Source organism: Nerophis ophidion, linkage group LG12, assembly GCF_033978795.1.
Source record: "Nerophis ophidion isolate RoL-2023_Sa linkage group LG12, RoL_Noph_v1.0, whole genome shotgun sequence".
NCBI classification, from domain to species: domain Eukaryota; kingdom Metazoa; phylum Chordata; class Actinopteri; order Syngnathiformes; family Syngnathidae; genus Nerophis; species Nerophis ophidion.
In genome coordinates, this window is record NC_084622.1 from 27,783,725 (window position 1) to 27,927,903 (window position 144,179).

General features: G+C 40.2%; 4 protein-coding genes and 1 long non-coding RNA gene across 13 annotated transcripts in view; 3 read left to right on the forward strand and 2 right to left on the reverse strand.

Annotated features, from left to right (window-relative positions):
* The first annotated feature begins 31,326 nt into the window (after nucleotides 1–31,326).
* Nucleotides 31,327–49,458, forward strand: tph1a (tryptophan hydroxylase 1 (tryptophan 5-monooxygenase) a). Of its 2 annotated transcripts, none has more exons than XM_061917223.1 (11): nucleotides 31,327–31,547; nucleotides 36,510–36,641; nucleotides 36,726–36,909; nucleotides 36,990–37,090; nucleotides 37,163–37,230; nucleotides 39,838–40,034; nucleotides 40,111–40,246; nucleotides 40,318–40,444; nucleotides 40,520–40,615; nucleotides 48,111–48,244; nucleotides 48,319–49,458. In XM_061917223.1, exons 1-11 carry the CDS (start codon nucleotides 31,458–31,460, stop codon nucleotides 48,491–48,493), a joined length of 1,440 nt encoding a protein of 479 aa, XP_061773207.1. In that variant the 5' UTR covers nucleotides 31,327–31,457; the 3' UTR covers nucleotides 48,494–49,458. The 2 variants fall into 2 exon arrangements, with proteins under 2 accessions (XP_061773207.1, XP_061773209.1); XM_061917225.1 differs by lacking the exon at nucleotides 31,327–31,547 and adding an exon at nucleotides 32,124–32,292.
* A 4,330-nt stretch (nucleotides 49,459–53,788) lies between these two features.
* On the forward strand, nucleotides 53,789–91,645 carry sergef (secretion regulating guanine nucleotide exchange factor). Of its 3 annotated transcripts, XM_061917234.1 has the most exons (12): nucleotides 53,789–53,861; nucleotides 54,121–54,259; nucleotides 56,284–56,436; nucleotides 58,526–58,620; nucleotides 59,416–59,476; nucleotides 59,557–59,670; nucleotides 59,749–59,811; nucleotides 61,530–61,688; nucleotides 61,757–61,908; nucleotides 67,826–67,862; nucleotides 90,391–90,509; nucleotides 91,078–91,645. In XM_061917234.1, exons 1-11 carry the CDS (start codon nucleotides 53,820–53,822, stop codon nucleotides 90,501–90,503), a joined length of 1,128 nt encoding a protein of 375 aa, XP_061773218.1. In that variant the 5' UTR covers nucleotides 53,789–53,819; the 3' UTR covers nucleotides 90,504–90,509; nucleotides 91,078–91,645. The 3 variants fall into 3 exon arrangements, with proteins under 3 accessions (XP_061773218.1, XP_061773217.1, XP_061773216.1); XM_061917233.1 differs by lacking the exons at nucleotides 90,391–90,509; nucleotides 91,078–91,645 and adding an exon at nucleotides 76,509–79,726; XM_061917232.1 differs by lacking the exons at nucleotides 67,826–67,862; nucleotides 90,391–90,509; nucleotides 91,078–91,645 and adding an exon at nucleotides 76,509–79,726.
* On the reverse strand, nucleotides 86,362–121,068 carry kcnc1b (potassium voltage-gated channel, Shaw-related subfamily, member 1b). 6 transcript variants are annotated; one of them, XM_061917227.1, is made up of 5 exons: nucleotides 119,891–121,066; nucleotides 101,732–102,647; nucleotides 101,196–101,264; nucleotides 91,118–91,291; nucleotides 86,362–87,314 (listed from the first exon to the last, which is right to left on the reverse strand). In XM_061917227.1, exons 1-5 carry the CDS (start codon nucleotides 120,452–120,454, stop codon nucleotides 87,205–87,207), a joined length of 1,833 nt encoding a protein of 610 aa, XP_061773211.1. In that variant the 5' UTR covers nucleotides 120,455–121,066; the 3' UTR covers nucleotides 86,362–87,204. The 6 variants fall into 6 exon arrangements, with proteins under 6 accessions (XP_061773211.1, XP_061773213.1, XP_061773214.1 ...); XM_061917230.1 differs by lacking the exon at nucleotides 86,362–87,314 and adding an exon at nucleotides 87,356–87,555 and having other exon boundaries at nucleotides 119,891–121,068; XM_061917226.1 differs by lacking the exon at nucleotides 86,362–87,314 and adding an exon at nucleotides 88,401–90,261 and having other exon boundaries at nucleotides 119,891–121,017.
* A 7,341-nt stretch (nucleotides 121,069–128,409) lies between these two features.
* LOC133563801 (uncharacterized) lies at nucleotides 128,410–133,742 on the reverse strand. The gene is made up of 2 exons (XR_009809118.1): nucleotides 133,610–133,742; nucleotides 128,410–131,724 (listed from the first exon to the last, which is right to left on the reverse strand). It is a non-coding gene; the product is annotated as an uncharacterized LOC133563801 (long non-coding RNA).
* A 1,059-nt stretch (nucleotides 133,743–134,801) lies between these two features.
* LOC133563227 (CD81 antigen-like) overlaps nucleotides 134,802–144,179 on the forward strand; it is a 32,469-nt gene continuing 23,091 nt past the window's right edge. Inside the window, exons 1-2 of the mRNA XM_061917235.1 lie at nucleotides 134,802–134,965; nucleotides 135,868–135,982. Coding sequence (XP_061773219.1) covers nucleotides 134,900–134,965; nucleotides 135,868–135,982 — 181 coding nt within the window. The 5' untranslated portion in view covers nucleotides 134,802–134,899. The remainder of the gene's footprint in view (nucleotides 134,966–135,867; nucleotides 135,983–144,179) is intronic.

A 144,179-nucleotide genomic window follows, 5' to 3' on the forward strand; every position in this document is an offset into this window, starting at 1 on the left:
AGCCGTTGTAGTATTCCCGTGCTAGTTAGCAGGTCTAGCTAGCACGCGTCTATCAGTCCAAAGCGGCCCGATATGTCCACATCCAGAAGTGTCTGGCGGTCGTACGTGATCACGGAGTGACCACGATGTGAGCCAGCCATAAAGCTTGTAGAATTGTCCGGTATTTCTGCCAAATGTTCCATATTTAGCAGGAGCTCCTCGAAGTCGCAGCCCTCCCGGGCGCCGCCATCTTGGATTCCAGGTGAACTCTACCCACCCCTAATGACCAAAACATATACTGACCCAAATGTATAAATTTCAAACTTTAATATTATCTAATAATGCAACAAATATTATATTATACATTCCAAAAAAATGTAATACAATGAAAATAAATACTTAAATATCTGCCTGACTTATATTATTGTACACTGTAAAAATTACGATAGATGCTGGCAGCTCAGTCACCAGAATTGTAACGTTAAAAAACAGTGGTACCATTTTTTCCATTTACAGCAATAAGCTGTAAAAACCCCGATAAATTGTATGTAAAATTCTGTGGACTGAGCTGCCTCTCAGTTTACATAAAAAAGATATATAATTATAAAATGCATAGGCCATTGTGTAATAATATGACGCATCTCTTTATACATCCGTTATTGTCATTCAATGCTGACAGTAATTCTTATTTTTCCAGTTATTCCAATTGAAGTGACAAGTGAACTTATTTGCCCTATTTAGACGAGCTTGTCAGTCAGTCACATGTCAGTAAAACTTATAAATAACGCTTGGACCTTTACACTAAAGCCTTTGAACCCCCGCTCTGTTTTTTTTTTTCTTAATGTATGAGATGAAACTCAGTGAAGCCTTTTTGAGTCATCTTTCCAAGCGTATGAGTAATGGTGCTAATGCTGATGGCAACATCAAGTGTTTACCCGAGGGTGACAGTCACTCAGTAAGGACAATAAAATTAGATGAAAGGCTTAGGCCTGGCAACAATGAGCTCATTTGCTTTCCAAATGCACCATTTCGCCCACTCACGGGGAGAAGAAGAGGCCTGCCTGCGTATTACCAGCGAGCTTACGAAGGCTCTCTGAATATAGCAGCTTTTTAATTAAAGGTTGGATTGATATGTAGAACACTCTTTCTAATGGAAATCTAGAGATGGTGAGCATGTAAGCAGCGACACAGATCACCCGGTCTCTTTAATGTACCGGTAGTTCTCTCTTGGTACAAATAGTACCTCAACTAGTTTTGTGATGCGCATCGATAACTGCGCCCTTGGTTATAGAAGCATACAATGATTCAGATAGAAACATGCGCGACCTTTAAAGATGGCTGACGACCTGTGACCGACACTCTGGCGCGTGCTTGGCCTCAGGGCGGCGCTCCCGGGCGAGTCACGTCACCCGCATGAGAGTGAAGCTCCGATGTTTCCTGCCGCCCTGCCAAACCTGATCGTCGACCTGCCAGTCTTTGGCAACGTGTGACATGATCCGACGCCGTGCTCACAACATCCGCATGACGCCGCCACGATCCGGAAACACCCATGCTAATGCATGTCAGGCTTCTCTGACACTGATGCCGCGTGTCAGGTTTCTTTTTTTGCTTTTCCTGTCCGCTAATGCTGTTGGCCTTACATTTCAGGGAAATGTGTTCCATTTTTGTTATATCATTGTGTAGATGTTCACTTTTTTTTAATAACTCATGAGACTAAAATATGTACATTTAACACGACACATTTGTGACATTTATTTTCCAAGAAGAGGGGAAGTGGGTAGTTCCTCAAAGACTTTTGGTCAAGTTATCTGTCTGTCTGTTTGTCCTTCTCTCCGCCTGTCCATCTGTCAATCAATGTGTCAGTATGGTTGTCTGTTTGCCTATCTGTCTACCCAATTAGTGGAGATGGCATGGCGAAGTTAGGAGAGTGGTTGTGCCAGCAATCTGAGGGTTACTGGTTCAATCCCCACCTTCTACCATCCTAGTCACGTCCGTTGTGTCCTTGAGCAAGACACTTCACCCTTGCTCCTGATGGGGCCTGGTTAGCGCCTTGCATGGCAGCTCCTGCCATCAGTGTGCGAAACTGTGTGTGAATGGGTGAATGTGGAAATACTGTCAAAGTGCTTTGGGCTCCTTAAAAGAGGTAGAAAAGCACTATACAAGTACAACCCATTTACCATTTTTACCATTTATGTATTTGTCTGTCATCCATCAATGTATGGTACGTCCGGAAATTATTCACAGTGCTTCACCTTTTCCACATTTTATTAGGTTACAGCCTTATTGCAAAATGGAATACATTCATTTTTTTCCCTCGTATTCTACACACCATACAACAAAATGATGATATGAAAAAGTTTGTTTTAGATTTTTTTGCAAATGTATTAAAGATATTAATCAAAGAAATCACATGTACATAAGTATTCACAGCCGGTGCTCAATACTTTTTTAATGCATATGTGGCAGCAGTTACAGCTTCAAATATTTTTAATATGATGCCACAAGCTTATACATCTATCTTTGGGCAGTTCTGCCCATTCCTCTTTGCAGCCCCTCTCAAAATTCATCAGTTCGGATGGGAAGTGTTGGTGCGCAGCCATATTTAGATCTTCTCGATCAAGGACATTTACAGAGTTGTCCTAAATCCATTCCTTTGATATCATGGCTGTGTGCTTGGGGTCGATTTCCTGCTGAAAGTTGAATTGCCTCACCAGTCTGATTTCAAGAGCGCTCTGGAGCAGGGTTTCATTCAGAATGTCTTTGTACATTGCTGCATTCATCTTTCCCTCTATCCTGACAAGTCTCCCAGTTCCTGCCACTGAAAAACATCCCCACAGCATGATGCTGCCACCACCATTCTTCACAGCAAGGATGGTATTGGCCTGGGGATGAGCGGTGCCCGGTTTCTTCCAAAGATGACACCTGGCATTCACAATAAAGAGTTCAATCTTTGTCTCATCAGACCAGAGATTTTTTTTTCATGGTCTGAGACTCTTGAAGGTGGTTTTTGGTAAACTTTTACGAATAAATTATGTCAGGCCACTCCACCATATAGGCCTGATTGAAGGATTGCTGCAGAGATTGCTGTCCTTGTGCAAGGTTCTCCTCTCTTCACAGAGGAATGGTGTAGTTCTGACAGAGTGACCATCGGGTTGTTGGTAAGTTGGTCACCTCCCTGACTTGGGCCCTTTCCCCCGATCACTCAGTTTAGACGGTCAGCCAGCTCTAGGAAGAGTCCTGGTGGTTCTAAACTTCTTCCATTTACGGATGATGGAGACCACTGCTCACTGGGACTTTCAAGGCAGCAAATATTTTTCTGTATCATTTGCTATATTAGTGCCTCAAGACAATCCTGTCTTAGGAGTCTCCAGACAATTCCTTAAACTTCATTCATGGTTTGTGCTCTGCCATGCACTGTCAAGTGTGGACCTTGACTACAGACCGGTGTTTACCTTTTTAAATTGTGAAATTTACCAAAGGTGGAATCCACTTAAGCTGTAGGAACATCTCAAGTATGATTATTTGAAACCGTATGCCCCTGAGCTGACTTTTGAGCTTCAGGGCAAAGGCCATGAATACTATGTAAATGTGATGTATTGGTTGCTCTCCCCTCAAGTCCCAGTTGGTGAACATAGGGACGGGTCAAATGCAGAAGATAATTTCACCACACCTAGTGTGTGATTATCGTTGTGACTAACTTTAACTTTTTCAACTAATTTTACACTTTTTTTTCTCTAATTCCGCAGCCAAACACCTTAGAGCAGGAGTGTCAAACGTACGGCCCAAGGGCTGGATTAGGCCCGCGAACAGGCCCGCGGGATGAGTTTGCAAAGTATACAAATTAACCTGAAATTTTTTGAATGAAAGAAACAGCTCTTCTACATGCGTCTACTGGATGATGCAATATTAATTCTTTGTATCTCCGGATGATGGTACATATGTACAAAATAAACCACATGATGTTAGTACATCAATCGAGGAAAATGATCAAACTACATACATGGCATACTGTAATTTGATTTTGATATTTTTTTATCTTGATAGATTGAAAATGAACACCATTGAGTTGACTGATGAACATTATCATTCATTCAGAAAATATAAATAACGACATATAAAGATAGAATACTATTAACCGCAACATGTAAGTGGAAAAAAAACAACAACGTTATGATTTTTACATTTTCAGAATGTGCTTCTTCTATTTTTAAACACAGAAAACAATCTGAAGGTGTCTTTATTTTGAAGTTATCATTCAGGGATTTTACCAATCCGGCCCACTTGGGAGTAGATTTTTCTCCATGTGGCCCTCGATCTGAAATGATTTTGACACCCCTGCCTTAGAGTCACACAGTATAACTTGGTATGTGACACATGCTAACTGTTAGCATGTTAGTGTCACTATGCTAAAGTTCAAACTTTTTCAGCTAATTTTACATTATTTACTTTGAATTAGGAATAAAGAATTAAAACCTACTTTAATGTACCTTGTTGGTTAATCTTGGCGTGCAGTGAAAGAAAGGAGTCGGTGTCGTCGACACTGTGGATGCTTCCTGAAAGTTTCAAACTACACATCGCATGTCAATTGCTGTCTTTGGACTTATATTGAGCTAGCAAAAGTAGACATCCATCCAGCCATTTTCTACGGCTTGTCCCAGTCCGAGTCTTGGGGTTGGCTGGAGCTTATCCTAGTAGCATTCAGGTGGAAGGCGGAGTACACCCTGGACAAGTCACCACCTCATCGCAGGGCCAACACAGTAGACAAATTTAAAAAAAAAAAATAAATAAATAAATTAAAAAGCACATACAGATCGATCAGCCCGCCTACAATGAAAGTGCTTCCGGGCATACAATGGCTGTCCTGCTAGGCACACAATGGGACACATCCTGGACGCCGCTGGTGGACTGAGCGCGGCTCGCTGTGCCTCCCCCTTCAAGAGCGGCAAAAGCCGCACCCCCCACTCTTTTTCCGGCCACGCGCATGCTCTCGCCGTGGCCGAAAAAATGTCCAGGAAGGCAGAGGGGTCCTCTTCATCCCCCATGCGGTGCATGGCGACGGCCGTCGGCCCTGGCCGTGCCCTGCCCATCTGGTCCGCCAACGCCCGCAGGATTTGGCACTGTTGGCGGCTGTTCGCCGCCACCTTGGCGAGCACACTCACGAGATTTGTATGGGGGTCGTCTTCCCCTGCCTCCGGTGGTCCTGCCAGGTTGGGCCCCAAATTGTGGAAGTCTGATGCTTCTGGGTTTTCGGGACCACCAAGGATGGACATGACAGGCTTTTCCAAGTTTGACAAGTTTTATTTCCCCCAATGATGTGCAGAGTCTTTGAATGCTTTTCAGCAATTGTCTCTTGTTCCTCTAGCGTGTGCTCCAGCCTCTCACACTTCTGCTTCCCGACTGCTGCCTTTAACAGAGCGACAGGTGATTAGACAAACACTTCCAGCTGTGTCATCCACTCACCTGTCGCCAATCTCGAGGCCGGTCCTGCCACACCCCCGCTTTGCTGCAAGTGCGCAGGCCACGCCCACCACACGATATATCGAGGGTTTGTCTTTGTGCGATATAGAAAAGGACTATATCGTGATATTCAAGTATACGTTCTCACGCAGTTGCTTTTAGCTGCGGGCATTACACTACAGGCTCTTCCCACTCCTTCTTGTGTCTCCTTCTCACAGAAAGTAAGCACACCTTCTTACACACGTCACATACGTATACGGCCTCGCGGAGTAGAGAGGTAGCAGCATGGGTAACGTTAGCTGTGATGCTAGCGAAGCTGTGCGAGTGGTAATACGAGAGAAAGAAGGTGTGAATGAAGGAAGAAGTAATTCCCAATAAAAACAGCATGGGGTCCATTGTCTGGCGCTGGTTCAGCTTCAAGCGGGAATATGTCGAATAGACAACTTTAATTTGTCATGTGTGGGGCACAAGCTTTGCTACCAAATGTAGCATTACTGCTAATATGTAGCATTATTTGAAAAGTCACCTGCTAATAATAACTGTTTAATAAATACAGTTTTGGTCAAATGATTTGGTTGTGATTTCCTTCTCTGCATGAAAGTTTAAAATGAGCATATATTAATGCAGTAAGAAGAAGAATGTTTTAATGTAGACATAGAATCATCATACTGCTGTGATTATATGCATCAAGTGTTCATTCAAGGCTAAGGCAAAATATATTGTGTATTGTGATCTGGCCTAAAAATATCGAGATATGAAAAAAAGGCCATATCGCCCAGCCCTAGGTGGATGAAACGTTTGTTCACTGAGACAAGGATGGTACAACAACGTATATTTGGTCTGTTGTTGTGAATCTTAAACTTTGTACAGTGAAGGGGTTTGGAAATGTCTGTCTGTCCAACTGTCTGTATGTATGTGTATATGTATGCTTGCATTTTATATTTGTCTAATCAAATACCTGAGGCAATTAAGGTCCACAATTTCTTGGATTGGTATGACAAAAACGACTATTGATAACACAATGTGCTTTCAAATTGTTTAGTATGAATGGATGCTATGCTGTCTTTTACATTTTTAGTCAGTTTAATCAACGGGTTGCCCTTGATTAATTATCTATATTATTTCCCTATAGGAACAATGTCCCTTGTGGATCAATAAAGTTTGTCTAAGTGTAAGTCTAACCATGTTGAATTCTGCATCAGCAAAGAGACTCAAGAAAGAAGGTGTTTAACCCTCAGGGAACAAATGCTGACTTTTTTGACCTTATGGTTGAATTTATTTTTACTCCATATACTGTACATGATTTTTTTTTAATGTGTCTTTTTTTAAATTAATACTTAGGCCAACTACGCCAGTGGTTCTCAACTTTTTTTCATTGAACATTTTTAATTCAAGTACCCCCTAATCAGAGCAAAGCATTTTGGTTGAAAAAAAGAGATAAAGAAGTAAAATACAGCACTATGTCACCAGTTTCTGATTTATTAAATTGTATAACAGTGCAAAATATTGCTCATTTGTAGTGGTCTTTCTAGACATATTTGGAAAAAAGATATAAAAATAACAAAAAACTTGTTGAAAAATAAAGAAGTGATTCAATTATAAAAAAAGATTTCTACACATAGAAGTAATCATCAACTTAAAGTGCCCTCTTTGGGGATTGTAATAGAGATCCATCTGGATTCATGAACTTAATTCTCAACATTTTTTCACAGAAAAAGAAATCTTTAACATCAATATTTATGGAACATGTCCATAAAAAAATCTAGCTGTCAACACTGAATATTGCATTGTTGCATTTCTTTTCACAGTTTATGAACTTACATTCATATTTTGTTGAAGTATTATTCAATAAATATATTTATAATGGATTTTTTAATTGTTGCTATTTTTAGAATATTTTTAAAAAATTCCGCGTACCCCTTGGCATACCTTCAAGTACCCCCAGGGGTACGTATACCCCTATTTGAGAACCACTGTACTACGCTACTGTATTTTAATGTCGGTCAATATGGTGGTACTTGTTTTCATGCAAAGTTTTATTTGACGTGGTAATTTGTGGAAAAAAGTTTGAAAACCACTGCTGTGCCGCTATTTTCTTGTGTTAGCACATGGACAATTAAGTTACTATTACACTTGGCTATTATAAACAACCTCTTTCTTACATAAGTTAAGAGCCTGTGCATTCTCCTGGTATAGTTATATAAACAGTACATAAAATAGTAATTTAAAGAAATTCCTGCATATACATGCTTAATGGTTTACACTGTATGTGTTATTTTGTATGTGCATGTAAAATGAACATAAAAATATAAAATGCAAATGAAATAAAACCATAGACCATATTTTCAATAGACCTGTTAGATCTTGGTTTCATTCTAGGATAATAATATTAATAACAATTAAGGCTGTCAAAGTCAAACTATAATTTCCTTTAACAGTGCTAATTATTTTTGACGCGTGATTAACATGCGCAAGTCCTTGTCCAGGGTGTACACTGCCTTCCACCCGAATGCAGCTGAGATAGGCTCCAGCAAATGCTTGTATTCAAAGAAGCTGTACTTACCTGTTTGGATTAGAGTTTATTGCATTGATAACATAAAATGTAGGTTTTTACTGTTTAATAGGTTTAGTAAGATGGAATTAAAGTTCAGCAAAAAAGAAAGACGATTGGCAGGAAGTCGAGAGGCACCTTTTTTTGATTGAAAATAGTCAAAACATGTCAAAACACCTCTTCTTAAACCAATCGCACACTTTGGGCTTAAAAAAAAAAAGCCTTACGCGTCACATCCGGTCCAACTACACTCACAAAATAAATATGTCCGACCTACGATCAAGCCTTAATGGCCAGAGAAGTTTGGTAATATAATTTGTGATATTTCTACCTAAATGAATGCTAGTACTTTAAGGAATTTGGGGTGTGAGATTTTTTGGCAGGCAGAATTCTTGTGTATATTATTTTATAACATGTTATGGTTGATGGTGGTAGTACGGTGTCACAGGGGATTATGTGCGTGCTGCACAATAAGAAGGTGCTGGGTTCGATCCCCTGGCTTGGGGTCTTTCTGTGTAGAGTTTGCATGTTCTTCCCGTGACTCCGGTTACTGCAGCTTCTTCCCACCTCCAAAGACATGCACCTGGGGATTGGCAACTCTAAATTGGCCCTAGTGTGTGTTGGCCCTGCGATGAGCTGGCGACCTGTCCAGGGTGTCATCAGCCTTCCGCCCAAGTGCAGCTGGGTTAGGCTCCAGCACTCCTGCGACCCCGAGAGGGTCAAGCAGTAGAAAGTGGATGGATCGATGGTTGACAGTCCTCAATTACAGAATGTTGAGCAGGCTGACTATTACTCTTTATTAGTAATTAGAGAAGGTTAAATAGCAAATATATTATACTTGTATCACACTTTTCTATCTTCAGACATTGTCATGCAGTGACATAAATACCATTAACTTATACAACACGTAATGTACATAATATCAAAAGCATTTATTCAGGTAGAGATATCACAAAATACATTACCAAACATTTTAGAAAATCAAACTATAATCATAACAATCCAAATTTTGTGTTATCAATGCACGAAACTGATATCTAAACCCGAAAGTGTAGCTCCTCTCCTCTGAATGCTAGTGCTCCTACAGCATGAATTATGATCTGGATACACCAATGCACTGCAGGTGCCTTTTTTTTAATAGTCATTAAAAGCGTGTTCGTCCATTTTGTGATGAGCCGTTTAAAAAAGCATTATGTTTAATAAAAGCAGTGTCCAGTCATAGTTTTAAAAGCTTGGGGATTATGTCTATGGTATACTTATTAATGATGAAACATTTTATCTATCTGAAATTAAGTGCAATTAATTTCACGTTTATGAACAAAATTTGATTCATCGTGGTTAAATAGTTGAATCGTTTGACAGCCCTAATATTATTACACAAATATATAAATACTTCAAATATTATTTAAAGTACAGTAGAAGTAAACATATATGCATACTTTTATTTATTAATTGCAGAGAGAAATTCACATTTTCAGTAGCTTTACAAGGGTTGGCATGCAAAGTGTAGGGGAAAAAAAGGCGGGACAAAAAAATTGCATAATACACTTACTAACATTACAGGCAGGCAAAACTAAGCAATGTTTATAAATTTAAAAATATAAAACTGATAACAGTTAACGGGAGATTTAAGATAAACACAAACTAACCCAAAATGATTTTGGTATTAATTCACATAGGATGTTATGTATGTTGGCCCAAATAGCTTATTCCAGGGGTGTCCAAGCATTTACCAGCAAAAATTACAAGATAATTTTGGTCTGGTCTCATTCATACATTTTGGACATTAAAGATGTTAAAACAAAACCCAAGTAGTAGCGGAAGCTCTTAGGGATATTTTCGTTCACTTTTGTCTAAAAGCGCCAAATTTGGCACAAGTGTAGCTCAGGGCATACTTCAATGATTTAACAAGGGCGCCCGCGCCGGTGACTTTTGGGGTCGCCACAGCAGCCAATCAAATATGGCCCCCACTCTAAATAGCTTTTATCTCTAACATTTGAAACAGATGAGCTACAAATGTAAACTTGGTGTCTATTTCATGTGTTTAGACAATTAAAAATGTGTTAGAATGCTCATTTTTATTTTGGGGTGTGTCTAGACTCCTAATTTGCATATTTCCAATTGGCGTTTCGCTATTCTGAAGACATTGGAGGTAACTTGGACATTGTTATTAGTGCAACATGCATGATTCCTTTCTAATGTTTTTATGAAATGTTCACATATCAACACAATGAATACCACTGGTTTGGGGATGACTTGATCGAAGCTTCTTAGGACTTAATAAGAAGGGGACGGCATGATCCTCATGCTTTTAGCCATTTTAACACGAGAATTACTACAGTAGCTTCTGCAGCATTCGTGGTATTTGGCCTTATTTAATCCAAGTGTTCATGCCATACCTGAACCATCATTCAATGGATCAATTGCAACATTTATACATGAAGGTATAGCATTCGCCATTTCAATGAAATCTTTGAGATCCTTTTCTAGCGACAAAATTCCTTCGCTTTTGGGTGTTTGTAAGGATTCATCAGACTGTAATTGGCAGAGACAACATAAGTCCCAATTGATGCTGCTGCTGCTACTATTACTATTAGATAATGTGGAGGCCATATTGTTTGATAATAGCTACACTTAAAAATGCATTACATGAAAATAAAGTTGGGGAGGGGTAACACTGACTTTCTCTACTTTTACTAATGTTACAATGAAATATATCTGTAGCTTTACATTCTGTCTGTGTTGAAATACAAACCTCGTTTCCATATGAGTTGGAAATTGTGTTAGATGTAAATATAAACAGAATACAACGATTTTCAAATCATTTTCAACCCATATTCAGTTGAATATGCTACAAAGACAACATATTTGATGTTCAAACTGATAAACATTTTTTATTTTTTTTGCAAATAATCATTAACTTTAGAATTTGATGCCAGCAACACGTGCCAAAGAAGTTGGGAAAGGTGGCAATAAATACTGATAAAGTTGAGGAATGCTTATCAAACACTTATTTGGAACATCCCACAGGTGTGCAGGCTAATTGGGAACAGGTAGGTAAGATGATTGTGTATAAAAACAGCTTCCCATAAAATGCTCAGTCTTTCACAATAAAGGATGGGGTGAGGTACACCCCTTTGTCCACAACTGTGTGAGCAAATAGTCAAACAGTTTAAAAACAACGTTTCCTCAAAGTGCAAATGCAAGAAATTTAGGGATTTCAACATCTACAGTCCATACATACTTGCCAACCCTCCCGGATTTTCCAGGAGACTCCCGAAATTCAGCGACTCTCCCGAAAACCTCCCGGAAGAAATTTTCTCCCGAAAATCTCCCGAAATTCAGCTGGAGCTGGAGGCCACACCCATTCCAGCTCCATGCGGACATGATTGGGGACAGCCTGTTCTCCCATCCGCTTTCTCATATATAAACAGCTTGCCTGCCCAGTCACGTTACAACATCTACGGATTTTAATAAAAACTACACACAAGAGACGAAGCAGAAGAACGAGGAAGTTACAGCCATGGCGACACCGTCTGTGATAGAGTGATCTATGTTGTCTGTTGCCATCTCCTAGTGAATGTTGGCTATAGCGTTAGGGCCGGGGTTGCTTTTTGATTGGCCAGTTACGCAAATGGCAGAACAAAGGTTACTCAAATAGTGAAAGGTAAGTGTTGTTCCTTTTTTTTAGTAACCAGCAAGCACAGTACAGTTAGTAGAACAACTGTGTTTTTATTACTGTGTATTTGATAGGTGCCGTCTGAAATTCAACTATTTCTTTTATTTATATATACATAATAAAAAAATATATATAGTTAGAATTCCCTGAAAGTCAAGTATTTCATACATATACTGTATATATATTTATATATATATGAAATACTCGAGTTAGTGAATTGGCTGTAAATATTCTCCTCCCCTCTTAACCACACCCCCCACCCCAACCACGCCTCCGCCCAACCTCCGACTACGCCCCCCTTAACTCGGTTGGTAGAGTGGCCGTGCCAGCAACTTGAGGGTTGCAGGTTCAATTCCCGCTTGTGCCATCCTAGTTACTTCCATTGTGTCCTTGGGCAAGACACTTTACCCACCTGCTCCCAGTGCCACCCACACTGGTTTAAATGTAACTTAGATATTGGGTGTCACTATGTAAAGCGTTTGAGTCACTTGAGAAAAGCGCTATATAAAATATAATTCACAATTCACAAATCGGGGGTCTCAGGGTTGGCAGGTATAGGTCCAAAATATCATCAAAAGGTTCAGACAATCTGGAGAAATCACTCCACGTAAGCGGCATGGCCGGAAACCAACATTGAATGACCGTAACCTTCTATCCCTCAGACGGCACTGTATCAAAAACCGACATCAGTGTGTAAGGGATATCACCACATGGGCTCAGGGACACTTCAGAAAACCACTGTCACTAAATACAGTTGGTCGCTACATCTGTAAGTGCAAGTTAAAGCTCTACCATGCAAAGCGAAAGCCATTTATCAACAACATCCAGAAACACCGCCGGTTTCTCTGGGCCCAAGATCATCTAAGATGGACTGATGCAAAGTGGAAAAGTGTTCTGTGGTCTAACGAGTCCACATTTCAAATTGTTTTTGGAAATATTCAACATTGTGTCATCCGGACCAAAGGGGAAGCAAACCATCCAGACTGTTATCGACGCAAAGTTCAAAAGCCAGCATCTGTGATGGTATGGGGGTGCATTCGTGCCTAAGGCATGGGTAACTTACACATCTGTGAAGGCACAATTAATGCTGAAAGGTACATACAGGTTTTGGAACAACATATGCTGCCATCCAAGCGCTGTCTTTTTGCCCCTGCTTATTTCAGCAAGACAACGCCAAGCCACATTAAGCACGTGTTACAACAGTGTGGCTTTGTAAAAAAAAAAGAGTGCGGGTACTTTTCTGGCCCGCCTGCAGTCCAGACCTGTCTCCCATCGAAAATGTGTGGCGCATTATGAACCGTAAAATACGACAGCGGAGACCCCGGACTGTTAAACGACTGAAGCTCGACATAAAACAAGAATGGGAAAGAATTCCACTTTCAAAGCTTCAACAATTAGTTTCCTCAGTTCCCAAACGTTTATTGAGTGTTGTTAAAAGAAAACGTGCTGTAACACAATGGTGAACATGCCCTTTCCCAACTACTTTGGCACGTGTTGCAGCCATGAAATTCCAATTTAATTATTTTTTGCAAAAAAATAAATAAAGTTTATGAGTGTGAACATCAAATATCTTATCTTTGTAGTGCATTCAATTGAATATGGGTTGAAAAGAATTTGCAAATCATTGTATTCCATTTATATTTACATCTAACACAATTTCCCAACTCATATGGAAACGGGGTTTGTATATGTGCAATACATTTTGGTAGATAATGTCTATGTTAATAATCTGGAAATTAAAGTGCTTTAATAAATAAATGATCATAAATATGATCATTGCAGTATGTTTCCGATGCTCAAAAACCTAAAATATTTTTTTCCAAAAGTATCAAAAGTTAAGGTGCACCTATATTTACGTAGACGCCATCTTGGAAATATGCTAACTAAGTGTCCAGATACACCCAAACATAAAGATGATTTTTCCATCATATTTCTAATTTTCAAAATACATGAAATAGACACCAAGTTTGGATTTTTAGCTCATCTGGTTTAAATGTAGAGGCAAAAGCGTGTTCAGATGGCGGACATATTGGATCAGCCGCTGTGGCGACCTCAAAAGTCACCGGCACGGGCGCCCTAGCCAAGTCATTTAAGTATGTCCTGAGCTACACCTGTGCCAAATTTGGCGCTTTTGGACAAAAGTGAATGAACACACCCTAAAATCTCCCTAAGGGCCCCCACTATAGGCCACTAAATGTTAAGCAACCTAAACAAAACAGACATCACAACTTTTGTTATAGGCTACAAAGAAAACAGTTTTTGGTGTAATATCTAATAATATATCTCATTAATGTTACATTTCTTTAATTTTTACAATATGGCAAGGGCCAAAAAACAAACAGTGGGCTGAAAACAAATAACTCCTGTCCTGAATACCACAGAGGTTAAACATGGTACCATATTTACAAAAAGCATTTGCAATAACTTGTTATAAATTGTACAATCTTTCATGCGACGTAGGAGTGTGTGTGTGTGTGTGTGTGTGTGTGTGTGTGTGTGTGTGTGTGTGTGTTGTTTCCACTGTGGCAGGTGTTGACAAGTGTATACTCTGATGTTTGTCACCAAGTAGCACATGCCGCTGTTTGCTGTGCAAGAAAAGAATTGAAGCTAATTAAAGCGGATGTTCCTACGGCAGGAAGTTCACGTAGTCAGACCATTCACTGCTCTCATTAGTTAGCTGTTCAAACAAAAATCCCCGGAACGTGTGACAGAGCGGAATTCTATTCATGAGACACTTCTGGAAGACCTTGGGTTCACTGTGGAAATTCTAATTAATGCTGATCCTTTTACATATAATTCCCTTCATGTTGTAGCGTAAGCAAAATATCAAGTACCGTATTTCCTTGAATTGCCGCAGAGGCGCTAATTAATTTAAAACCTCGTCTCACTCCTGCGCTTACCAAAGGCATGCGGTAAAAGTAAGCATGCGCTAATTATTTTAAAACCTCTTCTCACTCCGGCACTTACCAAAGGCATGCAGTAAAAATTTGAGTGTGATGTAAGCTTGAACCTTAAATCCTACTGAATAGCTCTTAATATCCTTCCCTTTATGCGATTTCAAATTACCGGTATTGAAATCAGCCTCCTCCATTTTGAAAATGATGACAGGGGAAGTGTCACTCGTGACGTCACGAGTTTGACCAGGCGGTAATACTAAGCATGCGCTAATTATTTTGGGAAGCGAGTTTGACCCGGCAGTAATTCAAGGCAGGCGCATACTATATGCCCTGCGGTAATTCAAAGAAATACGGTATATAAAAGATGATCATCATTTTGATTAAATCTTTCTCAAAAATAAGCATTACTGGTTTAAAAAAAATCACATATTTCTATACACGTCAATAGTGGATTGCATCAAATTGTGCGGGTCTTATGGGTCGTGGTTAGCGCCTTGAATGGCAGCTCCTGCCATCAGTCTGTGAATGTGGAAAAATGGTGTCAAAGCGTCTTTTTGGGTCATTTTTTGCCATTTCCGGGTCAAAGTTGGCTGTCAAAATGTACCAACTTTGCATTTTGTGTCAAATCATTGTATTATAGATAATGAGAGGTACGATTTATAATCTAGAATAAACTTTCAGCTCACCAGCTCATGATGTCAATACAGCCGCACAAGAAGTGAGCTCCTGTGATAATGCACTGCTAAAAATTGGTTCTTAACGTTAGCACATATAATTATATCGTTAATACCCAGTAATTTTCAGGTCACAAATTTTAAATGGAGTATTGTTGTCTCTTTGTGGATGGTTATTTATTGAGTTTTATAGCCAGAATGGACTCAATGAAATCATGGTTTTCGTTCACTCCATTGTAAGTGGACTTTTATTTACGTTTATGAGTTTGAATGCATTAAAAAGACATGGATTATTTTCTCTCATAAGGATTGTGTTTTATAGGCAGCATTTTTAAAAAAAGGTGCAGCTCTATTTTAAATTTTATTTACTGCTTTTTAACATATACATGATTTATTTAGTTAGAATTGCTCTTTTTAGCACTGCGTAATTGTATGCAAATGTATTTTTATACATTTTAATGAGTCCCTTCTATTGCAGTATGTTTGATTAGTATTTATTTAATAATCAGCCTGACCAAAGCCTTTGTGAGTAAAACATGGTTTCATATCATTTGACAAGGTTTATCCTGTTAAACTATAAGTCAGTTAAATATATATTTTTTAATATGATTAAAATCAAGCAAAAAATTACTAATACAGTGGTAATAATTGAGTGGGCTCCAGGGTCAAAAAGGCTTCGAACCCCTGGTTTAGTGCAGGGGTCCCCAAACTTTTTGACTCGGGGGTCGCATTGGGTTAAACACATTTGGCCATGGGCCGGGCTGTGTGTATAAAATAAAATCCATCCATCCATCCATTTTCTACCGCTTATTCCCTTTCGGGGTCGCGGGGGGCGCTGGCGCCTATCTCAGCTACAATCGGGCGGAAGGCGGGGTACACCCTGGACAAGTCGCCACCTCATCGCAGGGCCAACACAGATAGACAGACAACACTCACACTCACATTCAAACACTAGGGCCAATTTTAGTGTTGCCAATCAACCTATCCCCAGGTGCATGTCTAAAATAAATAAAAAAAATAATAATAATAATAAAAAATATATATATATATATATATATATATATATATTCATGTACCTCGCGCACTAATTGACTTAAAGAGTTGCCATGCACTCGCCCGACACTGCGGCACAAGCGACGTGATGTCACATTGATGGGAAATTGCATTTTTAGACAATATGATTTGCCTGAGTCACTAGGAGATCCCGAGAGTAACAAGCGGTAGAAAATTTATATAAAAACGACAGATTCTTAAAAATATTAATTGAAAAAAATATATATATATATATATATTTATATATATATATTTTTTTAAGTTTGGATTTCCTGCGGGCCGGATTCTGGACGCTGGCGGGAAGTATCCTGATTTAGAGCATTATTTTCTAGTTTTATCTACATAAATAAAATGCATACATTTGCACATTATTCTCAAATTTTATCCCCATATGTACAATAATCTCATTCTACCCTTATTTATAAAATACATAATGCGACTTCAATCAAAAGGATCCTTAAATTATTGTGCAATAAAGCATTTGCTAACATATCTCTACTCATTTTTTAAACCATTCACTCTTGTTTTAGTGTATTTTCTGTGCAATAAAAAAAAAAAGAATCTCCTGTTTAAAGTGTTGACCCGCAGGACAGTTGCATCTTAGAGCTGTGATCTTGCAGTTGGTGAATTATTGGTGTATTATAGGGCTGACATGTAGAGCGATTTAAATGTCTAATACAAGTGTTGGACAGCTCCCCGAGTAAGATTAGCCAGCCAAATCTCCTGCAGCTTGATGCTCAGACAGGGAAGTAAATCCTTCTTGATTAAAGTGAACAGAACTGGGACAGACTAACACTCACACTAGTCTGTGGCACAACACAAGTCTGTAGAAAGAACCGGTAATCTGGAATTAGCATCCAGTGATTGTGAAAATTTGAACAGTCATGTTTCGAGTGGTGTGAGGTTTCTCATATTTGGTAATGAAAGTGGTCTTATGGCTAACGAGGCTGCTATTTTGCTGTTGTCAGTATTGAGATGTAGGAATGTAGGAGGTGATCTCATTACGTGGCTGCAAAGGGCATCTTTAGGAATTAAAAAATCAACGTTGATAGCAGCACTGATTGGGTCTTTAGGCTGCGGTTGAGCATCAAATATGCACAAACTACAGTATATACCCCAGTTTATTAATGAGTTGCATTTGTGAAGGTAACACTGCAGATCCTTCAGGAGAGGAGAAAAGCAACAACAATGAGGCACCATAATCATGCTCTTTACTAGGACCTATAGTGATCTCAAAGCTAATTATACTCTGAATGACAGGTTGGAGAGAACACAAACATGTCACAGCATTGTAGGAACAGAAGATCTGCTCCTTTGAAAACATGCTGTGTTTGTATTTGGATGTGACTCGATACTGGACACTCGCACTAGATCTTTTTGTATAATTAATTTAAGGTACTATTCCACTATTAGTAAATTACAATTACATTTCACAAACATTAATGTGTGTGCGCATCATTACTCAAGCCATGCTGCTGGAAGGAAACCACAATAATTGAGAAATTCTGTATCAATTGGAGTTGATATAAAACACTTTATTACATTCCTAACAATGTAATAAAGTGTATATTACGTCTTCAAACATTTGTGTATTTTCAGTAGTTCTGTTAATCTAATTACTATATTGCAGAAATCCAAGAATCAATCCTAAATTGAATAGTCAACCTGTCAAGATGGGGTGGTCGCAGCCTGCTGCGGGGTCGTTCTCCCAGGAAGGCTGACGGACTACTCGGAACATGGCGTGCATGTAAAAACATGATTTAATCTTTAACTCAGAAAAGTACAAACGAAAGGCGCGCACAAGGCGGAGACACAAACTTAGCGTATGGAAACAAAAACTAACTCTTAGAGAGACTATGGACATGAAACCAAAAAAAACACTTACTGTGACGTGAAACGAGCAGCATGAACTATGAGGTGAAAAAAACTAGCATTAACAGAGCATGAAAATAACAATGACGCCAGAGCGACTGACTGTCAAAGACGAGCTTAAATACTGCCTCTGATTAGTTCTCGGGAAGCAGGTGAGCGGGCAAGTACTAATCCCTGACAGGTGAACACAATGAGTAATCAAGGTAACAAAACAAACAAGAAAGTGCAAACAGGAACGAATGGAGTCGTCATGGAAACTAAAACAAACAAAGGTGCACAAAAGCAGGAACTATTGGAATCCAAAACTAGCAGAAAATACAAAAACATGATCCGGACCACGGATCATGACACAACCAAAGAATCAGAATCGAATTGTGAGTCGTCATAAGAGTCACATTCCAACATACTGTAAAATAGCCACTGTACTGTAAGTGACATTAAACATTACAACTTTGTTTTTATAAAACATAAATACAATACATTAAGGATGAGTTATGGGTAACAGATGTTTGGACACCCCTGACAAACGGCTATAAATATAACAATGCAGGAAAATGCTTTGAAAAAGTGTGCTAGCACTCAAATAATATAGTTAAAATCATATTAGGCTGGAAAAATACAACTAAAAGCATAATTTGTAGTAATTAAAGTGTAACGCTTGGTGATACTCTAGCGCAGGCGTGGACAATTATTTTGACTCGGAGGGCCACATTTAGAGAAAAAAAATTTGTTTGGGAGCCGCTATATCTATCTATCCACACACACACACACACACACACACACACACACACACACACACACACACACACAAACGCGACAAATTTGCTGTAGAATATGTGTGTTTGGGTCCTATTTTTTAGAACACTAATACAAAAAGTCACAATAATGTCTGATTGAATGCCAAAAATGTTGACAGAGCACCTTAAAAAACGAAATGGAATTTAAAAGTTTCTACTGAATGAGACACCCAGAAAGTATGTGACAAAAATGTGGGATTAACAATATTAACTATGAACGATAAAACACTGAATATTAACATATGAACGTCGCTTCTTTTTTATTTCTCACACCCCTTCTTGAATACACAAACAAAATGCAACAAACACGGTCAAGTATGAATGCGAAGGGTAAAAAAAAACAAAAAAAACATTTATAATCTGAAATATCTGATACAATATCACTTTTCTTGCAGAATTTCTTTGTGAAATTCTCCTTCCGCGTCCGTACCTGACACTCGCATTTCAGGCTAGCCGCTCTGGAAACACTTTGTAGAAACAAACCACACCCACACTGCTTGGTGCCTCTCTTGGCGGCTGTGACATAGATTACCATAGTAACTAATTAGATTACCATAGTAACTATTATACCGTGCAAAAGCACAGATTCCGACCATTGAAATACTTTGTATAGTTCAAGACTTACAGTAATTTGAAAACATCACTGCACATTACAATGGAAGCCACAGTTTCTGTCTTAAAGATCTAAAAAAATTATTTGGGAATGTCCGGCTGGCCGTACTGAAAAGCTTAACACGCCGCATGCGGCCCCTCGGGCCTTAATTTGCCCAGGTCTGCTCTAGCGGATAGCGGATAGAGGCTATCCCAAGATGCAAAACATAGGTTAAAGTAGTGTAATATCTGTTATATTTGTATTTGTGTACTGTGTCTTTAAGAGTGTGGTGAACGCGCATGCGCGTGTGAGTGGCGGGATAGTGTCAGGGTGTGTGTGAGCGTGAGTTGTGGCTAACAGCAGCTCGTGTATGTGTGTGCATTATTTTGGTACTACAAGAAGTTACCGCTTGTTAATAAAGCGATTGAACGGCGCATTCTCGTCTGTGTGACTCCCTCTCCACCGCGGGCATTACATTGGTGTCAGAAGTGCTTCGGTTTGAACCTGCTGCCTGTGGATAGAGGATGTTCGCCGACCTCAGCGCTCGAGTGAAGGTAGAGAAAGGAACTGGAGAGTGTGCGATTGACATGCCGGACGCAGCCTGCGTCGAGCACGGACGCCATGAAGCCGGCGTTTCGCGCCACATGGACAAAAGTATCCCCATGACGGAGCGGCGTCATGACGCAGGAGCACATGCGCCGCCGCCACCGAATGTAAACAAACATGGCGGCGCCCATGAGCTTGTGTGTGAAGCATTGAGAACACTGAAGTTTTCAGGGAAGGGAAGCTCGGAGGCTTATAAAATCCAGTTTGAGCTTGTGGCTAATAAAGCAGGCTGGACTGAGGAGGTGAGAGAAATACAGTTGGCTTTGTCACTGACTGAAGAAGCTGCGTCCTGTTTGCTCCTGCTGAACCCGAGAGAAAGACTTGATTACAGTGCGCTGGTTGCTGCGCTGCAGAGGCGTTTTGGAGAGTTTGACTTGAGAGACTCTTTGCGCTGTGAGTATAAGCACCGTGACAGGCTACCGGGTGAGTCGCTTCGGTGCCTTGCTCATGGGATCGAGAGGCTGGGTCGGCGTGCGTATATCGGAATGCCGGACGCAATCCAAAATGAACTGATACGTGATCAATTTATCCAAGCTCTTAAACCGGATGAATTGCGATTGCGCGTCCAGCTCGCCCACCCTACTGTCCTGGCAGATGCACTTGAACTCGCCATGGAGAGTGAGATCGCCTTTGGGGCGGCACCTGAGACATCTTCCCGCCCAGTTTCGGATGCATCATTTACACAGGGTGCGGAGCAAAGACCAGCGTGGGTGGAGGAAGTTGTATGTGCGCTACAGACCCGCTCAACCCAGTATGAGGACAAGAAGGACAGACGAGCGTGCACCGCTGTCTGCTGGGGGTGTGGACAACTTGGCCACTTGCTGCGACGCTGTCCAAACAGGAAGGGCCAGCAGGGAAACGGGAGAGGGTCCGTGTAGCCCGGACGACACGGACCCCTTTAGCCAGTTACCGGGAGCACCAGCCCTCAAGTGATGAGACTGTTGTGACTGTGGGCTGGACAGAAGTGGGGGACCCATGTCATGTGTGCGTACAGATTGGGGATGTAGCCTGCACAGCCCTGGTGGATACTGGATCTTCAGCCACAATTGTGAGACCGGACGTTGTTCCAGCTAGAACCGTTGTAGAACCCATCTGGTCGAACACCACATCGACACTGGGAATGCGCGGCCAGTCATGGTGCGCCCCCGTCGCCTCCCCATGATCAGGCAGGAAGCAGCTGATAGGGAGGTCCACGCCATGCTAGAGGCGGGGATCATAGAACCCTCTGACAGTCCGTGGGCGTCTGGCGTGGTCATGGTTCCCAGGAAGAACAGCACAAGGCCGTGGTTCTATGTGGACTACAAGCCGCTGAATAAGGTGACAAAAAAAGATTGTTACCCACTCCCGCGAGTCGATGAAACGTTGGACCTGGTGCCAGGGTCCTCGTGGTTCTCGTCGCTCGACCTGTGCAGTGGGTACTGGCAGGTCCCACTCACCCCTGAGTCACGGCAGAAGACAGCGTTCTGCACCACCAGGGGCCACTGGCAATTCAAGGTCATGAGCTTTGGACTCCGCAACGCACCAGGGACATTTGAGCGACTGATGGACACAGTGCTCGCTAACATCCCAAGGCAGGAGTGCTTGGTCTATTTGGACGATGTCCTCGTCCATGGACGGTCCTTTCAGTCAGCCCTTGATTCCTTGAGGCTGGTGCTGGGACTAAAACTACACCCAGAGAAGTGCCATTTCATGCGGCGTGAGGTGGAGTTTCTGGGCCACAAGGGGGACGGAAGGGGCATCAGCACACTGGAGGAGAAGATCAGAGCTATAAGATACTGGCCAATTCCGAAGGACCAGAAGCAGCTAAGAAGCATTTTGGGACTTGCCTCATATTATCGGCGGTTCGTGAAGGGATTTTCTTGCAGTGGCGCACCGTTGTTTAACCTTCTCCAGAACAATCAGATGTTCGTGTGGACGCCAGACTGTCAGGAGGATGTTTCTAGTCTCAAGAAGGCCCTCATGAATGCACCTGTCCTCACCACTCCAAATCCAGCTATGCCTTTTGTGCTGGATACAGACGGCAGTAATGTTGGTATGGGCGCAGTACTGTCGCAGGTGGGTCCAGAAGGTGAGCGGGTGGTGGCTTACTTCACCCGCACTTTCAACAAGAGTGAGCGGCGGTACTGTGTGACCAGACGTGAACTGTTAGCTCCTGTGTTAGCTGTACGCCATTTCAAGTACTACTTGTGTGGCCTGTCCTTCACCATCAGAACAGACCATGCAGCACTACAATGGCTAATGTCATTTCGAGAACCAGAGGGTCAGGTGGCACGATGGCTGGAAGAGCTGCAGTCTTTCCACTTTAGTGTGTGTCATCGGGCCGGGGCGCAGCACGCCAATGCAGACGCTCTCTCTCGGCGGCCGTGTGCTATTGATGGCTATAGCTACTGTGAACGGCGCGACGCCAGAGAGAAAGAGCTGCGCGGAGATGAGACCGCTGACGGGCCTTCATGCTGCACTTTGGAGACAGTGGACGCCGCAGAATGGGCGGCCAGGCAGGCAGAGGACAGCGATCTCGAACCAGTGCGGCAATGGGTCCAGAGTGGCAGGAGACCACCCTGGGAAGGCGTGTTGGGACTGTCAGTCGGCACCAAGGGCCTGTGGAGTAAATTTGCTGTGCTGCGCATCAGGGACGGTGTACTGCAGCGTGCATGGAAGGAGCCGGCCACCGGGGAGGAGAGATGGCAGGTGGTGGTGCCTAAGACTCTGAGGGACGCAGTGCTGAAGGCGTGTCATGGGGGCATGGGCTCAGGGCATTTTGGCAGCTCAAAAACGCTCCACCGGTTGCGCCAAGGGTTCTACTGGGGTCAGCACCGGCGGGACGTGGAGGACTTCTGTCGGCGCTGTGATGAGTGCGCAGCCTACAAGGGACCCCAGGACCGGTCACAAGCACCACTTCAGCAGCAAGGGGTTGGAGCACCCATGGAGAGGGTAGCTGTGGACATTATGGGCCCTTTTCCCGTAACAAACAAAGGAAACAAGTATGTGCTTTGCACGATGGATTACTTCACCAAGTGGCCGGAGGCGTACGCGCTGCCGGACCAAGAACCAGAGACCGTGGCTGATGCCTTACTGGAGGGCATGTTCATTCGCTTCGGAACTGCAGATATCCTCCACAGGGACCAGGGCAGGAATTTTGAATCCAGAGTTTTTGCTGCCCTCTGTGAAAGACTGGACATGCAAAAGACACGCACGACTCCTTTGCATCTGCAAAGTGATGGACTAGTGGAGCGGTTTAACCGCACCATGCAGCAGCAGCTGGCCATCCTCACCGCCAACCATCAGCATGACTGGGACCGTCATATTCCTCTAGTGCTGATGGCATACCGCTCCGCGGTTCAAAGTTCCACAAGCTGCACCCCTGCCCTGCTGATGTTGGGTCGGGAGATCCGCACACCTGCTGAGTTGGCGTTTGGGAGGCCACCAGGCAGCACCAAGGATCAACCGGGACTGGAATACGCTCGGAAGTTCCAAGATCGGATGAAAGCAGCACATTCCTTTGCGTGAGACCAGTTGGAGAAGGCTGGTTTAAGGCAAAAGAGGAACCATGACGTGCGGAGCAAGGGACTTTAGGCCTGGCGAACTGGTCTGGGTGTACACGCCCAAAAGAAAAAAAGGACGTTGCCCCAAGTTGGACAGTCATTGGGACGGTCCGTGTAGGGTGCTAGAAAGGGTGGGAGAAGTAGTATATAGAGTTGCAGTGTCCCCTAAGGGCCGAAAGGTTGTTTTGCATAGAGACCGTTTGGCACCCTACAGGGGTAGAGAAGTTCCCCAGTTTGAGGCGGCACCTGCCTCACCAGATGGCACTGGACAGTTAGTGGATCAACGTTCCCCATATTCCACTATTGTTGTTCCTGTTCAGCCGCTAGCGCCACGTGTTGATGGACCTGAGTTAGAACAGGGCCGGCCACAGAGACATAGGCGTAGACCGCCAAGGTTCAGGGATTTTGTGGTTGACCCCTCGGGGCAAGGGGCTTCATAAAGGGGAGGCAGTATAATATCTGTGATATTTGTATTTGTGTACTGTGTTTTTAAGAGTGTGGTGAACGCGCGTGTGAGTGGTAGGAAAGTGTCAGGGTGTGTGTGAGCGTGAGTTGTGGCTAACTGCAGCTCGTGTATGTGTGTGCATTATTTTGGTACTACAAAAAGTTACCGCTTGTTAATAAAGCGATTGAACGGCGCATTCTCGTCTGTGTGACTCCCTCTCCACCGCGGGCATTACAGTATGAAGAAAAAGTGTCATTATTGCTCAAGACGGGGTTAAGAGCAACACTTGAGTAGATAACAAAAAAACTATGGTCCATTTAAAAAAAATAAAACAAAAGATTGCACCACAAAAAAATACTGCAACAGGTAAAATATGATAATGGAGAACAGAGTGGCTACCTGAGCCGGCAGGAAGACTATACAGGGCAGGAAGGCTAAAGGTCTTACAAGAACTGGAATCAAGGCGAAGAATCCGAAGTCATGTGTCCATGAGGAGTAATCAGCCAGCGCCTCCCTGCCCTACAGGTGTGATTAGATAGGTCTGTTAATTATGCACACCTGCAGCGCCCCCTGGTAATTATGCCCGGCTCAGGGATTGGTTAAGTTTGTAACAGAAAACAAAGGGGCGGTAAAAAAGAAAACACAAGACATAAAGGAAATACCAAGTAACTGCTCCAACAACTGAACACCTACATAGTTTTACAGCCCACACAAAAGGTGACAAATAAGTGGATGGTAATTGGTGTCAAAATAGCATGTGACATATAGTTGTATTAAGGTGGCGGTCAGCAGCCCGCGGCTCTAATGCCGCATGCGGCTCCTTAACACCGCCCTAGTGGCTCTCTGGAGCTTTTTAAAAAAACGTATGAACAATGGAAAAAAATGAGGGGAAAAATATTTTTATTTGGTTTCTATAGGAGGACAAACATGACACAAACATCCCTAATTGTTAGAAATCACACTGTTTGTATTAAACTTGCATCAGTGATTACAGACTATTTGACGAGCGCTAATTTGTCCTACTAATTTTGGCGGTGCTTGAACTCACCATAGTTTGTTTAAATCAGGCCTGGGCAATTATTTTTACTCAGGGGGCCAAATTTAGAGAAAGAAATGTGTCTGAAGGCCGGTATATCTATTTTTAGGAACACGAATACAAAACCTCACAACAATGTCTGATTGAAAGCTAAAAACCTTATGACAGAGCGCCTTAAAAAACAGAATGGAATTAAAAAAAATGTTACTGAATGAGAAAAAAAAACAGCACATCAAATTTTATCTTTTTTATGTAAACTGATTTTAATAGGAAAAACATGAAAAAAAAAAAAGTATTTTCTGACTTTTTTGTACCAGAATGTACATGGAAAAAAAAGAATGTGAGATTTACGATATTAGGTACGGACGATAAAACACTGAATATTGACAACATACGAACGTCACACACCCTTTCAATCGACGTATTTTACATTTAAGCGAAACGGAACAACAATGCAACAAACAGTGAAATACGAACGTGAAGGGTAAAAATCTGATATATGTGATATATCACTAAGCTTTAGAACTTTGTTGTAAAAATCTCCTTCCGCATCTGTCCCTGACACCCGCATTTCAGGCTGGCCGCTCTGGAAACACTTTGGAAACACTCCCCACCCACACTGCTTGGTGCCTCGTCTGAGCTGCTGGGACTTACATTACCATAGTAACTAATTAGATGACCAAAGTAACTAATTAGATGACCATAGTAACTAATTAAATGACCATAGTAACTAGTATATACTGCAAAAGCGCAAATTCAACCATTGAAATACTTTGTATAATTCAAGACTTACGGTCTTTAGAAACATCACTGCACATCATAATGGCAGCTTAAATTAAAGATCTAAAAAAGTTATTTGTGAATGTCCCGCGGGCCGGATTGAAAAGCTTAACGGGCCGCATGCGGCCCCCGGGCCTTAATTTGCCCAGGTCTGGTTTAAATGTACAACTTTCTCTGACTTTCTAAGACGTGTTTTATGCCACTCCTTTTTTTTGTCTAATTTTGTCCACCAAACTTTTACTGTTGCGTGTGAAGGCACAAAGGTGCATGAGTTTTGTTGCTGTTATTGACTTGTGTGGAGTACTAATTGGGCATATTTGGTCATGCATTATCAATCCATTCATCCATTTCTACCGCTTGTCCCTTTTGGGGTCGCAGGGGGTGCTGGAGCCTATCCTAGCTGCAATTGGGCGTTAGGCAGGGTATTACTGCAAGCTAATCGATGCTAACATGCTATTTAGGCTAGCTGCATGTACATATTGCACACACATCTTTACCTTTGGCATTTCTAAGCCAGTAATTTCCAGGAGTTATCTCGCCCTCTGAAAAGCCTCGATTTACTAATGATTTCGAATGTGGCAAAAAAGTGTAGAATAAATATTAACTTTCAACATTTCTGTCAACAAAGATTTGTGTCAGCCTATGGCACATAGTCATTTTGATAGTAGGCTAAAATAGCTAATATAGACACTTACATAATGTGTTGCCTCCATTATAACACTTTAAATTTTTTGCGGCTCCAGACAGATTTTCTTTTTGTATTTTCGGTCCAATTTGGCTCTTTCAACATTTTGGGTTGCCGACCCCTGTATTAGGCTAAAAAGAAAAATACTAGAAATAGCATAATACTGTATATAATATTTAATATTAGTAATGACATATTCATACTTCTTACATTATTACAGTGGTTCTTAACCTGGGTTTGATCGAACCCTAGGGGTTCAGTGAGTCGGCCTCAGGGGTTCGGCGGAGGTCAAAACACACCCGACACATCGTGTAAATACAAACTTCTCCCTATCAGCTGACTAATTTATTGCGAGTTTATGCACTGTGTTGGTTTTGTTGTTAGAACAAGGTAATGTTCATGCACGGTTCATTTTGTGCACCAGTAAAATAAAAACATGGTAACACTTTAGTATGGGGAACATATTCACCATTAATTAGTTGCTTATTAACATGCAAATTAGTAAAATATTGGCTCTTAACTAGTCATTATTAAGTACTTATTAATGCCTTATTCGGCATGGCCTTATAAGAACCCTAACCCTCTAACCCTGACCCTAACCAAATAACTCTAAATTAAGTCTTTATTACTTAGAATATGTTCCCCTAGTGTCCAAAATTACTCTAAATTAAGTCTTTGTTACTTAGAATATGTTCCCCATGCTAAAGTGTTACCAAAAACCTGTTACTTTGTCTTGAATATAAAAAAAAAAAAACGTTTTATTTTTCACTAAAGAAGGGTTCGGTGAATGCGTATATGAAACTGGTGGGGTTCGGTACCGCCAACAAGGTTAAGAACCACTGCATTATTATATATACTATAATATGTTAATGTAAATTACTACAGTATGAAAGCAATTAAATAACAACTAATTAATAATAAATAAAGAATTGCAAAATGGTACAGTACCATATAGTTTTTGACACCGTGGTCCCATTCATCTTTGTGTGTTACCTTTAGAGATAGACATGTTTAGTAGTCTCTATTGCAATATTACACAGCACAGCATATGAGGTTATAAACTGTTTGAATCATACAAAATATGTTTATTGCTGTGTGCACATCCATCCATCCATCCATTTTCTGCCGCTTATTCCCTTTGGGGTTGCGGGAGGCGCTGGTGCCTATCTCAGCTACAATCGGGTGGAAGGCTGCGTACACCCTGGACAAGTCGCCACCTCATCGCAGGGCTGCTGTGTGCACAGACAATTAATAATATCCTACAATTTAACATTTGACAACCAAACAATTAAACAAGGCGACTCGGTAAAGAATCTGGGTATTATCTTCGACCCAACTCTCTCCTTTGAGTCACACATCAAAAGCGTTTCTCCGTAATATCGCTAAAATTCGCTCCATTTTGTACACTTACGAAGCTGAGATCACTATCCATGCGTTTGTTACGTCTCGCCTCGATTACTGTAACGTATTATTTTCGGGTCGCCCCATGTCTAGCATTAAAAGATTACAGTTCGTACAAAATGGGGCTGCTAGACTTTTGACAAGAACAAGAAAGTTTGATCATATTACGCCTATACTGTATATACCTTTATATACATATATACATACATATATATATATATATATATATATATATATAAAAGAAAAGAAAAAGAAAAGAAACGGCAGATCAACTGGTCTAAAAAGGGATTCTATTTAAAGGCTACAGTAATGAGTTTTAAGGTGAGACTTAAATGCTTCTACTGAAGTAGCATCTCGAACTGTTACCGGGAGGGCATTCCAGAGTACTGGAGCCCGAACGGAAAAGGCTATATAGCCCGCAGACTTTTTTTGGGCTGTGGGAATCACTAATAAGCCGGAGTCCTTTGAACGCAGATTTCTTGCCGGGACATATGGTACAATACAATCAGCAAGATAGGATGGAGCTAGACCGTGTAGTATTTTATACGTAAGTAGTAAAAGCTTGAAGTCACATCTTAAGTGCACAGGATGCCAGTGCAGGTGAGCCAGTATAGGTATGTATATATATATATATATATATATATACCTACCTATATATATATATATATATATTTATATATATATATATATATAAAGGAAAAACATGAAAAAAAAAAAAAAAAATATATATATATATATATATATATATATATATATATATATATATAAAGGAAAAACATGAAAAAAATATATATAATATATATATATATATATATATATATATATATATATATATATATATATATATATATATATATATATATATATATATATACATACCTATACTGGCTCACCTGCACTGGCTTCCTGTGCACTTAAGATGTGACTTTAAGGTTTTACTACTTACGTATAAAATACTACACGGTCTAGCTCCATCCTATCTTGCCGATTGTATTGTACCATATGTTCCGGCAAGAAATCTGCGTTCAAAGGACTCCGGCTTATTAGTGATTCCCACAGCCCAAAAAAAGTCTGCGGGCTATATAGCCTTTTCCGTTCGGAGCTCCAGTACTCTGGAATGCCCTCCCGGGTAACAGTTCGAGATGCTACTTCAGTAGAAGCATTTAAGTCTCACCTTAAAACTCATTACTGTAGCCTTTAAATAGAATCCCTTTTTAGACCAGTTGATCTGCCGTTTCTTTTCTTTTTCTCCTCTGTCCCACTGGAGGGGGTCCGGTCCGGTGGCCATGGATGAGGTGCTGGCTGTCCAGAGTCGGGACCCAAGATGGACCGCTCGTACAGAGCCGGGACCCAGGATGGACCGCTCGCCTGTGTATCGGCTGGGACATCCCTGCGCTGCTGAACCGCCTCTGCTTGTGGTGGTTTCCTGCTGGCTCCACTGTGGACGGGACTCTCTCTGCTGTGTTGGATCCACTTTGGACTGGACTCTCACGGTTGTGTTGGATCCACTATGGATTGAACTTTCACAGTATCATGTTAGACCCGCTCGACATCCATTGCTTTCGGTTCCCCTAGAGGGGGCGGGGGTTTGCCCACATATACAGACCTCTCCAAGGTTTCTCATAGTCATCATTGTCACCGATGTCCCACTTGGTGTGAGTTTTCCTTGCCCTTATGTGGGCCTACCGAGGATGTCGTTGTGGTTTGTGTTGTGGTTTGTACAGCCCTTTGAGACACTATCAATCAATCAATCAATCAATGTTTACTTATATAGCCCTAAATCACTAGTGTCTCAAAGGGCTGCACAAACCACTACGGACTCGGTGACAATAATGACCCAGTGGGACGTCGGTGACAATGATGACTATGAGAACCTTGGAGAGGAGGAAAGCAATGGATGTCGAGCGGGTCTAACATGATACTGTGAAAGTTCAATCCATAATGGATCCAACACAGTCGCGAGAGTCCAGTCCAAAGCGGATCCAACACAGCAGCGAGAGTCCCGTTCACAGCGGAGCCAGCAGGAAACCATCCCAAGTGGAGGCGGATCAGCAGCGCAGAGATGTCCCCAGCCAATACACAGGCAAGCAGTACATGGCCACCGGATCGGACCAGACCCCCTCCACAAGGGAGAGTGGGACATAGAAGAAAAAGAAAAGAAACGGCAGATCAACTGGTCTAAAAAGGGAGTCTATTTAAAGGCTAGAGTATACAAATGAGTTTTAAGGTGAGACTTAAATGCTTCTACTGAGGTGGCATCTCGAACTGTTACCGGAGGGCATTCCAGAGTACTGGAGCCCGAACGGATTTAGTGATTTAGAGCTATATAAATAATCATTGATTGATTGATTGATTGATACAATTGTTTCCCATATGAGGCTGTGTCTACTGTAGGAATGTACATATTTATGTTGCTGTTTGATATTCTGTTTAAATGCTCCTTATCTATTCACAGACTAGAATAAGGGCACACTTGTTGCCAAGATCTGCATCGTAGCTATTCACATGTGTGCCTTATAACTGATCTGGGTTCAGTTACCGACCGGAGGAAGTCAGCTTCACTGCTTCCTGAGTTGTGTAAAGCACCTGTCTCTGTCACGGGGGACACAGGCCGGGACCGCCTGAGACAGGCAGCATGTGCGTCAGCCACATGCATGATTTACACCGCACATTGAAGTCCTCCTCTTCTCTTCTCCACTATAGGAAGCGGCCGTGTTTAAGTATCTTAGGTTACGCACTCGTGTTAATTATACTTGCAAAGGCAACCTGGGCCTTTTTCCCTGATTGTCTTGATCTTATAAAACAGCTCAGGGTGTTAAATAAAGGCAAAACATGCAGATTATAGGTGTCATGTGCACCCAAACCCAGAGGTTGCTTACAGTGCAGAGCAATGGATTTTCAAAAGGGGGCATGTTGGGATCACTGAACAATGCAGGCAGGTGGTCCACGCTTAAATCCTTCTAAACCTCAACCTCCTCTTAAAGTCTTAAGGTGTCAACCAACGACAGCAATGTTAACTGAGAAATTAAAACAAGATTTGAGTGTATCTTTAACATTTTTTTCTTTTTCAAATGACAATAATTCTCCAACATGAATCACTTTTTGTCCAATCACCTAAGTCTGACTTTCCGATTGGTCACAAACCCGACTTTCAAAAAAAAAAAAAGATGAAAAGAGAGAGTTTTTTTCCCACCCAAATTACGTGAATGATGCTCCCCTTTTCTCATTTGCTGCTGTCCCTCAGATTATTGCTCTCCCGAGACCCCTCCTCTTTCTCTGTGTGGTTAAATAGCCTAGTGTTCTGCTTCTCAGGGTCAGACAGCCCACTTTGCATAGAGGCGATTGCCTAAACGATAATCCTCCGGCAATATTAACCAGGTATTTACTGTAGGCTTTAGGCTGCACTTTAAAATGTACTCCAACAGGATCGATGGACCTCGAAGGGGAAGATCTTTTGACTCCATCAACATTGGCTTTGAAGACAAACTACTTAACAACGAGGTAAGAATATTGACTTACTTTCACATAAGAAAAAAAGGCAAGATAAAATATCTATGCCAAATCATCTCATGTATTAAACTTAGTTGACATTGTTATGAAACCACGCTGTAAAAATATACCAGGATTGTACAGTATTTTTCCACAGTAAAATATTGTACTCAAAATTTACTGTAACCTTGCCAGATTGTGTCGTTGTGGCTTGTGCAGCCCTTTGAGACACTTGTGATTGAGGGCTGTATAAGTAAACTTTGATTGATTGATACTATAAAAATGCAATAATGCAATAAATACAATGACATTTTTTACAGTGCATGTAGCAATGATCACTGGTGCAACTAGTGCAATTAGTGCAACTTCCAAACTTTAAAAGCTTTTTACTGTGTGAATGTATATTTGGATTATATTTTATGAATGAGTTCTTAAAATATCTCACTAAAAAGTGGATTTAGGGGGGAAAAAAGCGAGTTATTTTTTAATACTAAGGGTTAAAATGTGAGCTGCCTGCTAAGGTCTAAGCTCACAGTGCATGGGAGGTATAATAATAGGCTTTCCTGCACTCTAAATGGGATTGTTGTAAGTCGATTGGAAAGAAAAAGAGACGAGTACATCATCGTTAAATCGAGCCGTAGAAGAGTTGACCCCCCGGTGACTCGATTCAGTGATGCTTTCAGGGGTTCTGCTGACACGGATCCACCGAAAACTGCTCTCACGGGCTGTCGGTGGAACGTTTGAGAGGCGAAACATGGTAGGGGCTGACGATTCTTGTGGAAAAAAGTGTGAATTATTGATGGAAAAAATTACTTTTGGAGTATTTTGTATTCAACCTTTTCATGATCCTAACCCTGCATTTAATTCAAACAGAGTTTTTCTTTGCGCTATGAATAATAGCTTTCTGAGCGGGATTATAGTGTGTTTTCCTTTTGTGCGCGTGCGTCAATGTAAGGCCACTATCCATGGTGAAAGTCTAGTAACGCTAATCTCTGTGTCCGTCTCAAGCTTTGACATACTAATCCCTTATTGTGCACGTTAACAAGCTATGCATATTGTTTGATTTTAGAATACCCACAAAAGATTATGACAATATTGTGTGAGAGAGATTAATGTGGTGATGCATGTTCCCTTCATTGGATATTTTGGTGGCAAGATGGCTTTATGTGATTACGAGTTGTGACTTGGTGTTATTACCTGTTTTTAAGATAGAGTTTCCTCCAAAGGAGGGTATCGTATGTTAGAGTCAAGCACTCTTTCCTCCTCAAAACATAGGGGGAAGGGTGAAAAACACCCCTTATAAACAAAACTCCTCTATAATGTCAACTAACCTGTATAATTGTTAAGCAAGTAAGTACAGTATTATAGTCTTGTTGCACATATGTAATAGTGCTGTCAAATGAATATTAAAAAAAAAAAAAAAATCACATTACTCACAGTTTTGACTGGATTTAGATTTGTCCAGGTTCCAGCCTCCCGCACCTCGAGAGGGACACGCGGTAGAAAATTAATGGATGGATGATTAATCACAAGTTCTTACTCACCAGCATGATTTAAAACAACTTGAAAACAGAGCTAAATATTTGGACACAAAATGCAATGTTATTGTCAGAATGCCATACAAGAAGTGTTTTAATTGAATGTACTTCATTTATTTCAGGAGTCCCCTAACCTTTTGACTTGGGGTGGCACATTGGGTTAAAACAATTTGGCCGGGAGCCGGGCGATATATATATATATATATATATATATACATATATATATATATATATATATATATATATATATATATATATATATATATATATATATATATATATATATATATATATATACAGTATATATATAATGTATATATATATGTATAAACATGTATATATATGTATAATGTATATATAATGTATATGTATAAACATGTATATATATGTATAAACATGCATATATATGTATATATATATATATATGTTAATGTATATATATGTATGCACGTATGTATATGTATGTATATATGTATATACAGTATATATGTATATATATGTGTATATATACATATATAAAATATGTATAACATATATAAATGTGTATATATATGTAGATACATAATTGGCCCTAGTGTGTGAATGTGAGTGTGAATGTAGTCTGTCTATATGTGTTGGCCCTGCGATGAGGTGGTGACTTGTCCAGGGTGTACCCCGCCTTCCGCCCGATTGTAGCTGAGATAGGCGCCAGCGCCCCCCGCAACCCCAAAAGGGAATAAGCGGTAGAAATGGATGGATGGATGTATATATATGTATATATATATATATGTCTTGATTGGATTATCCAGAGAATAGTGCTCGATACCGTGGTAGAGCGCAATATGTAGGTGTGGGAAAAAATCACAAGACTACTTCATCTCTACAGAACTGTTTCATGAGGGGAGATTTTCTCCTGATGATTGAGGGAACCCCTCATGAAGCAGTTCTGTAGAGATGAAGTAGTGTTGTGATTTTTCCCACACCTACATATATATATATATATACAGACATAAAAAATATTCAGTACAGCTGCAAAATAATTTTTTTCATATCAAAGCTTCTATACTCCAGGCCATCATTCTTAGCCGTAAAACGGTACAAACCCTGTTTCCATATGAGTTGGGAAATTGTGTTAGATGTAAATATAAATGGAATACAATGATTTGCAAATCATTTTCAATCCATATTCAGTTGAATTTGCTACAAAGACAACATATTTGATGTTCAAAATGATAAACATTTTTTTTTTTGCAAATAATCATTATCTTTAGAATTTGATGCCAGCAACACGTGACAAAAAAGTTGGGAAAGGTGGAAATAAATATTGATAAAGTTGAGGAATTCTCATCAAACACTTATTTGGAACATCCCACAGGTGTGCAGGCTAATTGGGAACAGGTGGGTGCCATGATTGGGTATAAAAGCAGCTTCCGTGAAATGCTCAGTCATTCACAAAAAAGGACGGTGCGAAGGCCACCATTTTGTAAATAAATGCGTGAGCAAATTGTCAAACAGTTTAAGAACAACATTTCTCAATGGTCTATTGCAAGGAATTTAGGAATTTCACCATCCACGGTCTGTAATACCATCAAAAGGTTCAGAAAATCTGGAGAAATCACTGCATGTAAGCGATGATATAACAGACCTTCGTTCCCTCAGACGGTACTGCATCAAAAAGCGACATCAGTGTGTAAATGATATCACCACATGGACTCAGGAACACTTCAGAAAACCACTGTCAGTAGCTACAGTTTGTTACTACATCTGTAAGTGCAAGTTAAAACTACTATGCAAAGCCAAATCCATTTATCAACGACACCCAGAAACGCCGCTGGCTTCTTTGGGCCCGAGCTCAGCTAAGATGGACTGCTGCAAAGTGGAAAAGTGTTCTGTAGTCTGACGAGTCCACATTTCAAATTGTTTTTTGGAAACGATGAACGTTGTGTCCTCCGGACCAAAGATGAAAAGAACCATCAGGACTGTTCCAGGTGCAAAGTTGAAAAGCCATCATCAGTGATGGTATGGGGGTGCATTAGTGCCCAAGGCATGGGTAACTTACACATATGTGAAGGCACCATTAATGCTGAAAGGTACATACAGGTTTTGGAGCGACATATGTTGCCATCCAAGCAACGTTATCATGGACGCCCATGCTTATTTCAGCAAGACAATACCAAGTCACTTGTTACAGCAGCGTGGCTTCATAGTAAAAGAGTGCGAGTACTAGACTGCCCTGCCTGTAGTCCAGACCTGTCTCCCATTGAAAATGTGTGGTACATTATGAAGCCTAAAATACTACAACAGAGACCCCGGACTGTTGAATAACTTAAGCTGTACATAAAACAAGAATGGGAAAGAATTCCACCTGAAAAGCTTCAAAAATGTGTCTTCAGTTCCCAAACATTTATTGCGTGTTGTTAAGAGAAAAGGTGATGTAACACAGTGGTGAACATGCCCTTTCCCAACTACTTTGGCACGTGTTGCAGCCATGAAATTTTAAGATAATCATTATTTGCAAAACAAAATAACGTTTATGAGTTGAACATCAAATATCTTGTCTTTGTAGTGCATTCAATTGAAGATGGGTTGAAAATCCTTTTCAAAAATGTAGATATATATATACATACATACATACATACATATATATATATATATATGTGTATATATATATATATATATATATATATACATATATACATATATATATATATATATATATATATATGTGTGTGTGTGTATATATATATATATATATATATATATATATGTGTGTGTGTGTATATATATATATATATATATATATATACATATATATATATATATGTATATATGTATATATATATATACATATATACATATATACATATATGCGCACTAAATGAAAGAGAGCTCACTTTCCGGGGATGATGTCATGTTATCGATGGGAAAATATATTTTTCGACAATATGATTTGTCTGAGCGGCTCGTAGACACCAACACCGAGAGTAAAAAGCTGTAGAAAATTAATTAGAAAGGACAGATTCTAAAAAATAATAATAATAAAAAAAGTAATTTATTTTTTTTTAAACCTGGGACTTCCCATGGGCTGGATTTTGGGGACCCCTGCTCAAGTCATTCATCTTTGCACTGGCGTATGCACCGACCTGATCACTAATCGTATAACAAGCACTGCCTTTGATGAAGGTAAAGGAGCATGTACAGTCAAAAAAATAGTGTGATTGATGCACATACCGTATATGCAGGATTAGTGCAATTGTTTGTGATGAGTGAACTCATTGTTTTTGACAGCTCTTATATTTAGATAACATTACCAGCATATTTATACCTGTAAGTAAGTCATGCAGGTCTACCGTAACTGTGGTAAAACAAATGCTTCAAGTCGGATATCTTTTCGCAGGCTCGTCAATCATATGTGCTGTTTTCACTTACTGTACCCGTCAATAATTACTGCTTTCAGATAAACAAATCAACCTTCACCAAAATCGAAGAAAACACAGAGAAGAATTCAACAGAGAAAGGCAGAGCAACAATTATCTTTTCCCTCAAGAATGAAGTGGGAGGACTCGTAAAGGCGCTTAAACTCTTCCAAGTATGGACATGTTTTATACTATTTCCCACAATATGGGAGCTAGTTCTACATTTTAGGTATCCTCACCGGTGTATTCTGTTGCAGGAAAACCATGTCAACCTGGTGCATATTGAGTCCAGGAAATCAAAAAGGCGCAACTCCGAGTTTGAAATCTTTGTGGACTGCGACAGCAACCACGAACAACTCAATGAAATCATTCAGCTTCTGCGAAAGCACGTGAACGTGGTGGACATGGAGCCTCCAGATAACTCCTGTCTGCAGGAGGAAGGTACATGGATCCATGAAGCGTTTAAGGACCCAAAAGAACGCCATCCTAATTCTGAATTGCACTATGCCATCTCTTCCCAGATATGCATAATGTACTGTGGTTCCCAAAGAAAATTTCCGACTTGGACAAATGTGCTAATCGTGTCCTGATGTATGGTTTGGAGTTGGATGCTGATCATCCGGTACGAAATGAAAGATTAATCTAAACTTTCTGATTCAAAGCCTTCTCATGTAATGTATTTTTTCTTCATCAGGGCTTTAAGGACAATGTCTACCGCAAAAGAAGAAAGTACTTTGCAGATCTTGCTATGTCCTACAAACAGTAAGCTTGTTAAACAGATGTTAATTTACTTGCGTTACTGCACATCTTTTTTTTTTAAGGTTTCTAGAATCAGTATCTGTACTTTTGCATTAGTTCTGTATGTTGTCTTTCGTGCACAGGTGTCAAACTCACTCATTTGCAGTGGCCCGCGATAGCCTAGGAATAATGTGCTTCAATAAAGCTCTTCTTTCTTTCTTGCTATATTTATATTTGTTCTTTCACTTTTGAGAGAAAAATTGTACTACATACAATTGCACATCTTCCAAACTTGAATATTATCTGATCACGCAAAAGCATATTCCAAGCTTTGTTTTGTTATCAAAACTTAAGTGTTTGCTTGTCACCTTGATTTGTAATTTCAAAACAAGTTATATGCAAACATGATGCAATAATCATGAGACTCTGAAGGCAGCCATAACTGTATTCTGCTCAATTTAGTCGTTACGGATTAGGAAACAAAGCAGCTGAAAACATTACAGAATGGTGCACAACAAAAAGTGTAAATCATGGCAAAAACAGTTTGGTTATTTTAACTTTTAAAAAAGAAACACTTTTTGTTTGACCCATTTATACATTTCTTGTTCTGATGGACTTTCCTTTGCATGATTTAAGGGGCTGTTTGCAACTTGCTCAAAGTAAAATTGAACATACATCTTTTTTTACATGTCTATATTTTCCACCAATACTGATTATATTGAAAAACAAATGCTCGTTTGCCCGAAGAATTTGTCTGGCGTTCAGGCTTGTCACTCACTGCTGTGTCACACGCACATACACAAAAGTAACAAACAATTTTCAGTCACGTTGTTGTTATGACGGACTATACGTTCAATAATGGTTAATGTTACTAGCTGAACTTTGCCAAATTGCTATCATTAGCTGACAACAGACATACGCATAATGTGTGTGCGTGTGTTTCATGGGCCGTTGTTTACATGCTCAAAACTGAAAGAGGGCAGGATATAATGCTTACAACACCTACAGTATGTCCTCTAGACAGTCGCATAACGATTGCAAAAAGCCCTTCAAAAAATTTACCTCGGGCTTAAATCTAAATATTACTTTGGATAAGGAAATTAGTCCAACATATAAAGTGCCTGGTAAGAAAGTATTATTTTGTGTGATTTACCCCCCCCCCTGATTTCAGATTATTAGTCTGCAGTCATCACTTTCAATATTGCGGCTTCACCACATCACAGATTTTTGGGGGTATATGTTTTCATATATACATATATATATATATATTACAGTATATATATATACACACAGTATATATATATATATATATATATATATATATATATATATATATATATATATATATATATATAAAAAGCAGGCTTGTAGGGATGAAATAACCTCTGTGTTTTTTCCTGACCTAACGTACCCCGGTATTGAGCACTGTATAACGGATTAACCACAGTAAACTTGACTATATGTTGTAGTATTTTCGGCTTCACAATAGAACTTTTTGGTATGAACTCAATTCCTGGAATTTTTCTTCACATTCTGTCTCTCACAGTTGAAGTGTACCAATGATGAAAATTACAGACCTCTGTCATCATTTTAAGTGGGAGAACTTGCACAATCGGTGGCTGACTAAATACTTTTTTTCCCCACTGTACATATATATATATATATATATATATATATATATATATATATATATATATATATATATATATATATATATATATATGTATATATATATATATATATATATATATATATATATATATATATATATATATATAGGTATTTGGCTCCAACATAGTGCAGCAATACACTAAATCACACAAAAGGCTCATTAATCATCCACACTCCAACCACGTCTCAATTGATTTTTTAAACATATTTCACACTTATTAGTTAAAATAGGCATTTTCAAGCTTAAAAATGACTACATGAATTACAAATATTTATACTACGGTATCACAGTGTGCTGTTCAGTATCATGTCCACTGATTGGCTCAGCCTCAGCCAGCATTACAATATTGAATTAAAAGAGTTTAAAGGTGACTAAAGAGTGTTATTTCTCATCTACAGTGATCTCATAATGTTCAAAAATGTTTTATTTTTTATGCTCTAGCTGTGAAAATATTTGATTTAGTTAAAGTACCACTGACAGTCACACACACTAGGTGTGGAGAAATTAACCTGTGCATTTGATACATCCTCTTTTTCCACCCCGTGGGAGGTGAGGGGAGCAGTGAGCAAGAGTGGTGGCCACTGCACTTTGATGATTTAACCCGCAATTCCAACCCTTGATACTGAGTGCATAGCAGGGAGGTAACGGGTCCCATTTTTATATTCTTTGGTATGACTCGGCCGGGGTTTGAACTCACGACCTACCGATCTTAGGGCGGACACTCTAACCGCTGGGCCAGTGAGCAGGCATTAGAGATAATGATTCTTACTTTGCGGAAATGTATTTATCGGTGTCATGTCGGGAATAACATAGCGATAAGCAAGGGACAACTAGTTTAGTTTTTCAGCTTTTGTAATGTGGTGGTAAATGCTGTTTTTAGTACTCTGTCCATCTCTGATTTTAATCTTTATTTCGAGTGTTTACGTGTTACTGACGGGGTTTTCCTTTTTTTTCTATAGTGGCGAACCAATTCCTCGCATAGAGTTCACTGAGGAGGAAGTGAAGACATGGGGTGTTGTGTACAGGGAGCTCAACAAGTTGTACCCCAGCCACGCCTGCAGGGAATACCTAAAGAACCTGCCTCTGCTCTCTAAATACTGTGAATGTCGAGAAGACAACATCCCTCAACTGGAAGATGTCTCCCGCTTCCTCAGGGGTGGGTTTCGTTTTAAGCCGAAATGACATCATTGTGTTTTTTTTCAGCTCTAAACAAATACTCATTCTTTTTTTAGAACGCACCGGGTTTACCATCAGGCCAGTGGCTGGTTACCTGTCTCCTCGTGACTTCCTGGCCGGTTTGGCCTTCCGTGTTTTCCACTGCACTCAGTATGTGCGACACAGCTCAGACCCCTTGTACACCCCTGAGCCGTGAGTATTAGTCAGCACGCAAGTGAGGAAAAAGAAAGCCATCATTCATGTAAAGCCTGCCCTTTATCCAGGGACACGTGCCATGAGCTGCTTGGTCACGTCCCCCTGCTGGCAGAACCCAGCTTTGCACAGTTTTCTCAGGAGATCGGTCTGGCTTCACTCGGTGCTTCGGACGATTCTATTGAGAAACTGGCCACAGTGAGTTGCCCCGCTGAAGCCATTCAGTTAAAGCAAGGCTTTCACATTTCTATAACACACTTTTTTGTCCGTTAGTGCTACTTCTTCACTGTGGAGTTTGGCTTATGCAAACAGGAAGGACAACTACGAGCATATGGGGCCGGACTGCTCTCATCCATCAGTGAGCTTAAGGTAAAAACTAGTGTTGCCTAATGATTTTTTTTTTTTTAATCAGATTGATTGCCATATTGTATTTTGATTAATCATGGTTATCATGTTATTACTTGCCTGCATATTTTAAAAGAGCCCAAAATTTGGACACAGATGCATTTTTATATTGTAATGTCATACAGGCCCATTTTTTTAAATGTGTTACTTGAATGTGTCACATTTATTTGCTCAACATTTGGAAACAGTTTTATCTAAAGTTCCATCTGGGTGTATTTTGAAGCTAATTTTTCCAGCGATCATCCTCGTCTCCTCTCTCATCTTTGGACTGATATATGCTTTCCTGATCACTGACCATTTAGTTAAAGTTAAAGTACCACTGATAGTCACACTGATTATCACCAAAAAGGATTCCCAGGCACGGACACTGCTGCTGCCCACTGCTCCCCTCACCTCCCAGGGGGTGAACAAGGGAATGGGTCAAATGCAGAAGACAAATTTCACCACACCTAGCGTGTGTGACAATCATTGGTACTTTAACTTGAACTCACACACTAGGTGTGGTGAAATTATCCTCTGCATTTTACCCATGCCCATGTTCACCACCTGGGTGGTGAGGGGAGCAGTGAGCAGCAGTAATGGCCGAGCTCGGGAATCATTTTGGTGATTTAACCCCCTTTTCTAACCGTTGATGCGGAGTGCCAAGCAGGGAGGCAATGGGTCCCATTTTTATAGTCTTTGGTATGACTCGGCTGGGGTTTGAACTCACGAACGTACAGTCTCAGAGCGGACACTCTAACCACAAGGCCACTGAGCAGGTTTGATATACTTTAATATATAATATACAATATACAATTTTAATATACAACCCGCCCCGCTTTCTAGCTAATCACCCAAAGCAGCACACGGGGCTGGTAGAGTGGCCGTGCCAGCAACTTGAGGGTTGCAGGTTCGATTCCCGCTTCAGCCATCCTAGTCACTGCCGTTGTGCCCTTGGGCAAGACACTTTACCCATCTGCTCCCAGTGCCACCCACACTGGTTTAAATGTAACTTACATATTGGATTTCACAATGTAAAGCGCTTCGAGTCACTTGAGAAAAGCGCTATATAAATATAATTCACTTCACTTCACATACAGTCAATAGAAATTACATAATTAATCTGCGTCTACACTTTAGTAATGTGATAATTATTTGTGAGATATCACATGTGGTAACCTTTTTGGACAGCCCGAGTGAAAACTGTTTTTTTTAAACACAAATGGCTTTTTCTTAAGCCCCAGCAATCATTATTTGGACCTGCATCATAGTGTAAACATCCATGGAGACCTTCCTCATTCCTTATTTGATCATTAGGGTGCATGCATATACATTCACTGTACATTTACAAGTTACTTACACTCATGCATACAATCCCATTTCATCAAACATATTTTATTGTTGTTGCTCTAGGGCAGGGGTCGGCAACCTTTACCACTCAAAGAGCCATTTTGACCCGTTTCACAAAATAAAGAAAACTATGGGAGCCACAAGACTCTTTTGAAATTTAAAATGAAATAACACAGCGTACAAGTATTTTTTTTTTGCTTTGTGCTATGTATTAACCAGGGGTGTCGGACACGCGGCCCGCACCTTAATATGAATATTTAATATTAGTGCAGCCTGCGAGTTTTATTTGAATGCCGCTTGACAACATCACATTTGCCAACCATCTCAATTTATCCGGGAGACTACCGGGTTTCAGAGCAACTGTTCTCTCGACTGTCTGCTGGTTTTCACCCAAACTACAATAATAAGGACAAGATATGATGACAACGCGTTTAGTACCCTCCACAAGCGTAACAAACAGCTTACCAGCCCATTCACATGTTGTATGAGGCTTCTGCAGACACGAGAAGCGACTACATTCATACTTGGTCAACAGCCATACAGGTTACACTGAGGGTTGTGATATAAACAACTTTAGCACTCTTACTAATATGCGCCACACTGTGAACCCACACCAAACTAGAATGACAAACATATTTCGGGAGAACATCCGCACTGTAACACAACACAAACACAACAGAACCAATACCCAGAATTCCATGCATTCCTAACTTTTGGGGGCTACATTATATACCCCCGCTACCACCAAACTCCGCCCCTCCCCCCAAACCCGCCTACCTCAACCGACGCGAGGGTGTATAATGTAGCCCGGAATAGTTAGGGATGCATGGGATTCTGGGTATTTGTTCTGTTGTGTTTATGTTGTGTTACAGTGCAGATGTTCTCCCAAAATGTGTTTGTGATTCTTGTTTGGTGTGGGTTCACAGTGTGGCGCATATTAGTAAGATTGTTAAAGTTGTTTGTATTACAACCCTTTGTGTAACCTGTATGGCTGTTGAACAAGTATGCATTGCAGTCGCTTAAGCGTTGAGTTAGCAGCTGCACACTAGATGTGGCCGGCCGGCACTGAGATAGCATAGTATTAAAGCGGACGCGACATCATGGTCGAGGGGACGTTTAAGACATTGCTATCACGGCACGCCCTCAATGTTGTTGTCCAGGAGAAAATCTGAGAATATCATCCTGGGGAGATTTCTGGGAGAGGCACCGAAATCCGGAAAACCTCCCGAAAAAATGGGGGGGTCGGCAAGTATGCAGCTGAGCCACATCAGAGTGATCCAAGAGCCGCATGCGGCTACGGTGCCGCAGGTTGCCGACCACTGCCCTAGGGGAACTGAGTAACACACAGCACACTGACAAAGCTTAACCTATTGGTACTATAACAATCTACAAAGTTAATATAGTTGGCTTCTCTTTCTACTTCTCAATTTATCTGCTTTCTTTAGTATTTCAAGGTATTACATTTATATATTATTGCATTTGAAACAATTGTATTGTTGATAATAGAGGTAATTATTGTTATTATTCATTATCAATAGTGCTCTTTCTATTGGTAATTGTATTCCTCCATTTGTAGTGTAATAATGCTCATTGTCATTTCTGTGTTATTAATATTTATTTCGCAAACTGCTTCTTTGCTATTACTTTTACCATCATATTTGTACGTATTATATATGCTGTTGTTGTTGTTGTTGTTGTTATTGTTGTTTGCTGTTGTTGTTGTCTCTCTGTCTTAGCCCCCTCTAGTCCCCGCAATTGCCCCCTCTGTCTTCTTTTTTTTCTCTTTCTATCCCCTCCTGCTTTGGTCCGGCTGCACCAAATAGCCATTAAAACCATTTAATAAAGTAAAATACAAATAAGGTAACAAGAGAAGTATCTCTGTGATGAGGTGGCGACTTGACCAGGGTGTAAACCGCCTTCCGCCCGAATGCCGCTGAGATAGACTCCAGCACCCCCCGCGACCCCAAAAGGGACAAGCTTTAGAAAATGGATGGATGGATGGATGGAGAAGTATCTCACACTTCTGTTTCGTAAAGTAAATTTGTACAGCCGATACAGGCATCTACATCGACAATATAATTTGACTGAGTAGCTGGACAGGACAAAAAAAAGGTCTGTGCATTTTTACTTCGAATGTTTACAGGTACAATTTTAAAAAAAGCCAACTTGTCAGTGACTCAAGTTAAAAGGAAAAAAAAATCCTGGATTCCATTGCCTGGATCTGCACCAATTTAATAAATTGCCTCTTGGGAATGGCCCTCTTCTCTGTAATGTTCAGTATGTTGCTTCACTGCAATGGTTCTCTAACATTATTTTACACAAGTACCACCTTTTTTGCTACCACTACATGCCATCGCAGTTTTGGTTCAGCTATCAGGCTTGGAATTGCAAGTAATTGACTTGTTGTGTGAAGTGAGGTCAACATTGATATTTCAGCAAAAGACAATTTGTATGATATGTTATGTAGACACGGTACTAAACAGCACGCTTTGATACTGTAGTATTGATATTTTTAGTTCATTTAGTCATGTTTATGCTTGAAATGCTGCAGTTTGCAAAGGTACACACTAAAAAATACTGGGTTATTTTGATAACCCAATTTATGAGTTGCTAGTGTTGGTTTAAATTTTGGCCTTATTTTTATGAAAAGCAATTAATTTTTTGGGTTATGAGGGTATTATTTTAATACCATTTCTTGGTTTTCAAAATGATGAACCATTTTTGGGGTTATTTGTCAACAAGTAACGCATTTTGGGGTAAAAGGCTTTCTTTTATTAAAAAGTTACTTTTTTCTTGAAGGGAATTTTATTATGGATTAATGTCATTAACATTATTTACAATCACCCAACATTGAGTTAGCATAACTCAACTTTTGGGTTAAACAATTCAACCCAATAGTTTGGTGGGGAAAACCCCTACATTAGATTATCATAACTCAACTTTTTGGGTTGGGCTAAAAAAATTAACCCAAAATGTTGAGTTAAAATAACTCAAATAAGGGGTTTCTTCTTTTCTGAACCAGCAGTTGGGTTAAAATTGGGTTATTTTTTAACCCAACATTTTTCAATCTGTATGTCAATGTATATGTATATATGTATGTAGGTATATGTATATGTATATGTTCTTATAAATCATGGCTGTCAAACTTGTTTTAGCCTTGTTACACAACTCTTTTTGAGTATTATATTTTGATGGATTGATGGATAACTTGCTTTGAAATCGTAAGTCAAGGTGAAAAGCAGAAATCAACGTGTAACATTTTTCATCACCAAAAAAAATGTTTGACACACCGTGATTACATTAAAGTGTAGAACATCAATTCAAATTCAATTCAAAGAACGTTATTAATACCTCAAAGGGGAATTCATTTTGAGCAGCAGGTTGTTGTGGTTCGTGAAGCCTACACACGGCACACAATAAATAAATAGTCAATAAATACATAAACTGTACAACAATACAACCCTCTGAAGAATTTAAAAGTCTGAGTGTAAAGGGAACAAATGATTTGGAAAAGCGATTTGTTTTATGTATCGTAAAATGACTACTGGGCGTGGCCATCGCTGCTGACTCACTACCCCCCTCACCTCCCAGGGGGTGGAACAAGGGGATGGATCAAATGCAGAGGGTAATTTCACCACACCTAGTGTGTTTGTGACTATCAGTGGTACTTTTTTTTTTTGTCCTGTCCAGCTTCTAAGGCAAATCATTTAGTTGATGTAGATGTCCATATCAGCTGTTCAGATTTACTTTACAAAAGAGAAGTGTAGGATACTTCTCTTGTTGCCTTATTTGAATTTGACTTTATCAAATATATTTATATTATCATTTGGTGCAGCCGGGCCAGAGCAGGAGGGGATAGAAAGACAAAAAAGGAAGACAGAGGGGGAAATTGTGGGGATAAGAGGGGGATTAGACAGAGAGACAAAAACAACAACAGCAAACACAACAACAACAACAACAATAGAACACCAGCACATACGATATGTACAAATATTATCGTAAAAATTATAGCAAAGAAACAGTTAGTGAAATAAATAATAATATAGAAATGACAATGAGCATTTTTACACTACAACTGGAGCAATACAAATACCAATAGAAAAAGCGCAATTGATTATGAACAATACCAATAGTTTACCTCTATTATCAACAATACAGTTGATCAAATGCAACAATACGTATACATACATGTACATTAACTTTAACGTCGCTCTGACAGCAACAAAGAGAATTTATCCTCAAGGACATGGCTCAGAGTGGAAAAAATGCTCTTTGCTTTTTGGAGGATTTGCTAGATGTGGAAGAAGTTTAAGTCTCTTAGTTTTACTCCTGTAATCTTAGAATAAGACTTAACTACACTAGTCAAGCTGTTTCGGTCTTTGACTGAAAAACAGTGAAACCAACAAATAAAAGAAAAACACAAAAGATTCTTGATAAAAATGAGTATAACAGGCCTGGCAGAGAAATAATTTAGTTTCCTACAATTGCATGCAGTATTTTTTTTTTGTCAAAACTGACGGAACAAATTATTTTTCAGACTTTTGCGGGACCCATAAATAAGATGGCAGACCACATACAATGAATTGGCAGATGACCTTTTAAATTATTTGCCGGACCACACAAAATGATGTGGCAGACTACGTTAAATGACGTGGCGGCCCCCTCATGACATGGCGCATTGCATTAAATGACAATGGCGTGTCACTTATATTAATGTGACGGACCACTTAAAATGATGTAGCAGACTACATAAAATGCGTAGTGGGCCAATTTAAATGATGTGGCGTGCCACAATAAACAATGTGACGGACCACGTTAAAAGATGTGGCGAGTCACTTACAATGATGTCCCTCCAGGCTCTTCAGTTTGACAGATGTGTTTGAAATCATCTTTGGTACTCGTACCACTGTTTGAAGATCGCTGGTTAACTGGATTTTTTAAAAGTAATCCAATAACAAACAACCCCGGATGAAAATCCATTGGTTGAATATGAATATATGTATAATAAAAGTTGTTATTTTGAAGTTTAACAAATATATGCTCACACATCACACATACTAGAGAATAATAAAACAAATTTCACATCAAATACCAGCTAAAATCAACCAATTAAAACATGGGAAAACTCCAACAAATCTGAAATCAATTTTAGGTAAAGCATTTGACTGGATATCAAACAAATACAGTACAGGCCAAAAGTTTTGGACACAACTTCTCATTCAATGCGTTTTCTTTATTTTGATGACTTATTGTAGATTGTCACTGAAGGCATCAAAACTATGAATGAACACATCTGGAGTTATGTGTACTTAACAAAAAAAAGTGAAATGACTGAAAACATGTTTTATATTTTAGTTTCTTCAAAATAGCCACCCTTTGCTCTGATTACTGCTTTGCACACTCTTGGCATTCTCCTGATGAGCTTCAAGAGATAGTCACCTGAAATGGTTTTCACTTCACAGGTGTGCTTGAAGCCCATCGAGAGAATGCCAAGATTTTGCAAAAAAGTAATCAGAGCAAAGGGTGGCTATTATGAAGAAACTAGAATATACATATTTTCAGTAATTTCACCTTTTTTTGTTAAGTATATAACTCCAAATATGTTCATTCATAGTTTTGATGCCTTCAGTGACAATCTACAATACAAATAGGCATGTAAATAAAGAAAACGCATTAAATGAGAAGGTGTGCCCAAACTGTCATATTTCACCAACAGATACAACTTGTTAAGTCGTGGTTATAAGCAATTGTTGGTCACGATTATAGACAAAGAAAGTAAAACTGCATGCTAAAAGATTTTACAACAATTCTGAAAATGTTTAACAATTTGGTTTGCTCAGTTTCAGTTTAGTACCAAATGTTTAGAAACAACCCTATACTGCTATTACAAATGATCATAATCATTCATAATAGTATTTAATAGGTTGTGTGTTGCACGTATCATGCTCGGAAGGATTTTCACGTATATTCACAAATGTATAATTACATTACTGTAAGTACTGTATATACAATATGCCTTTAGAGTAAACTAAAGGCCTGTAATACAATTATTATTATATCATCTTTTATTTCTGAGCCACATTGATCAGATTGAATAAAACATGCTGCAATATACTGTTCTTTCTTGCAGCATGCACTCTCTGGTAAAGCAAGGATAATGCCCTTTGACCCGAAAGTAACATCCAAACAAGAATGCATCATTACAACCTTTCAGGATGTTTACTTTGTGTCAGACAGCTTTGAGGAGGCCAAAGTCAAAATGAGGTAAGCTTGGTTGCATTTCAGTGATGTTATAAATATACTGATATATATATATAATGAATACAATCTTATTTCAGGGAGTTTGCCAAGACCATCAAGCGTCCCTTCACAGTGCGATATAATCCTTACACGCAGAGTGTGGACGTGCTTAAAGACACTCCGAGCATCAACAGCGTGGTGGAGGAGCTCCGACATGAGCTCGACATTGTAGGCGATGCTCTGAACCGCCTCAACAAGCAGCTGGGTGTCTGAGCGTCCAAAGTCCACTTGCAAGTCTGTGTGTCCTCCTCATACTGCTGTAGAGATGCTGCTTGTGTATCACCCCTTTGTCATTACAATAATTGTGCACTGGCAGAAAAAAAACAAAAAACCCTGGTGTGTACCCCCTCTGCTCGGCACATGGCTAATACAGATTGCCATGATATCAGTGAACTGCACAAACCCAAAGAACATACGGTTTTCACTTATTGGCTTGTATCCTGCAAACTGCCTGTGTGCTTTTGTACCAAAAAATCCCTTTTGCTGCTGTTGTTTATGATGACCTTACTTTTTTGTATTTTTTGTTCTAATATCCAATTTAAACTTCCACATTTCAGTGATTTGCCATTGTATTGTTTGTGTGAATGTAACTTGCTCTTTTCTGTGTGTTGTTCAAAGAGATTATTCTAGTGAATTTATAAAAGTATTCTGGTGGTTAATGGTTTATGATGACCGATCAGGGCACACCTGCTTACATTTTTTCACAGTAATAATTTTGTATACCTCCATTTAACTATAAATGTAGTGACCCCCCCCCCCCCCGACCCCGCAAGGGACAAGCAGTAAAAAAATGGATGAATGGATGTAGTAGCCTTCTCCTTGAATCAGATATTACTTTTCTACCAACCAAATATATAGTCATATTGAGTATAGGCAATGTACGTGTGTGTGTGTGTGTGTGTGTGTGTGTGTGTGTGTGTGTGTGTACAAACATCGTTTCCATATGAGTTGGGAAATTGTGTTGGATGTAAATATAAACGGAATACAATGATTTGCAAATCCTTTTCAACCCATATTCAATTGAATGCACTACAAAGACAAGATATTTGATGTTCAAACTCATAAACTTTTTTTTTTTTCCAATAATTAACTTAGAATTTCATGGCTGCAACACTTGCCAAAGTAGTTGGGAAACGGCATGTTCACCACTGTGTTACATCACATTTTCTTTTAAAAACACTCAAACGTTTGGGAACTGAGGAAACTAATTGTTGAAGCTTTGAAAGTGGAATTATTTACCATTTTTGCTTGATGTACAGCTTAAGTTGTTCAACAGTCAGGGGTCTTGTTGTCATATTTTACGCTTCATAATGCGCCACACATTTTCCACGGGAGACAGGTCTGGACTGCAGGCGGGCCAGGAAAGTACCCGCACTCTTTTACTACAAAGCCACGCTGTTGAAACACGTGGCTTGGCATTGTTTTGCTGACATAAGTGGGGGAGTCCATGATAAACGTTGCTTGGATGACACGTACACAAACCAGAGCAACACTTACTCCAATCAGCAGATGTCCTGTTGTCATAATTCCGAATAGGTGGATATCTTCATGTCCTCGACAGCAAAGGGTCACCAGGCACGCGGCGCTCCTTCTCCCAAGAGTCCGTCGTGTGTCCAGCAAATAGTTCCAATGTTTAGATTTGGAGAGCAGTGCAAAAATAGGCAACAAGAAAGTTAAGACAAGACAAAGATTGGCAACACTAAATTGGCCCGAGTGTGTGAATGTGAGTGTGAATGTTGTCTGTCTATCTGTGTTGGCCTTGTGATGAGGTACGTGACTTGTCCAGGGTGTACGCCGCCTTCTGCCCGATTGTAGTTGAGATAGGCACCAGCGCCCCGCCCGCGACCCCAAAGGGAATGGGCGGTAGAAAATGGATGGAGATATATATATATATATATATATATATAGTAAAGAAAATAAGTATTTCAACACCCTGTTAGTTTGCAGGTTTTCCCACTTGGAAATCATGGAGGGGTCTGAAATTTTCACGGTAGGTGCATGTCCACTGTAGGAGAGATAACCTAAAAAGAAAAATCCAGAAATCACAATCTATGATTTTTAAACAATTTATTTGTGTGATAAAGCTGAAAATAAGTATTTCAACACCAATATTAATATTTGGTACAGTAGCCTTTGTTTGCAATTACAGAGGTCAAACGTTTCCTGTAGTTCTTCAGCAGGTTTGCAGAGACTGCAGGAGGGATTTTCGCCCATTCCTTCTTCTCTCGATCAGTCAGGTTTCTGGGCTATCGCTGAATAGCACGGACTTTCTGCTCCCTCCAAAGATTTTCAATTGGATTTAAGTCTGGAGACTGGCCGGGCCACTCCGGAACCTTGTTATGGTTCTTACAAAGCCACTTCTTGGTTTTCCTGGCTGTGTGCTTTGGGTCATTGTCATGTTGGAAGATCCAGTCACGACTCATCTTCATTGATCTGAATGAGGGAAGGAGGTTTTTGGCCAAAATCTCACAATACATGGCTGCAGTCGTCCTGTCCCGGGAGCAGAAAAACACCCCAAAAGCATGATGCTACCACCCCCATACTTCACAGTAGGGATGGTGTTCTTGGGGTGGTATGCATCATTCTTCTTCCTCCAAACACGCATAGTGGAATCATGACAAAAAAGGTCAATGTTGGTCTCATCTGTCCACAAAACTTTCTCCCATGACTCCTCTGGATCATCCAAATAGTCATTGGCAAACTTAAGACGGGCCTTACCATGTGCTGGTTTAAGCAGGGGAGCCTTCCGTGCCATGGATGATTTCGAACATTGATGTCTCAGTGTATTACCAACAGTCACCATGGAAACAGTGGTCCCAGCTCTTTTCAGGTTATTGACCAAGTCCTGCCGTGTAGTCCTGGGCTGATTCCTCAGCTTTCTTAGCATCATTGAGACCCCACCAGGTGATATCTTGCATGGGGCTCCACTCCGATTGAGATTGACCATCATGTTTAGCTTCTTCCATTTTCTAATGATTGCTCTAACAGTGGACCTTTTTTCTCCAAGCTGCTTGGCAATTTCTCCGTAGCCGTTTCCATCCTTGTGGAGTTGTACAATTTTGTCTCTGGTGTCTTTGTACAGCTCTTTGCTCTTAGCCATGCTGAATGTTTGGGTCTTACTGATTGTATGGGGTGGACAGGTGTCTTTATGCAGCTAACGACCTCACACAGGTGCATCTGATTCAGGATAATACAGTGGAGTGGAGGAGGACTTTTAAAGGCGGACTAACAGGTCTTTGAGGGTCAGAATTATAGCTGATAGACAGGTGTTCAAATACTTATTTTCCGCTGTATCACACGAATAAATTGTTAGAAAATTATAAATTGTGATTTGTGTATTTTTCTTTTTAGGTTATCTCTCATACAGTGGACATGCACCTACTGTGAAAATTTCAGACCCCTCCATGATTTCTAAGTGGGAGAACTTGCGAAATAGCAGGGTGTTCAAATACTTATTTTCTTGACTGTATATATCAATCAATCAATCAATCTATGTTTACTTATATAGCCCTAAATCACTAGTGTCTCAAAGGGCTGCACAAACCACCACGACATCCTCGGTAGGCCCACATAAGGGCAAGGAAAACTCACACCCAGTGGGACATTGGTGACAATAATGACCCAGTGGGACGTCGGTGACAATGATGACTATGAGAACCTTAGAGAGGAGGAAAGCAATGGATGTCGAGCGGGTCTAACATGATACTGTGAAAGTTCAATCCACAATGGATACAACACAGTCGCGAGAGTCCAGTCCAAAGAGGATCCAAGACACAGCAGCGAGAGTCCCGTTTACAGCGGAGCCAGCAGGAAACCATCCCAAGCGTAGGCGGACCAGCAGCGCAGAGATGTCCCCAGCCGATACACAGGCAAGCAGTACATGGCCACCGGATCGGACCGGACCCCCTCCACACGGGAGAGTGGGACATAGAAGAAAAAGAAAAGAAACGGCAGATCAACTGGTCTAAAAAGGGAGTCTATTTAAAGGCCAGAGTATACAAATGAGTTTTAAGGTGAGACTTAAATGCTTCTACTGAGGTGGCATCACGAACTGTTACCGGGAGGGTATTCCAGAGTACTGGAGCCCGAACGGAAAATGCTCTATAGCCCGCAGACTTTTTTTGGGCTTTGGGAATCACTAATAAGCCGGAATCCTTTGAACGCAGATTTCTTGCCGGGACATATGGTACAATACAATCGGCAAGATAAGATGGAGCTAGACCGTGTAGTATTTTATACGTAAGTAGTAAAACCTTAAAGTCGCATCTTATATATAAGTTGATTGGCAACACTAAATTGGCCCTAGTGTGTGAATGTGAGTGTGAACGTTGTCTGTCTATCTGTGTCGGCCCTGTGATGAGGTGGCGGCTTGTCCAGGGTGTACGCCGCTTTCTGCACGACTGTAGCTGAGATAGGCACCAGCGCCCCCCGCCACCCCAAAGGGAATAAGCGGTAGAAATGGATGGATGGATGGATGGATATATATATATATATATATATATATATATATATATACATACACACACACATATACGGTATACACACACACACACACACACACACATATATATATATATATATATATATATATATATATATACACACATATATATATATATATGTAGGTGTGGGAAAAATCACAAGACTACTTCATCTCTACAGAACTGTTTCATGAGGGGTTCCCTCAATCATCAGGAGATTTTAATGGAAGCATTCACATACAATGGTTTGTATAGGGCACAGAGTGGGTGGGTACAGGCAACCTATGCTTAAAAGAGAAACTGTTTATTATATATCATCCAGATCTATCATCCCTCAACAAGCGCAGTGAAATCATTTCAACATGCCGCCACAGACGGAAACACCTCCTAGGTAACACATGAGCCAATCACCACACCCTATGCCTGCCTGTACCCACCCACTCTGTGCCCTATATAAACCATTGTATGTGAATGCTTCCATTAAAATCTCCTGATGATTGAGGGAACCCCTCATGAAACAGTTCTGTAGAGATGAAGTAGTCTTGTGATTTTTCCCACACCTACATATTGCGCTCTACCACGGTATCGAGCACTATTCTCTGGATAATCCAATCAAGACATATATATATATATATATATATATATATATATATATATATATATATATACACACACATATATATATACACACACACACACACACATATATATATATATATATATATATATATATATATATATATATATATATATATATACACACACACATATATATATTTTGTCAGAAAATTGTTTCATAGAGAAATGCTTACAAAAATTGTATTAATGCGAATATTCTTCAAAGACAATTCTGCACTCAAAAGCAAAGCTATGAATTTTATATTTTTAATGACGGGATTGGTTAATTCAATACCACAAATAATTTATGAACTAACCCAAAATGCAATTTAAGTAAATGTTTGTTTTCGTCACAACTTCTGTATTTCACAAAAAGAGCTCGGGCGGTGAGATTTTTACGACAGTGTCGCGAGTCAATCAACCACAGTAATTTACGGCCCATGGCAACAAACGTGAGGTTGGGGTTTTGTTTACTCGCGTGGGTAAGACTTTTGTGTACTTATATTAATTTAATTAATTTAAAGTCACATTCGTTATGTGTTCTTAATACGTGTCATTCTTATTGCAGTGGTTTAGGTGTTAACTTAAATGAAGTCCAACCGTTTGCTCAATAGACAGTATTGTAGACAGCATAGTTATCTTACTGTAGTTGGCTCCACCGGGGAGTTAATCTGTTAGTAGTTAAATTCAAAATATTTTTAAAGCTAATTATTGATAATACGTTTCTACAATGTCTGTCAGGGGGCGAACAGTTACGGGCAGCATGGACGTGGAGATGAGGAGGACCAGGCAGTCCCACGGCTCTCAAACATGGCTCCCCTCCGAGGAAAGGAGGTCCAGACCGTCAGTGGTGGCGGGGGACACACCGTGGTTATCACTGGTACGTCGTCATTGTCTTCAAGCAACAGTTAATGTATTAAAGTTGGTTTACTAAAGCTTCCTACCATATTCCGCTTGAGGACCTGGTGTGACGTTGTTTGTATAACAGGGCTCCCCCTCCAGGCCAAACAGAATACTGCATGGTTAGATATAAAACGCTGTTGGAGAAATCGCAACACACATACACAAACGTTTATCAAATAACAGCCTCAGTCTTCCCGGTAAGGTTTATTCAGGTGCACTGGAGAGGAGGCTACACCGGATAGTTGAACCTCGGATTCAACTATAATTGTAAGTGCATATTGTGTTTTTTATGTTGATTTAATAAAAAAAAAAAAAAAACTTTTTTTTATTTTTTATTTTTTTTAAATAAAAATGTATAAAAAATTATTCTGCGGCCCGGTACCAATCGGGCCACGGCCCGGTGGTTGGGGACCACTGTGTTAGACGTTGGTTTCATCAGGATGTGGCCCATCCAACTCCATTTCATCCTCCTGATCATTTCCTCCACTTTACATTTTTTACCATTAACTTTTTTATAATATGATACAAATATCACATTCCTATTGGATTTATTGATAAATAAAATATAGATAATGGGAAGAAATTGCCCTGCAATCATATTACAGAACTGAGCCTGATGAGCCAATTGCCGAGCTTACATTAAATACAGTTGAAGTTTGGGGTACCAACTTTTTCACCCGCCTTGCATTTCTGGAAGTTACTTTCTGTTTACATAGAGAGTTTACCCAATTGAGCTTATAGTTACCGATTGCGCTGGTTCCTGAATAGGAATATCAGCAACCACAGCCATTGCTGCTATCAAAAATCAAGATCCTAATGCTAAAAATTAATTAGCTAAATGTATATGTTGATTGGCAACATTCAAATTGGCCCTAGTGTGTGAATGTGATTGTGAATGTTGTCTATCTGTGTTGGCCCCGTGATGATGTATCGATTTGTCCAGGGTGTACCCCGCCTTTTGCCCGAATGCAGCTGGGATAGGCTCCAGCCACCCCTGCGACCTCCAGAGGGACAAGCGTTAGAAATTGGCTGGATGGATACATACCTCTGTTTCGATCTCGTATTTCCCCTCTCGTCCACGCAATTTCCCCCTCTGTCTTCCTTTTTTTCTCTTTCTATCCCCTCCTGCTCCGATCCGGCTGCGCCAAACATTATTATAAATCCATTTAATAAAGTCACATACAAATAAGGCAACAAGAGAAGTATCTCACACCTGTCTTTTGTAGAGTAAATCTGTAGAGCAAATATGGGCATCTACGTTAACAATGTAGATCAATAAAAAACCTTCTAAAAATGTTACTAATTAAAATGGAAAACAATCAACATTTGAACACTCAAATAAAATATGGCTTTTAAGAATCCACAGCAATATTTAATTTCTTCTGCCGAGAAGGTATATATAGTGTTTTTTAATTATTTAATTTATTTATTTTAAATAAAACATTGTTAAAATATTTCAGTGTGTGTATAAATACGTTATGAGAACAGTCAACAATATTGCGATAATAATGATAACGTGATCATTTTAGTCACAATAACTGTGACATAAAAATGTTTATATCGTTACATCCCTACTCTATGTAATGTACTGCAGCGTCAATATAGTACTGTTTGGTACTGCAAACATTTCAGTACTTTATCTGTCTTTTTAAGATTAAAATGATCTCAAACGTTGAGTCCTTTCCTCTCTTTCCCCCTCCTTGCTGTTTTCCTTTGGGCCATTTCTCGTCCTTACCACTTTTCGCTGCTCCTCACAACACAGATCACGGCACCCACATCAACGTGCTCATGTGTGGTGTATTACACCAGCCATGCGTACACAATGTCTACTTATTTTAAGTTGGGCTATGCGGATTTTGAACATTTTGTATTACACTGATTAAACAATTATTGAAGCAACAGAATAGAAAATTAAGCTTTTTTTAATGGAATTAATCGCTTTAATTGATTAGTCTTTGCAGCTCTAAATAAGATGTCTTATTACGATATTGTTTTGTGCAGATGACGGAGAGGCGTTTGCATGTGGGCTAAATGACAGAGGCCAGCTGGGACTTGGCCACACTGCCAACTGCTCAACACTTCAACGTTGCTCGGGCCTCAATCAGAGAGTCACAAATGTTGCCTGCGGATGGGATTTTACTCTTCTTCTCACTGGTAATTACCATTTACCATTTTATCGGAGACACACCCTGCTCTTTTTTTTACCATTGTTTCACTTAAGTTTTCTACTTCAAGTTATGTTAGAATTACATTTGAGTTATCCTATTAAGGAAATCATAACTATCATTGTTGACTATCATTACAGCTATAGACTATAAACTGAAGGAATGCAAATGGTAGTTGCTCAATACAGTTAGGAAGATAAATGTTTAAAGCTGATAGGTGATAAACACGACAATCAGAACTGTGTGCATGTGAGAGGCACAAGAAAATTATTAGAGGTTTGATGATTTCACAATTTTGTCAGGCATTGGAAATTCACAATAGCGTGCTGATAAAATAAGAATTACACTACTTTCCTCTGTACTTGGGATGTAACGATAATAATAATAATAATAATAATGGATTAGATTTATATATTGCTTTTCTATCAAAGAGATATAATGATATACCGCAGTAAAATTCCTGACCGATAGTAATACCGTTTACATTTTTAATTACCAAAAAAATGTCATTTATTAATGCATTTTAGGCAACACTGCTTACTTCCGGAAACGAACCCACAGCAGTGCTGGCGCATGCGCACATGCGTTGTTCAGTTTGAAATAACATGGCGGAATAAAACCATATGAACTTTGCGATGGAAATTTCTCCTCGGAGTAAACAGAGCCCAAGCGCTTGGTTTAACCTTATTTTCCCTCGCTTCATTTCCATGGAGTTTTGGTGTGCGTGTAAAGCATGCTGACATTTTTAGATGGTGACAGGTGTGGACAATATTGGAAACAGGCGCATTTGTCCCACACTAAAAGTATACAGTGAAGGAGAAATTTATTTGATGTTGCTTTCCTTTTGTCAAAACAGTCTCCACCAGCTGCTGTAACAGAGTTAATGACGTGTGGAAACATGCAGCAGGCGATGCGTAAGGAGCGTTGCCACAACTTCTTAATAAAGTATTTAGTTTTTTTACTGGGACGCTCACTTGCCCTTTATTTAACTGCAAACTTCATCATTGTTTAAATAACATAAATACCAGCTAGAATATTTTGTCATCTCATCAAACTGAACGCAGGTTGTGACGATTGTGTATTCAACATGAGAGGTACCACTCCTGTTTATTTTTTGTTGGACAAACTGTTGGTGTATTTGGAGAAGAACAAAGCTTGTTTATTAGACTTTATTTTCATTAGCCAAACTGCTTTGTGTTTTATATTTTCTTATTATTTTATGGCGTATAGGTAATTTCTATACGACATATTTCTGCTCAAACTCTTAATGAATTTGCCCCAATACAGCATCTACATGTACATACATTTGTACATATAAATGTATAGAGATAAAGACATCATGTAATGAGAAAAAGATGACACGCTGATACTATTGATGGACATAAAGACAAATATTTGTCTTTAAATATATGGATAAAGTTTATCAATTGCCTTTTTCTATTAGACATTGCAAACTGCATGATGGTGTCTCGTTCAAACCCCAACACTGTTTTACCTGACATAATGAATAATCATTAATTCAATATTGATAACAATAATCTTAATGATTATTTTGGCCATAATTGTGCAGCTCTATGTGTAAAACTATTTTTATCTACATGGGCAAATGTGCAGTTATGTCTTATGGCCATCAAGTGCCACCTTGTTGGTCATTTGAAATAAAAATGTATCCCTTCTGTCCATTGAGTGCTATCTTGCACAAATGTTCACATTTATTAATTTATTTTGTACCATATGACTTTGTTTTATTAATGCTTGTGTTGCTTTCATATGCACATTCAACTTTCTACCTGAGGTTTTTTCATCTACAATAATGTTTCCCCTTCAAAGGAAATCATTTTTAATTGTTTGTTTGTGTTTTTTTATATATACCTTCGTTAAAAGAGATTTGTGTTTTAGTACTTTTTAAAAATTTTGAGGACATTTAAAAATACCGCGATACTAATAACAGTGATAATTTCGGTCACAATAACTGTGATAAGAAATGTTCATACCGTGACATCCCTACTCTGTAATAAAGTGTGTAATTGTATTGTGTTTATGTATGAATAGATTATTATTCTATTTGTTTCACACAGATTGTGGTAGATTGTTAGCCTGTGGCTCCAATGTTTTCGGACAACTGGGTGTTGGTGACACGACGACACATCATGAAGAGCTGGTGCTGGTTGAGGTAAGACAATGGATGCAGCTAAATATTTTTTTTTGTCAATCAGAGCCTGATAATCTTTATTATGAGCTTGTTTATGTCATTTTAAACCATCTGCCCACAATATTAGGTACAACCTGATTAGCGGCAATACAAGCCCTGCATTAAAATTGCTGCCTTTTACTGTGTGTTAACTTCGATAGCACTCAACTGAGGGTAAGCATTTTAATAAAAAATTGTAGTCTAAAATACTGCATAGAGATGGATTTGATAACGACCATACACAGTAAGCTTTTTTGTACAGCAGAGCTCCATCTGTTGCATTTGCTGGAGCACTTGGCCCTAATCCAAGCGGACTCCAACAGAAAAATGTGAACATGAATTCATGATTCTCACGTTTATTTAGTGCTGTACCTTAATCCCTGCTGCACTTTTAGTTACAATTTTTTTGTGAAAATCAGTCATGCTTTAGTTAACTAAAAAAACAAATAGCAATATTTCACTTGTGGCTTTTCCCAATCAGTAGAGCTAAAACTTCTGCTTAGTTAATTTCCCCCTTGAGACAAATATTGTTTTATTAATGAATTTTTTTTTATTACCTTGTTTCAGAACGTCTGTTGCAATGCAGTTATACCTTTACTGCAAACTTTAACTACAATAGTAAAGAAGTTGTTTTAAATTATTGCCTCGTTTTGTTGTATCAATCAAAACTAGCCGTTGTTATCCTTGTAAAGGCAGAATTGATCATTGTATCAGTACATTGGGTTGCGTGGGTGTCTATTACGTTGTAACCTTTAAGCGTAATTGTGTTATTCTCAGAGTCTAACAGAGCGTGTGGTCAGTGTAGCAGCAGGCCTCAGGCACGCGCTTGTCGTCACAGGTATGTGCACTGGAAATATCTTTGCGTGTTTTCGGTCAGCAAAGAAACCTGTACAACTTCATCCTCTTTTCTGTTTACAGACTCCAGATGTGTCTACCAGTGGGGGACAGGTCTTTTTAATCTTGCCAAGAGAGCACTCAGTCTGAACCCTGTTCCACCCCACCTTAATTCCAAGGTTCCTTCACTTGTACCAGGTTACTGCAACTTTGTTTTGACAAATATGAATGGGCAACGCTGATTTTTAATTGTTTTATTTTTTGGCTATGTTTCAGGTATGGATCAGAAGGGGGCGCACATCGTTACTGCAGGCTCAGCTCACTGTGTGTGCCTTACAGGTATCACTTGTAGCAGGCCCCAGAAAGCACATATTCCAAGTGTTTAAAATAACACAAGAAAAATGTCAAATGCTGTTTGGTAAATACTTTACAGAGACCTTCAAAGCACATTTTGCCACTATATATGTGGCGGTGGGGGCATAGCGAGTAGCGGGGAGAGCATGTGGTCGATGTGACATCGTCATATAAATGACGGTATAATAATTTGGATTGGCAATGATGCATATCATTGCCAATCAAAATTGCCAGGTTAAACAAGTGTTTTATGTTTATCTGAAACAAATGTGTTAAGCATGGTATATATGAAAAACAAATATGTTATTAGTTTTTAGCAATAACATAGAGAGACAAATGGTAGAAAATGGATGAATGGATTTATATTTTTTCTTAAATGATGTTGCTCCTCTTCTCTATTTTTCAATTGTTGCTGCTTATCGTAAAAGGTAACATAGGCTACACTACATTTTACCCTCCCTTAATGTTGCAATTTAGTTTGCCAATTATGTTTAAACAATCTTTTGAATTGGAGAGGAAAAAAAATACAGTAACTTAAGGTGGTTTATTGATATTTTTCACAATGAAGTTGCAATAAAACTAAACACACTAAGGAAATTACCTGTACACATGAAGTGCATATACATGTAGGAATCATGTTAAATTATTATTACAGTTTTGAATAAACTGAAATAAAACAATACAATTATACAGGATGAAGGTTTGCAATAATGCCGCTAGAGGTACAGTGGAGCAGCTCATTGACAGTATAACCAAAATTTGCATGGTCAATCGCTGGGCGCATACTTGGAAAGACAATTATTCACACTTACATTCATACATATGGAACACTTACAGTCTCCAATGAAGCTAACAATGTTAGTAACACAGGTTGCTTTGATTGATTGATTGAAACTTTAATAGATTGCACAGTACAATTGACCACTAAATAGTAACACCCGAATACGTTTTTCAACTCGTTTAAGTCGGGGTCCACGTAAATCAATTCCTGGTAACACATGTTAGTAACATCAACATGCATTTTTTTTAATGTGGTAGGAAGCTGCAGTACCCAGAGAAAACCACACATGCATGGGAGAACTACACATACAGATGTTTAAACGGAGGTTGGAAGACGCACACGGCGTAAAGTTCGACGTTATTTTCGGTAGTAATGTTAAAATGAGGGTAGACATGCCTTGATTACCTTGAAATACCTTTCTCTTCAAATTTTCTTATTACTTTTACTGGGTGTAAACTCTGTTTTGGTGCATGACCAGCTGTAGTGCTCCTGACAGGCGATAGATGCACGCTTTATTCATATTTGTCTCTAAATTAAGCACAGAGAAATGTTTTATGGTATTTGAGATATTTTTCAGACTTATTATGGCCAATAATATTTAACTGGTGGACTATATACATTGTATCTATTCAATCATTTAATATGTTACTTTTTTAAGTTGTATTTATGTAAAAAACAACACATTTTTTATGAAGGTGTGACAGCACTTACATCAAAATCAATTACACATAGGGGAAACCTTACATTAAAAACTAATGCATTTGAAATATTTTTCTACCCACAAAAATATCGCATACCATTGTCACACATCACCTTGTCTTAAGACCGGTCTGTAATAAATTGATTGGTGGCTCCTGATTACGTCTTTGCCTCTGCTAGATGAAGATTAATAATGGTGCTCCTGTTATGCTGTTATTTTCAGGAGATGGTGATTTGTTTCTGTGGGGAAGCAACAAACATGGCCAACTCACTGCCACAGAGTCTTTCCTGTCCACTCCCACTCAGCTGAAGCGCTCACTATTGGGTGGAGAGAAAATTGTTAAAGTGCGGAGCGGCTGGACTCACGTTATTGCCCAAACAGGTAGAAACAACTCAATCTTTTTGTTTCCCCTGCATCTTTGATTAATGACCAAAATAACCATTTTGCAGAGAGTGGTAGAGTCTTCACATGGGGCAGAGGTAATTATGGACAACTGGGCCGTCCTTTGACAAGGGCTCTAAAAAGTGAGCGTCAGTCTGCAGATGGTGGAAGTCAAGCTTACGTCCCCGCAGAGGTGAAAAGCCTCTGTGAAGCTACACAGGTGAGACTACTATAGTAGTATTTGTTAGTGATGTTAAGGTTCTTGTTCATAACCCGTTCCTAGTGTATCAATTCCTTGAAATCGCTTGCCATTTATTCAAACGCTTCTCTTAACGATCCTTCCAGGTGTGAATGATGTTGTGTAGTGAAATCTCGCAGCCGGGGCGCAACAAACGCTATTCAGTTAACTACATTTTACAAGAAAAGATGGGAACAGTACTACTTGTAATAATTGAAAGGCTGCTAGTTCATCAAGAGGAGGACATGCAAGCAATATGCTAAAACATTTAAACACATAGCATGAGATATTATAAATGAAAGTCGTTTTTTGAACCACTCTGATCTCCTCCCAGCAGCAGTAATGCTAGCATGTCATCTGAATACAACAAGTACAAACACCTCCTATCATGTTAGTGCTATTATTTGTTCAATTGAAAGTAATGCCTTCTCATTTAGTTGAGCATGACGAGAAACAAATTCTGACTGGCTCCGGGGCAGTTTACGTCTTGCTATGACACAAATGTCAGCGAGCAAGTTTGAGGTCAAAAGTTTGCATTTTTGGTTGGTGAATGTTCAATTGTAGTCAGAGAAAAGCAGATGTGGGTAGAGTACCCAAAATTGTACTAAAGTAACAGTACAGTTACTTTAGAATAATATGACTCAAGTAAAAGTAAAACGCAGTCATCACAATAATTACTTGAGTTAGAGTAAGTAAGTATTCCGCGAAAAAAATATTCAAGTATTGAATAACTTGTGAGTAACTTCTGATTTTTTTATCAGCTATTTTTTAATGGTTCTTGGGCTACAATTGTAGTTGATGTGTATGTGCATGTGCAAAACATAATCATATACAATTTGTTGCGCCATGTTTTCTCTAGTTAGAAGTGGAATTATTTTAGGCGGAAATGTTAAAATTTATACTAACACAGATGACAGCACATAATCTAAATGTTATATTTACTAGTTTGAAGTAATCATTGCAGATTTGTGCTTCTTTGTCTGATGTCCATTTTCTGACGTCAATTTTTACAGTCAAAACTTTTCTATGCACTAAATGAGTCTGATTTGTCAAATAATTCAGTTTCATTTTCACAGCTACATGTTTGGTTTTTACAATCTTATCTCTAATGTGACGGTTGGCCATACGCAATGTGCCTCTCGTACACTAGGGGAGGTTGTGGTCATTTAATCTTGTTTAGCTATGTGGAAATGTAAATACAGTTGATAAAGAGAACGCTATCGACTAAGTTAAACTGCTGACACGAATGGACTTTTATACCATCCATCCATCTTCTTCCGCTTATCTGAGGTCGGGTCGCGGGGTCAGCAGTCTAAGCAGGGAAGCCCAGACCTTCCTCTCCCCAGCCACTTCGTCCAGCTCTTCCCGGGGGATCCCGAGGCGTTCCCAGGCCAGCCGGGAGACATAGTCTTCCCAACGTGTCCTGGGTCTTCCCCGTGGCCTCCTACCGGTTGGACGTGCCCTGAACACCTCCCTAGGGAGGCGTTCGGGTGGCATCCTGACCAGATGCCCGAACCACCTCATCTGGCTTCTCTCGATGTGGAGGAGCAGCGGTTTTACTTTGAGCTCCTCTCAAATGGCAGAGCTTCTCACCCTCTCCTAAGGGAGAGCCCCGCCACCCGGCGGAGGAAACTCATTTTGGCCGCTTGTAACCGTGATCTTGTTCTTTCGGTCATGACCCAAAGCTCATGACCATAGGTGAGGGTAGGAACGTAGATCGAGCGGTAAATTGAGAGCTTTGCCTTCCGGCTCAGCTCCTTCTTCACCTCAACAGATCGATACAACGACCGCATTACTGAAGACGCCGCTCCGATCCGCCTGTCGATCTCACGATCCACGCTTCCCTCGCTCGTGAACAAGACTCCTAGGTACTTGAACTCCTCCACTTGGGGCAGGGTCTCATCCCCAACCCGTAGATGGCACTCCACCCTTTTCCGGGCGAGAACCATGGACTCCGTCTAGGAGGTGCAGATTTTCATTCCGGTCGCTTCACACTCTGCTGCGACTTTTATACCATTTTCTAATTTTATGGGTTCCACCTGTATGATTTAATGACAGAGAATCTGGATGCAGGAAAACATGCAACTCCTATACGTGCCTCTTGAGATCTCACTGTAGGCTTTGTAAGGTCATGTTACTATTAAACTAAACAGAAATTGATGCTAGTACACCCTTTTATAGAAGAAAGAAGAAGAAGAAGGAGCTGAGCCGGAGGGCAAAGCTCTCAATTTACCGGTCGATCTACGTTCCCATCCTCACCTATGGTCATGCACTTTGGGTAATGACCGAAAGGATAAGATCACGGGTACAAGCGGCCGAAATGAGTTTCCTCCGCCGTGTGGCGGGGCTCTCCCTCTGTCATCCGGGAGAAACTCAAAGTAAAGCCGCTGCTCCTCCACATCGAGAGGAGCCAGATGAGGTGGTTCGGGCATCTGCTCAGGATGCCACCCGAACGCCTCCCGAGGGAGGTGTTTAGGGCACGTCCAACCGGTAGGAGGCCACAGGGAAGACCCAGGACACGTTGGGAAGACTATGTCTCCCGGCTGGCCTGGGAATGCCTCGGGATCCCCCGGGAAGAGCTAGACAAAGTGGCTGGGGAGAGGGAAGTCTGGGCTTCCCTGCTTAGGCTGCTGCCCCCGCGACCCGACCTCGGATAAGCGGAAGAAGATGGATGGACACCCTTTTTTCTTTTTTTTTTTCCCAAATAAGAATCGATAAGAGAACCGTTAAGCAAAATCGAAAAGTCCCTTTCAAGGTTTCTCGTTGTTCCCCTTGGGTTGAGGTTTTTTTTGCCCTGATGTAGGATCTGAGCCGAAGATGTTGTTGTTTCTTACGCAGCCCTTTGAGACACTTGTGATGAAGGGCTATATAAATAAACTTTGATTGATTGGTTGATATAATTTCAAATTACAAATATATAATAAATACACTACATTGCTTAATGGGTGATACGTAAAACACTCTCCACACTTTACCGTGTTTGGCGCACTTATCTGCCTGATATTTCTGATTACAAAACTTTAAGGAGGTTGTCAGGGAAGTGAACAAGTAAGTAGAGGAACTTTCACATACTGTTAATGTTCAATGTTTTATTTATATTTCATATTGCATTGTCATCAGGGTCTGTTGAATTAGTTGAAGTAATGTGTTGTTCAGTCTTGTTATAGCTTGTTTTAATCAATGCAATCTGAATTGTTGTTTTGGTACAAATGGTTGTTGTCACACCACAATCAAAGCTCTGCTGTGTGGCAAAAAAATTGTTGAACTCTGTGTGCGTGTGCACACGCATCCATATTACAGCGTATTGGCGTGTACCCTCGAAAAAATGGCTTTGCCGCAGGTTGTACTGTGTTCTTACATGTTTGGCAATCTTCCCTCTTCAATTTGGTATGAAATTAATATGCAGACGTAAAGCATTGCGATCGCAGATTACATGTAAAAACAGCTGTGTTAACGTGATCACAGATCATCACTCTGAGACATCACACATAGTTTTAATATATATTAATAAAATATATAAAAAAACAACTATAGCAAGGGATACCTGTAATAAAAAAACAACTGAAGTTAGTGTAGTGATTTCGATATCAAATTTATTTAGATTCTTATTTAATTATGTTACACATCATCCCACCTCCAAAAAAAACAAGGACCTGGGGATAAGTTGATTGGCAACACTAAATGGTCCCTAGTGTGTGAATGTGAGTGTGAATGTTGTCTGTCTATCTGTGTTGGCCCTGTGATGAGGTGGCGACTTGTCCAGGGTGTAGCCAACACCCCCGCGACCTCAGAAGCGACAAGCGGAAAAAAATGGATGGCTGGATGGATATATTTAATACCTATATAACTACACTAACTTAATCAGAACCAAATTTTTGTTAGTCCAATACGGACTAAAATAGTTTGAACACCCCTGGTGAAGACAGCAGTTTATAAAACAGAGGGATGCAAATTATGTAATGTTTTCAGCAGAGAGGCAACACCAGAAACTTATTTAATGATTATGTACAAATAAAGTGAATTTGATACGACTAATATATTATAAAAAATATCAGCTAGCCAATAAATAGTTACAGTACTTACATCTTGGAGAAAAAAATTACAAGATCAGTTTTTGTAGTGTGAATTTTGGGGTAGTTTTCATCTTCTGTTACCTGGTTAGTCCAGCAGGAGGAGCTACACACCCACAAATGGAAAAAAGAAAGCAGTTAAAAGTCATTTCATTCTCTGAGCGCCACAGTTGACCTTGCGAGAAAGAGGCTTCTTTATCATTATATGTGCAATAAAAAAGCATGCACATTTTCCGTTATCACCCACAAGGGACTGAACCAATAACATCCTGCCCAGTCAGAGGTTTCTTCGTCCACTGGGACCAATGTGACACCATCAGGGGACTGCAGCAGTTAACCTATAGTCTAAATGGTAGCTGAAAGGACATGGTTGCTAATAAAACTTATGTCAGGGACGGCCAAGGGCAAGCGATGGATCGTTCTTGTCCTACGTTCAGAAATCGTTGCTGCAGCAGTGGCGTCTGTCAACGGGCCATCACCTTCCGTGCGTAAAGCTAAAGGTGAAGATGGGTTTGCTGAGTCGACAATGAATCTCCTTGCTTGCTCAGCCATGATAGTCGTCTCTCGGTCACAGCATTGCGTGTGTGTGCACTCCCACCGAGTTAATGTTTAGTTAGCTGTTATATTTGTATGAGGTGTATGAGCATAACAGGAGGAGCAAATGATTGCACTCACCTGCCACTCATGTATGCTAAAACTAAAAGGAAAGTAAGCAGCAAAGTACTCTTAGAGAAGATGTATCTACATTATCGTTCTATCGCAATAGGAGAGGGCTATAACAATGAAGAAAAGCACTTGGAGACCTTTTAATGTTTCTATTCCAGTTGAGATGTATATATTAATGGTTTGTGGCATTTCCAAGTTTTGCTGTGGTTAAGAGTGGTGCAAAAATTCCAAAGTTAAAGCCGTTCTTTTAAAAGAAAAACAAGTTTTTGGTCTGCAAAAACAGGGTGCACACTCGTCCTTAGCATGAACTTCACCTGCATCCAGCAGCTTTATTAAAAGAGTTGCTATGTTTTTCCATCAAATCTCAACGTTTTTAAGAGGAAATTAATAACAAAAGTGTTTGTTGGGATAAGTTTGATCTTATTAATGTTTTCTCAGTGTCTAGTGGCTCAGCCATGTTTGGCGAGGACATACATACAGTGGGGCAAAAAAGTATTTAGTCAGCCACCGATTGTGCAAGTTTTCACACTTAAAATGATGACAGGTCTGTAATTTTCATCATAGGTACACTTCAACTGTGAGAGACAGAATGTGAAAGAACAATCCTGGAATTCACATTTTAAATAATTTATTTGTAAATTATGGTGGAAAATAAGTATTTGGTCAACCATTCAAAGCTTTCACTGATGGAAGGAGGTTTTGGCTCAAAATCTCACGATACATGGCCCCATTCATTCTTTCCTTAACACGGATCCATCGTCCTGTCCCCTTAGCAGAAAAACAGCCCCAAAGCATTATGTTTCCACCCCCATGCTTCACAGTAGGTATGATGTTCTTGGGATGCAACTCAGTATTCTTCTTCCTCCAAACACGCTGAGTTGCGTTTGTACCAAAAAGTTATATTTTGGTTTCATCTGACCACATGACATTCTCCCAATCCTCTGTTGTATTATCCATGTATCCATGGATGATACTGGATTTAATTTTTTCACATTCTGTCTCTCACAGTTGAAGTGTACCTATGATAAAAATTACAGACCTCTGTCATCATTTTAAGTGGGAGAACTTGCACAATTGGTGGCTGACTAAATACTTTTTTGCCCCACTGTATAAAGTGTAAACCAACAGCATGAATTGTAAGGTTTTTTTCCCCCCCCCTGCAGATTGCATGTGGATCTGAGCATAACCTCGCCATTGTTGGTAAGTAGTCTCTTTAAAGAAAGGCATTGTTTAACAACTGCATTTGATTTCAATGATAGCACAGATTAGGATAGCTAACAATAGATTGAATACTGTTCAGTGGTACCTCAATTTCAAGTGGAAGTGCACTTGTTTTGGAATTTTGCCTATCGTTCACAATCATTATGAAAGACATGACGACAAATGTTTTTTTAATGCATTCTCATTTGTAAATAAATGTAAATTAAAGTCTGCTTACAGCGGAACCAATGGGAGGTCTGCTATTTTGCCCATAAAATCCAATAAAAAAAACATCCCAAAATCCGCCAAAAATACTACATTTGCATTTCGTGACTTCAATATTACCCAAGTATTAGTGATATTTTTATTATAAGCGCTAACGCACACAAACTATTTATAATGTTGACATGATCAACTGATTAGCTGCTTCCTCTGAAAATTTTATTCTAGATCATTAATTATGGTTGAAGCACAAGGATGCATTCCGACAAGTTGGTACACTTTGACAGCCAATTTAGACTGGAAAATAGTGAGAACAACACAAAAAGACGCTTGGTTCCACCCACCTTTTCTACACAAGGATTATACATCATTCTTCATCTAAATTGGAATAAAAGAACATCCTAGCAATCAGCATGCTAATGACAGCAGATATTGCGCAGTAAGTTATGTTTGTTTGTTGGCTTTCATGAAGTCTGAAGTGAGTAGAAAACGGTGACGTAGTTGGGAAATGAAAAGCGAACGCTGTAATGCGTTTTTTAAATCAATGGAACATGTATGCTTAAAATGAGCAAAATACATATATAATAAATGTTATTATAAAAGTGTCCATTACTGTATTACATAGATACTTACAAAATGCATATAATACCTCAATGGAGATGTTTTTTTTTTTTTTTTTAAAGGCTTTATAGGCAAAATTGAGCGGCTCCCATAATCTCCTTTGTAAGCAGATCGCATTGCATTCATTTGATATTCAGAATGCATTAGAAATAATACATGCATCGTCTTGTCTTTTATAATGATCGTGAACAATAGGAAAAAAAGTGCAGTTCCTCTTTAAGAATAGGTAACTGTCATTTGAGAACTTTTTACCACGCAGGAAAGCAGGAACCTTATACAAGAATATGAGTCTGGACATTTTTGGAATTGCTGAAACAAAATGGATAGAAAGTGGAAAAATAAAAAGAGAGAACTACATTATGTATTCTGGTGGTGAACAGCACACACATGGAGTTGCTGTCATGAAGAGAAATAATACCTTTCACAAATACAGTGCATCCAGAAAGTATTCACTGCACTTAATTTTACCTCTTTTACGTCAGAGCCTTATTGCAAAATGGAATAAAGTAATTATTGTCCCCAAAATTTTACACAAATTATCCCATAATGAATGCTATTTTTTCATAATTTTTTGGAAATTTTAAATTTTTGAAAACTTAGAAATCGTATTTGCACAAGTATTCACAGTCTTTGTCATGAAGTTCAAAAGTGAACTTAAAAGCATCCTTTTTCAACAAATCATCCTTAAGATGTTCCTACAACTTAATTGGGGTCCACCTGTGGTGAATTCAATTGGTTGGACAAGATTTTGACAGGCACACACCTGTTTGTATAGAATGTAAGGTCCCACACTTGACAGTGCATTGCAGAGCACAAACCCAACTGTGAAATAAAAAACAATTGTCTGTAGACCTCTGGGACAGGATTGTTTAGACGCAAAAACCTGTGGAAGGGTACAGAAAAATATATGGTGCCTTGAAGGTCCCAATGAGCACAGTGGCCTCCATAATCTTCAAATCGAAGAGGTTTGGAACCACCAGGATCTTCCTAGAGCTGGACGGCCGTCTAAACTGAGCAATGAGGGGAGAAGGACCTTAGTCAGCGAGGTAACCAACTTACCAAGAACCTGATGGTCACTCTTTCAGAACTACCGCATTCTTCTGTGGAGAGAGAAGAGCCTTCCAGGAGGACATCCAGACAAAGCAATTTCTCATGCACGTTTGCCAAAATGCACTTAAAAGACTCTGACCATGGTAAACAAAATTATCTCGTCTGATGAGACAAGATTGAACTCTTTGGTCTGAATACCAGGTGTCCTGTTTGGAAGAAAGCAGACACCAATCACCACCAGGCCATTACCATTTCTACAGTAAAGCATGGTGGTGGTAGCATTATGTAGTGGGGATGTTTTTCAGCAGCAGTAACTGGGAGACTAGTCAGGTTAGAGGGACATTTTAATGCAGCAATGTACACAGACATCCTTGATAAAAACCTGCTCCGGATCGTTCTTGAAATCAGACTGGGTAGACGGTTCATCTTTAAGGAGAACAATGCCCCTAAGCACGCAACCAAGATATCAAAGGAATGGATTTAGGACAACTCTGTAAATATCCTTGAGTAGCCTAGCTAGAACCCAGACTTCAATATGATTGAAGATCTCTTGAGATCTAAAAATGGTTGCACAGCGACAATTCCCATCCAACCTGATTGAGCTTGAGAGAGGCTGCAACTGGACAAAACTGCCCAAAGATATCAATCAATCATCCATCCATCCATCCATTTTCTACCACTTGTCCCTTTAGGGGTGAAGGCTGCATTCAGGCGGAAGGCGGGGTACACCCTGGACAAGTCGCCCCCTCATCACAGGGCCAACACAGATAGACAGACAGACAACATTCACACTCACATTCACACACTAGGGCCAGTTTAGTGTTGTCAATCAACCTATCCCTAGGTGCATGTCTTTGGCGATGGGAGGAAGTCGGAGTACCCGGAGAGAACCCACGCAATCAATCAATCAATGTTTATTTATATAGCCCTTAATCACAAGTGTCTCAAAGGGCTGCACAAGCCACAACGACATCCTCAGACATCCTCTGACCCCACATTAGGGCAAGAAAAAATTATATCCAATGGGCACAATGACAAACCTTTGAGGGGACCGCAGATGTGGAACTCGGCACGTTACTTTACAGTTGTTATGGGAAACACACTGCATCCTGTCAGTAAGATAGGAGTTGAAACAAGAAAAGGCTAAGTCTGACATACCAATACATTTTGATACGTTCTAATAAAATGTTATGATCGACGGTATTGAAAGCAGCGCTAAGATCAAATAGCAGCAACACGGATGAAGTATCAGCATCCATAGATAGCAATAGATCATTAGTCATTTTTGCGAGGGCTGTATCCATAGAGTATTTCCCTGACACTGGACTGAAAGGGTTCACAGAGATTGTTAGACGCCAAGTGTTCATTTAGCTGCTGTGCAACAATTTTTTTTCAGGATTTTCAAGATAAAGCGATGGTGGCACACCGGCTTGTATTTTACCAAGAAGTCAGGATCGAGGTTAGGTCTTTTGAGCAGAGGATCAATAACCGCTTTTTTGAATGCTTAGGGAACAGTGCGATAGGAAAGTGATATGTTTATCATATTTAGCACTGATGGACCTAATATATTTAAAACAGCTCCTTGATAAGTTTCTAAGGAAGTGGATCAAGTAAACATGCTGTTTGTTTTGTCCCATTTACAGGTCACAGGAGTTCCTCTAATGTAATTTCATCAAAAAGAGAGAGACTATTTTGGACGGCAATATCCGTTGTACATACATTCGTATCTGTGTTAATAGAGCCCAGTTGTAGTTGGTATGCGTTGTCTTTAATCTCCTTTCTAACGAGTTACATTTTCTTATTAAAGAAATTCATGAAGTCATCAGCTGAGCGGGTGGAGCTACTGGGGGGAGTCCCCTGTTGGGTTAGTGATGCTACTGTACTGAACAAATATTTAGGATTGTTTTTATTGAGGCGGATGAAATTGGAGTTGTAATTTACTTCAGCTAAAGGAAGCGTGCGTTTACAAGTTATTAAACTATCACTCCATGCTTGATGGATAACCACAAGTTTAGTCGCAAGCCATTTGCGTTCTAGCTTTCTACATGATAGTTTAAGGGCTCTAGTTTCTTCTGTAAACCAGGAGGTATGCCTTTTAGGGGCCTTTTTTTAGCTTTAGCGGTGCTATACTATCTATGGCGTCGTACAGGGCATCGTTAAAGTTGTTAGTGTGGTTATTGATAGAGCTCACATAATTTGGGAATGGCGCCATTACCGAAGGCAGTAGCCCAGCAGGAGTCACAATTGGGACATTAATGTTGCGGCTGCTTTAGCAGTGGTTATTAGTAGCTTGTTGACAATGAGTCAGAACTTTAAATTTTATAAGGTAATGATTGGACATTACTTTAGTGTACGGGACTATCATAACTTTGGAGGTGGTGACACCCCGGACAAGGACTAGATCAATTATATTACCGTTGCGATGCGTGGGTTCATTTATTATTTGTGTAATAACACAGCTATCAATTATATTCTGGAGCGCTACAAACAGAGGGTCTGATGGGGTATCCATCCATTCATTTTCTACCGCTTATTCCCTTTTGGGGTGGCGGGGGGCACTGGTGCCTATCTCAGCTACAATCAGGCGGAAGGCGGTGTACACCCTGGACAAGTCGCCACCTCATCGCAGGGCCAACAGAGATAGACAGACAACATTCACACACACATTCACACACTAGGGCCAATTTAGTGTTGCCAATCAACTTATCCCCAGGTGCATGTCTTTGGAAGTGGGAGGAACCCGGAGTACCCGGAGGGAATCCACGCATTCATGGGGAGGACATGCAAACTCCACACACAAAGATTCCGAGCCTGGAATTGAATCCTGACTACTCAGGACCTTCGTATTGTGAGGCAGACGCACTAACCCCTCTGCCACCGTGAAGCCCTGATGGGGTATTCATATGGATATTAATATCCCCCATTATAACAACAATTATATTATCTGCGTGCGTCACCAGATTAACGACAAACTGAAAATTCAGTGATAAAATTCGTATAGGGCCCAGAAGGCCGGTAGATAACAGCCAGATAGAGAGGTAGCGGTGTGACAGCCTGTGGTTTCGTTTTCAAAATGACTTGAGGCTGTAATTGCTTCCAAAAGTCCATGGGTTAAGGTTAGGGTTAGGGTTGGGGTTAGGGTTAGGGTGTGAAAAATACCAACGCAGTGGTAGTAAGCAAAAATCAACCAGTTTCTAAAATAATCCTAATAGGTTATACTTGAATAGCGCTTTTCTACCTTAAAGGTACTCAAAGCGCTTTGACTCTATTGTCAAATTCACCCATTCAACTCATACATTCACACACTGATGGTGGGACCTGCCATGCCAGGACCTAACCATGACCCATCAGGAGCAAGGGTGAAGTGTCTTGCTCAAGGACACAACAGATGTGACGAGGATGGCAGAAGCTGGGGATCATACCCCTCAAGTTGCGGGTATGGCCGTTCTACCAACTGAGCCACGCCGTTCCCCGTAATAGATGGCAGCACTTTAGAACAAGTGTAAAATATAGTGTATCTTGGTCAGATGTAGTTTGAAATTTAAATAAAAAGAATAATTGAAATAGCTAGGAAGTCATGTGAAAATATATAGAAACTAATAACATCAAAATAATTAATATTTGAAACAAGGAAAATAATGCTAAAATGCTGCGTGGTCGTCCCTACAGTATGGTTCTAGGACATGGACCTTAACAAAAACTTTATCAAAGAAATTGAAAGCATTCAAGCTTTGGTTATACAGAAGAATGTTAAAAGTCTCATGGACGGATTATAAAACACACACATTTTAGAAACAATGAATTGTAATAAACTACTGCTAAACACAATCAAATCACAGAAACAAAAGTGTTTTGACCATATAATTCATATCAAGAGAAGATGTTGAGTTGAGATACACGTGTTTTTAGTTAAGAGCTCTGTCACAGAACCAATTAAGCTCGCAAGTTGAGATACTACTGTAAATATAAATGGTAGTATTCATTTTACCACTTTACTGGATGATTGTCTAATATATTACAGTAAAAACCTCGGTATGAAATGGTTATCCTTCTGGTGGCTTCAGAGGATTTCTGAGGTCAGTTCATTGCTATGTGGCCTTTTGCAGAAGGAAGTAATTACTGCTTGCCAAGATGTGGGGGATCACTGGCAGATGAAATTATGCGAGCAGGACTGTAAATGAGATGAATTAGCTACACACAAATTTACTGGCATGTCTTTACAGTTTAATGTTTTGGAAAGCAGTGTCCCTTTTAATCTGCACAAGACCAATAACAGTGTCAGGTATTCCTGAACAAGAAGTAAAACCTTTTGAGCATTTGTGCCTCCTAATCAAATATACAAACGTCACCCCCTCCCCAACTTAAATGGTAACAAGAAAAATAATCTGGCCCAGTTTTTGCATCAACATGACTAAAAATACTCCACAAGAAGATGAAACTAAAGTACATGCAGGTGCATCTATAAATGTCATGTGGACCTGCCATCAAAATTAGGAATTATAATGAGCAGGGACGCTCTGTCACAGTGTCATAAAGCTCTAGAGCAGGGGTATTCAACTAAATTGTTTTTGGGGGCCACATTTCCAGAAAGCTAAGGATCGGGGGTACGGACTTCTCCCTTCGCTATCAGTGTTATTGTGTTAATTCTGAAGAACATCTGCAGTGGGCATTGGATTTTGTTTTGTTTATTTTTGTTATATAATTACAGGAGCGGTCTGCTGTTTTAAGACTCTTCTGCGAAAAAAGCTAATGTCAAAGATAATCTCTGTGAAAGCACTGTCATATTTTTAAGATTCTGCTGCAAAATTGTGAGTCACGTATTTAAACTGAACTTGTGTGCCACCAGTTGAATGATGAAAAAGAGAGGACCTAAAATATAACCTTGAGGAGCACTACTGGCATAACTTAATACATTAAACAAATGGCTACAAACTGCATCTAAAGTAAATAAATTATAGCAACATTAAATCGTATTACGAAAAAAATTATGTAACTAAAAAGAGGACTTAAAGGGGTGCCTTTAAGAACGCCTCGGTGATGTAAATCACAAGTATATGAGCTTTAATTGGTTTTGTGACAGAGCTCTTAACTCAAAACACTTGTATCTCAACTCAACATATCCTATTGAAATTAATTTGTGCTTTTCAACATGTGACAACTTTTTTTAAAAAAGTCCCTGCTCATTATACTTCCTCATTTTGATGGCAGGTCCACGTGACATTTCTAGATGCACCTGCATGTACTTTTGTTTCATATTCCTGTGGAGTATTTTTAGTCATTTGATGCAAAAATCACAAGTTGTCTAGCAAGGTTAAAATGTTAGTGCAAGGATCTGCCAATGTGTTTACAGTGGCCAAAGTTCCTCTGTACAACAGGAGCATTCTAGTGTTTTAGGAATTTGTTGCAAAAATGTTTGTCTCCCAAGTTGTGAACTGAACTTGGGGGCCGGTATGGTGTCATTCCTGGGCCTGCTGGTTGAATAGCCCTGCTCTAAAGGATGGGAAGGCAAGAACGTGCAGAGGGAGCGTACAAGTGAACCTCATGCACCTCCCTTCTCCTCATTTTCTCCTGCTGTCTTGAGCACATCGGCGGTGGTTGTGTTGGCGGCAGCAGTAGCAACGGAATAGCAAAACAGGATTGGAAGCCGAGACCTGAGTGCTGCTATTTCTGGTGCTGAAGTAGGTCAGACAAAAAGGAAGTGAGAGCACTGCATGCTGCTTATATCAGTTGCCTGCTCTACCCTTGCACATCTGCTCCTGGGGAAGTGCTCCCCACTCATTTAGTTGGTGGTCTGATCGCTGGGAGCCGGTGGACTTGCCACATCCATCGCTGAGAAAAGATTAGTGTTACTGACTGAACAGTTTTCATGTTCTCACGCCTATTAATGGATGACAAGTCACACCTGCGGAAGTGTTAATTGTTTGTGACATTTTAAACTGTCGATCCTGAAACCATTAAAAACCGGACGTGTTTGCTGGGAAACGGTTTTTGGTTTCAGCGTCTTGATTTCAAATCCGTCTTTGTTGTGCAGAAAGTGCAGCACTTTGTTGCCATGGAAACACTGATGTGCGGTATACTCCTGTCAGTGAGGGAATAAAGCACAGCGCCCAAATAAGGCGCTCTCTCCCCTGGTGGACACAATGCTTCAAAACAGGAAATTCATTTATAGATTAGCACTGGCATGTTACTGAATACTGTCTGTCATTATGAAGACCCGTGGTGCATGTTTGTTTGTAATGCATCGGCCATAGCTGGCAGACTGACACACTGACATAAGCTTGCTGGCGTGACATCTTGGTCTCCTAACTAGCAAAAGCATATGTTTCAATATCTGCATCCAAAACACTGACAGAGCCAAGCAGAAAAAGACAGGCCTCAATGAAATGGACGGAAAGACAAAGCGTGAAAGGCACACGACAGCCAGATAGGTAGAGCTCGAGGATGTGTTACCCTTGAGAAAGCAAGCTCGCTTCTGTTGCCATGGTAATGGGGTCTATTAGGTAACTGTGTTGCCATGGCACGTGTCTCCTCGGTGATGCAGCCCTGACCACACCCACTAACAAGCTCTCCAGCTGTGAAGAGCAGGGAAGCTTTATTTCTGGCTGACTGAGTGTCAGCGTGTGCGTGTTTGTTTTCTGATTCCCTTTCTTCTTTGCAGCCTCCCCGCCACTCCAGGCTGCTAATATTAGCTCGCATGTAAAAAAGAGTTGTGTTCTTTTGGTTCTACTGACCCATTACCCATCTCCTTCTCAGGGGGGCGTCTGCTTTCCTGGGGCTGGAACGAGCACGGAACAAGCGGAGACGGTTCACTGGCCGACGTTTTTGAGCCACAGCTCGTTCTCGGTGTCAAGCCTCTTCTCATTGGCTGCGGGGCCGGACACTCAATGGTGGTGTGCGCAGGGAAGACGTGCTAAGACCACTGATAAACTCTGCACATATTGGAGACAGCGCATGTCTAATACTAGACCTGAATTCCTGAAATTGTATTATTTTCTGAACGAACTGACTCAATAGGTTTTGGAAATATGCAGCAACTTTCACCTTCCTATTGACAAGGGTAGTTATGTGCGTGCGTCATAAATATCTGGATGTGTGTGGTCATGACTTATGTCTGGTGTGGACAGGGGCCAATAATTTCTCTGGCCTGCCCGTCACTTTAACAGCCATGATGGTGGGCGATGTCTTTACAGGACATGGTCATTCCTACCCTTCCCACCATGTTGTCCCTCCTGAATGAATGAAGACGTTAAGACTAATGTGGGGGATGGGCCCGGCCGCCGCATCAAGTCCATCTTCCCATGTCAGCGTTTTTATTGCTGTAATCTTGAACGTTGGGAGGTGCTGATGCTCATACTTTATAGCCGCCATTTGTGTCACCGGGTGATTTACTTATTGCACAGAAATATTCCTGTACCAAAACTTGCGTCACATGAACTTAATGGGAAATTTTGCCTGTCAATCCCCATCACTTTGTGAGACAAGCACACAACACTTTTTTATGCAGTCTAAATCGTAAATAAATGCTAGCAAGAGGCAGCTAAGAAAATAGTTAATGGAGATTCGATCTATTCCGCCTATAACAGCCTCCAACATTTTATATACATGCTGTAAGTATATACTGTATGTAATTTAGTAACATGCACATTTATTATAATATTTTATGTTTAAGTATTTTTGTAAGTTTAATCATTGTCAGAACTTTTATGGGCCCATTGATTTCACAGAGCGCATCGTAACGTTCACTATTTCAACAATAATTCATGGTGGAAATCATTAGAGACAGCGATGACAACTTTGGGACAAATGATGATACATAACCCTATATTTTTGAGTCCGAATATACGGAGTATGAGCCACAAGTTTTAGAAACTGTGCTTAACAGATCCTGCGTCGTGTTAAACAAGAAATACAAACTACGAACATAATACAACAATCACTTATTGTACAATGTCCGCTCTAACTAGGATGCTGACTGATGGGATGTTTATATGATTCAGCACAAGACTTATTTTCCCCATTTAGATAAATTCATCATGATCCTCCAAAAAAAGAGGCAGCAAACGAGCATACTATCCCATCTTCCTTGCAATGTTTTTGGGTAGAGGTTACATTTCAAATTTGACCAACTTCTTGGCTTATACCCACAGGGTCTAGCATACAGGTGAGAGGCATGACTTATGATTTATTGCACACTTTTACCAACTCAGGGGTGATGCAGCCCATCTGCTCAGTAGGTAAGAGCTGCAGTAGCTAGTTACCGTCATCAACAAGGCGCCGTGTTACTAAAATAGTCCCTCTGCGTTAGCTCTTACAATACCACTGTCGCTTAGGCTTGGTTAATTGGGTCATGGCATGTAAATTGAGTATAGTTGGTGTTTTTTTAGAGGGCTTTTTAGGTGAAATAGATCATTCCTATTGTTAGGCGTCTAGTACTGGCCATATTTTCGATTTTAGACTGCATAAAAAGAGGAAAATGTGTGTTGTTGTCTCAAATAAAGATTGTGCATGAAAGGCAAAATAAAAACAAGTGCAATTTCCCTTTAAAGATTTGCCATATCAGCACCATCTTGCATATTTATAAGCTGTGCAGGCATCTGCAGTGCACTACCTGGAAACCACACAGGTCAAGGCCACGGCAGGATCAGCATGGCTCATAAATAATGCTTGAATTATGGTTACTTTATTTATATCTTTTTTTAAATTTAATAACACTCAGCAAATTAAATATGCTTTATATCTCAAATGCACAAATGTTTTTTTAATTAAAAATGTTTTTAAAGAAAACAAAAACCCTTCTGACAATGATCATTTGTGTTTGTTTGTTAAATTTTATTTAACACTGTTTATCACACAGGTCTCAACTGTATTGTTTAGAGAAGACACCAAAAATTCCCTAACTAACAACTGATGAAAACTACCACTGAACACCCAACTAAGAGAACTAGCCAAACAAAACACATCAGTGTTCAAAACACACTATGTGTGCGCGCACACACACACACACTCAATTCTCACTAAAAGTCACACTTTAGTTGCGTCTTCCATATAATGACTGTTAAATGAGTTTGTTTAATAATAATATTGTTACAATGACCAGAACCCGGTTCCCAGTGGTTGGTTGGCAGTGTGTTTGCAGTTGTTTGTTAAAAAGTTGGTCCCTTTTACACTAACTTTTCCACACAAACAATGGAAGCTGCACTTTGAACATGTCTGTAATGGTTGTTATCTACTAATTACAGTGCTCATTACTGCCTTTCCTTGTTGAACCACACTGGGATTCTTGTATATTGAATGGAAAATCACCATCTCGTAAAATGCCAGCAGTTTACGTAAAATAAAATTACATTTGCATTGCAATTTTTTACTTTTAATTACTACATACCTTCTATTTAACTACTTAAAAAAAGATAAATATGTTTCACTGAAAGTACACCATTGGGTGGCAGTGTCATTTTTGGGCCATTTATCCAACTCAATTGAATAAAGTTGATATTGTTCTTTGGAATGTTTAATTCTAGTAAAACATATAAGATGGTATATGTGGTGTTCCCCTCAAAATTGAACAGTTTTAGCGCATTCTTGTAAAGATAAAGCTATTACCAAGTCAAAAAATGACTCTTAACTATAAATACCTGTAAAACCTTTGAAAATGAACTGTCTAGGGTACACTTGAGGTAGAGACTATTTTGCACTATATGGTGGTTAACTTCTTTTTACACTTATTGCACTCTTCTTATCAGAATAAAGAGGTCATTTTCCGTATCTATAAATTCTAAGTCAACAAACATCGACAATTGAATTGCGTTAAACCTTTACGGTTCCATCCATACATCTATTTTCTACCCCTTGTCACCTTTCGGGGTCGCGTGGGGTGCTGAAGCCTAGCTCAGTTGCACTCGGGAAGTCGCCACTTAATCGCAGGGCCAACACAGATTCCTCTATCAATAAAAAAACTGTCAGATTTTTTTACACTTTCTTTTGACTTTTGTTTTTAATTAGGTGTATCAAATTCTGATTGATTAATTATACTCATATTTATTAGCACATTATGTTTTTAATCTTGTTAATCCAATTTTTATTCTCTTACTTTACTGTCTATGTATGCCATCGAGTTTCCTCACCTTCTTCTTGTGCTTGACTGAGTGGAACTTCATGCAGCACAAAAATACAGCCATGGCGAAAAGGAGGTTTTTCTCTGACATAAAACCTATGTCAGAATGCTGTTTGTTGACTAGAGCTCAGCATTTCGTGCCATCATCCCTAAAATTTTTGGTGGAGAAACTGAGCTTCCTGGATAAAAAAAACCTTCGAACCAACCAGCCATACGTTGTTGAGTGGGCCAACTATGCTCCTCCACCCTGTCACTCAGCACTGAATCCTCTCAGGACTGCGTGTTGGGCCCCCTCCTGTACACCCTATATCCTGTATGCCCCATACACATATAATTGGTTCTCCATTCATCCCTCGAACATCATCATCAAGTTTGTGCACAGTTGTGTATCTGATCACGGGTGGTAAAGATACAGCCTACAGAGAGAAAATACAGGCGCTGGCAGGATGATGCACGAAGAACAACCTGAGGCTGAACACCACAAAGACCAAGGAGATGGTCATTGATTTTAGGAGAGGTGAAGATGTGTGGAGACTGGCCTCCTTGAACTTCCTGGAAACTTACATCTCGGAGGACCTTATATGGACTGCCAACACTTCAAGCACTGGTCAAAAAGACACAGCAGAGACTCCACTTCCCTTCTGTGCTGCGGAGGAACCAATTTGAGTAGAAATTACAGGTATCTTTTTATCGGGCCACCATTGAGTGCTGATGTACTGTGTAACTGTGTTGTTTGCCACCTGCTCTGCTGAAGACAGGAAGGCCCTGCAGAAGGTGACCAGGACAGTGTAGAAGATTATGGGCTGCTCTCTGCCCTCCCTAAAGGACATTGCTTGCTCTTGATGCCTTGGAGAGGAACTTTATGGAAGACACCTCTCACTCTGGTCAGTACTTTTTCTACCTGCTGCCATCAGGAAAACATTTCGGTCACACAAGAGCAGAACAGAGTTAAAAACTATTTTTATGCGGGCCTTTCGAATATTGAATCCGTCCCAATAGCTTACACTGTTTTTCACTGTTGCACTGCTGTTTGTACTGCTATTTATTTTATTTTATTTCTGTGATGAGGTAGCGACTTGTCCAGGGTGTATGCCGGAATGCAGCTGGAATAGGATGGGGCACCTCCGCGACCCCTAGAGGGACAAGCGGTAGAAACTGTATGGATGGATGTTATTTATTGTTTGTCTTATATTTTAACTGCACCTAACAAAGTAGCCACCTGTAAATTTTACATGGTCTCATGTTTGATGGCAATAAAGCATTGTACTCTATTCTAAAATGAACGTCCGTTCATCCGTCCAACTTCTTTTGCTTATCTGAAGTCTGGTCACGCTGGCAGCAGCCTAATCAGAGAAGCCCAGACTTCCCTGACCCAAGCTACTTTGTCCAGCTCTTCCCGGGGATCCCGAGGTGTTTTCCAGCCCAGCTGGAGGCCATGTCCTAGGTCTTCCCTGTGGCCTCGTACCAGTTGGACGTGCCCTAAACACCTCCCCAGGGAGGCGTTCAGGGGGCATTCTGACCAGATTCCTGAACCACTTCATCTGGCTCCTCTCGATGTGTCCGAGTCGCAGTTTTACTTTGAGCTCCTCCCGAATGACAGCGCTTCTCACCCTATCTCTAAGTGAGAGCCCCGCAACTTGATAAAGGAAACTCATTTCGGCCACTTGTACCCATGATCTTCTCCTTCCGGTCATAACCCACAGCTCATGACCATAGGTGAGGATAGGGACGTAGATTGACCGGTAAACGACGGACAGATACAGGGTCCGCATCACTGCAGACGCTGCAATGATCCGTCTGTCGATCTCAGGAACATGTGAACAAGACCCTGAGGTACTTCAATTTCTCCACTTGGGGCAGGATCTCCTCCCCAACCCTGGGATGGCACTCCACCATTTCAGCGCAGAGAACCATGAATCGGACTTGGAGGTGCTGGTTTACATCCCAGTCGCTTCACACTCAGCTGCGAACCGATCCAGTGAGAGCTGAAGATCCTGGTCAGAAGAAGCCAGCAGGACCACATCATCGACACAATGCGAGATCTAATCATGCAACCACCAAACTGGATCCCCCTCACCGCCTTGACTGCGTCAAGAAATTATATCCATAAAGGTTTTAAACAGAATTGGTGTAAAAGGGCCGCCCCAGTGGAGTCCAACCCTCACTGGAAACTGGTTCGATTTCCATCCATTTTCTACCGCTTATTCCCTTTCGGGGTCGCGGGGGGTGCTGGCGCCTATCTCAGCTACAACCGGGCGGAAGGGGGGTACACCCTGGACAAGTCGCCACCTCATACTGCCGTCAATGCAAACCAGACTCTGACCCTGATCATGCAGGGAGCGACCGATACTCCATACTCTCTGGGGACTTCCCGAGGGACACGGATGAATGCCTTCTCCAAGTCCACAAAGCACATGCAGACTGACTGGGCAAACTCCCATTCACCCTCAAAAACCCTACTGAGAGTGTAGAGCTGGTCCAAAGTTATATGACCAGGATAAAAACTACACTGCTCTTACCAAATCCGAGGTTCGACTACCTGACGTAGCCTCTTTTCCAGCACACCTGAATAGACCTTGCTGGGAAGGCTGAGGAGTGTGGTCCCACGATAATGGGAACACACCCTCCGGTTCCCCTTTTTAAATAGATTAACCACCACCCCAGTCTGCCAATCCAGAGGCACGGCCCTTGATGTCCACGCAATGATGCAGAGTCCAGTCAACCATGACAGCCCCACAGCATCCAACTAACGTTAGCGGCTTTAAATAGTGGTGATGAGATTAATTATATCTAGCAAATAGTGTAAAAATAGTCATAGTATACCTCAAGAATGTATCAGAAGTATGTTTATTGTTTTTTAGTTTGAATGTTGTCTTGTTTTAACATGGAGTAAACCAGGGGCTCTTAACCTTGGACCTGGGGGCACTACTTTTCTACTACACAAGACACTGAATTGGTAATCTCACTAATTGTATTCAATATTTATATCTAACCTACTTACAATTTACAACCTAGTCAAATTAAATGAAACAATGTGTTGATTACAAATATTTTCATTTAACACATAAACCTTAGACTTAGGTCAGACTGATTAGAAAAATAAGTACGAACCAAGCATATTGCATAAGAAGAGACTCAAAAATAAAAAGAAAATCATTGTACAAACAGTAGTGTAGTGCTAAATTGAATAAACTAAAGTAATATGTTTCTGAACTAAATTGTCAATAAAGTTCAGGTGAAAATGAAAATACAGCTTCACCAATTTATTCATAATATTTGCGCTTAAGAAATTTCTCCATGACTTTAGGTCCGGACTTTTTCTTTTAGTTTGAGATTGTAACTACTGCCACAGCCCTGCGATGAGGTGGTGACTAACTAGTCCAGGGTGTACGCTGCTTTCCGCCCAAGTGCAGCTCTTATAGGCTCCAACGCACCTGTGACCCCAAGGGGGACGGTTGGACTGGCTCAAGTGGTGGAAACGTGTATTACAACTGAATACCGCTGTGGCCGATAGCTGACAAAACAGATATTTTTTGGAGGCCTAGCAATGGGCCCCATCCCTATGGTTAAGACACAATAGACAATATATTTGTTTTATATATCGTGCCTCATATATGACACCAGCTATGGAGAGATGGCATCACTTTCGGGTGTGTGTTGTTCCACATTAAGCTGAGTTGATACTGATAACACATTTGTGCATCAATATAGCAATATATTACATGTACAATGATATGTACATTATATTTAAAATCCGACCACACTTGCATGAAAGAGAATGTTGTTTCAAACCCTCGTGCGTGTCATACATCGCACGCTCTTGTCTCTGCCTTTGGATGAAATAAAAGCAAAATTCGTAGTGAATAAGTTCATTTTCTGTCGTTGAGTAAGTTTTATAACATGAGATAATGTGACACATTGATGTACGTGTATGAGACAGGAAAGGTAACCAAACACAACATCTCCACCTATTTGTTTTACAAAACCCAAAACCAGTGAAGTTGGCACGTTGTGTAATTCGTAAATAAAAACAGAATAGAATAATTTGTAAATCCTTTTCAACTTATATTCAATTGAATAGACTGCAAAGACAAGATATTTAACGTTCCAATTGATTGATTGATTGATTGAAACTTTTATTAGTAGATTGCACAGTACAGTACATATTCCGTACATTCTGATAAGTTTTTCAACTTGTTTAAGTCGGGGTCCACGTTAATCAATTCATGGTAACTGAGAAACTTTTTTTTTTTTTTGCAAATAATCATAACCTTAGAATTTAATGGCAGCAACACATTGCAAAAAAGTTGGCACAGGGACATTTTTACCACTGTGTTACATGGCCTTTCCTTTTAACAACACTCAGTTAACTTTTGGGAACTGAGGAGACCAATTTTTGAAGCTTTTCAGGTGGAATTCTTTTCTATTCTTGCTTGATGTACAGCTTAAGTTGTTCAACAGTCCGGAGTCTCCGTTGTCATATTTTAGGCTTCATATTGCGGCACACATTTTCAATGGGAGACAGGTCTGGACTACAGGCAGGCCAGTCTATTACCCGCACTCTTTTACTATGAAGTTACGCTCTTGTAACACGTGGCTTAGCACTGTCTTGCTGAAAAAGGCAGACGTTGCTTGGATGACAACATATGTTGCTCCAAAACCTGTATGTACCTTTCAGCATTAATGGTGCCTTCACAGATGTGTAAGTTACCCATGCCTTGGGCACTAATACACCCCCATACCATCACAGATGCTGGCTTTTGAACTTTGTGCCTATAACAATCATAGGCTGACCATATTCTGAAATCCCAAAAAGAGGACACATATATGCGTCCCAAGGCCGGGAGTAGGTGAAAATTTGCCAATGATACTCAAACTTGCTTTATGAATAATTCATTTATTTAAATAAAGCATTTATTCTCCTCCGTTGACTACTGTGTTGGCGCTAAGGATTTTTAAAATGGGGTCCCAGGGACCCCATCAAGTCATAAAAATGGGGTTCCACAGTACATTTTTGGGGTCCCACTTTTTTTTAAGCGTTTTGAAAACAAATGATGAACGTATTCATTATCCCGTTGTATCTCACATTCCATATAGTGTTTTGGAAAAAGGTTGTCATAAACTTTACTTAATTCATTAAAAATAATAATAAAAAAAGAAAACAAATGTGTATACATATGTAAATTTTTCAGTTATAAACATTCAGTCACTTTCTTCTTTCCTTCATGGATCTAAACTTTACCGCTGCTGGTTGTTTTTTCTATGCTTTTATTTAATAAGTTGTAGGTATATTTATTTCAGTATAAAGGTGTAAAAAGTGTTTTGCTTCAGTCATGAAATGATAATGTTGTGCCAGGACATACGTACATTTTATATTTAATGCTTAAATCTCTGGAGTCTACATCAACTTCACATCTATCCCACGTTTCAAAATGTTTTAGTTTTTTTGTTTGTTTGTTTTCCGCCCTTTTTTATCAACCAAAACTATGTTTTTAATGGCAAACACACAAAATATGCAAAATCTTCAATATTTACAGCTAGAATTCACCAACTTGAGTATTTCATATATATATATATATATATATATATATATATATATATATATATATATATGGTAACTTAACTCTGGACCTACATTGAAAATACACGCAACCCTAATTCAAAATGCCGGACATTTGACGCATTTAATAAAACCCGCCCGGACACCCCCACAAAAGAGGATATGTTCAGGGAAAAGAGGACGTATGGTCAGCCTAAACAATCCGGATAATTATTTTCCTCTTTGGTCCTTAGGACACGACGTCCGCAGTTTCCAAAAATTATTTGAAATGTTGACTCGTCACACCACAGAACACTTTTCCACTTTGTATCAGTCCTTTTTGATGATATTACGGACCGTAGATGGTGAAATCTCTAAATTCCTTGCAATAGCTATTTGAGAAATGTTGTTCTTAAACTGTTCGACAATTTGCTCACGCGTTTGTTCACCAAGTGGTGACCCTCGCCCCATCCTTGTTTGTGAATGACTGATCATTTCATGGAAGCTGATTTATACCCAATCATGGCACCCACCTGTTCCCAATTAGCCAGTTCACCTGTGGGATGTTCCAAATAAGTGTTTAATGAGCATTTCTCAACTTTCTCAGTCGTTTTTGCCACTTGTGCCAGTTTTGTTGAAACATGTTGCAGGCATCAAATCCCAAATGAGCAAATATTTGCAAAAAATATCAAAGTTTTCTAGTTCGAATGTTAATTATCTTGTCTTGGTAGTCCATTCAATTGAATATAAGCTGAAAAGGATTTGCAAATCATTGTTTTCTGTTTTTCTACGATTTACACAACATGCCAACTTCCCTGGTTTTGTAAATAATTCGAAAAGAAATACCTCAAATTGAGTGCTGTTGTCAGCACTTTTTTAAAGCGAGATAAACAGCTATGTTTTTAATCACTGATTTTGACACCCCAATTTTTTTTGTTTGTTTTTTAACGTAAAAGCTGGCATCTTGAGTTTGTTGACATACATCCGCTATACCTTTTGTGTACTTCGCTACTGCTGGTTCATTAACGTCTGTTGACTGATTTACAATGAAAAAGGGAATTCTCAATGTTAGTCTTTAAACTACTGATTTTAGGAATCTGCATAATAGAGGCACTTGTCCAGTGTTGTGTATACAGTGTTTTTGTGTCGGTATTTCTGCGCTAAGATGATAATAATCATACAATAATGCCAATTATACTCGATTGTCAACTGAAAAAGCACTGCTAAAGGATACATTTTAGAAAAAAATAAGTGCAACTTGTTAAAATGTCTTGAATACAGTCTAAAAAGAGCTACTGTATTATTTACCGCATGAGTTCATAACAGCACATCCGATACAAGGTAAGAATGGTGTTCAAGTATGACATTTTCTCTGTGATGGCTAAAAACATCAACGAAATGTAAAAAAGTTCAGTGGTGCAAAAAAGTGCAAAAGTCTCTAAAGAGATGGGCATGAGAGTGCAAAAGTGTGTTTTCCAGCTGTTTAACGAGACAGGGTTTAAAATAGAAGCAACCTTTTTGTTTCTTTCGACACACCACACAGACATTTGATGATCACTCAGAAACATTGATACACACAGAAAGCATATTTACAGCACTGGCATTCACCAAAAATATAGGCACACAAATTACAACACAGTAACCAGTCACAGATACTGAGCTACATAAGGCTTGACAACAAAACGTCCTCAGTGCTACATCTATTCTGAGTCGGTGTAGTGATGTACAGGTTGCCACTGTTACACCCATTGGGGAAAAAAAGCAAGTGGTACACACAACAATGCTTGCTACAGCACGATCTAGGTGGGTGATGGGCCGTTATGGGTCATACACATTGTGGTTGGTACACCATGGTTCATAACACAAACTGAATCAGTTGGTTGTCTGCTCCGGTGCTGTCGCTGGGTCTCTATAAACATATAAAATAACAAAAATAAATTATTACACCAAGTATGTTTTATGCGGGAATTGATGGTTGATGGCTGATACCTCCGCAGGGCAGGGAGAGGTGAAATGACACTCAAAGGGTAAAGGAAATGTGCTCCGTTAGTCTCTCATGGTAAAGGCAGGTTTACCATGTGTTTTTCCCATGCGTATGTATCATGTATGGCCAAGGCATCAGACAAGGATGGATTGTCTTGTTGGACTCACTGAAAAAAAACATGCCCGGTCATGCGGCTTTTTGAGAGGTTGAGATTCACGTTTCAGTCATTTTCATGCGGATACTTCATGTCATGCTCTCATCGTAGCTGGTATTCTGTTTCCTTCAGTAGCCAAGTATCGACCAAAAAGAAAAAAATGTGTATGCATGTGCTGTTGAATAAAAATGGAGTCTAAACACTCATTGAGTATAAAATTTATTTCATGCAAGGATTATCTTTACATATTTTATTTGAATACTTTTCTGTTGCATAAATGTAAAATACATGCAATTACCTTTCCCCAAGAAGACCCACATTCCATACTGTTTTTTTCCCCACCTGCATCTCTCCACATCAAATCTTCACAAGTTTTTTTTCTTAATATACCTGTATATATGTGTGTATATATATATATATATATATATATATACATATATATATATATATATATATATATATATATATAAATGTCCATTAATCACAACAAGAGACATAAATTGAAATGTAAAACTATTCAAAATGAATATACTTGTATACTTAAATCTTATAGAAATTTGTGACATTTCTGATTGGTCAACATACAATCTGTTAAAGTGCCTTGAAAGGATATGTGCATATTTATTGGGACAGTACCAATATTGATATTTAAGATCAACTATATATATATATATATATATATATATATATATATATATATATATATATATACTGTATATATATGTACACATATATACATACACACATACACACACACACATATATATATATATATATATATATATATATATATATATATATATATATATATATATATACAGGCCAAAAGTTTGGACACACCTCATTTTCTTTTTTTTCATGACTCTTTACATTGTAGATTGTCAGTGAAGGTATCAAAACTATGAATGAACACATGTGGAGTTATGTACTTCGCAAAAAAGGTGAAATAACTGAGAACATGTTTTATATTCTAGTTTCTTCAAAATAGCCACCCTTTGCTCTGATTACTTTTTCGCACCGTCTCCAAGCATTCTCTGGATGAGCTTCAGGAGGTAGTCACCTGAAATGTTGTTTCACTCCACAGGTGTGCTTGAAACTCATCAGAGCTAAGGGTGGTTATTTTAAAGAAACTCGAGTATAAAGTATGTTTTCAGTTATTTCACCTTTTTTTGTTAAATACATAACTCCACATGTGTTCATTCATAGTTTTGATGCCTTCAGTGCCAATCTACAAAGTAAATAGTCATGAAAATAAAGAAAATGCATTGAATGAGAAGGTGTGTCCTTGTGGCCTGTACTGTGTGTATATGTGTATATATATATATATATATATATATATGTATATATATATATATATATATATATATATATATATATATATATGTATGTATGTTAGTGTGGCCCTTGGTTAATGTATTGTGCTTCTTTAATCAAACATTTTTTTGTCTCTCCTAAAGATTATTCTTAGTCTACAACAACCAAAAGGACCAATCACCTTATAAAAATTAAGTCACAAGCAGCTTTTAAATGCTACAACAGTGTTGTATTGTGTCAAAATATTTTTGTTCTACATTGCCTCACTTGATTTGAAGGCACCATTGTTGTCATTTTTGTCTCTATTTTAGCCAAAACAGCAGCTGTAGTTAAAAAAAAAGCTTCTAACTACTAGTGGGGTATAGTTAAAAAATAAAACATATATGTTTTTAACCGCAAAGGTTGGCATTTTTTTTTTAAATGGCCCCAGTCAAAATGAATACATGAAAATATGAAAACAATTTAGAATTTGGGGAAAGGCAATGAATGGTAGCTACATAAAACTCTCTGCTATGACTGAGTCTCTTATAAAGCTGTCTCAAAAATGCATAAAAATGGCAAAGCTTAGATGCTTTTGAACAGAAAATGTTTGCTTGTTACAGGTACTGCAATACAATTGTGAAACATAATTTCTCATGCACTTCATGCAAAGGAACAAACAGTTTTAGTTCTGTTGACATGAGTTTTAGTCATCACTAGTATCATAAGAATTGTCATCATCTCCATAATGCATTGGACATCATCTTGCTGCTTGAAAAAAAAAAAACAACTAAACGCCTGGTGTGCGCTTTCACAATCGTTAACTTTGCAACATACAGAGAACTTAAGAGGAGTTTCCTTAACAGCTGGCAATGGAAAAGAAATGTGTTGTAAATGTGTCATCACATCTTATGAATTCTTTCACAGAATTGTCAAAAGCAGATGAGATTAGAAAGGTATGTGAGATCAAAAGCAACAGAGCAACAGGCAATGAAGTCAACATAGGGAAAAATGTCAGCCCGTAGTAGAACAGTGCTTTGTCTGCAGCTCAGGTGACCCATGCACGAGTGGCATCTCGCCAATGGGACTCTAGTCTACAGGATATGATGACACCCCCAAGGAGAACACTTGGGAAGTATTGGAAACAGTTGAAATACACTTTTTCCAGGAAAATAACAATGAGAAAGCAGGAGAAAAAGAAGCAAAAAAATAATAATATCTGACAAGAAATATAGGAGGTGGTGGGCTGGCCTTCCAATGGCATCGTGTCTGCTACTCAGCCATGCTACATAATGGATGGGATGGGAGAATGTGAGTGCTGTATTAGACAAGGTGGGCTGCAGGGCAGGGCGGACACTGAGGACACTCCAGAGGCACCCCCGCTCATGCCAGACATGCTGTTAAGGCTCCAAGGCTTTTCATAACCTTCAGTTGAAAAACAGAGAACGTTCTGAGTACACTGAAGCACTGGATCCATGACATGACTTGTTGTTTTTTTTGTGCTCCTCGTTGGTAAATACTACACCTGTTGCTTTCTTGTTTTTGTCTCCAAAGAAACAGGTCAACACAGACTTGAGACAGATCTGACTTCTCCATGCATTGAGTGCATCCGGAGGACAAGGGCATGCAACCGGGTGGTACTGGAATGGTTTGAAGTAGAACACTAGAAAAAGGTAGGCACCACCGGTAGGGAATGTTGTCGTATAGCTACTGCTGGAAAATCACGGCTACAAAGTTGTGCAGCGTTTTTTGGGGGGGGAATGTTGTGAACAAAATAATTAGAATAATAGGGCTTGAGCTACTTAAAAGTCCAAATTGTGTTGTGTTCCTTCACCATACTGATAGCACCCATCAGCAAGACACTTCATGCACCATTATGACCAGGAGCAATTTACTCCAAGTCAGGATCCAATAAAGCACATTAATAGTACATACATTGCACATCAATATACTCTTAAGCATGTAAGACGACAACACAGTCTAGATCATATAAATCTTCAAAATAGTTTTTTTCTTACTGGTGAACAAATAAGGGTAGTACATTATGTATGGTATCAAAAAATATATTGTGTCGATGTAAACAACTGGTATTGTGGTAATTGTGCTTGGAATATGTACAAAGGGAATGATTGAGGAGGTTTGCAGTTGTGTGGTTATTTTTGTAAGGTGTTTCACTCTTGGCAAATATGGGGCTGGGGACAAAAAAGGTGTGTGCCTTGTCTACAGCCTATGCCGTGTCAGTGTCTTACAGGGGCCTGTGATTGGCTGTTACTGTACGTACCCCTCCTCACTCTGCCCCCTGTGTGGTTGGGCCGCTCGGCCGTGGTGACCAGGAAGCAGGGCCGCTCTCTTTCGCCGGGGCTGAAGATTTCCTCCGGAGATATAGCCTGGTCTATGTGGGGGCAGTCTTCGTTGGCCAGGGCCGCGTTGGCAGCCTCGCCGTTTAGCTTGGAATCTTTTTTCAAGTGAGAAGTACAAAAAGCAAACACAAAGAAAGGATATATGGTGTCATGTGCCAGCGATTATGTTCATTCTCCAAGTGCACAGTGGGACTGTTTTGTACAATAGAGATTACTGCAGGTGTAGCTACTGCTGTGTAATCTGTGCCAGTTGTCTCAGCGGGTCAGTGTGTATTTACCAAGTCCCATTAAATACTCATCATTTATTAGTTACCATCATTTCTTTAAATAGTGGCCTTCCCCTTAATAGGCGCTGTGCTCCAATTAGTCGTCTCACTTTTCACATCATGCAAAACCCACTGTAATTATCTCATTTCATAAACATTCTTTTAAAGGGGGTCTATTATGCAAAATCAACTTTTTTTTTTTTACCTGAAGATACCTGCTTATGTGTATTTGGGATCAGCATGAGCCCCGAAAATGATAAATCAAAATGTTGAGGCGTTGCAAAGATATCTATAAAAACTATCTTTTATACCTTCTTTATACTTCCTCCAAACAGTCTGTTTGGAATTTTGTTCAAGTGTGACATTTTGGTAGACATTAGTGTTGTTCCGATACCAATATTTTGGTACTGGTACCTGTACCAAAATTATTTCGATACTTTTCGGTACTTTTCCAAATAAAGGGGACCACAAAAAAATTGCATTATTGGCTTTATTTTAACAAAAAAAATCTTGCGGTGCATTAAACATATGTTTCCTATTGCAAGTTTGTCCTTAAATAAAATAGTGAGCATACAAGACAACTTGTCTTTTATTAGTAAGTAAGCACACAAAGGCTCCTAATTTAGCTGCTGACATATGCAGTAACATATTGTGTCATTTTCCATTCTATTATTTTGTCAACATTATTAAGGATAAGTGGTAGAACATTAATTATTAATCTCCTTTTCATTCACTGTTAACATCTGCTTACTTTCTATTTTAACATGTTCTATCTACACTTCTGTTAAAATGTAATAATCACTTACTAACAACAGAAGAATAAGTGACTATTACTTATTAACAACAGAAGAATAAGTGATTATTACATTTTAACAGAAGTGTAGATAGAACATGTTAAAAGAGAAAGTAAGCAGGTATCAATAGTAAATGAAAAGGAGATCAATAATTATTGTTCAACCACTTGTTGTTCTGCGATGAAGTAGCGACTTGTCCAGGGTGTACAGCGCCTTCCACCTGAATGCAGCTGAGATAGGCTCCAGCGACCCCCCGCGACCCCGAACGGGACAAGCGGTAGTAAATGGATGGATGGATCTTCTGTTGTTTGATACTTTACATTAGTTTTGGATGATACCACAAATGTAGGTATCAATCAGATACCAAGTCGTTACAGGATCATACATTGGTCATATTCAAAGTCCTCATGTGTCCAGGGACATATTTCCTGAGTTTATAAACATAATGTAATTTTTTTTTAAACGAAAGAAGATGTTGTGATGCCAAAAAATATCGACATAATCATAGTAGTATCGACTAGATACGCTCTTGTACTTGGTATAAAAACAGTGGATGATAGGTGTAGATCCACCAATTGGGTGGGGCGGACTGGTACTTCTCAGAGGTGGTATAGTACCGAATATGATTCATTAGTATCGCTGTACTATACTAATACCCGTATACCGTACAACCCTAGTAGACATTTTCCTTAACATCCTTTCGTGATCCAGCCAATTTAAATTACAGTGAAACCGTCTTTGCTACACCATCATTGATTGATTGATTGAAACTTTTATTAGTACAAACGCCGTTTCCATATGAGTTGGGAAACTGCGTTAGATGTCAATATAAATGGAATACAATGATTTGCAAATCATTTTCAACCCATATTTAGTTGAATGCACTACAAACATAAGATATTTGATGTTCAAACTAATAAACTTAATTTTTTTTTGCAAATAATAATTAACTTGGAATTTCATGGCTGCAACACGTGCCAAAGTAGTTAGGAAAGGGCATGTTCACCACTGTGTTTCGTCACCTTTTCTTTTAACAACACTCAATAAACGTTTGGGAACTGAGCAAACTAATTGTTGAAGCTTTGAAAGTGCAATTCTTTCCCATTTTTGTTTTATGTAGAGCTTCAGTCGTTCAACAGTCCGGGGTCTCCGCTGTTGTATTTTACGCTTCACAATGTGCCACACATTTTCGATGGGAGACAGGTCTGGACTGCAGGCGGGCCAGGAAAGTACTTGCACTCTTTTACTACAAAGCCACGCTGTTGTAACATGCGGCTTGGCAGAGTCTTGCTGAAATAAACAGGGGCGTCCATGATAACGTTGCTTAGATGACAACATATGTTCGTCCAAAACCTGTGTGGACCATTCAGCATTAATGGTGCCTTCACAGATGTGTAAGTCACCCATGCCTTGGGGACTAATGCACCCCCATACCATCACGGATGCTGGCTTTGGAACTTTGCGCCTATAACAATCCGGATGGTTATTTTCCTCTTTGTCACGGAGGACACCACCTCCACACTTTCCAAATAATTATTTGAAATGTGGGCTCGTCAGACCACAGAACACTTTTCCACTTTGCATCAGTCCATCTTAGATGAGCTCGGGCCCAGCGAAGCCGGCGGCGTTCCTGGGTGTTGTTGATAAATGGGTTTTGCTTTACATAGCAGAGTTTTAACTTGCACTTACAGATGTAGCGACCAACTGTAGTTACTGACAATGGTTTTATGAAGTGTTCCTGAGCCCGTGTGGTTATATCATTTGCACACTGAGGTCGGTTTTTGATACAGTACCACCTGAGGGATCAAAGGTCCGTAATATAATCGCTTACATGCAGTGATTTCTCCAGATTCTCTGAACCTTTTGATGATTTTACAGACCGTAGATGGTAAAATCCCTAAATTCCTTGCAATAGCTCTTTGAGAAATGTTGTTCTAAAACTGTTCGACAATTTGCTTACAAATTGGTGACCCTCGCCACATCCTTGTTTGTGAATTACTTAGCATTTCATGGAAGCTGCTTTTATAACCAATCATGGCACCCACCTGTTCCCAATTAGCCTGCACACCTGTGGGATGTTCCAAATAAGTGTTTTATGAGCATCCCTCAACTTTATCAGTATTTATTGCCACCTTTCCCAACTTCTTTGTCACATGTTGCTGGCATCAAATTCTAAAGTTAATGATTATTTGTAAATCATTGTATTCCGTTTATATTTACATCAAACACAATTTCCCAACTCAAATGGAAACGGGGTTTGTAGATTGCACAGTACAGTACATATTCTGTACAATTGACCACTAAATGGTAACACCCCGAATAATATTTTCAACGTGTTTAAGTCGGGATCCACGTTAATCAATTCATGTCCACGGTGAAACCGAATAAAGGAAAATGCTTTGTTTATTTTCTTTAACCGGCACAAGTCACTACACTTACTTTCAGCCTCATCTGAACTAAAATGTGTTTCACTTTTATTTTTATGAATTGTGGCAATGAGTGAGACTTCATCAGTGAAGAAGTCACTTCGAATGTGCAAAGATTAGCCTAACTTCGACTGCAAACCTTCACTAAAAGATGGATTTTCCGAAACAAAATACTTTTAACGGCGGGTTGCTGCTTCCTATTTATGGCAGTGTTTCTCAACCTTTTTCAGTGATGTACCCCCTGTGAACATTTTTGTAATTCAAGTACCCCCTAATCAGAGCAAAGCATTTTTGGTTGGAAAAAAGAGATAACGAAGTAAAATACAGCACTATGTCATCAGTTACTGATTTATTAAATTGTGAAACAGTGCAAAATATTGCTCATTTGTAGTGGTCTTTCTTGAACTATTTGGAAAAAAATATATAAAAATAGCTAAAAACTTGTTGAAAAATAAACAAGTAATTCAATTATAAATAAATATTTCTACACAGAGAAGTTATCATCAACTTAAAGTGCCCTCTTTGGGGATTGTAATAGAGATCCATCTGGATTCATGAACTTAATTCTAAACATTTTTTCACAAAATGAGAAATCTTTAACATCAATATTTATGGAACATATCATATCAAATCTAGCTGTCAACACTAAATATTGCATTGTTGCATTTCTTTTCACAGTTTATTAACTTACATTCATATTTTGTTGAAGTATAATGCAATAAATATATTTATAAAGGGTTTTTGAATTGTTGCTATTTTAAAAATATTTGAAAAATATCTCACCTACCCCTTTGCATACCTTCAAGTACCCCCAGGGGTACGCATACCCGCATTTGAGAAACACTGATTTATGGTAATGGAGGAGAAAATGAAACGTAATATTAATAATAATAATAATAATAATAATAACAACAGTATGTTAGAAATGTGCGAATGATATGTTACAAGTGTTAGCTTGAGTTGTTGTGTAGCTAGCTTAGCCTTCTACTGCAAACCAATAGCATTACTGTACTCTGGCATAATAAAGAATTATTTTCCTAAAAACTACTTTTAATTGGATCGGTGCCTGCTGTGTTTGGCAATGGACCAGTAAGTTATATAATCCATTAATACGTTCCCAATGTTACTTGTAGAGTACCTTTTAGCCTTGAACATCTATTTGTTTACAACTCGCAAAAGAGCGGCAGAGTTATTTACATGGTGTAAAATAGAAAAGCCTTTTGATGTCAATATACACATGTCTAGGATACATCATTAGAAAATTAGACTTGGTAGCAATGTAACCTTAGTTAGCGCATAGTTCCAGGCCTGTGCGCTGTGGTGCCAAGTTTCAGAAAATGAAAAGAGTGAGATGCGTTCAAAATATTTTTGGCCCTTTTTAACACTGATTTGGCCTGTTTCAACATCAATTTATACTTAAAACTAATGTCCACACCTCCAGCAGCTCTCCCTGCACTGTGGCCTCCTAATGTTAGTCTTAAGGAACCAACAGTTAGAAATAAAATTCATGTCCACTGTTTTCTCTGCTGGCTCTTCTGTCTCATCATCTGCATCCGTGTTCTCAATTTGTATCTTTTCTACATCTCTGTCCTCACTGTCCTCAATCTCTTCTGAACTTTCTTTATCTTCCAGTGTTTCCAACTCCTTAGTAAGGAAAGTAGCTAGTGGCTGTCATAAATGTTGCTTGAAGTTGATAAATGGCATCATTGCCTCATTTGTATAATTGATTGCAATGCTGTAGAAGAGAGGAATAACGTAGTGGAAGACAAAAAGTGAGTACAAAAAAATGCTAATTGTGATAATTACTGTAAATGAATTTTCTTTTGATGATTCTTAGTTGTATTTCTCTTTGTTCTACACTGTTAAATGTTGGCGCACCAAATTTGATGAAAAGACTGAACGGTTGTGATTTACACAATCGAACCAAATCTATTAACTGGCTCATTAACATTAACGACTGGTTTGTTTTTATGTGAAGCGCGACAGTGATGAAACATTTACATTTACATCTCACTCTGACTGAGGCAGAAACAGCGGCAGGTCTGTACAGAGTGGGTGTGCGTCTTCTCTTTGCTTTGATTTAGATGGAATGGGACTTTATTGTCATTGCACTTAAAAGTATAATAAAATGTGTTTTCAGTCCCAGTTGTCAAAGAGCAGACCAGCTGCCGCTTGTACGTTTAGGACTTTAGAGTGATACGCGCTTTCATGTCTCCAAAACATCCAAAAAAAGTCGCTCGATTTGTTGATAGTCGCTTTTGAGAAAGAGAGTTGATACGAGGAGTTGGAAATATACTTTAACAAGAAAGTTGCCAAGTTCACAACACTGCGCTGAGGTCAGTGTTGCCACAACTCCTCAGCAAAGAAAGTAGTTATTGGTTCTCCTAAAAGTCGCTAGATGACGTCATTGCTCCATTTTCATAATCCACTGCAATGGACGCTGTAGGAAAGATACAAGTGAGTTTAAAAAGTTTCTAAAAATTAATACTGCAAATTAACATTCTTCTGTTGATTATTAGTTTTTATTTTAAATCATTTTTACTCTCCATTTTTAAATGGTAGAGTATCAAATTTGTTCAAAAGATTGTAGGATTTTCATATTCACTAACAAACCTAATCTAATGACTGGCTCATTAACATGAACGACGGAATTATGACGCAGCAGTGATTTGTATTAACTTGACATAATAGTGAATAGATATTTACATTTACATCACGTGCTGTAAACTAAGGCTGAACAAGTGGCAGATGTTCAACTTTTTCTTACAGAAATACACACACAGTTGAGTAAGTGACTGAGGCTGTGTACAGAAGGAAAATCGAATCTAGTGATTTATTTAAGTGTGACAGTAAATAAACATTCACATCTAAAATTCCAGTCTGAACTTCCCACCTGGAACTCAAAAATTCCGACTTCCGAATACAAAAGAAACGCACCAAAAAAGTCTAAGCTCGAGACGGCAAAGCAGCTGACTGGCAGCCGTCCATCACTGCTCATTGAGGAACTACTGCGTGCTTTGAAATCAAAGTCTCCAAGACACAAAAAAGTCCTAATTAACACCGGAAAAAGTCGCAAGATAAGTTGCTAGAAACTGTTTACAAAAAACGTCGCCAGATTCAGAGAAAATTTGCCAAGTTGGCAACAGTGACTGAGGTGTGTGTGAAATATAGAGACACCACACTTTGGGTTGGTTTGATTGACATGGTGCCTTCCGTAGTTGGCTAGATTTAGGCACAGATCAAATATAATTTAAGATCTCATGGATTGGTTATTTTGGTCAGTCAATCAGTTTTTCGAACAATAGCAAGACGTGAGGAAAAAAGTTTATTAGTGTGAAAAAAAAAAAAAAGGATATTGAGAAATGTCAGGTGTGACATGTGGTGTGAGAATGGGTTAAATTGTGTGAGTCTCATAAGCAAAGAGTGAGGCTTGGCAGCTCTGCCTGTACAATAGCCGGGCTTCAATGGAAGTATTATTGTAGCAAAATTATTTGCAAACGTGTATCTCAATCTCACTCCATCCATCCCTCTCAGGGTCACGGGGGTGGCTGGAGCCTATAACGCCAAGACCCACCTTCAGTGGTTTCTGATTGATTTAAATTGCATAGTGTCTTCCGTGGTTGATTAAATTTAGGCAGAGTGGATTGGTGGCTTGGTCTAGGATTGGTTGAATGCGCGTACAGAAATTGTATTAAATGCTCACGAATCTGGATGCCGAAAACAAACCAAGGTGAGCCGCTTGTTCCGCTATGTCATGTGGATGTTGTGTTATGGGGAAAGTCACTAAAAACAGATGGCTTGTGGCGGTCACCAATGTCCATAGTGCACAATAAAAGCAAGAAAACTGAAAAAGACTACAAAACATTTCTACGGGGCAGGGGCAAATGTGCACTCAGCGTTAGAGGGCGTGGTAAGGAGAGGTTCATTTGTATCAGCTTCACCTCTCAAAACGAACCGTTTTAAAAGGGAGAACAAATGGTTTAAAAGTAGGTCTGTAAAACACAATCCATGCAATTTTTCACCAAAGAACCACCATTACATATTATGTACACCGCAATTAAGTGTTTTAAATATCGGGGGGAAAAAATCCTAATATGACCCCTTTTTAGACTAGAACTACCACGGAGGGGTCAATTGACCTTTTTACCTAAAAGACCCACAAGAGGGTCATTTGACCCTTCGGACCCCCTGCGGACACTCCTTTTGTTGTGGAAATGTGGCTGTTAGCAGCTCACAGCTGTCACTTGAGTCACAGAGTCGCTTGAGCCTGTGTGTGGAAGGGTACCCCAAGGGAAGCTTTTAGTATTGAGGTACTAAATGTAAGCTGATTGTGTTAACTGTAGGATACTTGTACATAGCCATTTGCAAGGATGTACTAAATGATTGAGACATGTACAAAAACATTTGAAATTTGATGAAAGCAATGATAAATGCCATTCTGTTGTGAGGAACTGCAAATTAGTTTTGGGATTTGTCCATGTTTTGAGAATGACATCTCAGTTTCAAGAAATGAGCCAAACCAATGGAGAAAAACTGTAACACACTGTCCGCCAAACTGTGCTGTCTGTCTTTGTTGCTGATATCTTCATGCAAGATGCTATTTACCTGTGGTGATTTTGGAGGCTGACAGCCCTTGGGAAGAAGCTGTCTGTCCCTGTGTGTCTTGGCTGTTACCACTGTAAGGTGTGACCCACTCACCCTTCACCCCACACACGGCCCCTAACAGCCTCATTACCATAACAAAATGAGTGATTAGTGTATTCAGTAAAAGCCGCCGGGTCAAATGACCCCTCTCTGGTACTTCTAGGTAGGCAGAAAAATCCTGGTAGTTTTAGTGTTTAAGGAGCTTATTGCTGATCCCAGTCGAACTCTATTGCTAACCAAAAAAAGCAGCATTTACAAAAGCTCGAAATCAGAAAAATAGATATTATCCTGTGGAATCCAACAATATTAAAGATAATTAGACATTAGGTGTTTATATGTATGGGTTTTAAAAAAAAATTAAGGCCTGTCCCAATACAACTTTTTCCATTTGCGATATGATACCGATATTGGAGCCTTGAGAATTGGCTGATACCAATACCATCAAAAATAAAATAATACATACATTTATTATTTTGTAATGTGTATTTTAGGAAAATGTATTTATGAAAAACAATAACCTTGTGACATATGTATGCTTTTGAAATTATGTGATGACGTTTTTGGCGGCACCCAGTGGTCAAAATAATTGAGTTGAACGATCCAGACACATTTGTTGCTGGATACTTTCCAATACACTTATGCCTTAGAAACATTTAAGCTGTATGTAATAAACAACTGTAAATACTTGATACTTGTTTAGTTTCTTAGTTGCTGTTAGCTCATAGTAGCCTACGGCAGTGGTTCTCAAATGGGGGTGCGCGATCTCCTGGGGGTACTTGAAGGTATGCAAAGGGGTACATGAGATTTTTTTAAATGTTGCTAATAAAAATAGCAACAATTAAAAAATCCTTTATATATATATTTATTGAATAATACTTCAACAAAATATGAATGTAAGTTCATAAACTGTGAAAAGAAATGCAACAATGCAATATTCAGTATTGACAGCTAGATTTTTTTGTGGACACGTTCCATAAATATTGATGTTAAAGATTTCTCATTTTGTGAAGAAATGTTTAGAATTAAGTTCATGAATCCAGATGGATCTCTATTACAATCCCCAAAGAGGGCACTTTAAGTTGATGATTACTTCTATGTGTAGAAATCTTTATTTATAATTGAATCACTTGTTTATTTTTCAACAAGTTTTTAGTTACTTTTATATCTTTTTTTCCCAAATAGTTCAAGAAAGACCACTTTACAATTTAATGAATCAGAAACCGATGACATAGTGCTGTATTTTACTTCCTTATCTCTTCAACCAAAAATGATTAAGGGGTACTTAAATTAAAAAAATGTTCACAGGGGGTACATCACTGAAAAAAGATTGAGAACCACTGGCCTACGGCATAGCCTAGCATGTTTACCTTTTGTCAATAACTTCACTAAAATACAAGAAAATACCAACTTTGTAAGTTTATTGGAGGACATTGAGATGTTAAGTGGCCATAAGTAAACACGCTGAAAGACTGCTAGTATCAGAGCTTATATTAAAGAGTTTAGATGCAAGCCGATACTTGTTTTTTGCTGATATCGGACCACTATCAACATCGGCTCAGGACATCCTTCCCCCTAATATACAGTATGCCTTTGTCCTATCTGCAGTTGTGTAAATACCAGGCCCTGACCACTAACTGCAGAAATATGGTATTTTAAATCCAAAAGGTGGTTAAAATATTGTTTGTGGGGGAGGCACATCTGCAAGTGCAGAATCTCAACATTTTCATTGGAGCCAATTATGTTTTTTGTCCGTTTATTCCCAAAATATTTTTTTATTCCTTACGACAGCATAAAGTAGCCTAACTAACTAATACAAATGGATGGATGCAACCAAAAAAACAAGAATGTTGTTCTCCATGTTGTTCTTACAGTTCTCATAGGTTTTTTTTCTTCTTCTCTGTTTTCCATTTGAGTCACGATGGAAGTGTACCCCCTGCCCTAGAATAAAAGATGGTTAGGTCCCGTTATCTTAAGTCATCTTTTGTTTAGAGCTGCAGCTATTGATTATTTTAGTAAGTAGTAATCTATTGATTAGTTTGCTCAAATAATCAAGTAATCAGATATAGCCATAATTTTCCCAAAAACCTAACACAAGAAAGTGTGACATTTATTTGTGTAATTGGTCAAGGTGGTCTCAGGATAAAATAAAAGTCAGAATGATCAAATACATACATCGTTATAATTGGCCTAAGTCTGTTTTCACCCCCCAATCAAAGTGTAAAATCCTAAATCATGTATTTTATTGATGTTCTGCTGGAAAAGTCTGAAGCCTAACTCGTGAGCTGACTGAAGTGTGGGAACAGATAAACATAAATTGTGATGTGTGTTTCTTAAGGCCAACACACCAACGATGAATCACAAGAGTGTTGGAATATATCAGTTATATTTAAAGAGTTTTATCCTACCTTGAAACTTGATTTCGAAGACGTCGTCGTGGGCGATAGGGCTCTGATGTTGTGAGCTGATGCTTGATTTACAGAAGTTTGGAGAACCAGGTTGGGGTGCTCGTGGAATATGCCTGTTTTTTTTCTTTGGTAGTTTCTGTTTCGCCATGGCCAGGGAGTAATACATTCCAAAGTTGTTGACAATCACGGGGACTGGCATGGCGATGGTCAGCACGCCTGCCAAGGCGCACAAGGCTCCCACCAACATTCCGGAGGTCGTCTGAGGGTACATGTCCCCATAGCCCAGGGTCGTCATGGTCACCACGGCCCACCAGAATCCAATCGGGATGTTCTTGAACTGCGTGTGCTCGCTGGCTCGAGGGTCGTTGGGGTTGGCGCCGATCCGTTCTGCGTAGTAGATCATTGTGGCAAAGATGAGGACACCCAATGCGAGGAAGATGATGAGGAGAAGGAACTCGTTGGTGCTGGCTCTTAAGGTGTGGCCCAGTACCCTCAAACCTACAAAGTGGCGAGTGAGCTTGAAGATTCGCAGAATCCTTACAAAGCGGACCACTCGGAGGAAACCCAGTACGTCCTTAGCTGCCTTAGAGGAGAGCCCGCTAAGGCCCACCTCCAGGTAGAAGGGCAGGATGGCCACAAAGTCGATGATGTTCAGGGCGTTCCGGATGAAGTCAAATTTGTTTGGGCAGAAAGTTATTCGCATTAGGAACTCAAAAGTGAACCAAACCACGCAAACACCTTCGATGTAGGTGAGGTAGGCCGCCGTCTCAGGCTCCTGGTAGATGCGCTCCACCGTGATGTTGTTCACCAACTCCAACTCTGTGCGATTGATGATGGGGTTGAAGGCCTCGTGGGTCTCCAGACAGAACGTGGTGATGGATACCAGGATAAAGAACAGCGAGGCCAGGGCCACCCACTGGGCAGTGGGGAGCAAGCAATGGAAAGGGGAAGGGGGTGTGTGATGGGGTGAAGAAGGAGAGAGAGTAGAGTGAGATCATTCACGCAATGTAATCAAGCTCAGGCAGCCATTCTTAGCAATGCAATTCAATCTGATACAACAGCATCTGCTTTATCAGTGACAGTCGTGTGCTCTGTGTCTTCCAAAGTGCGATTAAATGGGAACAATCAATGACTACGTTGACACTATAGGCCAAAGTGGCCCAAATGGGTTTTTTTTTTAGATCTGATTTTTTTTTCCAGCGGACTGTTTCACTGCAAGTAAAATATGACTTTTATCAGTGTATCACTTTTATCCAGTGTAAACACGCATGAGGACCCAATCCGGCCCCAATGTGGCCTCCACGTCACTTACATGTGCGCTTCGATAAAGTGAAAACCAAGGAAGTTGAGATAGGCTAGGAAGTCTCTACTACTACAAAATAAAATTAAAGTCGCAACACCTTAAAATAAGTGTTTTACTACATGAAAGTAAATGAAAGTACAAAACCAGTGAAGTTGGCACGTTGTCCATCCATCCATTTTTCTACCGCTTGTCCCTTTTGGGATTACGGGGGGTCGCTGGAGCCTATCTCAGCTGCATTCGGGCGATATGCGGGGTTCACCCTGGACAAGTCGCCACCTCATCGCAGGGCCAACACATATAGACAGACAACATTCACACTCATTCACACACTAGGGCCAATCTAGTGTTGCCAATCAACCTATCCCCAGGTGCATGTCTTTGGAGGTGGGAGGAAGCCGTAGTACCCGGAGGGAACCCACGCAGTCACGGGAAGAACATGCAAAGTCCACGCAGAAAGATTCCGAGCCCGGGACTGAACCCAGTAGTACTCAGGAGCTTTGTATTGTGAGGCAGATGCACTAACCCCTCTACCACCGTGCCGTCCGTTGGCACGTCGTGGAAATGGTAAATAAAAACAGAATACAATTGTTTGCAAATCCTTATCAATGTCACGCCCAGGGGATCATGTTTTGTTTTGGTCATGTAGTGTTTTGTTTTTTGGACACAGTTCCTGTTTTGCACTTCCTGGTTTGTGTTGCTATCATGACAACTCATTAATTTTCACCTGGCCCTCATGTCACGCCCCTGTCTTCAGCCCTCACACCTGTTTGTTAATTTTCATAGCCTAGTATTTAAGCCAGAGTTACCAGGCAACTTCCCACATATCCCTCAACTCCATACCATGCTGTTTGTTTTGTCCACGCCACGTAAGTTTTGTTATTCATGCCACAGTGCAAGTGTTTTTGTTCATGTTTATAGTTTGTAGCCTTTGTACTAGTCTTTTGTTTTTTATTAGTCAAGTATGTTGTCTGCCATTGTGCGCGCCCTTTGTTTGCCTTTTTTTTTAGTTTACTAGATTAATAATTAAAAATGTACTCACATTCTCGTCTGGCTCGTGCAAATTTCCTTTTTCGTTGGAAAAACAAACTATCTCGAAGTCATAGTCCAAGTCGTGACAGAAGTTGCCAGCAGAAACGTTTTTCCGCAAGAAATTTGGACAAGGCTTCTTGGGCGGTCCTGCGAGCGATGGAGGAAGAAACCAGACCACGTGTCCCTGCATCCACCGGGGCAGAGTCAGGTGGCGGCGATGCGTAGAGGCCCGCTGCACCTGACGAGGTGGGCGACCCGGGAAGGGCCACATCCGTGGCCGACGAGAAGGTCGGCGCACCTGGCGTGGCAGATGACCAGGTAACGGCCATATTCGGGGCCGACAAGGAGGCTGACGCGTCGTCATCGTGGCAGGCAGCGGGTCTTGGCGTGGAGCTTCAGGCGGCGGGTCTTGGCATGGTGCTGCTACTAGTGGCACTGGAGCTTGGCGGCATGGAGCTGCTACTGGTGGCACTGGAGCTTGGCGGCATGGAGCTGCTACTGGTGGCACTGGAGCTTGGCGGCATGGAGCTGCTACTGGTGGCACTGGAGATTGGCGGCGTGGAGCAGCGACTGGCGGCACTTGGCGTCGTGGAGCTGCGACTGGCGGAACTTTGCGTCGAGGAGCTGCGACTGGCGGCACTTGGCATGGTGCAGGTACTAGTGCAAGGCGTGGAGCAAGTAATGGTAACTGTTGTGGTGCAGGCGCTGGGGCCCAGCGTGGTGCAGGCTCTGGAGCTTTGCGTGGTGCAGGTACAGGAGCTTGGTGTGGTGTAGGCACTGGTGCTTGGCGTGGTGTAGGCACTGGTGCTTGGCGTGGACTTGGTGCTAGCCTTGGAGCTAGCCTTGGACTTGGTGCTAGCCTTGGACGTGGACTTGGTGCTAGCCTTGGACTTGGTGCTAGCACCTATAACAGTCCGGATGGTTCCTTTCCTCTTTGGTCCGGAAGACACAACGTCCACAGTTTCCCAAAACAATTTGAAATGTGGAATCATCGGACCACAGAGCACTTTTCCACTTTGCATCAGTCCACCTTAGATGAGCTCGGGCCCAATCCAAGCCGGAAGCATTTCTGGGTATTGTTGATAAATGGTTTTCGCTTTGCATAGTAGAGCTTTAACTTGCACGTACAGATGTAGCGACAAACTGCAGTTACTGACAGTGTTTTTCTGAAGTGTTCCTGAGCCAATGTGGTGATATCCTTCACACACTTATGTCGGTTTTTGATGCAGTACCGCCTGAGGCATTTAATGTTGGTTTTCGACCATGCCGCTTACGTGCAGTGATTTCTCCAGATTCTCTGAACCTTTTGATAATATTACAGACCGTATATGGTGAAATCCCTAAATTCCTTGCAATATCTCGCTGAGAAATGTTTTCCTTAAACTGTTTGACAAATTGCCCCTGCATTTGTTCACAAAGTGGTGACCCTCGCCCTATTCTTGTTTGTGAATGACTGAGCATTTCATGGAAGCTGCTTTTATAACCAATCACACCTCTTCCCAATTTATGAGATTTTCCAAATAAGTGTTTGATGAGCATTCCTCAACGTTCTCAGTCTTTTTTGCCACTTGTGCCAGCTTTTTTGAAACATGTTGCAGGCATTAAATTCCAAATGAGCTAATATTTGCAAAAAATAACAGCGTTTATGGGTTCAAATGTTAAGTAGTGTTTGCAGTCTACTCAATTGAATATAGGTTGAAAAGGATTTACAAATAATTGTATTCTGTATTTACTTATGATTTAGACAAAGTGCCCACTTCACTCAATTTGGGTTTTTTAATGTATGAATGGATGTATATAGCTTAATGTATTTGGGAGGGTTATAATCTTTATATGGCTGTTGTGTAGAGGAGACACCAACATTAGCAGCTTTATATTTCAACCCACATGTAAGCAAAAGCGCCACAGCGTCAATTCCACTTTTTCTTCGGAATCAAAACATATATTCATATATTACATATAGCCTATTATTTGCGTACTATTGACAAGTGATGCACCGAAAACTTGGTCGTCTTGAACAAAAAATTAAACCGGATGTTGTGATGAAATATCCATTTCCGCTGGCAACTGCATCTTTTCGTAGCTTGCCCAAAGCTGACATTATAGATTGAACTTTCACAGTATCATGTTAGACCCGCTCGACATCCATTGCTTTCGTCCTCTCCAAGGTTCTCATAGTCATCATTGTGACCGACGTCCCACTGGGTCATCATTGTCACCGGCTTCCCACTGGGTGTGAGTTTTCCTTGCCCTTATGTGGGCCTACCGAGGATGTCGTAGTGGTTTGTGTTGTGGTTTGTGCAGCCCTTTGAGACACTGGTGATTTAGGGCTATATAAGTAAACATTGATTGATTGATTGATACCACATTTAGACTGCCGTCACATTTGAAAAGATCAGATTCCAATCGGATTCAGGAATACCTCCTGATCTGACCTGAATCTGATGGTAAAACAATCAGATTTGAAGCACTTTGCAGCGTTTGGATCAGATCTTTGTCACTTGAGGGCAAACAAATCAGATTTGGTGTGCAGTGTGAATGGGGCCAATAAATGCTCAACACTCACTTCTCTGCTCCATCGCAAAGTCACGCATTTTACCAAAGCAACGGCATTCATTTCTGCTCCTGTGACTGCATGTAAAACTAAGGTTCTTCCTTTTAGAGTCATTTTTATAGCAAGTCTTTCCCCACTCAAGGTCACATTGACCAGGTGACCAACTAATAGCAGGCTGAGGCTCATTTAGATGAAGTCCCCTATTTATGAGAAACCTGCATCATCCCTGCAGGGTGTAGCGTATACTCTGCTTGTCATCGGCATTGATCCGATGACTGCATTTCATCACATTTAGCCTCTGATATTTCTGATGCTTATACTTGCTACATGGGTGTAACCGATACAGTACGCTCTCCTGGGTATTGATTGCAACCCTGTCCTTGCGCTTTCATCCGATCATACTGGATTACAGTAAAGTGTGACCACGCCTGCAAGTGTGTGTGTGTGTCTGTGTGGGGAGGGGGGGGCTGGGAACGTGCCACAAGCAGATCACAGGGAAATATAAAGTCACTAAATTTAGATTCAGTGAGTGAAATTGAGCTGTCAAGCTAATGCACGGTTTAGTTAAGAGAGGCTGGGTGGGGTCTTGAATGAATGAGAGAGGGACAGAGAATAGGGCATGTCTCAGCATGAGTCTTCTAGTCCGCCGAGTAAAAGGAGGAAAACAGCAACTCACTCATTCAAGTCCATTCATGCAAGCTGAGATGGAAAACAGGCCCCTCATTACAACATGTCATCAGTGGCAATTCTTAGCTGCTATTTACAAACCTCTGCTTCCTGTCCATTTAAACTATTGTTGACTTGATTCACAGCCCAATGACTTTTGTTCTGTAAGCACCAGCCTCCCTCTTCTTTCTTGAGTGAAACAGCATGATTGTTTACTATTAAAACATCAAACTAGACACACGATATCTCATACTTAAGCATTATGTCACTTGTCACTGACCACATTTATTTGATCAACTATCAGTTAGGGATGTTCCGACCAGGGTCTTTTGCTGCCGATTTTCTAATAGCGATCCTTCATGAGTGAGAATAATTCTGGTTTTGCTGACCGACCTCAGCTATTTTATTTGCATACTTGCCAACCTTGAGACCTCCAAATTCGAGAGATGGGGGAGTAAAGGAGGGTGTTGGGGGCGTGGTTGCAGGGGCAGGGTTGAGGTGCAGGCAGCATACCCCTTCCCCCTCGAGCTGTCCTGGATGAAATTAAATTATTTTTTCCAATCATTTTGGAACTTGCAAGCGTATTTCTTCTTCGTTCTTCTGCTTCGTCTTCTTCTTGCTGTGTGTGCAGTTGTTCACTGAGCTCCAAAAGCCGTAGATGTTATTGTAGGAGGAGGAGAGAGGTAGTACTGCAACGGATTCTGGGTATTTGTTCTGCTGTGTTACGGTGCGGATATTCTTCCGAAATGTGTATATTTGTAACAGTGTTAAAGTTGTTTATACGACCTAGTATGCATTGCATTCACTTGTGTGTGTGTGTGCTTGAAATTACCGTTATCGTTAAACTAGTTAAAAGATCATACAACGTGTCAGCATTTTTTGACATCTTTGAGTAAAGACCATTGTTAAAACCTGTCCGACGCTACATTATTTTAATTTTCCTGAGGGAACTCTCCTAAAGGAATCAATAAAGTATTATCTATCTACAAACCCTGTTTCCATATGAGTTGGGAAATTGTGTTGGATGTAAATATAAACAGAATACAATGATTTGCAAATCCTTTTCAACCCATATTCAATTAAATGCACTACAAAGACAAGATATTTGATGTTCAAACTCATAAACTTTATTTTTTTTTAAAAATAATAATTAACTTAGAATTTCATGGCTGCAACATGTGCCATAATAGTTGGGAAAGGGCATGTTCACCACTGTGTTACATCACCTTTTCTTTAAACAACACTCAATAAACGTTTGGGAAATGAGGAAACTAATTGTTGAAGCTTTGAAAGTGGAATTCTTTCTCATTCTTGTTTTATGTAGAGCTTCAGTCGTTCAACAGTCCAGGGTCTCCACTGTCGTATTATACGCTTCATAATGCGCCACACATTTTCGATTGGAGACAGGTCTGGACTGCATGTGGGTCAGGAAAGTACCCGCACTCTTATACTACGAAACCACTCTGTTGTAACACGTGGCTTGGCATTGTCTTGCTAAAATAAGCAGGAGCGTCCATGATAGCGTTGCTTGGATGACAACATATGTTGCTCCAATACCTGTTTGGACCATTCAGCATTAATGGTGCCTTCACAGATGTGTAAGTTACCCATGCCTTGGACACTAATACACCCCCATACCATCACAGATGCTGGCTTTGGAACTTTGCGCCTATAACAATCCGGATGGTTATTTTCCTCTTTGTTACGGAGGACACCACGTCCAAAGCTTCCAAATATAATTTGAAATGTGGACTCGTCAGACCACAGAACACTTTTCCACTTTGCATCAGTCCATCTTAGGTGAGCTCGGGCCCAGCGAAGCCAGCGGCGTTCCTTAGTGTTGTTGATAAATGGATTTTGCTTTGCATAGTAGAGTTTTAACTTGCACTTACATATGTAGCAACCAACTGTAGTTACTGTCAGTGGTTTTATGAAGTGTTCCTGAGCCCATGTGGTGATATCCTTTACATACTGATGTCGGTTTTTGGTGCAGTACCGCCTGAGGGATAAAAGGTCCGTAATATAATCGCTTACGTGCAGTGATTTCTCCAGATTCTCTGAACCTTTTGATGATTTCGACAATTTGCTTACAAAGTGGTGATCCTCGCCCCATCCTTGTTTGTGAATTACTTAACATTTCATGGAAGCTCCTTTTATACCCAAACATGGCACCCACCTGTTCCCAATTAGCCTGCACACCTGCGGGATGTTTCAAATAAGTGTTTGATGAGCATTCCTCAACTCTATCAGTATTTATTGCCACCTTTCCCAACTTGTTTGTCACGTGTTGCTGGCATCAAATTCTAAAGTTAATGAGTATTTGCACAAAAAAAAAATGTTATCAGTTTAAACATCAAATATGTTGTCTTTGTAGCATATTCAACTAAATATGAGTTGAAAATGATTTGCGAATCATTGTATTCTGTTTATATTTACATCTAACACAATTTCCCAACTCATTTGGAAACAGGCTTTGTATTATTATGTGACTGGGCCAGCAAGCTGTTTATATGGAGGAAAACCGGATGCCTGGACAGGATGCGGGTGTTAAGGGGTGAAGGTTTCAGGTGATAGAAGACACTAAAGGCGGTGCCTTCAAGGCACACCCCCAATATTGTTGCTGGGGTGGAATACGAAGGTCCTGAGTAGTCCTGGGTTCAATCCCAGGCTCGGGATCTTTCTGTGTGGAGTTTGCATGTCTTACATGGGTTCCCTCCGGGTTCCCCGGCTTCCTCCCACCTCCAAAGACATGCACCTGGGGATAGGTTGATTGGCAACACTAAATTGGCCCTAGTGTGTGAATGTGAGTGTGAATGTTGTCTGTCTATCTGTGTTGGCCCTGCGATTAGGTGGCGACTTGTCCAGGGTGTACTCCGCCTTCCGCCCGATTGTAGCAGAGATAGGCACCAGTGTTCTCTGTGACCCCGGTAGTAAATGGATGGATGGATGAATGGGTTGAAATCGGGAGAATGGTTCCCCCGGGAGATTTTTTGGAGGGGCACTGAAATTCGGGAGTCTCCCGGGAAAATCGGGAGGGTTGGCAAGTATGTTTATTTGGTACATGGTGAAATAATAAGTGTGACCAGTAGACGGCAGTCAACCATAAGAGGTATATGTTGACTGCAATATGATGGCAGTCACACACAAGAAATACGTGTGGACTGCAATATGACTTAAGTAAATGTTATATGTTTTATATGTTCCATTAAAAATATAGAACATTACACGCGGCCATCAAAAGTCTATCAAAATGTTTTGGTACGACTTTGGTAAGCTATGAAGCCGCAGCGCTTGATGGATTGTACTGTGCTTTAACATACGAGTATCATTATGTTGTGTGTATAAGGTAAGACATACAGTATTATGTGGCGTTTTGTTTCGCAATATTGTGCAAAAGCAACTTTTCTTACCTTCTGGTAACCGCTGATCTGTATTTGGGATCTACATAAGTCCTGAAAAATTACGCCTCGTGTATGAATGTGAGTAGTCGATAAGATTCTTCTTTTTGTTTATCTTCTTGTAATGGGACATTCATCCTCCGCTGATGCCATTTGTAATATAAAGTAGTGTAAAGTTCTTACTTATATCTGTCAATAAACTCGCCATGAAAGCGTACCCCCATTTGAGAACCACTGGCTTAGGGGGAGCGGCTCCACACTGTATTGAGGTACACAATTAGCAGCCAGCTTTGAGACACCCGTGATTTAGAGCTATATAAGTAAACTTTCATTGATTGATTGAGCTTGGTCAGACGGGGGACTAAAAATAGTGTCAGCTGGAGGGGATTGGCAATTGTGTTTAGCATCGAAAACCGTCCAATATCAATTGCTGGCTGGTACATCCTTACTATTAGTGCATTTTATCATTGATCGTTAAATTTGAATTTTTAATAGGATTGGAAAATCTCTCCAAAACATTTTCTCCACCCGTGTTTCCATGACAGTGCCCTATTTATCTGAATAATGTTGCCGGAAGGAGTTGTGCCATAAAAAAGCGCTCTGCATGAAAACTAACGTAATTTAGTTCCTTTTGAGACCACAGACTACAGTTGAGTTTGAATCAACAGCTGGTTGCAGACCATTAATGCAATCATGTGCTTCAAGAGGCGATTAATCAACAATTAATTCCAATCAATTGACAAAATTCTTAATTTGATGCACTCTATTGATTATTGTTCCCACTAAAGTTAAATACAGAATATTTGGCACTATATTACGTCCCTGCAAGCTCTGTGCACAAACACAAACCCCCGCAGCCACGCACTCAAAAATCAGCAGCATAAAACACACACATGCCAGAAGTGCTAAGAAATGCAGCAAAAAGAGGAATTTGTCCACAAACATACAATAGTTAGTTATGAAACTAAAGTACCCAAAAATTACATAACATTGCACCTCTTTGTAGCACAGTGGAAGAGGGGTTAGTGCATGTGCCTCATAATACAAAGGTCCTGAGTAGTCCTGAGTTCAATCCCGGCCTCGGGATCTTTCAGTGTGGAGTTTGCATGTTCTCCCCGTGACTGAGTGGGTTCCCTCTGGGTACTCCGGCTTCTTCCCACCTCCAAAGACATGCACCTGGGGATAGGTTGATTGGCAACACTAAATTGGCCCTAGTGCGTGAATGTGAGTGTGAATGTTGTCTGTCTAAATGTGTTGGCCCTGCGATGAGGTGGCGACTTGTCCAGGGTGTAGCCCGCCTTCCGCCCGAATGCAGCTGAGATAAGCTCCAGCACCCCCCGCGGCCCCGAAAGGGTCAAGTGGTAGAACATGGATGGATGGATGGATGCACCACTTTGTGTGTTTGAAACTCCAGTTAATTATCAATCGATTAGCTACGAAATGACACACAAAGGAGCAGTCGTGTTCAGTTTGATTCCAAATCTTGCGTGTGGTATTGTGTTGTGTTGTGTTGTGTTGCATAACACAGTTGTGCGTTCCGCCCCCTCTACAGTGTGTTGTGTGCAAAATAACACCCCGCAACAAAATCCCAGTACAATACACGATTAACTGCAAGCACACCAGCTCCATCAAAGCCATGCAGGCAAGTGATTGCTGTGGAAAAACTGGCCTTTGGAAAAACCTTATATTGAACTAAATGTATATTTACATCACATATAAACCATGTTTGCTTAACTCAAATGAGTCCGGAGTACCACACAACCTATTATGAAGTCCGTGTTTAAAGCAATAATGTATTATGCATCTTTGTCTTTGAGGCTGCCAAACTCAAAAAGTAGGTAATTGCTTTTGGCATGTGACTACTAGTGGAGGCCGGCTGATAAATGATTTATACGTGCTAATCGAGGGCCCTAACTGTTATTTTTTGCAGGGTCTCTGTCATAATCGGTTTACCCACCATTAGCACCATGGAGGCTGTGTGAACAATTACAGTCTTCAAACACTGCATGTCCTCACACCGCCCCTTGCATGACGTGTCGTTGACACTTTGGGACAGTGTGAGCATTGGGGGAGGGTGCCAGGTGAACATGATGTGATCATTACTGGTTAACTCTCACTGCCGCCTGCACCGGTGTGGCGTGACAAGGCTTTTCCACTGATGTATCCACTGTGAATTCAGTCTGTAATTAACTCTGGGTCTCTGTTCTAATTAATTTTCTTGCCTGTCTAAGAGGAGTTCTGTCAATCCTCCCTCTGCTTTTGTGGAAACTGAGAAGACACTCTGTACGTCTCTGCTGTGGTGGATTTGAAGGTGACACTTGCAAGAAGAAGCCTTTTGTGGCTTTTAAAGTGCTGTGCTTGCTATAAGAGAGAGAAGTTGCCAATTAGAGCTGGCTTTTGCTGGAGGTGGGCTCTGATATTCAGGATGCTGCAGCTGCCAAAGCAGCATGCAGCTCTGCATGCTTCTGAGGGGGAACACTTGTTGGGGAAAAAAAACATCAGAAGGTGTCAAATCATTGTTACTGTTTAAAGGCTTGCTCTACCTGGATGGGAAAAATGCCCAAAAGCAAGCACAAAAATGCTCACCTCCAACCTGATTTTGTCTGGAGGTTTGCCACAAAAATGTTGCTGGTGCAAAAGAACTGCTTTCCTAATGTGTTGCTGACCCATTTAGCCAGTCTACCCAGGGATCCCTGTGCCCTGCAAATAGCAATCCTAATTCACTCCTGTGAACAGTAGCCATTCTACATTAAGGACACTTTTTATTTCGGTCATTTACAAACCCCTTTTCCATATGAGTTGGGAAATTGTGCTAAATGCAAATATAAAGGGAATACAATGATTTGCAAATCATTTTCAAACCATATTCAGTTGAATATGCTACAAAGACAACATATTTGATGTTCAAACTGATAAACATTTTTTTTTTTGCAAATAATCATTATCTTTAGAATTTGATGCGAGCAACACGTGACAAAGAAGTTGGGAAAGGTGGCAATGAATACTGATAAAGTTAAGAAACTCTCATCAAACACTTATTTGGAACCTCCCACAGGTGTGCAGGCTAATTTGGAACAGGTGGAGGCCATGATTGGGTATAAAAGCAGCTTCCATGAAATGCTAAGTAATTCACAAACAAGGATGGGGCGAGGGTCACCATTTTGTAAACAAATGCGTGAGCAAATTGTCGAACAGTTTTAGAACAACATTTCTCAACGAGCTATTGCAAGGAGTTTAGGGATTTTACCATCTACGGTCCGTAAAATAGTCAAAAGGTTCAGAGAATCTGGAGAAATCACAGCACGTAAGCGATGATATTACGGACCGTTGATCCCTCAGGCGGTACTGCATCAAAAACAGACATCAGTGTGTAAAGGATATCACCACATGGGCTCAGGAACACTTCATAAAACCACTGTCAGTAACTACAGTTGGTTGCTACATCTGTAAGTGCAAGTTAAAATTCTGCTATGCACAGCAAAACCCATTTATCAACAACACCAAGGAACGCCGCTGGCTTCGCTGGGCCCGAGCTCATCTAAGATGGACTGATGCAAAGTGGAAAAGTGTTCTGGGGTCTGACGAGCCCACATTTCAAATTATGTTTGGAAACTGTGGACGTGGTGTCCTCAGGAACAAAGAAGAAAATAACCATCCGGATTGTTCTAGGCGCAAAGTTCAAAAGCCAGCATCTGTGATGTTATGGGGGTGTATTAGTGCCCAAGGAACTGGTAACTTACACATCTGTGAAGGCACGATTAATGCAGAATGGTCCATACAGGTTTTGGAGCAACATATGTTGTCATCCAAGCAACGTTATCATGGACGCCCCTACTTATTTCAGCAAGACAATGCCAAGCCACGTGTTACAACAGCGTGGTTTCGTAGTAAAATATTGCGGGTACTTTCCTGGCCCGCCTGCAGTCCAGACCTGTTTCCCATCGAAAATGTGTGGCGCATTATGAAGCGTAAAATATGACAGCGGAGACCCGGGACTGTTGAACAACTGAAGCTCGACATAAAACAAGAATGGGAAAGAATTCCACTTTCAAAGCTTCAACAATTAGTTTCCTCAGTTCCCAAACGTTTATTGAGTGTTGTTAAGAGAAAAGGTGATGTAACACAGTGATGAACATGCCCTTTCCCAACTACTTTGGCACGTGTTGCAGCCATGAAATTCTAAGTTAATTATTATTTGCAAAAAAAAATAAAGTTTATGAGTTTGAACATCAAATACCTTGTCTTTGTAGCATATTAAACTGAATATGGGTTGAAAAGGATTTGCAAATCATTGTATTCCGTTTATATTTACATCTAACACAATTTCCCAACTCATATGGAAACGGGGTTTGTATTTAATATTTCATACAGAGTAGTAATTCAATTGCAAATAGAGTGTTTGGTTAATAAATGAGCAAAATTGAAACAATTATTGATGTTTTTAAATCATATTTGCAATATAATGGTACAATTTTGTCCTGAAGGTTCTGATCCCCTGTTTGCATGTCAGAATAATATTGTTGCAATGACAGTGCTCTTTGTGGCTGTGTCTTAACTTCTCATAACTAATATGTTGCTTTACTTTAGACCACAAACTTGTAAAAACTGAATCAACAGCACCTCTGCTGGTTGCAAACAGGTAGTGCACTGCATTTTGCCTCAGTTGTTGTAGAGCAGAGGTGTCCAAGTCATTTTTACTGAGAGCCACATCGCAGTTATGTTTGGCCCCAGAGGGCCGCTTCTAACAGTGAATACTCTTTCTACAAACTTTTTTAATGCATTTTATTTGTAGAAAAAAACATTTTGAAAAAAATATGGTAAGTTGCAATAATTTCACCTCAAAATCTTTTGTATATTACTGTAAATGGAAAAACAGTGCTGCTTGTTTTATTGAGGGGGAAAAAAGGCAGCTCAGTTGCCAGAATTTTACTGTAAAATTTACATTTGTTTTTTTACTTTAAATAAAAAAAACGCTACAATTATACAGTAACATTTTGGCACCTGAGCTGCCAGTTTGTTTGTTGTTGGGGTTTTTTACCGCAAATCAAAAACTGTCGATTTTTCGGTGTATTACTGTAAATGCCAAAACCCACCATAGTTTATTACAGTAAAAAATACTGTTATTTTCATTTGGAGAAAAAGGCTGTAAAAAACAATTCCACAATTTTACAATGAAATCTATTGCCACTTTTAGATTGCACAATTTGATGGATAACTTGCTTTGAAACATTATTATTAGTATTTATTTCTATTTAAAAAAAAGGTTTGAATGTTTTATAATATATTTTTGCAAAATTAGCCAATATTTAAGTTAACATTTTGCGATTGCATGTATTGTTTTGTCTCAAAATAAAAAGAAAGAATACATTTAGTAAAAAAGTTTATTTATAAACATATATATATATATATATATATATATATATATATATATATATATATATATTTATATATAAAATATAAAATTCTAGTGCAGCGACCTCCAACTTTTATCATTATTTAGAACGACTTTGACAAAAAGAAAAGATAAGTGAGCGATTTGTGTTTTATTTATGACTGGAAAAACTTGTACTTTATTTACTAAGCAGATCTCCACTTAAGCAGTGTAGTCATTGTTTTATACTAATTTGTGGTAATTAAATAATAACTTAAATATAAGCTGAATTGAACGGTTTTAAAATTCTAAGAGTTGAAGCAAATAATTTTTGACAATTTGGTGAACTACTCAAAATAATGTTAGTAATGCTAGTGGTAGCTCACAAACTACAGTTGGAAAATAGAGATTGGATTTATGGCTCTCGGGGAGCTGGATCTTGAGAAACAGATCCTTTCAAAAAGCTGTTGAAAAGGTTGGCTTGTTGTTATATTTCTTATTTTTTATAAAAGTAACTTTTTTTTTATCAAGGAAAGAATCCCTAATAGCAATTATAGAATAGGATTTGGATTAAAAAATAATTCATACATGCACATCCCACCAATATATATAATATATAAAATATTTTAATTCTGCTTGTTTTTTCATTGTAAACATTCAATAGGGTGATACCATATCTATTCTGTATGCATTGACAATGATGTCACTATTTTACATATTCCCTCACCTAAAAAGTACATTTTTTTTACAAAAATAAGGAACAAGAATAGTATGTATCCATGTAAATACAAATATAAATAAATGCAGAATAAAGATTATGAAGAGATAAAAATGCTAAATCGCATCGCCCTGCATAGTGTGTGCGCACCTGCACTACTTTCCAAAATCATCCATCCATCCATTTTCTACCGCTTATTCCCTCCGGGGTCGCTGGAGCCTATCTCAGCTACAATGGGGCGGAAGGCAGGGTACACCCTGGACAAGTCACCAACTCATCACAGCTTTCCAAAATCATTTCTTAGAAATTTGTGATAAAATGGCTTAAAGTTAACTTAAAACTCTGACTCACCACAATATTTCATATGGCTTATGAAAGCCTGGAAATATCCATCCATCCATCCATTCTCTACCGCTTATTCCCTTTGGGGTTGCGGGGGGGCGCTGGTGCCTATCTCAGCTACAATCGGGTGGAAGACAGGATACACCCTGGACAAGTCGTCACCTCAAATGATGTTCAACAAAGTACTTAATTATTTTTTTTACTAAATGTATTTGTTTGTTCAATTTTGACAGAAAAACTGTACTGGATGCAACATACTATATATCTGATCATGCAACAAGATATTCCAATACATTTTTTGTTATCATTAATCCCGAAATATTTCCTAATGATTTCAAAGCCAATTATCCATCAATTTCTTAGTAAGAAAATATGATACATTGATAGACAATTGTGTAATAATTAGGGCTGTCAAAAATAACTAGTTTTAACTAGATTAAGCACAAAAAAATGATCACATTAATCATGCAAATATGCCGATTAATCATGCAATTTTTTATGACCACATACTCTTATATACCAGTTTTTCTGCGAGTTCGAGCATGTCGCTTTATGGTTAGTGATCAAGTCAATGCATACGTCAGTGCAAAGATGAGTGAGGAGACTCATTCTGGTGTTCTCGCTGGTAAATTACACTTCAAAACAAACCCAGAAGAGACTTGAACTAAAATTGTTACCACGTTTTAAGCAAATAAAAAGGTGTGTTCAAGTAAACGTTTTTAAAAATGTTCCTGTATGACATTCTGACAATAAAATTGCATTTGTGTACATCTAAAACTCCTCACAGGAAGTTGCCATTTGTTAGAACTTTGTGACATGATACAATGCACATCAATGAACATTTGAAATAGAGATGTGTCAGATTGTAGCCAAAGGATGATTTCCATCTGCAGTCACATTGCAAAGAAACAATTTAGCGTTTTCATGCATTTATTTTTGCTGTATTTATCTGGCACAAGTGGAAAGCCGGTCCCTGCAAATAATGCCTGTACAATGCCCGTGGTGCAAAAAAGGTTGGGGACCCCTGAAGTAAGAGACTCTCAATGTCTGCTAGAAATACATTGTTATTGTACTTTTTATGTGTGATTTATGAAAATGTTCTTGGAGTTTTATAATCCTGAAAAAAAAAATCGTGGTATCCTGTCAGAATTATTTCTCACAGAAAAGTGAAACAAGCTGGTTAGATGCTTCATTTTTTGAAAGTCAATGAATGGCCATAACTTAATCCTATGGTAATAATGGAAAACGCAAAGAACTCCATCCATCCATCTATTTTCTACCGCTTGTCCCTTTCGGGGTCGCGGGGGGTGCTGGAGCCTTTCTCAGCTGCATTCGGTCAGAGGGCGGGGTACACCCTGGACAAGTCGCCGCCTCATCACAGGGCCAACACAGATAGACAGACAACATTCACACTCACAGTAACACACCAGGTCCATTTTAGTTTTGTTAATCAACCTATCCCCAGGTGCATGTCTTTGGAGGTGGGAGGACGCCGGAGTACCCGGAGGGAACTCACGCAGTCATGGGGAGAACATGCAAACTCCACACAGAAACCCAGGACCTTCGTATTGTCAGGCACACGCACTAACCCCTGTTCCCTGAAATATGATCACTTTGTCATTGGCATTTTCAGTTCTGTCTCTGCCTAGCAACAAGTGGCCATAATTCACCCATGTAAGAGACTCTGAATGTCTGCTAGAAATACATTTTTATTACACTTTTTGTGTGATTCATGAAAATGTTGCTGGAGTTTTATAATTGGGGGAGAAAAAAATTCTGGTATCCTGTCAGAATTATTTCTCATATAAAAGTGAAACAAGCTGGTTAGATGCTTGATTTTTTTGAAAGTCAATGAATTGCCATAACTTAGAGCAGTGTTTTTCAACCCCTGTGCAGCGGCACAAATAGTGTCCCGTGAGATAATGTTTGGTGTGTCGTGGGACTTTATGTAATTTCACCTAATTGGGTTAAAAATATTTTTTACAAACCAGTAATTATAATCTGCAAATGACCTGTTGTTGAGTGTTGGTGCTGTCTAGAGCTCGGCTGAGTAACCGCGCAATACTCTTCCATATCAGTAGGTGGCAGCAGGTAGCCAATTGTTTTGTAGATGTCGGGAACGACGACAACGGTTTGCAGGTAAGAAAGGTATCCAATGCTTAAACCAAAAATAAACAAAAGGCGAGTGCTGCTAAGAAAAGGCATTGAAACTTATGGCTATGCAGAACTAAAACCGAACTGGCTGCAAAGTAAACAAAAACAGAATGCTGGACGACAGCAAAGACTTACAGCGTGTGGAGCAGACGGCGTCCACAAAGTACACGCGTACATGACATGACAATCAACAATGTCCCCACAAAGAAGGATAGCGTCCGCACAACTTAAATAGTATTGATTTGCAAAAACAAAGCAGGTGCGGGGAATTGCGTTCAAGGAAGATACCACTAAAATTGGAGCGCAAGACAAGAACTAAACCACTACACACGGGAAAACACCAAGAAAAATGAAAATAAGTTGTGATGTGACAGGTGGTGACAGTACATCTACTTTGAGACAAGAGCTACAGTGATGCATTCTTGGTTATGGTTTGAATTCATATCCAACAATTGCGACAACGACTTTTTACTGTCTGCTGAGTTTCATGTTTTAATTATTTCTGCTGGTGGTGTGCCTCTGACATTCTTCAATGAAAAAAAAGTGCTTTGGCTCAAAAATGGTTGAAAAAAAAAACCACTAACTTAGATGGTATAGTTCTAATGGAGGATGCAAAGAACTCACCCTTGCATATTTAGAGGAGTAGGGGTCCTCAAAGAGAGCCCAGACGCGCTTCTGCCAGCGGCTCCACAAGCTCCCACTCCGCGTGTCCGGAGAGTCTCCGTGCGCCAGCCTCCTCGTCATCTCATCCACGTCGTCCTCCCCGTGCTCCTGGTCGGGCTCGGCGTCGTCGCTGCCCAGATCCAACAGTCCCCCCCCGCCGAAACTATCAAGGGCCTCCTCCGCCTCCCGGTGCTGGCGGTAGGTCATCCAGCAGCAGGGCTCCACGTCCGTCTCGTCGATGCCCCAGAAAGCCAGCTCCTCCTCGTACAGAGGTCCGCACACATCGGCGGGGCAGTGCAGCTTCCCTGTCCGGTAGTAGTTGAGGATGTGCGCGAAGACCCCCGGGTGGCGGTCGAAGAAGAACTCCTCGATCTTGGCGTCATAGTCAAAGTGGTTGGGCGCGTCTGGCTCGGCCAGCCACGACAGGCGTGTGCCGGGCAGGGTGCGGAGGGTGCTGCGGTACGTCTGGTGCCGGATCCCTCCCACGTTGATCACGATGCGATCCTTGTCGTCGCTCAGGCCCATCGCGCCCCTTAGGCATCGCTCACGGAAGTTCCCCTCATCGTCGCAAAGGTGAGTGCGAGCGCGGGAAAAAGCGGCGCGCCGAGACACCTGTCGTCTCCCGCCAACAGCAGCAGCAGCGGGGGAAAATCACCGCAGCTCGACGAGCATTTGGCGGGGCACTTTGGCGCTAAAAGACGTGCTGCCAGGCGGGGGGCGAAATCCAAAATGAACGCAGCCAATGGCATCACATGGACGGCAATGGACGTCTCATCATCACCAAGATCCAAGAAGAAACACCAACTCCTCTTCTTCTTCACCTTTTTAATGATCTGCTTGGTGACTTTGACAAAAAGGTGACTGCTGCTGCTGGTGATGGTGACGAGGATGATGATGATGATGATGGTCCTCCTTGGTGTTCGATCCCTCCTCCTTCACGCCGACGCACAGCCTGCGGCTCTTTGTCTCATCAACACTTCCCTCTCCTCCCTCACTCGGCCAATTTTGGGGCACAAAGAGGCACACATGCAGTCAAGATCGGGAGGCAGTGCGTGTGCGTGTGCGTGTAAGGGGGAGTGGAACTCGATCTTAAAGACAAAGACAATGTTGATAATGCAGCCCAACAATCATGTACTACACTAAGGTGTCTGCACAGTGCTCCGTGGGACACTAATAGTGCATGAAAACAAAGAAGATTGATGCAAGTTGTAATAGCCATCACACGCATGCGCACTGGTACCTTGTGCTGTCATTTACTTCTGTTAGGAAAGAAGAGAGTCAACTAAACTGTTCATGTGTGCCTCATCATAACAAAGGAGGCTTGACTTGTGCTTAATTAGTCAGCAGAGGGCGCTGTTGTACATTAGAACAGTGGTTCGCAACCTTTTTTCAGTGACGCACCCCCTGTGAATATTTTTTTTAATTCAAGTACCCCCTAATCAGAACAAAGCATTTTTGGTTTAAAAAAAGAAGAAGTAAAATACAGCACTATGTCATCAGTTTGTGATTTTTAAAAATGTATAACAGTGCAAAATATTGCTCATTTGTAGCGGTCTTTCTTGAACTATTTGGAAAAAAAGATATCAATATGACAAAAAAAACTTGTTGAAAAATAAACAAGTGATTACCTTTGAGTACCTTGAAGGTAGAAAAGCGCTATACAAGTACAACCCATTTATTAAATTATAAATAAAGATTTCTACACATAGAAGCAATCATCAACTCAAAGTGCCCTCTTTGGGGATTGTAATAGAGATCCATCTGGATTCATGAACTTAATTCTAAACATTTCTTCACAAAATAAGAAATCTTTAACATCAATATTTATGGAACATGTCCACAAAAAAATCTAGCTGTCCACACTTAATATTCCATCCATCCATTTTCTACCGCTTATTCCCTTTGGGGTCGCGGGGGGCGCTGGCGCCTATCTCAGCTACAATCGGGCGGAAGGCGAGGTACACCCTGGACAAGTCGCCACCTCATCACAGCACACTGAATATTGTATTGTTGCATTTCTTTTGACAGTTTATGAACTTACATTCATATTCTGTTGAGGTATTATTCAATAAATATATTTTTTAGAATATTAAACAAAAATCTCACGTACCCCTTGGCATACCTTCAAGTACCCCCAGGGGTACGTGTACCCCCATTTGAGAACCACTGCATTAGAAGGAGGAAACAATCCATTTAGGCGAAAAACACTTGTGGACACTTTGTTAGGTACAGCTTCACACTTAGTTCTTGCCTGTACAAAGAGAAAAGGGGGCTTAGTTTTCCATTAGGTTCTTAATTTGTATTACATTATTTTTCTGTTATTGCTATTATTCCCATAGGTTGATTGGCAACCCTAAATGGTCCCTAGTGTGTGAATGTGAGTGTGAATGTTGTCTGTCTATCTGTGTTGGCCCTGTGATGAGGTGGCGACTTGTCCAGAGTGTACACCGCCTTCTGCCCGAATGCAGCTGAGATAAGCCCCAGTACCCCTCGATAGGGACAAGCGGTAAAAAATGGATGGATGGATATATTTATTGTTTATGTTTTGTTTATTCATTCATTATTTATTTATCTCAATTTCACTTAAATGTACCTATTTTCAATTGTACTGTATTTATTGCTATTATTACTACTATTATTCTCACTGTGTTATCTTTTTATTTTTGGTATTTAGTATTCCATCCATCCATTTACTACCGCTTATTCCCTTAAGGGTAGCGGGGGACGCTGGAGCCTATCTCAGCTGCAATCGCGCGGGAGGCGGGGTACACCCTGGACAAGTCGCCACCTCATCGCAGGGCCAACACAGATAGACAGACAACATTCACACTCACATTCACACACTAGGGCCAATTTAGTGTTGCCAATCAACCTATCCCCAGGTGCATGTCTTTGGAAGTGGGAGGAAGCCGGAGTACCCGGAGGGAACCCACACATTCACGGGGAGAACATGCAAACTCCACACAGAAAGATCCTGAGCCCGGGATTGAACCCAGGACTACTCAGGACTTTCGTATTGTGAGGCAAACGCACTAACCCCTCTACCACTGTGATGCCTGGTATTTAGTAATTAGTCTTTCTACATATATTTCAAAATACATTTTATAAAAAAATTTTAGATGGCGATGATTTCTATATCAGTATGGAGGAACAGGGATTAGTGCATGTGCTTCACAATGCGAAGGTCCTTAGTTCGAATCCCGGGCTCGGGATCTTTCTGTGTGGAGTTTGCATGTTCTCCCCGTGACTGCGTGGGTTCCCTCCGGGTACTCCGGCTTCCTCCCACTTCCAAAGACATGCACCTGGGGATAGGTTGATTGGCAACACTAAATTGGCCCTAGTGTGTGAATGTGAGTGTGAATGTTGTCTGTCTACCTGTGTTGGCCCTGCGATGAGATGGCGATTTGTCCAGGGTGTACAAAGCCTTCCGCCCGAATGCAGCTGAGATAAGCTCCAGCACCTCCGATAGGGACAAGCGGTAGGAAATGGATGGATTTATTTATTGTTTATGTTTTGTTAATTCATTCATTATTTATTTATTCCAATTTAACTTTAATTAACGGATTTTCAACCGTACTGTGTTTATTGCTATTACTACTATTATTCTCAATGTATCATCTTTTTGTTTTTGGTATTCAGTATTTTTACATATATTTCAAAATACATTTTATCATTATTTTTTTAGATGGCGATCATTTCTATAGCAGCACTGTGGGACTGTGTGGAGTTTGCATGTTCTCCCCGTGACTGCGTGGGTTCCCGCCGGGTACTCCGGCTCCCTCCCACCTCCAAAGACATGCACCTGGGAATAGGTTGATTGGCAACACTAAATTGGCCCTGCGATGAGGTAGCGATTTGTCCAGGGTGTACGCCGCCTTCCGCCCAAAACCAGCTGAGATAGGCTCCAGCACCCGTCGCCAACCAAAAAGGGACAAGTGGCAGAAAATGGATGGATTAATTGTTTATGTTTTCCTCATACATATATTATTTATTTATCTCAATTTAACTTAAATTAATAATAATAACGGATTACATTTATATAGCGCTTTTTTAAACACTAAAAGCGCTGCACAAAGAACTGACAACCCATCATTCATTCACTCCACATTCACACTCAGTGGTGGTAAGCTACATTTGTAGCCACAGCTGCCCTGAGGTAGACTGACGGAAGCGTGGCTGCCAGTTTGCGCCTAGGGCCCCTCCATGTGACGTCTAGCTGGCATCGTGGTGAAAAGTTGTTCTCTCGTGGGTGCAGTGGAGGATGGAACACAGCGTGAGGGTAAAGATAATGATTTATTAACACACTAAGACACAGACTAAGAACCAAAGTCACTGCCACAAAGGCACTAACAAAAACCAACAGAACTAGTGTGGGAGCTAGAAGGAACAGAAAGCGCTAGTATGTAAACTAGGGACAAGTAAACAAACAAAATAGCATGGAAGCTAATCGAATAACAAAGGTCTTTTACCACAATGCAGGAATGCGACGTCATCTGTTGCATGTAGCAAACTAAAGTCCGAGGACGAAAGGCAAGCAAAGACAGGCATATATAGGGGCAGAAATCATCAGGGACAGGTGCGCGTGATCAAAAACAAGAAACAGGTGACACTAAATGCGTAACTAGGCAACCAAAACAAAACAGAAAGTGCCACCCGGAACTAAAGGCGTCAAATACAAAACAGACTGTGATAACAAAACAGAAACAAAACAGAACATGACATGATCCAAGTCTTGGATCATGACACTCCCACCACCACCAAACATTCATTCACCAGTGTGAGCGGCACTGGGGGCAAGGGTATAGTGTCCTGCCCAAGGACACAACGGCAGTGATTTGAAAGGCAAGAGGCGGGGAGCCAACCTGCAACTCTCACGTTTCTGCTCTACCCACCACCCCATGCCGCCCCCAAATTACCTAAATTAACCTATTTTTAATTGTACTGCATTTATTGCTATTATTACTACTATTATTCTCATTGTATTATGTTGTTTTTTTTGTATTTAGTATTTTTACATATATTTAAAATGTATTTTTATTTTTTTAGATGACGATTTTTTTGTATAGTTTTTCTCCAGTGTGGATGAACTATGCCAGTGGTTCTCAAATGGGGGTACGCGTACCCCTGGGGGTACTTGAAGGTATGCCAAGGGGTACGGGAGATTTTTTTTTTAAATATTCCAAAAATAGCAAAATTCAAAAATCCTTTATAAATATACTTATTAAATATTACTTCAACAAAATATGAATGTAAGTTCATAAACTGTGAAAAGAAATGCCAAAATGCAATATTCAGCATTGACAGCTCGATTTTTTGTGGACATGTTCCATAAAGACTATAAAAAATGGACCCATTACCTCCCTGCTTAACACTCAGCATTAAGGGTTGGAATTGGGGGTTAGATCACCATAAATGATTACCGAGCGCGGCACCGCTGCTGCTCACTGCTCCCCTCACCTCCCAGGGGGTGATCAAGGGTGATGGGTCAAATGCAGAGAATAATTTCGCCACATCTAGTATGTGTGTGACAATCATTAACTTTAAATATTGATGTGAAAGATTTCTTTTTTTGTGAAGAAATGTTTAGAATTAAGTTCATGATGGATCTCTATTACAATCCCCAAAGAGGGCACTTTAAGTTGATGATTACTTCTATGTGTAAAAATCTTTATTTTTAATTGAATCACTTGTTTATTTTTCAACAAGTTTGTTATTGTTATATCTTTTTTTCCAAATTGTTCACGAAAGACCACTACAAATGAGCAATATGTTGCATTGTTATACAATTTAATAAATCAGAAACTGATGACATAGTGCTGTATTTTACTTTTTATCTCTTTTTTTTCAACCAAAAATGCTTTGCTCCGATTAGGGGGTACTTGAATTAAAAAATATTCACAGGGGGTACAATATTGAAAAAAGGTTGAGAACCACTGAGCTATGCCATCATTTTGTTATTGTCAATAGTGCTGTCTGTGCGTGGGTGCATGTGTTTTGTTATTTTTTTGGTGTGAAGCACTTGCCTGTGCATGAAAATAACTATATGAATGACGTTTGATTGTTGCGATGAGGTGGCGACTTGTCCAGGGTATACCCCACCTACCGCCCGAATGCAGCTTAGATAGGCTCCAGCGACCCCAAAAGGGACAAGCGGTAGAAAATGGATGGATGGATAACATTTGATTGATTGAGGGTCTTAGTTTATAAATAAAGCCCATGTATTTTACAATGGCGTTTGATTGACACTCGCTTGTGTTCTGTAACCTCACTCACTAGCTATGTGCACATGAACACAATTAATCGGGTTAAAAGGCAAACCGGAATAAAAAAGTGCTTCATTTAAACACGCCATTCGGATTATTCTGACCCGATCACACACGTTCGGATCAAAATGTCCTTCCGATCGAGATGGGTGTTTTATGCCGATAGCAGGGGAGTCACTAGACCTAATACTGGACTGGGGCACACCTGGGGCACAAATAATTCATGTGAGCGTGCAAAGCGCGCAAGCAAAAACATTTTTAGCACTTATTTATCATAACAAATACATGAATAGTGCTTTCAACTATGAAATCATATCAGATTATGTTGTATGGATCTTTGATTAACCACCTGAAATTAACTACTGCATTTGACCTACTTGTGCACTTTTTTACTCCAGACTTCTAAACTGCTACTGGTAAAAGCAAAAAGGAAGAGCAATGAATCTTTTTGAAATATATATTGCAGTAATCATCTGCAAATTTAACATCTACAAAAGTAAAACAAAAAATAAAGCACCCCTACATCTCTGGATTCTTTTATATTATTTAATTTCCATTTATGGCAATGTGGCTAATCCTATTTCAGATACACAAAACTATAAAATATACACAAAACAATAAAGCCACAGTAGTAGAATAAATGAACAACTGTTGTGTGTCTGTTCAGGGAATCATTTTCTGAGAAGTAAACTGTAACGTCTCCTTTTCATTTTTGCAAAGTGGTCAATCACTCTGGACAGACATGGAAATATTACAGTAACTGTTATACAGTTGACCAGTGGTTCCCAACTGGTGGGTCGTGACATAAAAGTGGATTGTGTGTCATTTTCAGTGAGTCGCAGTCAGATGTGTGCATGAAAAAAAAAGTTTAGGGAGAAAAAAATCTAATTGTGGCAACAAAACCAGATATTTTTAGCCATTTTTCTAGTGACTATTAGTGAGTATTTTAGCAAAAGGCAAACCGACTAACAAGTTGGAGGAGGACTCAGGACAGACATGGAAATATATATATTTTAAAATCTAAATGGGGCAACAAAACCCGATATTTTCAGCCATCTTTCTGAAAACAAATACAGAAATGTTACTATTTTTTCTGGAAACAAAACCAGATGTTTTAGCTGTAGCCATTTTTCTGGTGACAAAACAAGATTATTTTATTTAAAGTCACACCGATTAACAAGACAAGTCTACTGTGCTATTTTTATGTGAAATAAACTTGAATGATTTAAAAATTTGGCTCACGACTTGATGATATGGAAAAATGTTTTTCTTCCTGAAGATAAACCATTTGAGAAGCACACAACTCACACACGCTTACTCCAAATCATCATTGATGCAGAACCAGCAGACAATAACCAACATTATGTTTCATGTTCATTGGAAATTCCCCCGACAGCTCGTACAGCAAATGAATATGTTTGTCTTGATACTAGGAATAACGTTAGCTAGCTTAGCATCAACTTAAGACAATGATGTTGCCTAGCTAGCTAGGACTTCACTTACATCTCTCATTCCTCGCTTCTTCTTTGCTGCGCGAATAACTTTCTTAAATCCATCTAGGAGTTACAGTTTGAGTCAAATCAAAATCAAAATATTGTAATTAACAAATTGTTGTTGGCTAACGTCACCTACCTCACGCAGTGATTCGAACCCCCCCCCCTCACTCTCCCTCTCTCTCTCTCTCAACTGAAGTCTCGATCCACACGTGAATAAATTACCATATTAAGTAGCCATGTGCTCACTGTTTCGTGGAGTGAATACAGTAGCAATCAATTACCATACTAAGTAGTATGTGCGCTGATGTCTATGTTATGTAGACTTAAAACTCTGAAGCGTTTTTTTTTTATTGGTGAAATTTTTACTGGGGCACTGCAGATCAACAGTGGGGCACGTGCCCCAGTGAAATATGTCTGGCGACGCCCCTGGCCGATAGTCATTCAGGTTGGAGCGCATGCAAACCCTTCTTCCGAAGTTTGGGTCGAAATTATTCTTACTGTGCATGTCCATGATGTCAGCTATACTTTGGTGATGGAGGGGGGACTACATGTAATAGTCTCAGAATGGAGCAGTTTGGTTGCTGCTTCTCCCCACCATTCAACATACAGAAGTAGCGTTATATACTCTTGTTAAGTTTGTTTTTCTAAAACCAAGACTAGTAAAAACTAAATATGGTCTGGAGTTTCATCCATCGATGTTACAATAAAAAGAGGGATCCAGTTGTTGTTTCAACACGCTGTTTTATTTACTGCTTTACAGCTACTCTAAGTGCTAACAGCTTGCTTCAGGCACGAAACATGAAGACGCGTCGTGATGATGTCACGTTTGCGACTACAGCAACCCATACCAATCACAACATGCAAGACACAGAAACAGCTCCAATTCTAAAAGAGAGGTAAAACAAAAGTATCGAACAGATGGAAAAATGGATAAATAAATAACGTGATGTCGGACAGGCTGAAATGCACAAAGCGGAAGTCACTGCTGCTTCTTCTATTCCTATTTACTATATATGCTGTGCATGTCAAATTAAAGTATTCTGATTTAGGTGTGATGCATGACAACACACGTCATAATCTGCTCCGTGGGCGACCGGTGCAATGTTGTTCATTTTATAGCTTCTTGCTGTTAAGACTGTGCGTTATGGGCTGTATAAAGGCAGAATTCTAATTATTTTTCTGTAAAATCTCTTGAAGATGAAGGTATACCTTATGTGGTGAAAAAAGTAAAAGAGAAGAAGCCTCGTTTGGCCACTAAGTGACCGTGGCAGCTAGTCGTCTAAAGGCATGGTGGTGCTTGGCGAGGGCGATAAGATCCAACAGGAGCTTGGTTAATGTCATCTGGGACGTCCAAGTAAGCCGAAGAAGGCCACATAGACCCCCTGGGTGGTGGTGGGCATGTGCACGCAATGAGAGCCTGTTTGACTGTAATTCTTGCTACATGGGTGAGAAATCACAGCCCTCCTCTTTTTATTAAGGTGGCAATAGCAGTACGAAAATCTGCTTTTTTGTAACCTGCATTGTTTGTGTTATGGTGGAACCACTGAATATGGAGGATGTTACGGAGCCAGTTCCTGTGAGAAGCATCAAGGCGGCGAGTAGTCTCTGCGGAAACAGTCCAAGATTCAGATCCGTACAGGACCACTGGCACCATGCAGAAATTGAAGATGTGCATCTTTGTTGACATTTTTATCTGCGCCAGCCTCTTTGGAGGCGACCGAAAGCACCGTAAGTCTGTTGCGAACAACGTGCAACTTCAGTATCTGACCAGCAAGATCTGTCAATTTTGGATCCAAGATAAACATAGTATTCGACCTGCTGGTTCTGGATGGTAATGACCTGTGTTGTGGCCGGGATTAAGTCTGACAGTGATTACATTTTTGTCTCTGCCCAGCTATTGGTATGGCCCAGAAGTAAGGTTTCTTCCGCTCATACTGAAAATGCTTTGGTGATCCAGGTGTGTGGAGAACAACACAACATCATTAGCGTAGAAGTAGAAGTTGACTCCAATACTGGGGCAGCGGTGCAGTGTGCTTTGGATTCACTAGTCAACAGCGATATTGAAGTGCTTCGAAGCCACAACGCATCCCTGTCGGCTCCAGTGGTGGCAACAAAAGGATCTGACATGCCACCCTCTACTTTTACGCCACAGGTGGTGTTTGCATGACGATTCCTTGGAACTCTGGTACTTCACAAAAGTTGCCAGTGGACGTTTTTGTCCAGGGAGTCAAAGGCCGACTTCACATCAACGCAGGCTGCATTAGGAGGTTGGAAATATTTCTTCCTCTGTTGGGCAAAGATGTTTACAGCCAGAATGAAATCTGCTGTTGACCGATGTGGAGTGAAGCCAGCCGGCAGTAGATGCCGTTTGGTGAGCACGAGAGGGTGAATACGTCTCAGTAATCCTTGTCTGGGACAAAGAAAAGTGTAATGGGCAGGTAGATGGCTTTGTTTCAATGGTCACCCTTGTTCTTGTAGAGAGAAAGTATGACTCAGTTTCTACAGTTTGGAGGAACTAATGATTTGGCAAAGTAAAAGTTAAAGTACCAATGATTGTCGATGTTGAAGCTGGTGGGTGACAGTGCTGAGTTCAGCTCTCATCATATCTGCTGTGACTCAGTCTGCACCTGAGGCTCTCCCAGATGGAAGCTCCTTGATGACATCTGACAGTTCGGTGATTGATGGCGGGTCTTGATTGACATGGCAACCTTCAATGCCAGAATCAGCAAACAGCTTCAGCTTGTCCAATGGAACAGGAGAGAGTAGACCTTGCCTTCTCTCCCGATTTAGACAGCGGTATTCTTCATTCCCCACAAGTCTCGCCTTTCGACATTGATCAACAAGAACAAGAGAAGTCAAAGATACCCAAGGTTGAGTCCTCCAGCGTCAAACGGCGAGGACGTTTGCAGTTATTGAGGTGAGCGTGGTGCTGATATTCTCCCATACATATGTAAGGTTCTCTCTGTGGCCGAGAACGACAAAATGATTTGTAACTTTTATTGAGAAGAGATGTTTGTACTCTGGGCTGAAAAGCTTATCATAGTCTGTGTCTATGGAACAGTGTTGAGCACTGACCCAACGTGTGTTATGGCGGAAATGAAGATTCAGAGTGGCTGCGAGGAGACAATGGTCAGTTTGTCCTAGTTACGCATTGTGGCATACACGGCAAGATGTAGCAGCTTTCCAGCACCCACTGATCATAATATATTCTATGACCATGGATGTTGTGCCTGTATTACAGTACCAGGTAGTACGGTGGATCTGGCGGTGTTGGAACCAAGTGTCTAGAATTTTTAAGCTGTGGGCAGCGCAGACATTAAGCACGCGTTCGCCATTGTCGTTGGTGAGGTTTGATTGAAAAAGATCAATTATGTGTTCTGGTTCACTTCTGTTGCGGCCCAATGTGGCATTCATGTCCCCCAGAACGATGATGATTTTGTGGCAGCAGATGTGGCGTAGCTTGTAATGCAGCTGTGCATATAATGTGTTCTTGGTTCGGTCGTCTGCAATGATGCTAGGGGGCTAGGCTGGGAAAAAATCAGTGGACCTAATGGCTTCCAAGTGGTGATGGAGTTTTCGTGGTGTATGTGGATCACAATAGCCACACCCTGTGTGCGGAGGCAGATGTTACCGCTCCACATGATCTTGTTGTGACACACTAATGCCTCGCCATCCTCTGGCCATCTGACTTCCTGTTGCCCAGAAACTGTGAGCCAGGAGAATTGTTGGGGATGAGCTGAGGGTGACCAGGTTCGTTCAAAGTCAGTACATTCCAGGTTGCTAAGCGGAAGCCGTTTCTGACGATGTTAAAGAGTGGTGGCTTTCCTGGTGTTCCTTCAGGGAAACCCTACCCCCGTGGGTTTGAGACACTCTCGTCATAACGACCGCACGTGTGCCTCCAAGATGGGGGTTGGTGAAAGGTCCTTGTGAGTGCAGCCTTTTTCGGTTGGCGTACGTAGCATCTGCAAAATTTCCCAGGGGCTGAGCTGATAACACTGCACTCAACCTTCCTCCTTCATCATCCGTGCCTTGGAACCTGCAAAGGCGGAGATAGAAAAAAAAGTACAACAAAATAGGGCTGTCAAAAATGATTACATAACTCGTGATCAATCACAAAAATATTGTATTATTTATGTGTATACTCAGAATAATCTCACGATTATTTTTCAAATTTCAATCCAAAATACACCAAGATGTGACTTAAGATAATACTGTTGGCAAGTTTTGAGAAAATAAATTATGTGTATTCAAGTAAAACGTTAAAAAAGTTTCCTGCGTGACATTCTGATAAAACAGTGCTTTTTGTGTGCATATTTTTTTTGTATTGATTAAAATAATGTGAACAAGTAACCTGTGATTAATCATAATTAATCCACATTAAAAATTGGGACTAATCTGACTAATCATTCGACTAACAAGAACACAATAGTGATAAAATTAGATAATATTTTAGTATGATGCAGTGCAGTTGTACACCACTACAAACTTAACTATTAACACAAAAATAAGCATATTGTTGCATGAATAGTTAATGAAGTGGTGCACCGTTACTTTAATGCAGTAGTGACATAGTGAATGTTAACAACTACTTTATCCAGTTCTTCACCAAAATTGAAACAATTCCTTCTTGCAGTCTGTGTGCTGCCCCTTTTACAAAGTTAATTGGGAAACACTTACTGTAATTCTACAAATGTTGTCCTTTTCAGGGTCGGATTTAGGAGTGAAGAAGATGAGGGTTTCGCCTAGACGAGTGATGGTTGTTTTTGGCATGTGCGAAAAAATTGCTTTTTTATGATACAGCCTCTTAACCTTAATAATTCTGACCACCTTATAGCGGACAAAAAACACTGAAACACACCAACAAAAAATGTTATTATTAGAGATGTCCAATAATGGCTTTTTTACCGATATCCGATATTCTGATATTGTCCAACTTTTAATTACCGGTTCTGATATCAACCGATACCGATATTTACAGTCGTGGAATTCAATCAATCAATCAATCAATGTTTACTTATATAGCCCTAAATCACTAGTGTCTCAAAGGGCTGCACAAACCACCACGACATCCTCGGTAGGCCCACATAAGGGCAAGGAAAACTCACACCCAGTGGGACATCGGTGACAATAATGACCCAGTGGGACGTCGGTGACAATGATGACTATGAGAACCTTGGAGAGGAGGAAAGCAATGGATGTCGAGCGGGTCTAACATGATACTGTGAAGGTTCAATCCACAATGGATCCAACACAGTTGCGAGAGTCCAGTCCAAACCGGATCCAACACAGCAGCGAGAGTCCCGTTCACAGCGGAGCCAGCAGGAAACCATCCCAAGCGGAGGCGGATCAGCAGCGCAGAGATGTCCCCAGCCGATACACAGGCAAGCAGTACATGGCCACCGGATCGGACCGGACCCCTCCACAAGGGAGAGTGGGACATAGAAGAAAAAGAAAAGAAACGGCAGATCAACTGGTCTAAAAAAAGGGAGTCTATTTAAAGGCTAGAGTATACAAATGAGTTTTAAGGTGAGACTTAAATGCTTCTACTGAGGTGGCATCTCGAACTGTCATGCCTAATTTTGTTGTGATGCTCCACTGGATGCATTAAACAATGTAACAAGGTTTTCCAAAATAAATCAACTCAAGTTATGGAAAAAAAAATGCCAACATGGCACTGCCATATTTGTTATTAAAGTCACAAAGTGCCCCTCAGGCAGCAGACTGCGGTGCATCTCGAGGACCACCAAACTGACAAAAAGCAACTTTCCGGAAACTGTTTGACTGCTAAACTCAGATGGTGCTCTGTATTAATAGATACCAATCTGGAAACTCTGGTACGAAATTGTGTGCAATGTCATGTATCTCATGTGTTCTTCTATGACAGTAAAGTCCATTGAATCCTTGAAATACAATTCACAAACCTGAATCTTCACCTGCTGGTGTTGCTGACAATCTGTCACAGTACTTTTTGCTAAAAAAAAAAAAGTCCGAATATTTATGTTTACATGCTTCCCTGCTGAAGTGCTTCTTCGGTTGAGGTTCAGGCAGGCTGACTGCAGGCTACTTTACACAGCTGCTACCTCTCTGTTGGACTCCGGTACTGCATGTTGTTACTCCCACCCCCCACCCTTCAATAGTATCAATCAATCAATCAATGTTTATTTATATAGCCATAAATCACAAGTGTCTCAAAGGGCTGCACAAGCCACAACGACATCCTTGGTTCAAAGGGCAAAGAAAAACTCACAACCCAGGGGGATGTCAATGTGAATGACTATGAGAAACCTTGGAGAGGACCGCAAATGTAGATGACCCCCTCCCCCTTCTAGGGGAGACCAGATGCAATGGACGTCGAGTGGCTCTAACATAATAATGTGAAAGTCCAGTCCATGGTGGATCTAACATAATAGTGAGAGTCCAGTCCATAGGGGGGGCAGCAGGAGACCATCCCGAGCGGAGACGGGTCAGCAGCGCAGATATGTCCCCAATCGATTCACAGGCGAGCGGATCTGTGCCCCCCCCCCCCCCCTCCACAAGAGAGAGGGGGGCAGAGGAGAAAAGAAAAGAAACGGCAGATCAACTGGTCTAAAAAGCGGGTCTATTTAAAAGTTAGAGTATCCAAATTACTTTTAAGATGGGACTTAAATGCTTCTACTGAGGTAGCATCTCTAACTGTTACCGGGAGGGCATTCTACAGTACTGGAGCCCGAATAGAAAATGCTCTATAGCCCGCAGACTTTTTTTGGGCTCTGGGAATCACTAATAAGCTGGAGTTCTTTGAACGCAGATTTTATTGCCGGGACATATGGTACAATACAATCGGTAAGATAGTACAATTCAAATGCTGAGCGTTTCAGAAAATATCCAGGGCAGCCACCCCTTCACGCCGACCCTGTCCCTTTTATTTACATTTTTGTGTCAAAATTTTCGCTGTTCACAAAGTTCATCAAAACAGTGAATTGACTTGTGACCCAAGACTTTTGTTCAACAAAGTAGGGTTCCCTGTTCAAAACGTACAGACGGGGGCCATGACATTCCCTCAGTCTTCCCCTCCTGGTGGGCAGTTCTCTGTCTCAGTTTTCACTCTTCATTATAAAGGAGGAGTTTGCAGCTTAGAGTCTCTTATACCTCCACTGGCAGAGACTCTGTGGGATCCTGGACTAGACTGCTCTCAGATATATATAAAAAAAAAAAGACAAGAAGTTGGCGAGATGGCTGTGACAGGCTGTACGCAATGCATTAAATATATGTTATTCTTCTTTAACTTTATTTTCTGGGTAAGTTGGATCTTATTGCTTATTGAAAGTTTTGCTTCCAAAGATGTTTGTTTGACTGAGCTGCATTGGAGGTGTAACATCAGTGGGGTTTATGGATTCGATGCCTGATGATTTTTCCGGCTTGCTCTGCTGTGATTGTAGAGCAGCATCGCCCTTTACTACTGGCTTTTTTTGTGCAAAGCAGGGCATTTCTGAAGGGGTGGCCTTCGATTTCATGGGATTAGGCTTTATTCTCCTTCCCAACTACATACCCATACTGCTTGTTTCATCATCATGCAAGTGATCATTTGTCACAGCAGCCTTCACATCAGAACACTTAAACAGGAGACTATTAACGTTTAGGGTTTTTTTTTTTTTTTTTTAGCCTTAATGTGTCATTCGCAAACACTTTGCATTGATCGCTTGTGAATTTCCATTGGCTTTTTGTTGTCTTTTTTTAGACAAGCAGCATATCCTGGACATGCCACACATGAGTGTTTCCTCTGTCGGTTTTGCCCTGTCATTGTGAAAAACTGCCATTTTTTTCCAACTAAAGGATTCAGCTTCCTGTCTCTTTGGAGAACAATGGAGTACGGTCATGGCATTGAATGTGTCGATTGGGGTGTATAAATAATTTCTTCAAAATTCGGAAGAAGACGGGATAATGTGCGGTAAATCATAACTTCGTGGTCCGCATTTGTTTAGAGGCAGTTGAGAGAAAGGAGTTCTGGAGTTTGCTTTCTGCGGTCATGGACTTATAGCATAGGTCATGGCCGTGTCAGGATGTCCTTTCATCACTTCCCTTAAAAGCCAGTGGACAGTTCACAGACTCCCAGAGGATCTGTACACCACCAATTTCAGTCAGATGTTTTAGGTTGCAAATGACTGATGTGATAGTGACCGTGTCCTTTCCTTCCTTGCAGCTGGCAGGAGGAGTGATCTTAGGAGTGGCCCTTTGGCTCCGTCATGACAGTCAAACAAGCAACCTCCTCATTCTTCAGTTTGAAGGCAACCAAGCGCCTGGCACCTTTTACATAAGTGAGTCAAGAGAATGCCGTCTACTGTTTACAACTACTGAAATGCTGCTCATTAAGTACACTTGCACAGTATCAGATCCTTTAAGGACCACTACCGGGGCGGAAAAACACTGGCAATGTGACCTGTTTGATAGAGCAGTGTTTTTCAACCTTTTTTGAGCCGAGGCACATTTTTTGCGTTGAAAAAATCCGGAGGCGCACCACCAGCAGAAATCCTTAAACAACAAAACTCAGTTGACAGTAATAAGTCGTTGTCGCAATTGTTGGATGACTTTAACGCATAACCAAGCATGCATCACTTTATAGCTCTTGTCTCAAAGTAGGTGTACTGTCACCACCTGTCACATCACACCCTGATTTATTTTGACTTGTTTTCTGTTTTCATGTGTGTAGTGTTTTACTTCTTGTCTTGCGCTTCTATTTTGGTGGCTTTTTCTCTTTTTTTGCGTATTTTCCTGTAGCAATTACATGTCTTCCATTGAGCGATATTTCCCAGATCTACTTTGTTTTAGCAATCAAGAATATTTTATTGTTTTTATCCTTCTTTATGGGGACATTGTTGATTGTCATGTCATGTTCGGATGTACATTGTGGACACCATCTTTGCTCCACAGTAAGTCTTTGCTGTTGTCCAGCATTCTGTTTTTGTTTACTTTGTAGCCAGTTCAGTCTTATTTTTGTTTTTCATAGCCTTCCCTAAGCTTCAATGCCTTTTTTTAGGGCCACTCGCCTTTTGCTTATTTTTGGTTTAAGCATAAGACACCTTATTACCTGCACGCTGCCTCCCGCTGTTTCTGATTATCTATCTGCTGCCACCTACTGATATGGAAGTGTATTACATGGTTACTCAGCCGAGCTCTAGACAGCACCGACCACTCAACAGCAATACATCATTTGCAGACTATAATTACTGGTTTGCAAAAAAAATATTTTTAACCCAAATGGGTGAAATTAGATAATCTCCAACGGCACACCAGACTGCGTCTCACGGCGCACTAGTGTGCCGCGGCACAGTGGTTGAAAACGCTGTGATAGAGGCCATACTGTTCTACTCCTCCCCTGTAGGTTGAGTTGCCCCATTTGGTCCGAGTGCAAGTGAACTGTAACAGTAAAAAGTGATAATAACTCATAAAGTACAATGGCTCTCAATTTACTCAAAAAAATAGATTTTTGTACCCATAGGTACATTTTCTAAGCAAAAAGTACAATAAGAGGCCAGACGTATATATAAAGTACACATTTGTACCATTTAATTAGTACCCTCCGCATTAAAATGTGTTTAATACAACACAATTATTAGTAGTATTAGAAATGGGGCATACTTATAGTGGTATAAGTATAGTTAAGGCACTTAAAACAATATATAAAGCTATTATCTATACTGATATTGATAAAGGCTTCAAATAGTGCCGCTTCACCACATTTCTGATTTTTTTTAATGCAACAGTTTCAAGTATAAAAAATAAGAATGGTTAAAAATACAACAACTTAATATTAGAGTAGTATTGGCGACTAGAGGAAGTCAAACCAATCAGAGCACCCTGATCAGAATGGTGGCCAATGATTGGCTCAGCCTCAGGCAACATTACTATTTTGAGATAAAATCATGTAAAGGGGACTATTTCATGTCTCTCATAGTGTTGAACATATTTAGAAGGTCGTAAAAAGGCTTCTTAATGCTCAAGCTATGAAAATATTTAACTTTTTAAATAAAGATTCCAATTTATCGCGGTCATGTCCGCGGTCATCCCTATTTTATTCACTTTTATTCATCATTATTAACGTGATGTTGTTTTATTGTCTATTTTATCCTTCAAGATTTGACTTACCCCTGTGTATTGACCCTTTCATTATGGCTTCTAGCACATGTTTACATCATCCTGGCTGCACTATCAGCTGTTTAAGACTTTGGGGATTGTGACGATTGTACTTTACCAGTGATAAGGTACACAAAATGGACCTAGAAAGGTCTCTCAAAAAGGTACACCGCCATATTCTGTTAGGTGCTCTATTTTAATGGTCAGGTATTCATTTATCAAAATATGCTTCTTATTATGGCTGCGGTTTGTTTTGTTGGCAATATTTACCTACACAAGACCGCATCATATCAAGAGGTTATTTCTCATATTTTGTCTCGGTAAAGAAGGCGTCCAAATTATGTTATTTTGAAGAGACATTTTTTGTTGTCGTTGTAAAAGTACACAGTTTTGAGACTGCGCTTGTATCTTGGATCTTATTACACTCCGTTGACGTACTTAATGAAGTGACCGTTGAGTTTGCATGTATCTACAAAGTGAGGCTTTAATATTTAATGGTGGGAAGAAAAACATTGGCACCGGAGAGGAAAATTAGATTGACCAAAGAAAGTGTTCTTGTTATCCTTAAATCTCATTATATTTTATTTTTCAACTGCACGCACCCCTTTGAACTTGCTTAGTGATCCATCCTGCATGCTGTCACCTCATACTTTGCTTATTGCTAAGTTATCTAATGCACACAAGTAGATAAAAAAGCTTACTTTCAACTTGGGGGAGGCGAGGAAACTTCAGAAATAAGACACGTCAATGACCGCTAAAAAAGGTCAGAAAAATGGACCTATGTCAAGGGCGTCATTTTAGCCTCGGGGCCACATGGTTGAATATCTATTAAGTATGCCGGACTGGTAAAATCATTGCCTGAAAACTTAAAAATAAAAAAAACCTCGGATTGTTTTCTTCGTTTAAAAAGAGACCAAGCACATTCTAGAAATGTACAAACCATAATGTGTTTTTTTTACACTTATATTGATCGTTATTTATTCTTTTTGAATAAATGATGTGATAACAATTGGTGGATTTGAGTCTGGCAGAGTTTTAAAATGCTCCCATTATTTTTTAATCTTTTTTTAATCTATCAAAAGATGAAATGAATAATAATATCAATTGTAGCTGAGATAGGCGCCAGCGCCCCCCGTGACCCCAAAAGGGAATAAGCGGTAGAAAATGGATGGATGGATGGAAATGAAATTACAAGATGTTATCAATGTAATGTACTCATTTTCCTCAACTAATGTACTATCATCATATGGTTATTCTGTACATACGGAGCATCATCTACAACAGTGTTTTTCAACCACTGTGCCGCGGCACATTGTACTGTGAGATATTGTTGGGTGTGCCGTGGGAAATTATGTAATTTCACCTAATTGAACAAAACAATAGTTTTTGCAAACCAGTAATTATAATCCGCAAATAATGTGGCGTTGTAGAGCTCAGCAGAGCTACTATGTAATACTCCATATCAGTAGGTGGCACCAGGTAGCGAATTGCGTTGTAAGCGTACTTTGAGAGAAGATAATTAAAGATGCATGGATGGTTATGGTTTGAATTTGGTTCAAACAGTTGTGTCAGGTATTTGATGTGAACGACTTTATATTGTCAATATAGACCATCCATCCATCTATCCAATTTCTACCGCTTATTCCCTGTGGGGTCGCGGGGGCGCTGGTGCCTATCTCAGCTACAATTGGGCCAATGGTCTAAAATGTTAAAAACATTTTATTATTATTATTTTTTAAATCTGTCCTTTCTAATCCATTTTCTACCGCTTGTTACTCTCAGTGTCTCCTTGTCGCTCAGGCAAATCATCCATCCATCCATCCATTTTGTACCGCTTGTCCCGTTCGGGGTCAGCACATTGTCTAAAAATGCATTTTCCCATCGATAACGTGATATCATCGCACATTGAATATACATATATATACACATACATATATATATATATATATGTTTATATACATGTATATGTCTATATACATATATAAATACACATATATATGTCTATATATACATATATATGTATATACATATATATGTATAAACATATATATATATATATATATATATATATATATGTATATACACATATATATATATATATATATATATATATATACATATATATATATATATATATATATATATATATATATACACATATATACACATACAATGGCGTAGTGGGTAGAGCGGCCGGCCAGAAACCTGAGGGTTGCAGGTTCGCTTCCCACCTATTGACATCCAAAAAATCGCTGCCGTTGTGTCCTTGGGCAGGACACTTTACCCTTTGCCCCTGGTGCCGCTCACACTGGTGAATGAATGATGAATGAATGATAGGTTGTGGTCGGAGTGGCCGTAGGCGCAAACTGGCAGCCACGCTTCTGTCAGTCTACCCCAGAGCAGCTGTGGCTACTGATGTAGCTTACCACCACCAGGTGTGAATGAATTATGAGTTCCCACTTCTGTGTGAGCGCTTTGAGTGTCTAGATATAAATCTAATTTGTTTATATTTACATATATATATATACATATATATATATATATATATATATATATATGTATATATATATATATATTTGTATATATATATATATATATGTATGAAATACTTGACTTTCAGTGAATTCTAGCTATATATATTTATTTTATTATATATATATAAATAAAATAAATACTTGAATTTCCAACGTCACATATTAAATACACAGTAATAAAAACACAGTTGTTCTACTAACTGTACTGTACTTGCTGGTTACAAAAAAAAAAAACACTTACCTTTCACTATTTGAGTAACCTTTGTTCTGCCATTTGCGTACTGGCAAGCGATCTCTGAATCCAGGAACATATCCTTCACGGATTTGTTGTACACATCCGCAAATGAGAACGGGATGTTGCTTCCAGCTATCAGCATAGCCGTCTTTGTCTCAGCATAAGTTACACCATCGGGTCTCCATTTTGCGAGGTGGCCCATAATACTGGGTTGTGAAAGATGCTGCGCTGCGGACGCTTTGTGCTTTGCTGACTGTTCATGACTGGGTATATCCGTTCGGCCACCGTGTTCAATGGAGAAGTCTGTTTTACAAAATTTATAGGCAACATACCTCTTCCCTTTCGGACGCTCCTGGATAAACTGAAATTCTTGTTTCGATTCGTTTTGGAACTTGCAAGCGTATTTCTTCATTTTGCTCATCGACGGTGCAAACTGGCAGCCACGCTTCCGTCAGTCTACCCCAGAGCAGCTGTGGCTACTGATGTAGCTTACCACCACCAGGTGTGAATGAATTATGAGTTCCCACTTCTGTGTGAGCGCTTTGAGTGTCTAGATATAAATCTAATTTGTTTATATATACATATATATATATATATATTTCTTATATATATATATATACATATATATATATATGTATGTATGTATGTATGTATGAAATACTTGACTTTCAGTGAATTCTAGCTATATGTATTTATTTTATTATATATATATAAATAAAATGAATACTTGAATTTCCAACGTCACATATCAAATACACAGTAATAAAAACACAGTTGTTCTACTAACTGTACTGTACTTGCTGGTTACAAAAAAAAAAAAAAAACACTTACCTTTCACTATTTGAGTAACCTTTGTTCTGCCATTTGCGTACTGGCAAGCGATCTCTGAATCCAGGAACATATCCTTCACGGATTTGTTGTACACATCCGCAAATGAGAACGGGATGTTGCTTCCAGCTATCAGCATAGCCGTCTTTGTCTCAGCATAAGTTACACCATCGGGTCTCCATTTTGCGAGGTGGCCCATAATACTGGGTTGTGAACGATGCTGCGCTGCGGACGCTTTGTGCTTTGCTGACTGTTCATGACTGGGTATATCCGTTCGGCCACCGTGTTCAATGGAGAAGTCTGTTTTACAAAATTTACAGGCAACATACTTCTTCCCTTTCGGACGCTCCTGGATAAACTGAAATTCTTGTTTCGATTTGTTTTGGAACTTGCAAGCGTATTTCTTCATTTTGCTCATCGACGGTGTAATACATTGGGTTGGAGTCAATAACCAGGCGACGTGATGAAGTTACGTCTCTTTATTGTGGGCTTCAGAACAGACTCCCTAAAGCATATGTTCCTTGACTGCACTTAAATGTAGAATATATGTAGAATATATTTATATTATTCATATATTATATATATTATATTATTTATTATTATCATTGTTTATTGTGAGCGAACTGTGGTGCTGAATTTCCCCAAGGGATCAATAAAGTACATTCTATTCTATGTACAGTAGATGGCAGTATTGTCCTGTTTAAGAGGGTCACAACATTGCTGAGTCAGGTCCACATGGAGCTGGAGGGGGCGTGGCCTCCAGCTCTGCCTAAATTTCAGGAGATTTTCGGGAAACAATTTGTCCCGGGAGGTTTTTGGGAGAGGTGCTGAATTTCGGGAGTCTCCCGGAAAATCCGGGAGGGTTGGCAAGTATGTGTTGGCCCTGCGATAAGGTGGCGATTTGTCCGGGGTGTACCCCGCCTTCCGCCCGATTGCAGCTGGGATGGGCGCCAGCGCCACCCGCAATCCCGAAGGTAATAAGCGGTAGAGAATGGATGGATGGATGGAGGTTAGAAGGGGATACACATTATTTCAGCATATTTATGTGCACCCAGAAAATGTGTCCCCACAGTAGAGATGCGCGGTTTGCGGTCTCATCCGCGGAGTCCGCGGATAAACCGCGGGTCGGGCGGTTGACATGACGAAAAAATAGATTTTAATTAGATTCAGGCGGGTGGCGGTTGAACCATCCGGAAATATTTGATATGCATGGTTCTGTGATCGGTATCCTTTGCCATTCAAAGAGCCATTTAAGACCCGTGTCACAAAGCGAAGAAGACAATAAGAGACGCTTTTATTCTCTTGAATGACTGCCGGCAGTCACCCATTTATTAAATATTAGTGCGTGCTATGAAGCCATTGGCTTTGTAGCCCTCTACAACATATACGATCTGCTTGTCAGTCCAGCAACATGTTGTGTGTGGCTTCCGCAGCAGCACGCACACGACTGCAAGGCATACTGGGTGACACAGAGTACACTAATGGTTGTGATATAAACAATTTTAACACTCTTAGTAATATGCGCCACGCTGTGAAGCCACACCAATTAAGAACGACAAACACATTTCGGGAGAACATCCTCACAGTAACACAACATAAACACAACACAACAAATACCCATAATCCTTTGTATTCATGATACACCCTGACTGTTTTATACACCCCGCTAGCAGCGTCGGTGAGGTGGGCGGGGTTAGGGACGCGGGGGTGTAAAATATATTCAGGATGTGTCACAGATACAAAGGATATGGGTATTTGTTGTGTTGCATTTATGTTGTGTTACTGTGAGGATGTTCTCCCGAAATGTGTTTGTCAATCTTGTTGGGTGTGGCTTCACAGCGTGGCGCATATTAGGAAGTGTTAAAGTTGTTTATATCACAACCATCAGTGTACTCTGTATCACCCAGTATGCCTTTCAATCTTGTACATGTAATTGCGGAAGCTGCACACAACATGACGTCGGACTAACAATCGGTTCGTAGATGTTGTTGAAGGTGTCAAAGGCAATGGCTTCACAGCACGCCCATATTCTTGTAATCAGGATGAACGTTATTGGATTGTCGCGGGAACGTTAGCGCCTCCAATTGTTTTCATTACTCTGTGAAACAGGTTTAAATAGCTCTGTAAGTGGTAAAGGCGGACAACCTCTGACGTATTTCAGCGGGCGGTTGGCGGGCGGGTACGGTCCTGATAAAATGTTGGTTCGGGTGGATGGCGGGTGGATGACGACTTTGGTGATGCGGATGCGGATGATATAATTGCCTATCCGCGCATCTCTACCCCACAGTAATAAGTACTACACGAAATGAGCAGATTACTTAAATAATTTCTGCGGGGTTGAAATGTCCCAGGTTACATTACCAACAACATCTTAGAAAATCAAAGGCATGAACGTAACGATCCACATTTTGTACACTATCACTAATAAGCAGCGTAAGTATGTAGTGTCCAAACACAGAAGTTTTGCCTCTGTCTTAACACGGCACAAAGCTCCGCCCTCTCTGAAGGGGATACAAAGAATTGCTGTTATGACATCCAGTGGACACATTTTATTTCATTCAAATACTTGGCAAACTCACTTTAATACTTGGTCAACTCATCTCGCGGGCCGGATAAAACCTGTTCGTGGTTTGCCACCCCTGACCTACGTAGATGCGCAGTGTGACATTTTCAGCCAGCTGTCAGTCTGACACTGCAAAGGTGAAGCAACAAACTCCTTCCAAGATGGATGAGGCTCCCAGGCTCCTTTGAGACAGCAGATGTTCTAAACAGATGTTGTGGCTA

Coding starts and splice junctions, on each gene's coding strand:
- tph1a (XM_061917223.1), top strand. CDS start 31,458: ATGTACTCCAACAGGATCGATGGACCTCGAAGGGGAAGATCTTTTGAC. Junction 37,231..39,837: donor CTTGCTATGTCCTACAAACA/GTAAGCTTGTTA, acceptor TTTTTTCTATAG/TGGCGAACCAATTCCTCGCA. Junction 40,445..40,519: donor CTATTGAGAAACTGGCCACA/GTGAGTTGCCCC, acceptor TTTGTCCGTTAG/TGCTACTTCTTCACTGTGGA.
- kcnc1b (XM_061917226.1), bottom strand. CDS start 120,454: ATGGGCCTGAGCGACGACAAGGATCGCATCGTGATCAACGTGGGAGGG. Junction 102,648..119,890: donor ACTCCTCTAAATATGCAAGG/GTGAGTTCTTTG, acceptor CCCACTGCCCAG/TGGGTGGCCCTGGCCTCGCT. Junction 91,292..101,195: donor AAAAAAAACCTATGAGAACT/GTAAGAACAACA, acceptor ACTTGAAAAAAG/ATTCCAAGCTAAACGGCGAG.
- sergef (XM_061917232.1), top strand. CDS start 53,820: ATGGCAACAAACGTGAGGTTGGGGTTTTGTTTACTCGCGTGG. Junction 61,689..61,756: donor TCACGTTATTGCCCAAACAG/GTAGAAACAACT, acceptor ACCATTTTGCAG/AGAGTGGTAGAGTCTTCACA. Junction 61,909..76,508: donor GCCTCTGTGAAGCTACACAG/GTGAGACTACTA, acceptor TCTCCTTCTCAG/GGGGGCGTCTGCTTTCCTGG.